Source organism: Haemaphysalis longicornis, unplaced genomic scaffold, assembly GCF_048455015.1.
Source record: "Haemaphysalis longicornis isolate Haplotype H1 unplaced genomic scaffold, Haemaphysalis longicornis Haplotype H1 scaffold_10, whole genome shotgun sequence".
In the NCBI taxonomy this organism is placed as follows: Eukaryota; Metazoa; Arthropoda; class Arachnida; order Ixodida; family Ixodidae; genus Haemaphysalis; species Haemaphysalis longicornis.
The window spans coordinates 78,405,392-78,549,570 of record NW_027526204.1 but is presented as its reverse complement, the minus strand read 5'-3'; the positions used below and the strand labels follow the sequence as shown (position 1 = coordinate 78,549,570).

The 144,179-nt window shown below is 47.4% G+C and overlaps 2 protein-coding genes across 2 annotated transcripts; both read right to left on the bottom strand.

Moving 5' to 3' along the window:
• Positions 1-18,142: 18,142 nt before the first annotated feature.
• On the bottom strand, positions 18,143-18,838 carry LOC144159911 (organic anion transporter 3-like). Its single transcript, XM_077691567.1, has one exon. It carries the CDS (start codon positions 18,836-18,838, stop codon positions 18,143-18,145), a length of 696 nt encoding a protein of 231 aa, XP_077547693.1.
• A 10,832-nt stretch (positions 18,839-29,670) lies between these two features.
• Positions 29,671-97,643, bottom strand: LOC144159910 (steroid transmembrane transporter SLC22A24-like). The gene is made up of 3 exons (XM_077691565.1): positions 96,639-97,643; positions 33,050-33,123; positions 29,671-29,848 (listed from the first exon to the last, which is right to left on the bottom strand). The coding sequence occupies exons 1-3, from the start codon at positions 97,641-97,643 to the stop codon at positions 29,671-29,673; spliced, it is 1,257 nt and encodes a 418-aa protein (XP_077547691.1).
• Between the last annotated feature and the right edge of the window lie 46,536 nt (positions 97,644-144,179).

Below are 144,179 nucleotides of genomic sequence, written 5' to 3'. Positions count from 1 at the left end.
CCCTTAAATCCTAGGGCTTCTGGAAGCCCAATATTCCCTTCATGTAGATTTGGATGGATACCCTCACATTCTAACACTATGTGCTGCATAGTTTCTGTTTCTTTTCCGCAGACCACGCATACCCCATCATTTTGTGAATACTTCCCCACAAAACTCTTAGTTCGCAGGCAACGTGCTCTAGCCTAAAAAAGCAAAGCACTGCCCTGGGAAGTATCGTAGAAATTTTGCTTTCTGATGTTCAATTTCTCAGCCCTGTACATCTCTATACGTATATCTGTAACTACGATCACTTAAACGCCGCGCCGCGGCTTCCATGGGCAGCACACCAAGGTCTCTTACAGCGTGACGGCGGAGATTCATGACTAGAAAAGCATTGAAGGACTGTGCGTCTAGTCATGAATTCTAGAACTCTAGAATCCAGAGCCATTGTGCCTCCCAGGCGCGGCTGAGAGCGTCGCTCTGCCTGTTCGAACTGTCATGTTGTTACCACGCCAAAATGCCACTACCCCTATCAACGCTGGCGTCTGCTCGCCATGCATTATGCAGTTTTCTCGTGGCTTTCTATCGTCTAAACGGAGGCAACTCCCCCCGCAAGCCGCTCATTCATCGCGCTATGACTGTATAACGGACGTAGATTTTTTGGGCGCCTTCTGACTATGGAACGCTAAACACAAACACAAAAATCTGTTACATAAAAGACTAAGTGGGCGAGTTTATTTACCTAAACTATTATACAACAGAGCCCACGCTGTGTCACCAATAGTATTCAGGTGCTGAAGCAACAATCCTCACAAAATACAGCCAAAATAATGTTGAACGCTCGCAGAGGGGCCGATAAAAATGAATTACATCAGCATGATTTGTACGAAATGCCCTCCTATGCGAAACTCATTTATCTCGCTTCGGGCGACATACCGAGTGCGTGCACACAAAAAATGCAGTTCACCAAGAGAAATGTAGTACGTCTATATCATTGTCAATGCTATCGGGGGGTTGGAAAATCAGATGCACGGATAAGTGTCACGCGTCAGATAGAACAGTCGCTGACAAAAGAAAAGTAACTATGGAGTGCGAGTTCTGCGTTTCTTCGGAGTGTTCTTTGGGGATTTCTTGTTAAGACGCAGGGGTGAGTGTGAGTTAGGAGAATTTTTTGGGGATTTCTTGTTAAGACGCAGCGGTGAGAGTGAGCACTTCATCGCATCTACCGGGCTCATAAATCGTCTGCTGTCCATCGAAGGCGCGGGTGTGGGGTCCGCGTCTGCCAGCCTCGCGTAGGTGCCGTACTCCTGCGGCAAGTATTGGAAGCAATAGGCCGCAGAATACTGCACTGATGCGATAAGCACAAAGGCAAGGTCCTCACGGTGGATTCGTGTGAGCAATGGCAAAAAAAAATCCGACTGTACCACCCAACCGAGCGCCTACAAAGGACAAGCACACTGCAACCGCACGAATAGGGGTCGGGAAGAGTTCGATGACGTAGACAATGTTCAGAAATACCGTGGCGTTGGAAGTAGCCTCCGCCAGGACGAGGACGACACTGCCGACGACGTGTAACGATGATACCCAGATGGCGGTGAGCGCAGCAATGCTTCCAAGGAGAGACAGGGTGCCGATGTTCAGGAAGGCTATGGTAATGAGCCTTGTCCTGTCAGTCAAGTTACCAAACTTCAACACGAAGCAGTATGCAAGGCCATTGGCGCACATTGAAGCCCAGTCCATCCACGGAAATACTGTGCTCTTTCTGACTCGTAAAAGAAGCAACGAGCGGTATGCTACGATAACGCAAAACAAAGACAAGAACATGATCGCCGCTCGACGTCGTGCAACTCTTGCCACGTCCGTGGCCCGTGCTGTCCTTACATCCATGCCAATTTCGGTCTTGAGTCTGCGTTCAACCCTTTCCAGAAGGAGCATGACGCCGTCGCTCTGGACACGATTCAACTCTGCGGCTCTGCGCATGACGCGACCCGCTGCTTCGAGCCTTCGGCTGGCAATAAGCCATCGAGGAGACTCCACCGCGAGAAGTAAAATGACTGTGACGAGAAGCGTGGGTGCCAAAATGAGCAGCTGAATGTGAAACCAGTGAAAGGGCCGTACCCACTTGAGGATAACAATCCAGGTATCGGCCAGCGACTGGCCCATCAGGAGGGCCACGGAATATAAGGTCGATCGTCGTGCACACGAGGCAGCCTCTGCCAGCATGGTACCTGTCATTGCGCAAAGCGAGATGGTGCACCCGGAAAGGAGGAACCTGGTACCTAAGTACACGGGGTATGACAGTGCAAAACAACTGGCCAGGGTGGCCACCATCAAAACAGTGGCAGAGCCCAGGACTACCGGCAATCGGCCGAAGGTGTCTGCGATGTAGCCCGAAGGCAGAAGAAATACTATGGAATCGGCCATGAATGACGCGTTGCCGAGCAGCTTCACTGAACGCCGGTTGCACACCATGTTCCACTCACTGAAGATACTTGTATGGACCCGTTCGAGGTCGTAGTCCCAAGCATCGCACTCCATGACTTTGGTGTCGTTGGGGTCTCCGGGGTAGGCGTAGACCATGCATTGGCTGTACCGACCATCCGGCTTGAGGGGAATGGCGATGCTTTTCCACGTATTGGCAGAGAGGTTCCAGCCAGTTGGCTGCCTGCACCAGTGGTCGACATCGGTTGAGATGAGCGGGAAGGCAATTGCATGGGTAAGCATGACAAAAGTGGCGATGGCTGTGAAGAGTACAATGCGGTTTTGGAAGTGACCGCTTCCGAAGGCCTCTTCGCAGTCAAAACCTTCGCTGGTTTCGATGTCGACGATCATGAAACTCTTCGGGGAAAGGTACGGGAACGGTTTCTTCTCGGTCGGTTGAGGCATATTAGTTCGGGTAGCGAAAAACCAAGGACCATGGGCATACGTTTGTTTTAGTCTGACGCTGCTTCTTCTGTGCACGTGCCTTACTTGGTGATGATGATGATAATCTTCATGTTTCACCAATGACACATTCTGAACACAGAATACGTCAGTTAGCCTGGTTGTTTGACATAAGTTATGAGTCGACGTTATAGGAACGCCTTACAAAAAGTTAAATGGCCGACTACAGTGATAAGTCGGAAGAGTTAAACGGAGAAAGAAAAGGACTGGTGGCATGGGAGAAATGCGGGCAAGAAATTCTTCTTTCTCTTCTGGCTACACCTCTCACCTAGCAATAATGTCACTAAAAATAGACGAACAGACCTACAGCACAGCAGTTTGGACCCAACCTCCAGCGGAGATATTTGGCAACGGCAGGATGTGCATGATAGAGACCACGTAGTCTGCACCTACCCGCTGCTGTTTCTTTTGCGGGGAGAGTCTGCTTGCACGTAATTCCACGGAAATGGTGTATAGGAGTTTTAAACATTACTTTGAATTAGTGTACAAACGCGATTTCAAAGACTAACCGAAGGCCTGACCTAACAAAGCCTGACCTAACGTAAACAGGAAACAAAAAAATCTTGCCTAACCTTTTGTTGTTTGACTCAGCCTTTGCTAAACTAACATTTCCAGAAAGCAAACTTTAAAAACTCCTAAAACTAACCTGAGCCAAGAAAATTGTTTCTATAACTCAAGATAAAAAAAATGAAGGTTGCTTAGCCGGCACGAACCACCGGCATTGGCACCTGCAAGTTAAAGGAGAACCTCTGCAACATAACGGCAGACGCTCTGCCCAGTGCTGACAAAGTCTTAAATATTGGGACATCGTTGGACGGCGCCCTAGCTGTGACTCCAGCCCTGAGCTGGAGCCCCGGCGGACAGTACTCTAGACAGTTCTCTTAAAAAAAGCAATTTATTATCAATAGGCGCTTCGGCAGAGTCCTTGGCCATACGACTTCTATGATAAACATGCGAACTCGTATATACTACAAAGGGAGTCCCCGGAAAGAATATTTGTGCAAGGTTTTGTTAACGTTATAGGTAAATTGAGTTTTACGAACATTTGACTGTGATTCTTTCTTAACGCAAAGAGAAGGAAGCAATAAAGAACTAATTTCATCACCGGTTACAATCATTCATCCTTCGTGTGTACAAGCCACAACGTTCAGTTGGAAGAAGAAGAGGAAGAAGAGAAAGATGAAGAAGTAAGAGGAAAAAGAAGAGAAGGAGGAAGAAGAGTAGAAAAAGTAATGAGGGGAAGAAAAGGGGAAGAAGAAGAAGAGAAAGAAGGAAGAGGAATGAAATGGATGACTTTTATACGAGTAGGCCAATGGCCTTGTTTAGGGACGTGGGAAAAAGGGTAGTGGACGATGGTTCATATAAAGTCTTTTCACTGCAGTGTGAGCGTTCACTTAGCACGATATGGACAGTTGAAGTTGTGGCGAGGACACTCTAATACGACCATCATCTGGGTATCCAAAAGGAGCCGTTCAGGAGCCACATAGGGTGTGCTTCTGGGGACATCTAGAGAGTGGGTGAACGATCCACTATCATACTACTTTATAGAGACCTGTTTCGAGACCAAATTCTGTAATTGGCTGTAAAATTTGGCGGTTGTTCCTGAGATGTTGGACATGTTCTTCAGAAGTCGTCGGGCGTACTTGAATTGTAAGTAACTGGTCGCGGTGTGTTGAATAAGATGAACATGCCCAGACGAGGTGGAAAAGCTTCGGTGTATTGTTGCTGCCACAGTAAGGGAACAGATGACTACCAAGGTGCTTATGCGTTGTCCATTTGGAGATGCGTCCGGAGTGTATGCCGAGTCAGGGTAGAGTTTATTGCAAACATTTCTGCTGTTCTTGGTAGGGACTGCAGAGGAGCAAGAAAACCAAGTGGTGAGGCGTCGGCAAGCCGTTGCTGGCTGAGGTTCTTAATTCGACGGTATTTTAAGTGCAATGCACTTCTTAGGCGACCCTGAACCTGCGTCCACCGGCGATGTCCGCATAACATACCCACATGGGGTATTGGCAAGTTAAGTGCGAATGCACTTCTTAAGCGACCCTGAACCTGCGTCCACCGGCGATGTCCGCATAGCATACCCACGCGGGGGATTGGCAAGGAATCTCCTCGTCTTCCTTGGCAACGGGGGGAGATGGGCGCGCGCTGCCTGGCCGCTGACATGGCACATACCCACGTGGGGGATTGGCCAGGAATCGGGCGTGAGAAGGGCTAATGCACCCGCTTAAAGGAGTACTGACACGAAATTTCAAAGCTGAGATCCGCTCTAGCAATCAAGTACAACGACAACACAAATAGGTGTCTGTGAATAAATGCATCTTTCTTTCTTTGTAGTTGTGTGTGTGTGTGTGTGATCTCTCTTTCGCGAACATTACCGAACCGCGCAAATTCAACTCGTGCATTCGCACTTTCACATTCTTCCCCTCGGGGAAATGCGGGGAAGTTTTTGCTGCTAATGCAATTCGCGTGCTTGTTTGGGTTAGGTCGTTCTTGGATGGACGTGGGAACCATAGGAGGATTGTTGAAACACTCCCGGGCAGCAATATTCGCCGAATGGTTTGCGTCCCCTCCATGTGTGTGAGCAGTCCAGCCAGACCACTCGTATCTTGAACCCTTCATGACTGAGGACTCGAATTTTGTAAAGAATATTGGTAGCCATAGAATTGGGCGAGAAGGTCCTGTTCAGTTCCTGTAGAGCTACACGGGAGTCAGTGATGACACGGAACTAGTTGGTGGTAATAAATAATGTCATACTTTTTATGGTCTGAACGGAGCCGACGATTCCGAAAAGTTTGACTCCATCAGTGAGACCGTATGTGTTTGTTATGTTGCGAGAGCCATTAAGCTGGGGGATGTCAGGGCAGGTCGAGGCAACTGCTGCTGTTGTGCCGTTCATGGCTTCGTCTGTGAAAATGTCAATTTCATCCGAAGCTGTGTCATTGGCGAGAGTGCGGAAATATTGTCCCCGCATGGCGCGTTTACGGTGAGAAATGGGTCGGCGTCTGCGGTGGACCAGGGCGGGTCGCTCCCAGGGTGGAACAGCAGGTGGAAGAAGTCAGCATTAAAAGTACTGTTTAATGTGTCCCACTTCAAAATAGATTGTCCTTGAGGTACGTATTCAAGGTTTTTCTGAAAGCGGAGCGTCGCCTCCTCTATAAAGTTAGCGACGGGAGGAAGCGAAACTGCTTCCGATAGTACATCTCTTTTGGTATGCAGCGGAATCCCCGTGATAGTACGGATTACATGTCTTGAATATGTTCAGCTCGTTTAAATGGTAGGGACGCAATTCATAAACGGGGAAGCCATAAGTCAGTCGTCTGTGCGCAGCGGTAGACGTTCGCGTCACGCCCCGGGGGTTCAAAAGAAGGTCCTCTTCTCCCCTTGTAGTCTGAGTGGCGCTGGCTACCACCCGCAGGCGTCAGATACAGTTGTAGTAAATATAAATACCCCAGAAAGTGAAGGAGAACACAGTCGCCCAGATAGCCGAATTGTTAAGGCATTCCAGATCTAATCGAAAGGTGTGGGTTTGGTCCCCACTCTGGGTGCGTGTGTTTCTTTCTTTCTTTCTCACGTAATAAATAAAAAAAATAATGTAACGTCACTAATGGTAAAAAATAGTGTAACCATTCTCCTATGCCTTCTTTGGCATTGTAGACTGCCGGCATTTCTTTCTGTATTTCCTAACGAGCCCCTCGTTTCCAAAGCCTATTATCTTGCGAAAGCTTAGCGAGGGCCTCGGTTCTGGCAGCCTTGATGCTAAGGTAGCATAAAAGGGTTTCCCGCCAGTTACCCGCTTATGAAAGGCTGTAGACCTTCGCTCACGCCCTGGGGGTTGAAAAGAAGGTCCCCTTCTCCCCGTGTAGTCTGAGTGGCCCTGGCTACCACCCTCAAGCATCAGATACAGTTGTAGTATATATAAGTACCCCAGAAAGTGAAGGAGAACACAGTCGCCCAGATAGCCGAATTGGTAAGGCATTCAAGATCTAATCGAAAGGCGTGGGTTCGGTCCCCGCTCTGGGCGCGTGTTTTTCTTTCTTTCTTTCTCACGTAATTAATAAAAAATAATGTAACGTCACTAACGGTAAAAAATAGTCTAACCATTCCTCTATGCCTTTTTTGGCGTTGTAGACTGCCGGCATTTCTTTCTGTATTTCCTAACGAGCTTCTCACTTCCAAACCCTATATATATATATATATATATATATATATACATATATATATATATATATATATATATATATATATATATATATATATATATATATATATATATATATATATATATATATTTATATATATATATATATAATATATCTATATATACATGCAACTGTGCCTCCTCCTCATTTGCAACTTTCCTCTCTCCCTTCCTCTTTTCTTCCTTTGTCCCCACCTTCTGTATAGTTACGACATGTTTTTGTTACTATCGCGCTCTTTTACTCTCCCCGAGTGTTCTGATTGGCGAGGCTGAGGAGAAAGGGAAGCCCTCGGAGGCAAAGTGTGTAAAAGCGTTTTTCTGTCTATTCTAAGCTAACCCCCGAAAAAAGGTCCGCCTTTCGAAACTCTTGGGAACAATGAACACTGCGGGTTTTGTTTTATTTTTGCTTTCGTTCTCTGTTGTTTTCTGTGTCTTGTGTGTTTTCTCCCACGCGCAACGTTTGCGCTCATTACCGGGATTCGTTCGGCGTTGCTCGCGCGCTCCGGCGAGTGGACGCGTTCTTGTGGTACTGATCATTAAAGACGATAGTCTTTCTTGGGCTACTTAAAGCCTGAAATTTTCGTCTGACTGTATGTCTGTCTGTCTGGCTGTCCGTCCGTCTGTCTGTCTGTAACTCGATTGAGCCACCCGGCCAAAGCAAAATTGATATTGCGCAATAGTCTTTTGTACTCACAGCTAAATGTAAACGTCGAAGTCCGGTTTATATGTTCATACTTGTCCACGTTGTTGACAAGTATGAACATATAAGCCAAGAAATTAGTACACAAGGGATATTTACAGTGTTCCTTTATTAAAAAATTCATGCATGCTTTGTTTTTTAATAGCAAATGGTATTCTACATCTACGGCAGAGAACCACCGCCTCTTGGCGGCATATGAAAAATCACGCGGCAATAGCAACGGAAGGTTCCACTAGCTAGGTCCCACGTGTTGCTTGGAACGCACGTGGTCACGGCCACGTGGTCCTATAAACCTTGTAGTTGGCCGTCTCCATTCACGTGCGTCTCCGCTGTACTTACGCGCTGGCATCGAGGAACCCGGCCTGTAGCAGTGGAACGCGGTAAATTTAAATCGCCTTGCGCAAACCTTAAGTGTGTTTACCTTGGGATGAGCGCAACAGTACAGGAACAGCATGAGAGAGGAGCGGGAAACGAAGGGGGGCATTTGCTTGGCAAATGTCTACAAAGAATATCGTCTTTTGGCGACATTTGAAACGAAACGCGGCCAAATGTTTTTTCTCCGAACCTGTTTTTGCTACAAGCACGCCGAGCTTTTTTTTTCACACTTGGATTTCGACTCTCACATGTGGTTTTGGTTCTGCTTCTCCCTTTGTGTTCCTATAAGCGCCGTAGACATTAACCCGACGACCCGCCGCGGTGGCTCAGTGGCTAAGGCGTTGCGCCTCTTAGCATGTGGTCGCGATTCGATTCCCGGCGGAGGCGGCCGCTTTTGTGATGGAGGCGAAAAGGAAAAACGCCCGTGTGTACGAGATTTCGGCGCACGTTAAAGATTCCCAAGTGGTCAGAATTTTTCCGGAGCCTTTCACTACGGCGCGCCTCATTGCCTGCGTTGCGTCGTGGGTTAAACCCCACAATCAAATCAATCAATACATTAACGGGGAGCAGAATACCGTACTTGCGCGGTTCGAACGCGCCCGTTATCGTAACGCGCGGGTGAGTTCGCGAGTGAAAATTCGAAAAAAAAAACAATTTGACACTGATGGTACTGCGCAGATGAAAAAGACGTGACACCACCTGGAAGAGGGAGATCGTATGCAGCTGTGGAAGCCAAAAATGATTGTGCTTTATAAGGTTGCTCATCGAGCCCCTGCTGGAAATAAAGTTATAGCGGGGTGCATTAAAGCTGTTTGAGATTTCAAGTATTTTGATCTTCATAATTTTAGGTGTTATGGGCTAATTTCAGAAGCACAAAAAAAACATGCAACAGCTGACCAAGGTACGCGGCATGCCATTGAGGAGTTAGTGCGGTGAAATTCATTCACATGGTGTTGACGGATTGTTTTTATTGGATTGAGTTTGATTTTGGGGGGACTTTCAGTCCGCCGCATGGCAATGTTGCTGGCCACTTTAAAGCGTATTTTGGTTTTCAGCCCAGTTATAACACGCACACAAATTTTAGGCTCCCTTTTAGCAAAAGAAGCTGCACATTAGAATCGTGAAAATACGGTAACTCTTTTTCCAGGACCCCTCCTCTTCCCTCACCTAGATTTTTTGAACGGGGTTCATATAAACGCTGGAGGGGTCAAGGTAGCTGAACCCGCCAGTCGACTCGACCTTTCCTCGTAGAGTCCATGTATCCGGGGCTATTGTCTATAGTTAAGCGCTCCGGACGTTTGGCACGTGCGGCGGCCGCGGCGGCCACTTTTCTGATGGAGGGGAAAAGCAAAAACGCCCGTGTGTACAAGATGTTGGCGCACTTTAAAGGTCCCTAGGTGACCAAAATTAATCTGGAGCCCTCCACTACGGCGCGCCTCATCGCCTGCGTTGCGTCGGCGCGTTAAACCGTACAGTAGAATGAGAGACAGCAGGGGAGTTAGAAGGGTTTCATATTCAAAATTTAACTGCGCGAAAGACGGATACAAGAAAGGACACGGATGAGCGCTCGTCCGTGTCCTTTCTTGTATCCGTCTTTCGCGCAGTTAAATTTTGAATATGAAACCGTACAGTCAGTGAGTCAGTCAGTGAGTCACTCAGTCAGTCAGTCAGTCAGTCAGTCAGTCAGTCAGTCAGTCAGTCAGTCAGTCATTAAGTTGGTCGGTCGGTCGGTCGGTCGGTCGGTCAGTCAGTCAGTCAGTCAGTCAGTCAGTCAGTCAGTCAGACTGGTAATTATCTACAGTTCGGTAAGCGAACACCTAGAATAAACAGATAACAGAATGACATTGCCTCCCCCCTGTTGAGTCGCTGCACATGATCCTTATAGGAAATCGAAACCAGCTAGCCCCCGCACATGATCTTGGTTTGTGAAATTGTAAAAGGAGCCTAGCAGGATCTACACCTATGTAAATTATCTTGGTTCTTTGTTTTAATGGTTTGTAACGTGAACGTAACTAATTAAATGTAAATAATCTGCAATTATTTTATGTTTATGGGTGTTCAGTACGCAAAAAAGCCTGCAGTTTGGAAATGGTTACGCAGTAAAATGATGCCGTGTGGCTTAGTGCTTTTCTGTGAATTGCGGTCGCGAATTTTGTATTTGCACGCTTTTTGTTGCCTTGACTAAAGTTTTAAGACATCTGTCATGTGTTCTGCGTGGGTAAAATTTGGATAAAAAAGACAGCGTAAACGTTTGCGTACGCGCGGCGCTGTTTGCTCGGTATGCAAAACTTGATAGAAAAATCAGAAAGACCAATGCAGAAACATTGACGTACGCTGGCCAGCCCAAAGCACGCCACTGATCCCTGATTGGACACAACACGATAGAAAATCATCAAACAACGAAGAAAAAAAATTCCCTCGCACTTCCCCGAGGGGGAGAGTGCGTAAGTGCGAATGCACGGTTGTTGATTGCGCGATTACGGTGGATATCGTGATCTTAATGAGTAGTCGAGAGATTACACACACGCACACAACTACAAAGAAAGATATTTCACTCGTTATTGCTGGTACCGTTGCCCGGTCCGCCATCATCGTTATCGAGATGCAGGACCAGCGACCGCTCTCGACGACGGCGCGCGCTCGACTAATACCCTCCCGCGCCACGCGGCCGCTACACGAGCGGCCTCACGCGTCGGAATGCGGAGCGCCCGCTACGAGAGCGAGAGCTCTCCCGCCCGAAGTGGAGAGGAGGCGCCCAACACCCGCAGTCACTGAGCTAGAGAGGACGAGGAGAGTAGTGCCCGCCGTTACGGCGAGGGCTACACGAGCGCCCTCACGCATCGGAATGCGGAGCGCCCGCTACGAGAGCGAGAGCTCTCCCGCCCGAAGTGGAGAGGAGGCGCCCAACACCCGCAGTCACTGAGCGGAGAGAGGAGGAGGAGAGTAGCGCGCGCCCATCTCCCCCCGTTGCTAGGGAAGACGAGGAACGCGCACAACCACAGCTGTTGCTATGCGGACGACGGTGGCGGACGATTCAGGCTCGCTTAAGAAGTGCATTCGCACTTAAAAGTACCCGCACGATAGCCTCGATAGCTAAAGCACGGCGCACGCGGTCTGCTCGGTTAGCCAACTTTGATGAAAAAATGAGCAAACAGTAAATACACGACGTAGGTACCTTTCCCATAAAAAGGTTGGTACAGTAATAGCATTATCTACTATTTTTGCAAGAAAAAAGAACTGCTCTCCTCAGAGAGAGAGAGAGAGAGAGAGAGAAAGGATCACCTTTTATTGAGCCCAATAAGGTATTGGCTAGTGCACGCAGGCACCGTGTGAGGTGGAACCCTCTGGGATGGCAAGAGCCTCATCGAAGACCTGAAGGCGAAGTATCTTAGTACGGCGCGCGGGCAGTTCCCACCAGTCATGGGCACGTTACCGAAAAAAAAGTAACAGTGTTACAGTTACAGTTACCTAACCCAAAAAAGTAACTCTGCTACAGTTACAGTTACGAATTTTCCAAAAGTAACCAGTTACAGTTGCAGTTACTGCAAAAAAGTAACGTCGTTACTTTTCTGTTACTGAAAAGATTTGGCTTATATAATAGAAACGTACGAAGGCATGCAGGTAGTAAAAATTACACGTAGTAAAGCCTACACCAGCTGTACTTAAAATGATGCACTCTCATGCCCAAACAAACAATCGTTGTGTACGCCGCATTTTTTTTATTAAGGAAGTTTTGCTATCCATCACAAGGAGCTTTATTTTTTTGTTGCTGCACTCTCGCTCTAAGAAATGTATTTGCAAACATCATTGTAGCACAGAATTAGTTGTTTTTCAAAATTGGAATCAGAGAGGCCGAACCTATACTGTACCAAGCTGGATGACAACACAGCCGAAACAATCTTTCAATGTCAACTTTATTTATTTTCGGGTACAATGCCGTCGCTTGTCCGCCCCGCGTAGTGAGAGAGTATGGGAAAAAGGGGGCTAAGGTGGCGGATCGACAGAAGGCCCTTGGAGGAATGGGGAAACGGACGTGGGAGTACATCGGTTGTCGAAGTGTTTTTGAAAGATACTCAAAAATGCGCGTCGTTAACTTTATATTTCGTGCTCGTGGTCGGAGACGGAGGCCAATTTGAGCCACTGCCGAAGCGAGGTTTGTCTGTGGGCCCTCGGAGTTGTTCTCCCGCCCCACCCCCTAGCCACCCACATCCCCGAAATGAGACAAGATATTTCCAAAGGGAATAGAAACTGAAATAAACGCTTTACTGTTTCCCCCCTCACCCGCCTTCCCCCTGTCCTCACAAAGGCGGATTTCGCCGTCTCGACCGGGAAACACTCAGCCTTCCACAGCAGTCACGTCGCCGATCCCAGGAACCCCTCCCTTCGTTTGCTTTGAGGCGTAGGCCGATCGAAGTTCGCCCAAGTATTCCTTGCACGCAACATTCAGAATCAGATGTAGCTACTGTTTTCGCTTCGGCCACAGCCCTCGAAACGAAGTCGTGAGGCTTTCCAAGAACATTTCTTCATGCAGTGGCAGTGTGGTCAGACGTCTGCCGGCCAAGATGGTGGCTGGTGTGAGGGCACTCGGGGGTCACCATCGTTGGGGCCGTAGTATGTGTGTAGGGGCTTGAAATTTATTAGTTCCTTGACCTCGCTCGAGTACTGTTGACAGCTCAATGAAGCCTCTAGACGAGGGGTCCCAAGCGCGTGGTCCCAAATACGGCCAGGCGTCTCTAAAGAGCACAATGGTCGCAAGCAACGGCGACTTGTGAATCGAACACTCTACAGTGCGCACAGGGCTGGGCGAGCGCGAGGCCGCCGAGAGACTCCCCGCGGCGTTTTATGACCCCAGAAACGGGGCTGCACGTCGCTAATGAGAAAGCGACGCTCTGACCGGAGTTTTCAGGCTTCCGCGAAAGTGACGGTTGTAGTGCGTTGTGCGTTCAGTGCGTTCAGGTTTCAGTGCGTTGTGCGGCATTTGTGGGTGTTTGTTTTCCTGTTCGCCTTTGTGTCAAACACTTTTACTGCGCCCCAGATGTGGCGAAAATGGTGCAGCCGCGCGTCGGCCTATAGGCTCTGGCGCTTCAACATGCATTCACGTGCGCTTAGACACGTGTCGCAGCGTTATTTATGTCCTGGGTGAGAGCGATGTCAGGCTGCTGAGGAAAATACGGCAGCTTAGACTTAGAAACTTCGAGCCCTTAGTAGACTGCGTGAGATACCACGCACACGTGCACGCCTAAACATTTCTAGTCCAGATGTTTTTCACCCATGCGAAGGGAGTGAGCTGGCATAGATGAAGTAGACGAAGGTGCTGCGGAACAAAGGCCGAAAAAGTGAAACGCGCAAACTGCTCATCGGTCGTTTATGAGTGTGGCTGTTGGATAACTTTTTTTACAGAAATAAAGTAACTGTAACGATATTTCTCGTTACAGTTACTCCACAAAAAAGTAACAGTGTTACAGTTACAAGTTCCTCTAATGTAAAAGTAACTAGTTACAGTTACAAGTTACTGAAAAAAGTAACTAGTTACCGGTAACGCGTTACTAGTAACTAGTTACTGCCGAAGACTGGTTCCCACTGCCGGAGGATTCAATAAGGGGGACCCGAAAATCCGGAGCTGTACGAGCCCTTTAGAACCACAGAACTACTGACGGCCATCGACGAGAGTAACAAAAAAACTAAAACCTCCCCTCGCGGTCACCCCTGTGTAGATGCGACGCATAGGGGGTTCACGTTACAGCGTTGGACAGCGGAGGAACGGCACTGGAACGATGGAGCGGAGCGGCGCAGGCAGCGCGTTTTATAGCGCGCATAACGGTGAGGGGACGCGCCGGCGCCAGTGCGTCTGCCGCGGCTATGACGCAACACAATCCAACACACTCCACTTCAATCCAATTCAATCCCAATCCAATCCAATCCAAGACAAGCCAAGCCAAGCCAATCCAATCCAAGCCAATTTATTCGCATCCAATCCAATGCCCCTCGCGAGAGAGTGTTAGCTGTTGGAGAGGAGAGGGGGTGAGTCGCGGAGAGGAGAATGGGGGAGGGGCGGGCGCCGACAACAACGACGCCGACGCCGGATGGAGGGACAAGGCGGGTGAATGAGATTCGTGGCATCTAAAAGAGCGCACCCGGCATGGACGCCTTTACCTACCGATTCCTGAACAACATGAACGACGCGGCGACGCCGAGCTCCTGGACCACGTCAACCTGGCATAGCAAAGCTCGGAACTACACATGGAATGGAAGGAAGCGGAAGTGAAATTTATCCCCAAGCCGGGCAAACTGCTGACAATCGAGATCATGCCTCCTATCTCGCTCACGTCTTCCGTGAGCAAGGTTGTGGAATGCATGGTTCTTCAAATACTCCTGGACGGGACGAACCAGATGCCGGCTACTATGTACGGATTCCACCAGCACCTGTGGACCCAAGACGTCCTCCTCCAGCTAAACAAACTGGTGTTCAAGAAGGCCACGAGACACTCGCCCCGCGGGACACTTGCGTTCGACCTCAAGGGGGCCTTCGACAAGGTGTCCCACGGAAGCGTGCTCGAAAACCTACGCAAGACAGGCTGCGGCCGCAGAACGTACGGCTACGTCGAGAACTTTCTGACCAAGCGTACGGTGACCATAAGTATAGGAGAGGAACGGTCCGACCCGATCGAGCTTGGAGACAGGGGCACTCTGCAAGGGTCGCTCTTGTCGCCGCTGCTCTTCAACCTGACCCTCGTGCCCCTGCTCAGGTTACGCCAAGAGATTGAAGGCGTGGACCGAGCGTACCCCGCCGACGATATTATGGTGTGGACGTCCCGAGCAGGTTCCGAAGCCGGGGTGAAATAAACCCTGCAGAGGGCGGCGACGACCGTCCACGAGTATGCCAAGACCTGCAGGCTGAGCTGTACCGCGCAGAAGCCGGAGCTGTTGAGGCCAGTCGGAGCAAGGTAGGCACAAGCAGGAAGCACCGCCAAACGTGATCGTCACGATCAACGGCAGGAAGATCGAGCCGACGCCGCAGGTCCGCATCTTGGGCCTGTTGCTGCGCGACGACGGCAAGGCCATCGCGGCTACACACAAGATCAAGACCGTCTCCGAACAAATCTCGAGAATGATCAGAAGAGTCACAAACAGGAACCGAGGAATCAAGGAAGAAGACATCCTGAAATTGGTGCAAGCGTTCATCGTGTCCGGCATCGCTTACTCCACCCTGAACCTCCAGCTGACGAAGGCGGACCGTGAGGCCGTGGACACGGTGGTCAGAAAGGCGACGAAGCTCTCCCTGGGAGTGCCGGTGCATTCGTTCACACAGAAACTGCTAGGCATGGGCAGGCACAACACGGTGGACGAAATGGTAGAGGCCCACCTCTCTAACCAAAGGATCAGAATAAGTCGGACCGAACACGGACGGGCCGTCCAAGTCAGACTGAACACGAAAGGGCCGTCCAGCGCAAGGTGGGACGAAGCATCGAACCGCAAACAGACACCGAGACATTACCTCCCGAGTGGAGGGACGTCGTAACCACGAAGCCCCTTCCCTGGAACATGCAGCCCGGGAAAAAGGAAGGTAGGCGGTCCGCAAGGGCCATGGCGCTGGCTCGCCAGCTCGAAGAGGACCCGGACGTCCTCTACGTGGACGCGGCGTTTTTTTCCCCAAGTATGGATCTAAGGCTACGGCTGCGGTCACCACCATAGACACCCTGGTCACCTGCGCATCGGTCCGCACGACCCAATCGATCGAAGCAGAGGAAGTTACCGTGGTCCTCGCGCTAACACATCCGAGGGCCGGCAGTAGAGTCACGGACTCTAAGAAAGCGTATGCCAGCTTCCGAAAAGGGAGGGTGCCCCCGCGGTGCATCCGATATTGTCCAAGCGAAGGCCCCCGAGGCGAGCTTTACAGCTTGTGTGGGTGCCGGCTCACTCGAAGGTGGAAGGAAACTAAGTCACCGACCATCACGCCCGAGAGTTATCCGTCCAGGCCGAGGACGAGCCGGCGTAGCTGCGCCTCGTCACGAGCTATAGAGAAATTACTAAAATGTACAGAGAGCGTAGATGCAGCTTTCCCAGGACTCACCCTTTCCTCGGAGACTAACCCGACGCTCGCCTGCCCGCCGCTTTCCGTGGCGAAAAAGCGCTCGGGCGGGGCATACGACCGCCACCGCATGGTGTTGAAACTAAGTTCCTCACTCGGAGGCGGCCTCTTTTTCCACTACCCAAGTATTCTAGTTCATTCTAGTTCAATGTACCTCAGACAAGTGGAGTCATTGCGCCTAGCAGGCTCGGCTGAGAGCATCGCTCTTCCCGTTCGAACTGTCATATTGTAAGCACGCCAAAATGCCGCGACCGCCATCATCGCTGTCGTCTGCTCGCCATGCCTTATGCAGTTTTCTCTTGGCTTTCTATCGTCTAAACAGAGGCAACTCCTCCTGCAAGCCGCTTGATCATCACGCTATGACTGTATAACGGAGGTAGATTTTTTGGGCGCCTTCCGACAATGGAACGCTAAACACAAACAACAAAATCTTTAATTAAAGACTAACTGAGCGAGTTTAATTCCCTAAAAGATTATACAACAGAGCCCATGCTCTGTCATCAGATGTATTCAGGTGCTGAATCAACAATCCTCAGAAAATACAACAAAATTATGTTGCACGGTCGCCGAGGGGCCGATAAAATGAATTACATCGGCATGATTTGTACGAAATGCCCTCTTATGCTAAAATAATTTATCCCGCTTCGGTGGACATACCAGTTGCATGCACACGAGAAATGCAACGCACCAAGAGAAAGGTAGTACGTCTATATTATTCTCAATGCGCACGGAGTGTTCGGAAGTAAGATGCACGGATAAGTGTCACGCGTCAGATAGAAAAGTCGCTGCCAAAATACGAGTAACTATGGAGTGCGAGTTCTGGGTTTCTTCGGAGACTTCGTTGCGGATTTCTTGTTAAGACGCAGTGGCGAGATTGAGCACTTCATCGCATCAACCGGGCTTATATATCGTCTGCTGTCCATCGAAGGCGAAGGTGCGGGGTCGGCGTCTGCCAGCCTCGCGTAGGTGCCGTACTCCCGCGGCAAGTATTGGAAGCAATAGGCCGCAGAATACTCCACTGAGGCGATAAGCGCAAAGGTAAGGTCTTCGTGGTTGATTCCTGTGAGCGATGGCAACAAAAATCCGACAGTGCTGCCCAAACGACCGCCTACATAAGACAAGCACACTGCGACGGCCCGTATTGGGGTAGGGAAGAGTTCGATGACGTAGACAATGTTAAAAATATCGTGGCGTTGGAAGTGGCCTCCACCATTATGAGGACGACACTGCTGACAACGTCTAACGATGATACCCAGATGCCGGCCAGCTCAGCGATGCTTCCAAGGAGACACAGGGTGCCGATGTTCAGGAAGGCTATTGTAATGAGCCTTGTCCTGTCAGTCAAGTTGCCAAATTTCAACACGAAGCAGTATGCAAGGACGTTGGCGCTAATTGAAGCCCAGTTCATCCACGGAAAATCTGTGCTCTTTCTGACTCGTAAAAGCAGCAACGAGCGGTAGGCTACAATAACGCAAAACAAAGACCAGAACATGATCGCTGCTGGACGTCGCGCAACTCTTGCCATGTCTGTGGCCCGTGCTGTCCTTACATCCATGCCAATTTCGGCCTTGAGTCTGCGTTCAACCCTTTCCAGAAGGAGAGTGACGCCGTCGCTCTTGGTACGATTCAACTCTGCTGCGGTGCGCATGAGGCGACCCGCCGCTTCGAGCCTTCGGCTGGCAATGTGCCACCGAGGAGACTCCGTTGCGAGGAGGAAAAAGACTGGGACAAGAAGCGTGGGTGCCAGAATGGCCAGCTGAAGGTAAAACCAGTGGAAGGGCCGCACCGATTTGAAGATAGCAGCCCAGGTATCGGCCATTGAGTGACCCATCAGGAGGGCTACGGACAATGAGGTCGATCATCGTGCGCACGAGGTAGTCTCTGCGAGGATGGTACCTGTCACAGCGCAAAGCGAGATGGTGCACCCCGACAGGAGGAATCTGCTCCCCAAGTACACGGGGTATGACGGGGCAAAACAACTAGCCAGGGTGGCCATTATCAAAACAGTGGCAGATGCCAGGACTACCGGCAATCGGCCGAAGGTGTCTGCGATGTAGCCCGAAAGCAGAAGGAATACTATGGAACCGGCCATGAACGCAGCGTTGCCGAGCAGCTTCAGTGAACGCCGGTTGCACACCATGTTCCACTCACTGACGATACTTGTGTTTACCCGTCCGAGGTCGTAGTCCCAAGCATCGCACTCCACGGCTTTGGTGTCATTGGGGTCTCCGGGGTTGGCGTAGATGGTGCATTGGCTGTACCGCCCATCCGGCTTGAGGGGAATGGCGATGCTTTTCCACGTGTTGGCGGAGAGATTCCAGCCAGTGGGCTGCCTGCACCAGTGGTCGATATCTGTCGAGATGAGCGGGAAGGCAATTGCGTGGGTAAGCATGACAAAATTGGCGATGGCTGTGAAGAGGACAATGCGGTTTTGGAAGTGACCGCTTCCGAAGGCCTCTTCGCAGTCAAAACCTTCGCTGGTTTCGATGTCGACCATCATGAAACCCTTCGGGGAAAGGCATGCGAACGGTTTCTTCTCGGTCAGTTGAGGCATGGTAGTTCGGGTGGCGAAAATCCAAGGACCATGGGCGCACGTTCGTTCAGGTGGGCCGCTGCTTGTCTATGCGCGTGTCTTACTTGACGATGATGATGATAATCTTCCTGTATCACCAATGACACATTCCGAACACAGAATACGTCAGTTAGCCTGGTTGTTTGACATACGTTATGAGTCGACGTTATAAGAACGCCTTACAAAAAGTTGAATGGCTGACGATAGTGATAAGTCGGAAGAGCTAAACCGAGAAAGAAAAGGACAGGTAGCGTGGGAGAAATATGTTGTTGTTGTTGTTGTTCCTTAATATTGGCGCATACCCAATCAGGGGATCGGCCAAACATCAGTCGTTAATTCGAATGAGATTGCTGCCTAGGTGGATGATTCAAAGAAAATTAGAAAAATTTGGAAGCTTTTTTTTACTTGTGTTGGAGTAATTGAGTTTGGAATTTGGTCAATATTGAAACAATAAAAGGAAATAAATAAATAAATAAATAACTAAATAAAGATAAATAAGAAGAACAAGGAGAAGAAGAAGAAGAAGAAAGGGAGAGGAGGAGGAGAATATTAATAAATGATGATGAATGATGAATAAACTTTATTGGAGACCAGGTGCTGATGTTAGGGCACCCGCCCGGTGGGAGGCTTCCTTAGTCCGGGATGCCTTGGGCTATGCTGGCCATCCGTGCCCTCTCCACCAATCGTCGCTGGTGTGGAAGGTCGGAGCTGGTCAGCAGCTCCACCCACTGCTCATAAGTAGGGTTGGGGTTAGGGGTGAGGGAAGGGGATTGCTGGCACTCCCATACAATGTGGTACTGGGTGCCTGGGAGGGGGCAGGAGTTGCATGTGGCAGGGTATTGGGTGGGATACATGGCATGTAGCAGGGTGTTATGTGGGTAGGAGTTTGTCTGTAGGCGCCGGAAGGTAGTAGCTTCATCGCGAGAGAGGTTCGGGTGGGGGAATGGGTATTTGCGACGCTCGTTCCTGTAGTGGGCGATGGGACTTAGTGGGACTTAATAAATAAATAAAAAAAACAGAAATGGATGCTTTTGGTGGGCTCAGGTGAGGAGCCAGAATAAGATGCGAATTAGGTTGTAAATCTTTTGGAATTTTCTATGAAACGCAGAAGAGCAGAACAAACACCCCGGCGGCAATATCCCGTTTCTGAAGCCCCAAATGATAAGAGAGAGAAATACGGGCAATAAATTCTTCTTCCTCGTCCGTCTCCACGTCTTATCCAGCAATGTTGTCACTAAAAATAGATTAACAGACGTACAGCACAGTAGATTGGACCACCCTTCAGCGGATATGTTTGGCAACGGCAAGACGTGCATGATAGAGATCACGTAGTCTGCGCCTACCCACTGCTGTTTCTTTTGCAGGGAGAGTCTTCTTGCACATAGTTCCGGGGAAGTGGTGTATAACAGTTTAAAACCTTACTTTGAATGAGTGTACCAACGCGATTTCAAACTCTAACCGAAGGCCTGACCTAACAAAGCCTGACCTAACCTTAACAGGAAATAAAAAAATCTTGCCTAAACTTTCCATATTTCACCAAGCCTTTGCTGAACTAATCTTTCCATAAAGCAAACTTTAAGCACTCTGAAAACTAATCTGAGCCAAGAAACTTGTTTCTCTAACTCATGATAAAAACAATAAAGGTTGCATAGCCGGACTCGAACCACCAGCATTGCCATCTGCAAGTTAAAAGAGAACCTGTGCAACATAACGGCAGACGCTTAGTCCAGTGCTAACAAAGTCTTGAATATTTGAATATCGCAGGACGGCGCTTTAGACTCTTCGCTTCAGAAAAGGCAATTTAATATCAACAGGCGCTTCGGCAGAGTCCTTGGCCTTAGGGTTCTATGATAAACATGCGAACTCGCATATACTACAAAGGCAGTCCCCGAAAAGTATATTTGTGCAAGGTTTTGGTAACGTTATAGGTAAATTGAGTTTTACGAATAGTTGACTGTGATCATTATTACTTAAAGAGAAGAAAGCAACGTACAAATAATCTGATCGGCGGTTACGATCAATATTTCTTCGTGTGCACAAGCCACAACGTGAAGGTGAAGAAGAAGAGGAAGAAGAGAAGAAGGAAGAATTTAGAGGAAATAGAACAGAAGAAGGAAGAAAATATAAAAAGTAACTTGAAGAAAAAAAGCGGAAGAAGAAGAAGAAGAAGAAGAGGGAGAAGGAAGAGGAATAAAATGCATGACTTTATCATACGAGGAGGCCGATAGGCCTTGTTGCGGGACATGGAAAAAAGGGTAGGGGGAGATGGTTCATATAAAATCTTTCTACTGCAGCGTTCTCTTAGCACGATATGCACAGTGGAAATTGTGCGAGGACTCGCTAATACAACCATCATGGGGTATCCAAAAGGAATCGTTCAGGAGCCACAAAGAGTGTTTCGGGAGACATCTAGAGAGGGGGTGAACGATCCGCCACCATACTACTAGCAGAGACCCGTTCTGAGACCGAATACTGTAATTTGCTGTAAAACTTGGGGGTTGTTTCTGAAATGTTCTTTAGGAGTCGTGGGTGTTGCGAAGTTGTCATCCTACCGCTGACAACCCGTTGCTGCGTACGGGAAGGCCGACCCAAACCGAACTCCGTCGCACGTAGCTCTAGCGCAAGTAGCCGAGCTCCGGCGTACGTAGTGGAGGCTTCGACGCACAGCCGAGGAGTATTGAAACAAAGGCCAGCGGCGTGCTCATATGTAACAGCTTCTCAGCCGGGCCTCCGAGATCCCGATGGATAAAGGTCTTCAACCGTTGTCCGGAGGGATGCTTCCGTAGAGAAGTTCTCGCCAGATGATCGACTGCAGTCCTGGACTGTACGACACCGTGCTGGAGCTTCACCGGGGCCTGACGTTTCGCGGTCTCCCTGCCTATCCGCTCAATGCATTGCGACAGCTCGTCATCGTCAGTCCCAACAGCGAGCATAGCCTGTATCAGCTCTGGCTTTCTCAGTGCGTCCGAAACATCCAAGCGCAACTCTTTCGCAAGCACCAACATCTGCGTTTTTTCAATGCGTTCAAATTCATGGCCGGTCTAGAGTACTGCTTCCTTACTGCTCCAAAAATGTTTTGCGCGAATAACCCCAGCGACAAAATGCACGCCCTACCAGCTATCCTCAGTAGTCTGGTAAATCTCAGTGAAGAGAAAGTCCGGCACTCACTCTTGACCGCCGTGAATTCTTCGAAGTCCGAAGCCGCCTCTACGTCCGTGGTGTTGGATCTCGTACCGCTGGCTGCAGGTGTTACGAAGTTACCATCGGACCGCTGCCAACCAGTTGTTGCGACGTTGTCATTCCACCTTTGACCACCCGTTGCTGCGTACGGGAAGGCCGACCCGAGCTGAGCTCTGTCGCCCTCGACATACGTTTGGAAGCGTGGTTTAAAGCGAGAGGCGAGCCAATGTTGCAGCCGTGAAGAAGTTCAGAAACCGAAGGCAAGACGTAACTTGTTTATTTCATAGCGAGAGATGAGCCGAAGCCAAAAAACAATGCCCCGACGGTCGAGGTTATAGAACAGAACTCGAGGAGAGTGACAGCATTGATTCACTGCTCAAACAGGAATTAACTAAAACGCTTTGAGGGTTCTTATTTATACCCAAAGCGCCAACGGTCGAAAAAAGCGTACCCTCTGGATTGTGCGCACGATACGAACGGCACAGACACACACACCACTCTTTCCAGAGTTCGTGAGCAGTCGATAGTGGCAGCGCACGATGAGTCCGAGAGAGGGGAGAAAGGAGGTCTCTGCAGCGTACGCAGGCCTTCTGTGTCCTTGGGGCAGGTCTCTACGTGTTGCGTCGGCACGCCATCGAAGGTTGATCACGCCGATAGATAGGCGCAGAGTTCCAGAAAAGTCTAGACGTGCAAGCGTGAGTCAACGACAGGAGGGGCCTGCTCGAAAGGCGCACGTATTGTAGGCTTCGATCACAGCCGAGGAGAATTGAAACAAGGCCCAGCGGTGGGCTCATTCATAACATTGGGCGTTCTTGCGTTGTAAAGAACTGGTCGCGGTGAGTTGAATAAGCTGAACATGGCCAGATGAGGTGGAAAATGTTCGGTGTATAATTGCTGCTGCAGTAGGAGCACCGAGGACTAGCCTATGCGTTGTCCATTTGGAGATGACGTCCAGAGTGTTGGCCGAGTAAGCGTAGACTTTATTGGCAAACATTTATCCTGTTCTTAGAAGGGACTGCAGAGTGGCAAGAAAACCAAGTGGTGAGGTGTCGCCAAGCCGTTGCCGGCTGAGGTTCTTCATTTTACGGTGTTTTTGCTGCCAGTTGAATTCGCATGTTGGTTGGGGTCAGGTCGTTCCTGGATAGATGCGGAAAGCATGGGAGGATTATGTAAACAATCCCGGGCAGCAGTATGGGCCGAATGGTTTCCGTCCGCTCCATGTGTGTGAGCAGGAGTCCAGCCTGACAACTCGTATCATGAATGCTTCGTGAGTGAGGTATCCAATTTTGTAAAGAATGTTGGTGGCTGTAGAATTTTGCGAGAAGGTCCTGTTCAGTTCCCGTAGAGCGACATGGGAGTCAGTGATGACACGGAACATTTTGGTGGTGATAAATGAGGTCGCACTTTGTATGGTTTGAATTGCGCCTATGACTCCAAAAAGTTCGACTTCATCAGTGAGAGCGTATGTGTTTGTTATGTTGCGAGAGCCATTAGGCTGGGAGATGTCAGAGTAGGTCGAGGCAACCGCTACTGTTATTCCGTTCATGGCTGCGTCAGTGAAAATGTCGATTTCACCCGGAGCTGTGTCGTGGGTGAGAGTGCGGACATATTGTTCCCATAAGGCGGAGTTACGGCGAGAAATGGGTCGGCTTCTGAGGCGGCCCAGGGCAGGTCACTACCAGGGTGGAATAGTAAGTGGAAAAAGTCCACATTAAAAGTACTGTTTAATGTGTCCCACTTCAACATATATTGTGCTTGAGGTACGCATTTAAGGTGATTCTGAAAGCGGAGTGTCGTCTCCTCTACCAACATAGCTACGGGAGGAAGCGAAACTGCTTCCGAAAGTACGCCTCTTTTGGTATGGAGTGGAAGCCCGAGATGGTACGGATTAGATGTCTGTCGAGGTTGTTCAGCTCGTTTAGATGGCGGGGACGCAATTCATAAACGGGGAAGCCGCAAGAGAGTCGTCCATGCGCAACGGCACGAGCAAGCCTAATACATGCATTCTGACGTGATCCCCCCTATTCTCAAGAGATGCGAGTCATCAAGTGTAATGTGGAGCGCAAAGTAGTTCTTAAATGGCGAATCGATGGAGCGTGACTATTACAGCTAGTTATCTGCAACAGCAGGAGCTTAATAACCCATTTTTAGAGGTAATAACTTGGTTAGCCACTTGAAGTTCAATGTTTTCATCCGGGTTCGTCCCGGATGAAAACAGCACTTCTCGTCCACGCTGAGAAATTCTGTCTTATTACGAGATTATTGCAGATTGAATGTAGCGAGGGTGCGCTCCAAGCTGAACACAACAGCTTGAAGCTCAATTTGCATACTTTCTTTGGAGTCTTGGCCGGTAGCTCCTGTTCACACGACGATATCATCTGCAAACATGGCGAAGCAGGCAGCACAGTCTTTTTCGAGTGTGCGAGCAACGCTGTTTATAGCCAGGTTGAATAGTATGGGGTCATTCGAGGCGTCGAGGCGTGAACGAGTGCCGTAAAAACCCGCGTATATTACGAGAAGTGCGCTGAGTATACTGAACCCCTATATATAGCCTTCATAGATTATGAGAAAGCATTTGACTCGGTCGCAACCCTAGGAGTCATTCAGGCATTACGGAACCAGGGGGTAGATGAGCATTATGTAAGAATACTAGAGGATATCTACAGTGCGTCTACAGCTACCATCATCCTCCATAAGGAGAGCAGTAAAATACCTATAAGGAAGGGTGTCAGACAGGGAGACACAATCTCTCCAATGTTATTCACAGCATGCTTACAAGAAGTATTCAGAACGTTGGATTGGGAACAGGTGGGAGTAAGGGCTAATGGAGAATACCTCAGTAACCTCAGATTTGCTGATGACGTTGCCTTGCTAAGTAACTCGGGGGACGAATTGCAAAGCATGCTTTCCGCACTGGGCGAGCAGAGTAGAACCGTGGGCCTGAAAATTAATATGCAGAAAACTAAAGTAATGATCAATAACCTCGGGACAGCACAGCAGTTTGAGATAGGTGGCGAGGCAGTGGAAGTGGTAAGCGAATATATATACTTAGGCCAAGTTGTGACCCCAGATCCCAACCATGAGGCAGAGATGATTAGAAGGATCAGAATGGGGTGGGGTGCATTTGGCAGACATTCTCAGATAATGAATAGCAGCCTACCATTGTCGCTGAAGAAGAAAGTGTATGACAGCTGCATCTTACCGGTACTCACCTACGGGGCAGAAACTTGGAGGCTCACTAAGAGGGTTCAACGTAAATTGAGAACGACTCAGCGGGCAATGGAGCGGAAAATGATAGGTGTAACATTAAGGGACAAGAAGAGAGCGGAGTTGGTCAGAGAGCAAACTGGTGTTAAAGACATATTAGTAGAAATTAAGAAGAAGAAATGGACGTGGGCAGGGCATGTAATGCGAAGGCAAGATAACCGCTGGTCATTAAGGGTAATAGAGTGGATCCCTAGAGAAGGCAAGCGTTGCAGGGGGCGGCAGAAAATTAGATGGGCAGATGAGATCAAGAAGTTTGCGGGGATAAATTGGTCACAGTTGGCACAGGACCGACGTAATTGGAGAATAATGGGAGAGGCCTTTGCCCTGCAGTGGGCGTAGATAGGCTGGTGATGATGATGATGATGATGAATACGAGGTTTTGTTCAAATTTTAATATGTAAAATTTGTGCCTCGTAATATATGCGGATCCCAAAGTTTTCAGCCGAAAATTTGCACTTTCGGTTTCGGTTTCATCGGGGGGTGGGCCATCTTGCGGTGGCATTAGCTGGCTGCTGCTTCTCTCAGACGGCGCCATTTTGACTGTTTTGACCACGCAAAGGATCGGCACGTTCACCGCAAGTCTATCACGATGTCGGGTGCATGAAGGCAGTATTCAGCGGCAATTAAAAGAAAAGGTATTTTATGTGCCGAGACCATCAGGAATTCCGCCGCAGGACGGCAGTTCGGCATCACGGAATGCAGCATTCGCGGGTGGAGAAAGCAAGTGGTGCTTGACTGGATATGCTCTGTGTGGTGTCGGCGGCCTGGAGCACTGTTGGGGGTTCCCGTCAGTGCTCGTGTCTGAAGCCTTTCGCTGCCACCTGGCTGCTTTCGTGAAGAAGTTGTTGCGCGAACCCCGCATCGAACTCATTGCCATTCCAGGAGGAATGACATCCCAACTGCAACCGGTAGACGTTTGCATCAACAAGCCTTTCAAAGGCTGCATCAGGTCCTGCTACCAAGAGTGGATGAGGTCAGGAGACCCGTAAGTGACAGCTACCGGATGATTGACGCGAGGTTCTCCAGCGGTGCTTTGTGGCTGGATCGTGAATGCGTGGGCAGCATCCCAGAGGAACTGCTCAGTCGCTCTTTTAAGAAATGCGGCATCCGGAACGCCCTTGATGGCACTGAGGACCATTTTCTGTGGGAAGACATTTCCAACAAGGTGACTTCAGGAGACAGTGGCTGCGAACCTGACAATGGCTGAACGGACGTCGGGAGATAGTGCCAGCGAAAACTGACAATTGCTGAAGGGTAACTGCAGTGCAAATAAATGTTTCCGGTGCTCTTTACCTCGTATTATATGCGGATGAAAACTTTTTTGTGACTTTGCTGTCCCCAAATTACACCTCGTATTATACGCGGGTCCGTATTATACTCGGGTTTTTACGGGTACTGCACATGATCGGTGATTGAATCGAAACAACTTCGTCGAAAAACAAATACTGGTCTCTGTTTGCAACGTTTCTCTCCCCAGTTAGAAACAAACAATAAAAGGGGTCACATTTGGCAGCTTTGAGTCTCCGGAAAGGTCAGTGTTTCACGACACCAGCGGAGACACTGCAGTGCTTTCGTCGATACATGGCACCATCATCAAAACATTTAGCGCGGGCACCCGGCTAACAAACGAAACTGCCAGTGTAAACAAAACTAATAAAAGTTTTGATTCGAACTTTGATAAAGCGCTGAAACCGAATTGTTACACGCTAGCTGGCATGTTTCTGCGCCTTCCTCTTACGGTAGCGTTATGTTTTCCTTTTCTCTCACAAACACAGGATAGGTCGGTCGGCACAGGGCATATTGGCTTTGCCGGCGTTCATGTAGCGCTCAACACTGCTTTTTGCGTTCCAATTCCCTAGCTCCCTGCTTTGCCACGACACCTCGCGGTGCCTTTCTTTACATACGTCTCTGCAGCTCACAGCGAAGCAATAATGGTTGCACGAACCTCCCAACCTCTTTTCGTGCATGTCTTAAGTGTTAGAAGAAACAGACGGCCGGAACACATCGAATGCGCACCGTCTTCCCAGAGGCAGCCGTAGGAGAACCCGCGGGCTGCGCCTACTCGATTCGTAAGTGTAACTTCACTTCCTACCGTTTATAATGGTCGCCCTTTTTGTTCAAGTTTTGGTTTGAAAATAACGTTTTTATCTTCGTGTACGACGCTGCGACGCATATTTGGGCATCTAAATTTTGCAGGTAGCAATTTTAATGTAATGCTACCAGAAAATAGTGGAGTAAAGAGCCGAAAATTTTGTTGGAGCAGGCGTTGGTTTTCACTTCGGCTGAGTTGCAATATACCTTGTCTGTGTAGTTAGGGAGTTTTGGATTTCAGACTTTAACCCTCCGGCATTTTGCACATTGATCGTTGACGCTCACACTTTGACTTTCCGACGGTTTTCAGTGCGATCGTTGACGCCTTGACTTCGATTCCAGCGGCTTCGACTATGGCAGTTTGCCATTTGTGTTTCGCACTCAAGTAACCTTCGCAGACAGAAGAGATTTTTACTTTTTGCATGGATATTACAAGTTTCCAATCATTAACAAGCTTGGAGTATTTGTGAATGCTTTTCGGGATTTGCTGATGCCCTAAATCTACACTACATAGTATTGTTTTGGGGTGAATGTTATGCAAAAATTATCTTTTGGGCGCATGTATCGTGTTGTATTAATTTCAGCGCGTTGTATCTTTTTCAGAAGCATTGAAGAGAATATGAAGGCCGGTTCGGCAGGCTGGTTGTCAAATACCGCGGTGCGAATTCTTCGATTTTTCTATATGTGTTCCACTTTTTGTGCCGTCCTCCTTCGTGCTCTCTCTCCTCCTAGGCTTCCAGGGATCACCAGGGGGTGGGGCCACCGTATTAAGCTGCTTGCCTGGGGTTATGATCGGTCCCTGTGGCACAGCGGGGTACCGCCATCGCCTCTTCTTCCTGCCGCCATATTAGAAAACCTCTATAGAAGCGTGCCACGCCAGTCTCCGCCGGCTGTGCCATGCGACTTCTTTGTGGACCCCCAGTGCTTGGAACTCCACAGGACTCGTCCAGGTGTCGTGATAAAGTGGTCGAAATGGACCAGGTGGCTTTCACTCCGGTCGCATTCAAGAAAAAGCGAACCGCCGGAATTCAGGCTGTGTTTCAATCAGCCGCAGCAGCACGGTCATTGGGGAAAGTAAAACCATCTCGGGCTCCGATGCCATAGCAACCGCGCAGGACCATATCCTAACCCATCGGCGGAACAAGACGGCTGCATTATGCTAACCGTATCATCTCTTACTGCTGCGAACCGTTTTCTCCAGGCCTTCAGCCTTGCTCGTATAACCACCGAAGGTCATGTACATCACTCCTGCATGGCGACCTATGGTATAACACAAGGTGTGACCATAGAGTAGACGGACCGGGTCCATGAAAATTACCTAAGCAGTCAACGTGTGATATCTGCCTGTAGACAAGTTTCCTACTTCGGCATGACGACAGCGTTGTGACTGAATGAGGCGGGTGATCTGTGATCTGAGAGTTCTGTGATCTTAGAGTTTAAATATGACTCCCCACTGCCAGAACGAGTGTTTCTTGGTTCTTGCAGTTTCCCGGTGGCAGAATACATCGGATAAGCAACGCAATGTTTTAAATGTCAGAGACATGGACATATCGCGAAGAATTGAAGAGAACGAGTGCATTGTAAAATATGGGCTGGCGCTAATTCCTACAAAGATCCCACCTCTATGACCTAACCTCAATGCGCGAACTGCCGAGGCGCGCAGCCGCGTTCTATAAAGCTTGCCCCAAGAAAGAGGCTGCTACTGTTGCACGCAGTGTCGAGCAAATCCGGGAAAACCTCTCAACTGACGCTTACCGCTGCGAAATACCGAAGTTGTGTTTACACCATTTGCATCCTCATACAAATAGCCCACCGCTTCAAAGTTCACTACCAGTGAACAGGTCCTATGCAAGAGCCGTTGAAGAACGGACACCACCCAAAAGTTCTCAGAACACGGATTGTCCTCGTCGGGAACATGATAGGACGGCCCACCTGTCCCCCAAACCAGATGTTGTGAGTTTTGTCATAAACATGTTCTTTGCGGCTATCATAGCCCTGCTACGAGGCAACCGCTACCGTGAAAGGTTTCGTGAAGTCCAGACGGTTTTGGCTCTGTTTCCCCTGGTATCATGTTCCTTCAAGGCGTAGGAGCATGAATTTGAGCTGCAATAGTGATTACTGATTTTGCAACCCCCTCCAACAGTGTCTCTAAACGCCAATCTCAACAACTGCAAAATATTTCAAGGTAAGGCCGTGGTTCGCGCTAAAATTAGCATTTTGTTCAATCGCACCGCCTGACCGGAGTTAGTGGAATATTGAATTGTTTTCGCAACGATTTACAGGCTGCAGCGGTTGTCATCCGGGTCGCTGTCATCCGTGTCTAAGTTCTGGCATCCGTTTTCGTCTTCTGGATTGCGTGCCCCGGCCACTCCGAGTGTACAGATTGGGGCGATGTACAAAGCCGCTGCGAGGGCCACAGCAATGGCCGTGAGCTGCAGAAACCACATGGTTATCCTGCGACAGGGAAGAAATGTGACACCAAAATAAAATGCGAAATGTTTGTCTCATTGGCTCTTTCTGGGCTCGAAATCCCGGCATAGAAGAAAGTCCATAGGAATTTAGACCATTCATTAAATCGGCTGTTACACCTCTTTATTCTTGTCACATTACAAGAATGGCTGCACTGCCATGTTGTTGCCTCACCAACTAAGTGCGTCATCCTCGAGAGTTATCCCAGCAATACAGCGTTACTTATCGAGGGGAAACTCTAAAAATACTATGATGATTTTCATCTAAACGTACGCGTGAGGAGAGTCATATCTATCGGGGCTCTTGTTGTTCCCCATGGCGGCAACATTTGATGTTACTTGCACCTTGTCCGGGCAAAGTGCAAAGCTTTCTTGGCACGAAGCCGCTGTAACCCAAATCCCTGTCGACTGGCCCATGCTGAGCGAATACGAAGCTGGGAAAAAGGATAAAACTGGTGCCTCACTCATTTGAAGGGGGCTCAGATCCCTGACAAAATTAAACAATAATTAGGTTAAGAAATGGTAAGATGGGTTGTGAAAGCCAAAGCCTGACACTGATTGCTTCCGCCTGAGGTAGTGGAACGGCGCTCACCACGCGCATTTCAATGAATGTTCCCTAATTTATTGCAAAGTTTTTATAAGCGAAGGTATTTGATGACGTTCATAGCATGATATACTACTCCCCAGCGAGGGAGAATGTATGGATGAATGTAAAATCTCGGTTCTTAGGCGAGTTGGTACTTCATGGAGCAGGAGGGACTGCGGGCGCTGCAAGTAGTTGGGAAAAGGAGATGCTAAGTCCTGAAATATATTACTGATAATGGCGTGATGGTTTACGGCAGTAAACCGAGAAATTTAAAATCGGCAAAATCGCAGTGAAAATAAATGAATTCTGAGCAGCGTGCTTTCCCATCTGCTTTGTGTGTCCTTTGCTCCTCTTGGACTTGATTTTGGGAATGTAGCAGCTGGGAAAAAGGATGATACGGAAAAGGTCATGCTTTTATAAAGAAAGAACTGTAGTGGAGCATCATCATCATCTGCTTGTGGTGCCACTATCATCATTATGAACGGCTGCCTACCATCATTATCAGCCGTCTTGGTACTCGCGCGTCAGCATGCCACGCGAGAGAAGATCGAACACGACTGCCCAGCTGGACGGCAGCTCTTCTTCGTCGCTCTCCCGTTCCGGCAGGGCTTGCGGACTCGAATAAATGTATAAGGCCACCTCTCACGGAGTCTACTGCCCCTTTCCTACTCAACAAATCTGCCAGAAGCACCTTAAACTGGTTATATGCACTAATGTGTTAATTTTTCACAGCAAAGCTCTTTAGCAAATCGTAATTTTTTGTGTCTTCAATTTAAAATACCAAGAAATTGCCGAGCGTGGGCAGGTGAGCGTGGGCCTCGCGGCGACCGCTTGGCAGTTACCGAAACCAAGCAAATGCGCAGTGTCCCTGCCTACGTACGTCACGACGACCGCCCAGCGTCCCCTGCGCACATTCGTCAAGCCAAGCATACCCACTGAAAAAGATTGGCTAAGATTGGCCAAAGAAAAACTCTAGCGTTCACTGTATTCGTGGAAAGGCTTCCTCGAAACAAGAAAGACACGTGGTAGCGTACGCCCCTGGAAAGTCATGTTCTATGATGATTACTTCCAAAATAAAGAAAGAAGCTCACACCTATAGCAAAAATGATGGCGTAATGGTCGTTGTGGCACAAAAAAGCAAATCGGGTGCAATCGTGAATTTAAACGTTCTAATGGTTGTGAAGGTTGCGTACAGCTTCGCTACCTTCAGGTCTTACGCGTTAGTCTGAGCTTCCTGCATTTTTTGGGTATGCAACTATTCTAAGAAAATGGGTTTACGGAAACGTGGCGCGCTTTTATCTGAAAACAAAGAATGTGCAAAAATTACCGAAGACCGGTTATAGCTAGGAATATGAAAGCTACTGTGTCCTGCGGGTAGGGATGTGTCTGCGGGTAGGGACACAAGCACCAAGCTCTCCGGGGGTGCTACTGCGGTGTCACAGGTGTCTCCTGTCTGTTAGCTCGAGCGCGTTGCGAGTGGCTCATCTGGCGCTTTTACTCTGAAAACATGGTAAGTCGAAAGACATGTAAACGGGCTCAAACAGGTTGAACTAGCAATGTCATCGTGATGATTGCATTCGGAGCAACTTTTTTTTTGTTGAGAATCCCGCTAGCCGACGTTAGCACCACCGCATATTCCGCTCGTTCCTGTGGCTCTGCGTATGCCCAGGCAGTGTTTAGTAATAAAGGCGCGCCCTCTTTTTCTTTGTGTTTTAGTACTTCTGAGAGGTTGCGCTTGCTGGATGATTTATATTTATTATTACTATGTTTCGGTTGTGTACAACGCATGCCTTTTCTTGTAATAGGACATGAAATGTAAGGCTTCCGCATTCAAGACAACACTCCATATTTATGGTATAGTTGACTGTTGTGGACTTAGTATTGCAGCTCATATATTAATCAATATTTTGAGGGAGATATAGATAGATAGAGAAAGAGAAAAATGACTGAAATCAAGGAACGGCTTTATAGAGGTACCTTTATTCAAGGTTCCTTGAGGGAGCGTCGCCTCAAAAAGGCCTTCCCATCAAGTTCAGCGGTCCTTCGAGGCCGGTGCTGGCCAAGGCTCTCTCTGAAAGCACGGTAACAAGATTCATACCACAAGCATTCAAAATATAGGAAATGGGGACACAGTGCTGTGTATATTAGAGAAACGGAGATGTTCACCGGGCAGCCAAATACCACGATGTACGGCCGCGGTGCAGTTCGATGTTGTGCTTGTCCGTCGGCGGCCTATAGTGTATTAGCGCGTCCTTTCATTGCACTTTGGCACGTGGAGGGCGAGACACATTCGGGAACCTAAGATGTACTTTGACATTCCGGACATTTTCTTCGGTGGATACTATGCTATCTCGTATTCTTCGCCGCCTCTAGGGGTTAGATTAGTGGCGGAAGAGAAACATTTATATGCAGGCTTTTATAGAAAAAAGAGAAAAAACATCTTTATGTGCCCTTCTATAAAGATTATGCATGCTGGGGTTGAGCTGGTGTTATCATCCGCCCGCTTAAGCATCCTTGATGTGTTTGAGGAGGCGTTGCCGGTAATCCTATTCTGTCAATCTTAATGAGGAGGTGGCCAACTGTCAGACTAAGGATGAGTACCGGCCGTTGCTTTTCGTGCACTTGAAGACAGCAAGTGTGAGCTTGTTTTGGTGGTCCTCTGGGTAGTCGAGCCACTGCGCCCAAGTGCCAGGAGGAGGGGAAAGGAAGTCTGTATGTATGTTTCCTCTCTGTATAATGTCGGTGCAGGCCCATATGTAGTGCTGGTTGCCAGGGTTCCCGTGACCGCAGCGGGGGCAGCGTGGCCAGATTTATTTTTGAAGTAGTGGTAGCGTAAAAGACCGGAGAAAGCAAGGTAACTACACGGCCTAATGCTCTGGGGCTCCTTTTTTCCAGCAGTTCGGGCTGTTTTTAGAAGCACTTCACTTCATCAAAGTTGGTACATTTCGAGAAGTACATGACAAGGTTGCTTTTGGCGTCAACGGTTTGGAAGCTTTCGGGATCTTGGCAAGTGTGTAGGCAGTGGTTCTACACGAAGTGTGGTAGAAAAAGGTCCACTGTAGTTCGCAGGCTCTTGCAGCTAGTGGGTCAAGGAGTAGATCTCCGAACAAGTGTCGGAAAGAGTGGTGAGCCATCTCAACATGCGTTATCATGTATAAATTTGAAAAAAAGAAATATTTTTAGGCTTTTGCTATGAGACCAACATAACAGCCGGGATGTAATACCATTGGTTTGCCCAGTAATATTTTTTCATGGTCGCGGTGAAATTGCTAAAAATATGCGCGAATGCTTTCGTTTCTGTCGGTTACTTTATTGACGTAACCTGGCTTTTCTAAAGCAGCCAGCTCGGCAGATACCTGTTTTGAATTGGTGATGGTAGTTGCTGAGAGCGCCCGAGATCGTTATCTTTTATTGTCATCTGATTAATTTGGCTATGTTTAAAGACTACCTTTACAAATAAGGAGAGGATTTTTTTGAACGCTCGCGGCAGGCTCTGATATTGAGCGTTGATAACAATGTCTTAGCAATCGTGTTATGTGCCCGAGAGTACCGCGGGCGTTCATGGTTTCGTTTGCCAGTGGGTCTCCTCGATTTTCAGTCCCGGATTGTCCGCGGGCTTTCCGAGATGCGATCCGGTGTTTGATTTTTCCATGAATTCGTATGAGACTACCGGTCCGAGGGCAGTCCTCGAATTGCCGCGGATCATCCAGGACTGGTAAATCGAGCATGCCCAGCATTGCACAGAAGACTGGATTTAAAATTTAAGATGCACTATCATGCGCCGACAAATAACTACTTAGCTCGTTGGTTCTAAAACGTGCACAGAAATCTGGTATACGCGACACCTTCATGCCGCTTTGGTGGCAAACACAAACACCACCCGCCACGGTTACTGAGTGGCTGAGGTGTTTTACTGCTGAGCCCAAGGACGTGGTTTTGATACCGCCAAAGTGAGCACTTGTAGGATGTATGTCAAAATCGAAAACACCCGTGTGTCAACATTTTGGCGAAGGTTAAAGATCCCCAGTCTGGCCACATTTATCAAGACCCCCTCATTGTGGCGGGTCTCATACCCCGTGAGCAGCTTCGACGGATTAAACACAATAATCAATCAAATACAAACCCCGGCATCGTAATCTAAACCAAACCACGAGTTCATCAGAACTTCCTCTCTGCTGGTGCGGCAGTCAGGCAGTTGCAGGGTGAAAATGTAAATGTAAAAATGAAAATGTAAAAATGATAATGGCCCACACTGGTGACTAAAATTGAGTCAGTGCTCGTGCTTGTGTCTGCACCCCTTCCTTTTTGGTTGGCTACTAACGCTACAATCGGTTTATTGATGTTGGGATGGTTTGTTTGGATAGTGTTTTACCCTTGGTGGTGATGCCTGCTGATTGTTTGAAATTATTGGCTTTGCATATCCATTTTTCCCTCGGGCTTCCTAAATAGCAGTGGGAGGGCTGAAGAACAAGAGCTAGCGATGATGATTGCTAAATGGCACATACCCAAACAGGGGATCGACCTACATGAAAGGTATTAAGAAGAGATCGTGTTTTTATACCGCTGATGTGTAACCGGTTAGCAAGAGGACGTCGTCACCACCGGTGTCGTTGTTCTTTAAGGTTTGGCATATACCAAATCAGGTCATCGCCAAATCGAAACAGGATAGCAAAAAGAAAAGGAACGTTTTTTATTTAATTATGGGGAACCATGAAAATATCTTAGAATGTTTGGAAAGTACTTTGGCTCTATAAGTTTCACACAAAAAACTAAAAATTTAGGGCTAGGGAGACCAATCGTAATTTTTTTGTGCGCCTATCAGAATTTCGAATGAACCGCAATAGGGTAAATGGAAAACATACTGTCTCTTCAGTGAAGTGGTCTGCACTGCTAACGGGAGAGTGGCTGGGGACGACCGAGTTTAGCCAAAGGAATCTTAGTTCCTCCCAGGGGCGAGGAGATATTTCTTTTTGATGCTAATTCACATGTTCGAAAACTGTTCCTTAATTAGGAACAAGAGAAGACCAAAGTAAATAGTGTAACAGAAAGCTAGGCTCTATTACAAGAAGTTTTTTTTTTTAATTCGTCCTTTCACATTGTATGTAGCAGCCGGAGCTTCAAGATTGTACTTGGCTTTGCTTTAAGTTAACTTTCTGCTGAGAACGCTTACTGAGAAAAGCAGCGCCGTGTTTGTGTGATCTTCCCATTGTGCGATCGTCCTGCTTCTGCGCTGCTTGCAAGTCAGTTATGTACCAACTGGTCCGCCTACAGTGTGTGTTGCAGTCATTTTTTTCTCAGATTTTTCGTGCTACTTCTGAGTGATGATTTCCATTATTTATTTCCGGTGACCTGCCCGTACTGCAAGGACTCTACAGTCAAGCAGGACATTCGGCACTTGCGGTGGAACTATGGGGGCCTCCGGGAACTTCGTGCCCGACACGCCCAACAGGTGGCATCATACGAAGAGTGGACAACGCCAACGAATCCTTGTCACGCCAAGGAGAGATTACTCTCCCTGTGGGAGTTCGCCAAAGAGTCAGGCGTAGCACGAAGAATTTAGGGCCTTCAGGAACCCTGCACCCCCTTCCCAATACCCCCCTTTTCCTTAGGCCACTGGCCACCCCCTTTCTTAATAAAGATTTATACATACATACATTCCCGGTGAGCATACGTACATCAGATTCCATTTCCTTGTGTATACAAACCACGCATTTTCTGCGCGTGCCCAGAACGGTCTATGGTTTCGTTTGGGATACTCCTATGCTTTATGTTATTTTTTAAACAGGTCCGCTCTTCTGCTACGGTTGCGTACGGGTAAAACCGAGGATTTTGGTACTAACGCCCGTATTCGAGCCCCGGCAACACTGCTATATTTCCAATACACGTAGTTTTTTTCAATTTTTTATGGTTCACTGTTCAGGTCTGCGCATTTTCCTGTAAATACATGTGGTTTGGCATTTTTGAGGTGGTTTGCTGCGGCGCACCTTCAAACCGACCTAGACGACACAAAATCACCCATATTTACGGAAAGAAGGCGCAAAACTGAGCTAAGTGATCCTTTTACAAAACTAAAGAAAATCGCAAGTTCTGAAAAGAAGGCCATTTGCTGGGGCTTGAACCGAGAGCATTAGCTCCAAAAACCGGGATTCTGTTCCTAGGGTTCTGAGGTAGAACATCGGAGTTTTGTTAGCTGTTTTCTCAAAACAATAATATTTTTCTAAGCATACGAGGAGATGTCTCTCGTGCGCAGGAGAAGTGCATGGCTTGTACCCACAGGGGAATGGAATCTCTCCTTTCGAAGCGCAACTCAAGGAAGGCGCCCATCTTCCAGGGATTGTGCTATGAAGAGGTACGACTAAGTTCTGCAGCGATATGCCCAGCTGCGGTTGCTCCATGCAGTGTATTTGCTATAGGAGGGACAAGCTGGAGAGATTGTTTACTCTACCCTCTTGTGGACGACGTCTTTGATATAACTTTTCTAAGGTACAAAAAAGCAGAGTGTATGCTCTTTGCGTTGCATAGGAAATTGGCGCGTCAGGTTATTTCCATGACTGCAGAAAGAGTGCTAAGGACGATCCTTCCCCATGCACGAGGCAAACTCTACGGCAGTGGCATGGGAAGAATTGGCACGGCTTGTATGAGTGAACAAGCGTGTTTCGGTGTGCTTAGTTGTAAGGACCACGTCTTTGGCGCGTGCAATTTTGAGCGACAATGGGAACAAAGGTGCAAAGGCTGGACAACGGAAAGAGTGAGAGACGAGAGGTTAATAAAAAAACAAAAAGTGACCACACAATGTACATTCAATGCATTGAGAGAGCTTTTGCATGCCTACAGGGCACAGGTTAAGCAATGAGAAAACAAATCGACAGCGTACTTTCAAGTTGTTCACGAGATGGAATGCAGCGATGCCAGCGAGGAGGTATGCGGTTGCTTAAACCTGGAGAGAAAAAAAACGTTCTCTGATTTATTCTTTACCATAAGTAGGGTCACAAACACACTGAACTAATCCACCAGAACATTCAAGAATTCTGTCTCTATATTTATTCATAAATTTATAACGACCGTAACTAACTCTTCTTGCATCATGGGCATAAAACCATCACGAGGGGCGTGAAAACAAGCAAATCATTACAATATCTGTTCAACATATTTCATTGGGTTCGGCTCTGGTGTATCCTTTGTGAACGCATTGCTAAAGTTTCAGTGCCCACTCACTCTGACTCACGAGCGTATTTTGTTCAACACCAATTATTATTGACGCTGCAGCCAAGCTCAATACACACCTAATAAATAAAATTGAGAAGGAGGATGCATAAATTCAACCACAAACATCTTTTGATGGACTAAAAGCAGCCCTGTCCTCAGAAAGCTAAACTTAAAAAATCTCATTTCGCTATTGGTACGTGTAGCTATGCGGTAATTTATTTCAAGCTATGCGGAAGACTTGCTATGCCTATTAAGCTAGAAATAGGTTAGATTATGTCCTTTGATATGGTGATCAAAATATACGATATTGTTGAAAACAACGAAGGAGATCTTTAAACTTTTAGCACCCTAGGTGGCTCCAGACATTTTAAAATATATTTCCCGAGGTGCCAAGTAGTAATTGATAAAGGCCATCAATAAGCATCTCTGTCACCGAAGTTGCTACGAGAAAGAAAACGTCGGCAGTGCCGTACTGCGCAATCCAGACCATGCTCCGAAGGAGAAGAAAAACCGCAATTCACACATTCATGACCTTCATGCAGCCATGGCTGCTCAATAGATCATCACCTCAACTCCTATGACCCGTCATAACTTGATCCTGCCACCGCTTATCAATATCAATAACAAATACCCGTGCATTCTGTGATTACAGATTTCGGTTCGTAAGCTTTGCCCCTTTTAAATATATGGTAGAATGAAACTGAAATGTGCCACTTAATATCCCTACACTTGCTCCTATTCGCCTAGTAGAAGCGCCATGGCATTTAGAACGTTTGGGTTTTCAGCACGGGTGAGAAACCTACTTCGGTGTTCTGTAGTCATGAAGCCACGGGGCATATCTGCCCTATGCTGGTTATTGGCTTTTTTCTTTCCGCACTTATCATCGCATTAGTGCTTGGAAAACAAGGGCATGCGGCAAGTGCATACACAAATTCTATGCTGGCCGCCCGTGTATCCACTAGCCCACTTCATGCAGAAAGAAAGCAAGTCGCCTTAAAACCGGCCCAGGGAACCAGTATGTCGCATCTACTGAAAAAGAAATCATCACGGCACTCGCTTCGATACAAATGAGTGCAGAAACGTACGTTAAAACTAAAACTGAAAAAAAAACGAAAAAACTAACTTTTTTTTCAAGCAAAATGACAAACATACATAATATATACACGAGGAATGCCCAGGTCACGCAAACTGCAGTGCGACATCCGAAACAAATACAACCAAGTGCTTGTTTATATTGTGAGCCCGAGGGAATACATTTCAGCACCTGTCTTTATTCATGGTTCCGTTGCATTTATTTACTATAAGGGCGTCCTCTTCGTCTTTTTACCGCATTCTTTCATCATGGGTACATCATCTCATACACGTGAGGCGCTTTGTGATCATCATCGTAGTTCGGGGGCTCCTCTGGGGATTGCGGCCGCTCTCCCTCGAATAAGAGCTTCTCGCCTTCAACCAAGCCTGCTGGCCCGAGGCCTTCAATGTGTATTTAACGCGCGGCCTGTAAAATTTACGCGAATTTATTCCAGCGTAGTCATGCTATATTGCGAAGAATTTGATCACCGACGAACATTGTTGTTGAGGCCTACGACATCATAATCCTAACCATGATTTTTATTATACTAAAGCACCCTTAATATTTTTATGGGCTGAGCTGATTACGTCTGTTTCAGTTCTATCTTTGCACCTTACTCAAAAGGCTATTGCCAAAATAAAAATGTCAGTTGGACATGTCCCAAGGAAAAATTTATAAGATAAGCCCAATGCGGTACAATGTGGAAGAAGAAGAGATAAAGGAGTCAGAGACAGTGGGCAGTCATCCCTCGTGATTCATCCCTTTTCCAGCAACAGCTACAGCTAAGCGGCTGAAGCAAGATGTACGCCCATGCTGCAGACCCTTACGGCTACGGCCGCGATTACTACACGGTTACGCAGGCTTCAGGGGAACCCATGGTGCAGCCCACCTCGCGCCAACCCACCACTCCTCCGACACTGAATTCAAGAAAAGGGTAAGGTGGAAAGACACATTTTCATTTGACTCTTCCTGTGGGAAGACGTCGTCTTGAAATTACGCACGACATTTCTTTTGGGATCACAAGAGCGTCAGTCCGTTTAATCAAAAAACATGCACCTGGAAGTCAGTGAAGTGAATATTATGTGGAAGGGAGAAATGGAGTGTCCAGTGTGCCCTACGACAACTTTCAAATTTTACGACCATGCTGGCGGACGGCCGAGCGTGTGACGTTGTAGTTTAGAGGTTTCGTCTTACCTTCCTGATACGAAGGGTTGTGTTTCGTGTCCAGCTCTTTCCTGAGTTACAGTTTTGCAGCTCGGAGTTTATTATAACTTTATTGCTTAGGTTAAATCGCGGTGTTTTAAATGAGTGCTTTGTGTTTGTTAGAATATGTTAGCGTACGTTACGTTACGTAAGAGAGAATGAAGTCGTGCCAGGCGTGGGAGGTTTTTGGAAAATCCCGTTGGAAGTCGCATTAGCGAAGGGCCTATAATACCGTCAGAATGTGCTCTAGACAGAGCAATCCAGAAAAGGCGCATTTTGTGCGTACAACTAAGCACGTTGCCCCATCGTATTCCTGCCTTGTATTCTTATGATGTGCCATTTTTTTGCACAGGCCGAAGCTAATCTACATCTGTTCGTTGTCGTTGATGTGCGTCTTCCTGACGATAGCAGCGTACTCTTTCATGCACATCTACGAGATGAACGTGGAGGTCACAGACACCAGCCGATCTGAATCTTCGCGTCCGAAGCGGCGCATGACGGAAAGCACTTCTGAGGTGGTGCACACGGCCCGACGAAACACGTTTGGACGCGGAGAGGAAGAAAAAACTGCTGTGCAAGGACATTACCAGTGAGTGAGTTTGAAAAATGCCGCAGCTTCTGGTTTGTTGCGAAGTCTTGTCACATCCACCTAGCCGTGTCACTAAGTGGAGATGACAAGATTTCGGGTCCTATCAAAGAAGCAGGTTTAGCATTCCCGAAATTGTTTTTACAGGGAGAGTACTCAGGTCCGTGGAACCACCAATGGTATTCAGTATCTTGCCAGAAACTTAGGCTTGCACGATTGCGTCTTCTCTTCGAATGTCTTGGGTCTCATGCGGCAGAGCAATGCCGTAATTAATAGCGAAGGTTTAAAGGTGTTGTTGTATCCGTATCTTTTTGGGGTACGATGAAGTCGCTGTCTGCAAATCTCTCTAGCCCGAAGTTCCTGGAACCATTACACCTGGGTACCACTTCTTGGCGCAGCTGTCAGGATACGCATTGAGCGGTCGTGGTATTTTCGTGAGTATGATAGGGAGAAGCCAATGAAAGGATTTTTAAGGTCGCAAGGATACCTGTTGAAATCGCCTTGAACCGGAGTCACGTAAATATACTACGGGACTCAGGCATTGCACCGAAATGTCCAACCACGCTTCGTTATGGCTGAAGCCTGGAATGTTCGAGGAAGCCTGGAATGGCCGAGGATTGACAGACACCAAAGCCTCGTGTTTGAAATTAGGTTAAACAGTATAACGTGTGCAATACTTTAGTGATGCATACAGCATACATACAAGGGTTAAGAAAAAAACCCTTATAATATTTAGTCTTTTACAGATTCTTTACCTGGCGCGAGTGATTTGGGCACCCTCAGAAGAACGTTTCAGAATAACTTGGACAAATATACCTCTTCGAATCACTGGCCAGTTTGCAGCTACCCACGCCTCTTTAAGAAGTGTAACGTGCCATACAAGCGATTTAAACCTAATGTATGGACTTTACATTTGCCCGGTCATTTTTAAAATTAACCAGTAAAGGTCCCAGTGAGCGAAATTAGCGTCGTCTGGCATTCGTGGTAGAAAAACGCCTCCTTCTGGGCCTTCTACTGCACGTAGTTTTCTGCATGACTTGACGTGGAGATGCGGGCCCATATTAAAAAAAGATCGGCTGTGTATCGGTTGACTTAGCTGCAAATGTCGTCGAAAGGCGATAGTCTTCTGCCGGCTCTCCCGCGCAAATGCTTCTCTTTCCGCACACCTCTCGCGCTCTTTCCAGTTTCTTGCGATAAACAGGGTTGCTAAAATCAATTGAATTTTGCCGCGTTCCACTGCGCGCGCCATCTGCCGAAATCTCTTGTTACTTTGGAAAATGGAACACTGCCACAAGCATTCTTTAGAGTTGGAGGGCAAAGCAGGTGTTTAAGGCGTGTTTTTTATTTCCTATCGCAAACATTATACATAAGCATACCTGAAAAAAAAAGAAGCATTGAAATACTACTTATTTATTGATATCTTGCCTCAAATATGACTATTATTTTCTTCGTGCTTATCAGTCTTGAGAAGCCGGAACATTACCACAATATTTAGCTTTTTATGAATACTTTGTTACATTTAAACGTACGGTTCAAGAATTCCTACAGGTTTTAGCTCGGCCGCTGAATCAAGGTACCGACAGAGAGACATACACATAACAACTGGTGCGTTTTAGTAAGCCGCAAAAGGCTTTAAAAATGCCTTTTTAAAGGGCGTTGTAGACCGCGAGCTTCATCGTGCCAGTAGGTACAGGGGGTCGTCACAGTCAGCATTGCCCAGATGCAAATGAGGCGAAGGCCGAACAACAAAATTCACCATTGTCCTAACCAACCACAATATACAGCGGCATGGAGGAGCCGTACACATTGCGCAGGCGAGAGATTCCAGCCATTCGAAAGTGTTAACCTGACAGCAATGCAACGCGCCCCTAGCGGCAAAAGTACAAAGCCCTTGCTTCACGCGATGGGAACGAATGCTTCACAGGCGTTCAGTGGGAGATTTGTTTTTCCGCATTTGCAAAAGTGTTCAAAGATAATTTCGTGAAAATAGTTATTTGATAGTAGTAGTAATAGCTTCATTATTATTTTTATTCCTGAATATTATCATCTGCCATTGCCTTGCCACAGGCGCCCTCAAAACAATTCTGTAGCCTCCGCTCGCTCATTCACGGTATTTCTAATTCTCTCAGCTTGCAGAGGGACGGACCGGGAAGGACGCGAGTGGCGAGGCCTAGAATAGGCCATGACAAAATTCCCCCGCCATTGAACGTGTCCGAGGGTTGGAGGGAACGCAGCAGGACCACTCACGCTCCTAGGAGGGCAACGAGGGCCAGCCGCAAGGCAAGGAAGCCCAGGCGCCGACCGTACATCCCTAGGGCCATCGCTCCGAGAACAACGTCTGGATACACTTGGACAGCAGGAATTGTCGTGAATAGTTCCTCGAAGCGATCGTCGGCTACCGGTACTTTGGTTTTACGCGGCCATCTACTTACTTCAGAATCCCTCACTAGGTCTTCCACTGGACGAAGCACTGAGCGAAACGCCTGCACTGCCCACAAGAATTCCTCTGCGACTGCTTACATTGACAGTAAGTGGCATCCGATCATGGCTTTTCCCGAGGAAGAACGGATCAGCACCGAAACGGAAAGCCAGCCTGAACAGACCGAAGGAGGCGTCCGTGTGTTGTGGGACTATAAAGGGGGGCCTTAATAAATGCACAAAGGCATAAAAAGTGTTTGCCGTTGATATTGAAATAAACGTACCTTGTGAAATGTTTTGCACAACAACGTCCGGATAGAGATATTTGACGCCCGTTGAAGATCACTGTAAATATTAAAATGGGGGCTAAAAAGACGAAGATGAAGCAGACACATAGAACACATACAGGCGCCAACATCAAACTGCTTACTCAAGAAAACCACGCACGCTTACACACAGGCCAAAAGTACAGATGAACTTAAAAATTTCTGCCACTGGTTAACACTTGCTGGTGGCTCACACATAAAATAGTGAGCGCACTTGACATGTTCGGACACACGCGCACAACTGGTACTACCGACACGTAATCAACACGGCTAACGCACACTCTAAACATTGAGATTAGAGACTATCTTTATTCAAAGACAGCTCTTTACCAATAAGTGCTATAATGAGCTGTCTTCCGTTAAAGATATAATGAGCTGTCTTCCAGTAAAGATAGTCTCTAATCTCAATGTTTAGAGTGTGCGTTAGTCGTGTTGATTCCGTGTCGGTAGTGTCAGTTGTGCGCCTGTGTGCTGACTCGCCCCGTTCAATTACTATTTTGTCTGTAAGCCATCAGCGAGCTTTAACCCATCACAGAAATTTTTGATTTCATCTGTACTTTTTGCCTGTGTGTAAGACAGCGTAGTTTTCTAATAAACAGTTGGAAGTTGGCGCCTGTATGTGTTCAATGTGTGTACTTCGTTTTCGTCTCTTTAGCTGCCAGTGTATTCGCTACATTTAGCATGAACCAACAAGCTCAAGTTTTGTTACGGTAAAGGCCGAATGTTGTCGCAAATTGATAACCCTAATTACTTCGTGGTAGTTAGCCCAAACGTAGCTTCGGATAAGCTTGAACGTACGCCTAGGAAAATGTTTGGTAAAGGCGGTATCATTCACATTAGAAATTCTATCCTAATACCAATGGGGTCAGGGGGTTACAACAATGGAACGTCGCTGATATTTTCCCCGAAATTATGACAACCCGCTCCTTACAACGGACCACCGCAGTCCCGGCAAACATCAAATGGAATCATTGGATTAAAAACCCCGAGGAAATAACACTCCAGTGCATGAGGTCCGCTTCATACGACGGACGCTGGCGCAGATAAACCGACATTTCTCTCATATATTACACCGCTTCACCCGACCGTTGTTTATTCTGAACTCCCTTTAAACGAGGCTTGATGTGCAAAGTTTGGCGTGGGGGCGAGACTAGAAATTTCAGGTAATAGTTTGGAGCTAGCAACTGCACCCTGAAATGATGTTGTACAAGCCTACGGAATATTCGTAGAAGTTGCAGGCTTTCGCCATTAATACCATGTTGTAATCTCAGATCAGGAGCATTTTTACTTTCTCGGACTTTGGTGCATGATGTCAGGGCAGTTCTGATGTGGCCTTTGGAGCTGTCAGCTGTCTTCAGATCTTTTGTTACGCTTTAGCGTACAGTTGATTTACCATCTCGTTCTTCCATCCGGCCATCCAACTTTACCAGCGTATGCGAAGATGCTGCCTTTGCCATTAGCACTCTTACCGACGTTGCACACAGGGAATCCCACATATAATGCACCAAGATTTTGAAAACGCGTAATGGTATCACACTGAGAAAACCTAGTGCATATTGCTTACACCACAGTGGAGTAGAGGTTAGTATTTTTGTTATGGGATTGAAATAATTTATTTTAAATAAATCTATAACTCGAGAGGTAAAGTCCTAATCCTTAAAGTGTCAAAGAGGCACTTGTAGGTACCCACGTGAGGCATATAACTGCGGTATTTTTAGCGAAGAACTGGTTGCGGACTCATTCCTATCGACTAATAAAGGAACCCTGGGAAATATAAAAAAATACCACGCAACAGCGCTCCCAAGCGTATTGTCATCGTACACCTTGAAGTGGTAATACAACCTGGTATAATTTACGTTACACTGCTTTTGTCCCGCTTTATTTAATAATTTTGCCTGTTTCAAATACGGCGGCTGTAACAAAATCATTTCAATGACACTCTTCTCCAGGTCTGAAATTTGATACATTCGGTGTGGTTCAGCAAAGCCAAAGACGAGGAAAAAGAGGTGGCTACAGCGGCCACCCGCCTTTTCGTTTTTCTACCTTGGCTGAAACAGCATGGAGGAGTACGGGATGCAAGACCAATCGCACGAAAGCTACTACCCTATGGTAGTGCAGCCGCACTTCCACCTACAAACCCAAAGTCGCCCTTCCATCCTTCCTATGCCGCCTACCCCCACAGTACAGCAGTACGGCCAACCGCCATCAAGCCACAGCAACACGTAAGGAGCCTTTGTCATATTCCACGGCCGCACCCATGCCAGTAAAACCTATTTTTACTCGGAAATAGCTCGAAGCATGTGGAAAGCGTTGGTCTGACGGAAGGATTGCAGTTACTAACTAGTTCGGCGTGCGGAAATCTATGTTAAAAGATTCCTAATGCGTATCTTCCTATGTTGTTGTGGTAATGTATTGCAGTACAGTGTTTTATAAGAGAATTGGCGTGAGCAAGCTAAATCGTGTCCATAAAAACTCTGTTTCAGCAGTTGGGTGAAACTCCTAAGAGATTAACGGAGGGGAAAGCTTCGACGACTGAACCAAATAATACACAAAAAGGCGAACGGTATCCGCGAAAGGGTACAGGGTTTAATATCAAACGCTTCTTGATACCAGGAATACATCTACCGTAGTATTCAAATACGACATAGGGTAACCTTGAAAACAAAAAGTGGAAATACCCCATGTGGCCGCAAGTGCACACTCTCTGTCTGAACCTAAAGCATAGCAAGATAGATTCTCTTGAATGACATAGTTACGCAAAACTTCACAGGGTGCGTCGTTCCACGGGTAGACCGAGCGAACTCCCAGCTGTCGTTTTTTAGGACCGGACTAGTTATTCCACTTTTATTTTGTCTTTTTACAGAGCAATGAATAGGTTCATCATGATTATGATTACGTTGCGGATGCAAAAATGCAAGCACGTACATAACAGAAAACCACGTTTTCTAGAATCGAAGCCTACTAAACTGCCAGATAAGTCCACTTTTTGACACACAACTGATACCAAATCTAGAAAAGTCTGGTATCAAGACATTACAAGGGCGGAAAGAAATGCAAACATATTTGTCTTGTTTGAGTCTCCAAAATAGAATGAACGTAGCAGCATCTGCGTGTAACAAATGTATACGATGACGTGCTTTTCCTGACGATGCCTTCCTTTCTAATTCCTTCGAAAACAGGCAGAGCATTGCCATATACGTCTGCGCGGTATCGTTCATGTGCATCTTCGTGGTGGCAATGGTTTACACGGCAATCGACATCAAGCGGAAGTATTACGAAACCACCCTGGACGCCACTGCTACCAACCAGTCGCATACCACTCAAAGCACGACAACCAGCACCACAGTGACGAATCGGCCTCTACTGCGGAGGGGTGAATTTGGACGCCGCGAAAGCGAAGATTACGAGTTCGTACCCTACGACTACCAGTGAGTGAATGCAAAATACTGGGCGTAAAATCTCCTTCAGATTGAACTTTCGTTCTTTTGTTCTCTTTCTCGAGACGTTGGGGTTATGCCGGATAGAACACGGTTTCACAACAACGAATTTCGCTGCCGTAGTTTTTGATTTTAAAATGGCTGACTGCGGGGAAATATCTGAATTAAACAAAACAGGCTGTGTTTATGAAGTAGTTAATCATTACTGGGGCTCGTTCCTCGCAGTACAAATTCATTGTTAATAAATTGAGTGTTCCTAGTGACTGGAATCTTAAAATGAGCCTGAATGAAGAAGGTAGCATGTGTGAGCCCTTATTGCCCAATGTCAATTTGGTGACAGCGTCGCTCTAAAAGAGACAAATGACACTGGTGAAGATGAAGGGTTTGTATTACGAGCTCTGTTTATTGTATAAGAACGTGCAAATCACCTTTACCCTCTCTTCATCTCTGACTGAGTCAAAGAAAATGGGGATATTACCTTCATTGTTTACAAATTGTAGTGGTCTCTTTTGTAAATGGTCACGTAAAGAAAAATAAAGTGCGTTTTTATGGTGCAGAGATCGTCTCACTAGTGCGGCGATGTAACCGGAGCAGCGTGTTATCAGTAAGCGGACGGTTAAAATGTGCTTTTGGCTAACATTTCCTGTTGGCGCTCTGCTTTTTCAAACAGCTTTTTTTGGGGACTTATTTGGACGAAGGTGGGAACCAACGCCAGGCAAGCGGTGGGAGGATGTCTTACCTCGCACGAAGCCAATTCCGAAGAAAACAGAGCCTCCCCAACGACGACGACTCAATCGACACTTATGACGACTGTAAGCCGTGTGACCATAACACGCACGGAGGAGGGTTCATCATCAAGTGCGGACAATGAGACGACAACCATCTTCAACCAGAGCGATCCATTAAGGGAAACCGTGGTCCGTGCTTTGTTTTCATGGAGGGGATCATTCGGGACGAAACGCATCACACGAGCTTCTATTACTGAGTTTATTGGGCAAAAATATAGCAAAACGACTCCACAATAAGGCCGGCAGGACCCTATGCCATACAGATAACTGGCGTCCCATTAAGCCCGAGATGATTCTATCAGAGAAAAATCAACACGGGGAAGCAATGCAACCCATTGGGCGGCATACATATCATTAATTGTTATCTCATGCCTAATAAATGGTATCTCAAGAGCATTAAAATAAGAGAACATGCTGTCTTTGTAAATGATCTTTCGTTACGAGAATCTTCTAATAGCATCATTAATTATTTCCGCTTGAGTTTGCTTCCTTTATCGAGCAGTGTGTGAGGGAAGTGAGCTTAATATTGGTACCTATTCCTTTTATTGCATGATGCATTTCATCAGGCAAACCTACCGAGAAAACGGGTGTCGCAAATCTCTGCGTTGTCCGGCATCATTAGGGAAACACGCCTACTTCCACGACATAATAAGAAACTTGATGGTCATTTTTTTTATTCTTGATCAATCTTTATCACGATAATCTGTTCCGGTCGAGTCAAGGAACCCGGACCAAGGAACTGCAGATTTTCTCTGGTCTGCTTTTTGGCGCTGTAAGTTAATGTAGTCGCGAAACACCTATGGACGCATTTTATACTGATACTTTGACTAGTGGAAGCACAGATCATTGCGGCAGTACTAAAAAGGCTGCCTTCACGCATGTACCGTAATGAAAGGAATCTTGAGGAGAGTCTTGAGCCCACGTTTTCAAATTTACCTCACCCGTATCTACGCCAAGTCGGTGAAATTGAAGACCAGCTCTGAATTCAACGCACGAAGCTCCTGGAGTCGAGCAGTGATGCCGCATGTGGCTACATTTTTCTGTCAGCTAAGAAATCGCACGCGATTTTTAAGTTGCAATCAAATTACTTCCACACCCCGCACGGGGCACCTTGAGCAATCTTGGTGACGGTACTGGCGATACCGCGGACCCCGAGCCCCCCAACATAAGCTGTGTCCTACCGTGGTGATGTGTTTTTAAGGTGAAGGGTAGAAACCTCTAACGGTGGCCGTCGGAGCCTTGGTCAAGCTCCGGCCGATGGGCTCCCTGCCTGTCTACCAGGCAGGGAGCTCCGGGACCTCTTTGACTACCAGGGTAAGGTCAAAGGAGAAAGTACCCCCGTCTCCCTGCTTTCCAATGTATCACATGGCATTTTCTAAACCCCCCCCCAGACGTGATCGGCCCCCGAAAAGGGGCCGCACCGAAGTTTCTTTTCCTCCTTTGCAATCGATCTCTCCCCCAAAGCCTGATAATTTCTCGCGGTTTTTGATCATGGAATCTGTTGACAAGACAAAGCCCATCACTTCCCAGTCAGTGTTTCTAATATCCAAGTTTCTTGAAAGCCTTATCGGAAAGTCGTACAAGGCTAAGAAACTCACAACGGGAGAACTTTTGATAGAAGTAGAGAACAAACAACAATCCTCCAACCTCCTCAAGCAAACGCGCATGGTAGATGTTGACATCAAGATCACGCCCCATCGCAGCCTCAATAGCTGCCAGGGCGTCATCTCTGATCGGGATCTAATGAATGAGAGTGAAGCAGATCTGCTCGAGGGCCTCCGAGATCAGGGCGTGACAGCAGTGAGGCGAATCACCATACGCCGAAATGATGAAATAATTCCAACCAAGCACATAATCTTGACACTTGACCGCTCTAACCTTCCTGAGTCGGTCAACGCAGGTTTCTTGAGATGTCCAATCCGACCCTACGTGCCGAACCCACGCCGCTGTTTCAAGTGTCAGCGGTTTGGGCACGGCACAACCTCTTGTCGTGGTAAATTGACGTGCGCAAAATGTGCAGCACATGATCATCTAACAGACAATTGTAAATCCGAGAACTTCACCTGTGCGAACTGTCAGGGACCACACGCTGCCTATTCTAGGAGCTGTGAAAAGTTCAAACAGGAAAAACAGATAATTGCCTTGAAAGTCAACGAAAACATCACCTTCCCAGAGGCGCGGAAGAGGTTCGCCTCTTTCCCTCTGGGGAGGTACGCCGACGCAGCTCGCCGGGGGGCGGAGCGGCGTCTTGTTTCGGCGGGGACCCAGTACCGCGAGTCGGACTTGGTCCCGCCACCGCCCCCCCCTGGGTTGCCTCTGGCAGCCCAACCTGCCTCCACAGCGCTAGCTGGGCCAGCAGCGGCTGTGGTGGCATCCACGTCCGTGGGGGATGCTGCTGCGCCCTCTGTTTCCTCCTCTCCACCGGCCCAAAGCACATGCGAGGGCCCGGAGGAGATGGATCTGGGGGAAACCGCAGCATTTCCCACCTCCGCCGCACCGCCTGTGCCACCCGGGGCGCTCCTGACGCCCTCGGCGGTCGCGGCCAAAACGAAGGGCACCGCAAAGGGTGCCAGGTCCGGGGGGTCCGGTACGCCGGGTACCCCTTCCAAATCAGATGATGACTTGGATGTGGGACCCTTCCTGTCTGCTTCGCAGCGGAAGGAGCGGGTCCCTCCATCTAAACCTCCAGATGAGGTAAAGAAAACCCGTCCAAGAGTCCAAGCCCCGAAAGACCCTACATAAACAGTCACACTCCAGTAGCTCTAATACATAATAATGGGAAGAGAAAATATTGTTCAATGGAACTGCAGAGGCCTTCTAAGTAATCTTGACGACGTCTATGAGATCCTGCATAGCAATCAGCCAAGTGTAATGTGTGTTCAGGAAACACACCTGAATTCCAAGAACACAAATTTCTTAAATAGTTACCTGGTATACAGAAAGGACAGGGTTGGCTGCACACACTCTTCTGGCGGTGTGGCCATAATCGCCCGCAAATCCTTAGCATGCCACCCTGTCACCTTGAACACAATCCTTGAGGCTGTGGCAATTCGAACGATAATATTTAATAGGTTGATAACGGTATGCTCCATATACATTCCTCCTGATGTTTCACTTTTAAACTCTGACTTCGAGGCGCTGGTTGACCAGCTGCCCGAACCATACATTCTAACAGGCGACCTTAATGCTCACAACTCTCTTTGGGGCTCTTCCAGAACGGATGCCCGAGGTCGCCTGATAGAGAAATTCCTGACATCTTCTGGAGCATGCCTTTTTAACAATAAACAGCCTACATATCATAACATAGGACACAACACATACTCATGTCTTGACTTGGCTATTGGCTCCGCAGTTCTCTTTCCTCTTCTCGAGTGGGGTGTGGGAACTGACCCATATGGTAGTGACCACTTCCCCACCTCACTTAGATATATAGGTAAAGGCCCAAGCAGTTCATCTTCCCATAATAGGTTCAACGAAGCACGAGCTAACTGGAACACATTTACAGAGACATCGAAACTACACCACACATCCATAGCACACCTACACGTAGATGAAGCCGCACAACTCCTCACGGCGCACATCCTCGACGCCGCTGAAAAGTCCATTCCCCACGCCTCTGGTGCCCCGCGCAACCAGCGGAGGCCGTGGTGGAATGAGGACTGTAGGCGGGCGCGAGAGGCCCAGAACAAGGCGTGGGGTGTCCTTCGTCGGTACCCCACGTCGGGTAACCTCATTTTGTTCAAACGGGCCAAGGCGTTAGGAAAACGTGTGCGCCGTGAGGCAAAACGAGAGAGTTGGCGCTCATTCATAACATCTATAAACTCATACACAGACACACGCAAGGTATGGACACGTATACGCAAACTCAAAGGACAACATACACACAGCCTGCCCCTGGTCAGTACAACAGGGGACACACTGGAAGACCAGGCTGACACACTCGCACAACACTTCCAACACGTGTCCAGTTCACCACACTACACGAACACTTTCCTGAAGTATAAAGCCTGTTGTGAAAAGAAGTCTCTACACGACAACAACAAATCACAGACTTCTTACAACTCCCTGTTTTCACTACATGAGCTGAGGGCTGCTCTGAGCACGTGTAAACCCTCAGCTCCAGGCCCAGACAACATTACATACACAATGATACAACACCTACACGCAGACACACTTGAAGCACTTCTACATCTATATAATAAAATATGGCTTTCGGGGCACATTCCACACTCTTGGAGGGAGGCCATTGTAGTGGCTTTCTTGAAGGAGGGAAAGGACCCGTCGTCCCCCTCAAGTTACCGTCCAATAGCCCTGACGAGCTGCCTGTGCAAGCTCTTCGAGAAGATGATCAATCGCAGGCTCGTGTACTTCCTCGAGTACAATGGTCTTCTCGAGAGCTGCCAGGCAGGCTTTAGGGTGGGGCGATCGACGAACGATCAACTGGTTGCACTTGACTCATACATCAAGGATGCCTTCGTACATAAGCAGTACTGCTTAACTGTCTTTTTCGACCTCGAGAAGGCCTACGACACCGCTTGGCGTTATGGGATCCTTAGTGACCTCAGGTCATTCGGTGTTTCGGGTAATATGTTGAACACCCTTGTTAGTTATTTGTCGGAGAGAGCGTTCAGAGTAAGAGTTGGTTGTGCACTTTCAAAGGTTCACGTCCAAGAAAATGGCGTGCCGCAAGGTGGCGTGTTGAGTTGCACTCTCTTTATCGTAAAGATGAACTCTCTTGGAAAGGCACTGCCACCAACAATCTCTTATTCTATGTATGTAGACGACGTGCAAATATCTTTTAAATCATGTAATATGTCAATATGCGAACGTCAAGTCCAGCTTGGTGTCAAGAAGCTTGCCGGCTGGGCAGACAAGAATGGGTTTAAATTGAATCCTGCAAAAAGCTCCTGCGTTGTGTTCTCCAGGAAGCGCGGGGTCCATCCGGACCCAGACATTACTCTGAATGGCGTGTCGCTTCCTGTGAACAAGGAGCACAAGTTCTTAGGTGTTGTGTTTGACCAGAAACTCACATTCATTCCACACATCAAGAAACTTAAACATAAATGTCTGAAAACAATGAATATACTTAAGGTTCTCTCCCATCAATCGTATGGTTCCGACAAAGAACTCCTACTACGGCTCTATACTGCTTTGGTTGGGTCTCGTTTAGACTATGGTAGTGTGGTATATGGGTCGGCGTCTAAAACAGCGTTGCGAATGCTTGACCCAGTGCTACACTTGGGGCTACGGCTTGCGTCGGGTGCTTTTCGCACTAGCCCTGTCGAGAGTCTGTATGCCGAGTGTAATAAGTGGAGCCTTGAGAACCAACGGACGTACATGGACTTACTTTATGCTTTTAAAATTTCATCACTGAATAACCATCCTTTTTATCCTGTCTTTAACGACACATCCACATCTGTTCTTTTTGTAAATCGCCCATCCGTTCCTCTGCCTTTTTCACTTCGAGCGAGAGAGCGAGCCTCGGATATGAGTGCTTCGTTTTTAGACGTGTACAGGTCATCCTCTTTAAACATTCTACCGCCTTGGCAAGTTCGCCCCGTGTCCTGTGACCTTTCTTTTATAAAGCTTGACAAAAATCGGGTACCGCGAGCTGCAATACTTCAGCACTTTCTTTCTTTGCAGTTCAAATACCCACGTGCTGAATTCTACAGTGACGCTTCTAAAACCTCCACTATGGTGTCGTGCGCTGCTCATGGTCCAAATTTCAATGCAGCCAGAACCATGAGCGTGCACACAACAATTTTTTCAGCAGAAGCGTACGGAATTTTGCTGATTGTACGACATATCCTTGAAAATCAAATTCCCAATTCTATCATCTACACAGATTCTTTGAGTGTTGTTCGCGCATTATCATCGCATAAACCCCCAAAAAACCACATAATTAATCTTGTATTCAACACTATAATGTCGGTGTATGCGGAGAAGCATCGGCTGCTCCTCTGCTGGGTCCCAGGACACGCTGGGATCGCTGGGAACGAGTTGGCGGACGAGAGGGCCGGTGCTGCTGCACTCAGGAACACTGTCGACATAACAAGCGTACCATATACAGACCTCAAGCCTCACATAAAACAACACCTGCGCAGAACATGGCAAACACACTGGGACGAACAGACAGACAACAAACTACACGTAATAAAGCCACACTTGGGACGGTACACAACTGACTCACACAGCAGACACACAGAAGTCGCCTTGGCAAGGCTGCGGATAGGGCACACCCATGCGACGCACTCGCATCTGCTGACGGGATCTTCTAGACCCCAGTGCAGCAGGTGCGGAGAGGCCCTATCCGTAGTGCACATACTAATCACATGCAAGGCACTTCACACAACACGACACAAACACTTCAGAGAACTCTACAGACAACATATTCCCCTACATCCATCTTTTTTCCTAGGTGACGATGCCATTGTTTCCGTCAAACGTGTGTTTGAGTATCTGTCAGAAGTCAAGTTTTTAAACCTCATTTCCTATCACGCATCATGAAATCTGGCCCTTTACACCAGCCATCCTCACTGTCTTTTATTGATTTTACTTTTGTTCTTGCTTATTGATTTCAGTGTCTAAGTTCTCACCTCTCATATTTAACCACTGTTTTGGCGCTCTTTGCCCTAGTTGGCCTTGCGCCATTAACATCCAACCATCATCATCAAATTACTTCCACAGATGATAGAGGGTATGACAAAAGCGTTGTGGGGTTGTTACCAGCACACGCAATACCCTACTTCCACTTACCTTTTAAAGCGATCTTCCATCGCGATAAAGAACGTCGTATTCGTTTCCGTCTTACTCGTGAGGCTGCGTGCCTCATTCGGCAGGCTCAAGCCTCCTCACTACCCTACCCTGACATTCTTCACCGCATCCATCGGCGCCCTGGCCATCTTCCCGGGCCACCTGTTCTTCCTACCGATAAATACCTCCTTCTAATGGGACTGCACCCCGCCATCTCTCGTCCCACCCCTTGCCTCCATCACTTCCTGGTTACTCTGGCTGTCTCCCCTGCCGACAGTAAACATCCAGGCTGCCCAGGAAGCTCTCGATAAACATGTGGACCGGATCACCACGGGCATCCGGTAGTACTTCGTGGACCCGGTGAATTGAACTCAAATTAGGACCTGGCATTAGGTCTTGCATAAAATGAATGTTTGTTCTCTCTTTCTCGTCTTCGTTTAAAATTTCTCTTTCGCTTAAAATTCTTTCTCATTTTCGATTCGCAAAAAATGCACACTATCAAATGCCTTTTTTATGATGTTAGGTACGTTAGTGGCAAGCAGTAATCTATGTAATGCATAGCGCATGATTGTAAGTGTAAAAGCATGGATTGAGTAGTTCGCAGCAATAAATGTGATTGCATTAGGTGCCCATGTTATTTATTTGGGGATACTTGGATGTGATGAGTGCCGTTGCTGCGATTACCGATGCAAATCGCGTGTCAGTAGGCTTCATAGAGTGGTGCTTCCCTTTCTTCTCAGCATGATCAAGTTGCCTTGCATGGTATTTTAAAAATATTGCCTCGAACCATGTAATATATTCTTTATGCCGCTATGACAAATTTCTTTATCGTGCCAAACTTGATAATATGCCTTTTCTTGTACAATAAATGACTGTACAAGTAATAAAAAAAATTGGTACATATCGAGGCTGAACAATGCCTAAAATGTGAAATTTACAAATTTCCAGCATGAAAATGTTTGTTCCGCTTTTAATACCCGCGTTACGATTGCATGGTACCAGAAACGAAAGCCGGGCGCTATCGTCTAAGCAATAAAAAAAAATAGCAGGTATAGAAATAGAACCTAATGTGTAGCTAAATAACAAGCAAGTCGCCTAAAGGCGTCGTTACGGCAAAATGTGTTGGCCTTTGCCTAATTTTGTCTGGTTGAGCAACGGGAAAATAGATAGGGTTCGAGTGTTTCTTTAATTTATCGCTTCTGAAATTTTGGAGGCGGCTTCGAAATGCTGCCTTTTCGGTAAATCTGACGCCACCATTAGATACCCTTAGTTGGCAGCGCCACTGGCAGTGATGACATGTTAATAACATTACAGAGTTAAACGCCCTTTGTGTACGTCATTTTCGAAAGCTGTAAACTAGATACGTAATAATTCCGCCTTCAATCGGTTCCGTTAACACGTCTCTCTACACTTTGCAGGCGGCGCGACTGCTGCAGTTGCCTGGTAACCGTTGTAGCAGACTTCGGACCTTCTGACGGTTTGCAAGAGTTTTCCTGCTGACGTACACGTCTTTTTTCGGCAGTCTTTTGAAAACTTCGCCTTCGTCGTATCAAAAGGCACAAAGCTGCTGAGGCAAAAAAATATGTAAACCCGTATGCGACGCCAACATGCTGCCACAGCAGGCTGGCTTGTATGGCTGTCAGATACTTTAGTCACTCGATCACAGGCGTAAAGAGAGGGCGCTGTCAAAAAAGGAGTCACAAAAGACGCGTCGTAATTTTAGTCCGGTACTATGGTCTTTTTAATTCATCCTAATCCAGCGAGAGCTTTAATCGCCCAATAAGTGTTTATAGCTTCTGTAGTAAGTGTCATGAAGTGGCCTGAGCGCGGGAAATACAAGAAGCAACGGCGGGGAAAAGGCACAGCAAGCGTGCGAGTGGCAAAGGGAAGAGGAAGAAGCGAAGATCGAAAAGGGGCTCGAGACAAGGGAGAAAGAGGAGGAACGAGGCTCGGGGGTTCCAGAAGGATCGAGAAGTGATCGAGGGCAACCAGCGGAGCGTCTACCCCGTGGTAGCCTGGCGGACCAGCGGCAGTCGACCGGACTGCGGGTACGCCGACCCTGTGAGGACCCTGCGCTTCAGCGGCAGTCGCCCGGACTGCGGGAGCGCTACCCCAAGCACTGCTCGTGTTCCCGCCGACCAGCTTCTCGGGCAGACCAACGGTAACGTCGTCATGGCGCGGTGACTGCGCTCGGATGCCGGGGCCACGCCGCGTCAACGACAACAACCGCCAGCGGTAGCCGCCTCGACCGGAGCTTCTACCCGCTGCCGCTCCCGCCGCCGCCAAAAACCGTGAGGCCCTTGAGCGATTTCGCGCGGCTTGGACTCGGACCCTTCTGACAGCGACAGCGTATTCGCGTGCCACGCCGGACTCGCGGCATCTTTATTCCTTTTTTTTCCTCCTTCCTTTTTCTGCTTTTTTTGATAAATATTTCCGTTGTTTGAATTTGGTCACCCGCCTTGTCACTTGAGAGCCACTCCCACTACGGCCCTGAACCTGCCATAACATCACAGTAAGCAAATGATGAGCATATCCAGATGATGAAGGTACGTTTACAGGATTGTTTCCTGCAAGAAATCGATGGAACGGCGTCATGGTGAGACTTGGTGACGCTTCTCCGCGCTGGTTGTTTTTTCCATTGCAAAAGCCAAAAAGGTGGTTAGTTTTGATTCACAGCTACTGAAACTTCCTTCGATGAACTTGTTCATGCCGTTAATACCGATTTTGGGTTATCGGGTATTTATTTCGTCAGGTCAGAAAGTTCATATTTCTGGTCGCGTCTTTGTGATTACAGGCTGTCACGGAGACAGAGAGAGAGAGAGAGAGCGATCTTTAATGAAGTCTGGCGATGTTAGCTGGGCTAAAATGCCTCCACTTGCTACGCCAGTTCATGACGTGATGAAGATGATGGCGATGGTGTTCAAGAAGTTGATGCGCACAGATACGGCGAGTTATTCACAGCGACTGGTCTAGACCTGTGTGTTGCAGGTAGTCTATCAGAGGTTTGGTAGCCCGTAAAGCACGTTCGTTGCCAAGCTTGAGCAAGAGTATCGACTACGAGAATGATGGTTAGACAGCAATGACACAGTTAAAAATACCCAGTGTATTTTTTGCAAGAGATTGACCTACGGCATAAGAGAAAAATTTCAAACGTACATAATTGCACCCGTTTCAGGAAAAAATTCAAATAGAGAGCGGTGCTCGGGTCCCCATTTGCCACGGTTAATATCGGGGGTCTCCCAGGATGAAGCCCTGTGTCTCGGAGGTGTTGCATGCAGACACTACCAAGACCGAGGCAAGTTCACAACGTGTGTTAAACGTCGGGTCCTGAGGCAGGGAGCATAAAGAAGGGGCAGGTGTCGGCACACGCCCCTTGATAGCGGCAAAGCCAAGTTTGGATAGCTTCTGTGGAGATAACGCCACCACAACTCGATGTTTCCACAACACTACCGACTGCCAGCGTGCAAGCCCACTGGGGAAGTCAGTTATACGCGGTGGAAGTATAGCACGCGCTGCGGGATGGAGGTTACACTTTTCCACCAGCAGTTCTGTGGTGGTTACTGGAAAAAGCGGTAGTGGCTGTCGGAGTGCTCTTTGGTAGCAGATGTGATGTGATGCACCACTGTGCGGGCAGGACAGGAATTCACAACACACTGACAGACATGGGTAAGTGTCCATAATCGTGTGAAAACTTTCAGCCAGGCTCGTACACCGCGCAACAAGACGTAATTCTCGGATCGCCGGCGATGAGTCAGTGGAAAGTTCGAACTTCACCTCACCAGTCCATGTCGATGCAAGCGTCTGCAGACCATCCTGAGTGGCAGTAAGCTCTGCTAACAAGCTAGGTAGAGCACCGAGGGTCTCATTCACACAGCTTTGGTTTGTGGTAGAGTAGGAGGATCTCGTCAAGGCCATGGTAACGAACCAGTTGTAGTCCCAGCGCCCACGAAAGAACGGACAACCAGCATTTGTGCCACAGTGCGCCCTGTAGGGGACCTGAAAAATGTACGGGTATGTAGCCCTATCAGAGGTTTGTTGTGCGCCACTCGACATGTAGTTTGCGTTAAACGTGTATAAAATTTCTCCGTTGCGCGGATGTTGTAGCTGTGTGTGTCATTTTATAACCTCGCTCTACGCCGACATGTTGCGCAGATTTACAGTGCAATGATTGACTGCTTTACTCATTACCATGACATTGGTTCACGACTACTACAGGAAGAAAGCCCCAGTGAAACCGCTACTGCCGTTTTTACATTATTTCCAATATCGCGCAACGAAGCGGGTATGTATAGTTTGTATATCAATGGTTCACAGTTCTCAGTACCAAAACAACACCATTTAATTGGAAATCTTTCCTTTAACCACTTCCGGAAGCAGCCACCGCACGGAACACTGTTTTCGGTGCGCTCTAAAGTTTGCCTAGATTATTCTGAAGCGAAAAAGTCTTCTGGCTTTCGCTGCGATACTCTCTCGTACATCACGTACTTGTCTTGCTGTTTCCATGTAGCTACAGAAATATGTATTCGTAGAATTTGTGTACAAAATTCGCAATGTTCCGCACTCTATAAACCACTGGCAATGGAGAAACAAATGCAAGGAACACGACCTAGCAGTGAAAATTCTTGACAAAAATATCACGGGAAGCTACACTACTTTCACAATCAACGAACGTAAGCAGAGCTAGCTGGGACAAGAAAAATGTAATGGTACTTGGACATAAAGAAGAATGTCTAGTCAGTCACAAGACACCAACGTGAGAACAACAAATACTTCAAGATTAACGGGAAGGAAGGCGGTGCTTGTGACAGCTCAGGCATTTATAGCAATTTCCTGGTAAAGTAACGAGGAAGCCTCACTGTAAGACACGTACCAACTGCTGGATGTGGCTTCCACAAACCCAGATTTAAAAAAAATTTCCCCGCATTTCCCCGAGGGGAAGAATGTGAAAGTGCGAATGCAGGAGTTGAATTTGCGCGGTTCGGTAATGTTCGCGAAAGAGAGATCACACACACACACACAACTACAAAGAAAGAAAGATGCATTTATTCACAGACACCTATTTGTGTTGTCGTTGTACTTGATTGCTAGAGGGGATCTCAGCTTTGAAATTTTGTGTCAGTACTCCTTTAAGCGGGTGCATTAGCCCTTCTCACGCCCGATTCCTGGCCAATCCCCCACGTGGGTATGTGCCATGCACAGACACCTATTTGTGTTGTCGTTGTACTTGATTGCTAGAGCGGATCTCAGCTTTGAAATTTCGTGTCAGTACTCCTTTAAGCGGGTGCATTAGCCCTTCTCACGCCCGATTCCTGGCCAATCCCCCACGTGGGTATGTGCCATGTCAGCGGCCAGGCAGCGCGTGCCCATCTCCCCCCGTTGCCAAGGAAGACGAGGAGCGCGCGCACCCGCAGCTGTTGCTATGTGGAATGACGGTGGTCAACGGAATTCAGGGTCGCTTATAAAGTGCATTCGCACTTAAAAAATAGCCATGCAAAGTGAACGATGACATTTTAGGGCGCAGCCTGTTTTCGCTCGTTCGTGGGCTGAGCCGCGTCGCCATCGTCGTTACCGAGCGAACGATGGCTAGACCAACGAGTGAAAAAAAAAGCGAACGATAAAGGAAAGCAAAGGAGGAGGAGAGGTAGCGAAATTGGGAGGGGAGGCCGGTTTCCCAAGGCGGTGCCAGCCAGCGCTCTCCGTAAGCGTGTGGGGGGGGGGAGGGGAGCGGGAGTACGCTGTGTCTGCACAAGGTGCTCGACGGCGCGACACTGTGCAAAAACGCGAGGGGGCGTGGCATGCGCCTTACTATGATGTGAGTTCGCTTAAGACGAAGGTCGCGGTCCCTTCATGAGACACACTTCGCAACGCCGCCGCAGAAGCTCATTCATCATCGCTACCGTCAAGAGAGCTCATGAGTGAGTGCTGCCTCAGCGCACTGCTGCTTAGCCGAAATATCGCATTAGTTAGTATCATTATCGCCTGATACTTTTTTGAGACTTGAAATGCAAGCAGCGCTCACTTTTGTCTAACCATGTGATATAAAAATACAAAGAGATAGGAAGAGATCTGACCCCGTATTTTCCAACGAAATTTTAATTGGAAAGCTGTTTAGCAAATCGATATTTTTCGTGTCCGCATTTAAAAATACGAAGAAATTAGCAAGGCCGCGCACGTGAGTGCGGGCCTCATGGTGACCGCCCGGCTGTTAACAAAACCAAGACAATGCCGAGCGCTCGTGTGTGCATGCGTCGCGGCGAACGCCTAGTGTTCCCAATGCGCGTTTGTCAAGCCAAGCATACCCACTTAAGGAGATTGGTCAAGATTGGCAAAAAAACTCCAGCGTTCGCCGTAACCTTGGCAACACTTGCTCGGAAGGATAAGGGCTCCAGCGTTCGCCGTGATTAATGTAACACTGGTTCGGAACCAAAAAAGACGTCATAGCGTACGCCCCTCCAAGGTAATGTCGAATGATTATCACTTCCAAAAAAAATGAAAGCAGCTTACACATATAGCAACAATGATGGAGTGAAAGTTCTTCGTTATGGTCGTGATCGAATGTTGCGTAAAGCTTCGCTACATTCGTCTTGCGAGTTAGTGTGAGCTTCGGCCATTTCTTTTTGTTTTTAAAGATCTGTTGCTTTATTGCAGCTTACTATAAAGCAGGTTATGACGCATACAACCTCAGGCACACACACAGACTTTTGGAACGCCATCACACAGGTACAACGCTGTAACAGGTTTGGTTGTCTAGTTGTTAAGTTGTCTAGCCGTTCTGGATGACGTATTTCGCTTGAAACGCGAACTAAGCCATAAGGTCTTTTGTCTGTGCGCAGGATGCGCATACCTCAAGATTTGTCTCTGTAACGCTAATTTCTCTTTGTGGATAAAATCAATGTGAGGCGAACGATATTGCCAGAGGTAATTGACACGGCTATCCCTGAAACGAAGTAATGTTGTATGTTTTGTTGAGCGCTTTTTAACTTCACCAAGAAAGTGGGTGCTGATTCCAGCTATTCCACTTCCCTGAAAAGCAGTAAAGATGCTTTAATATTGTGTTTCACCTCAAAGCGACCAAAATATAACAGTCGCCAGCTTTCTATGGCACATCCTTGATCTAAAGGTGGCTGTCAATCTCAATCTGTCCTTAGCGTGGGGGCATAGATATTATGCATAGGGTTAAGTCACGGGCACTGTAGAGCACTGGCGTGTCATAGGTACTTGATAGGCAAGTATGGCTGAGGAAAATCACGTCAGACATACACGAATCAAGTGCGAGATAAGTGACATCACCCGTTGGGTTGGTGCTGTGTACGAAAGCGACATTTGCTGTAGAATGGTGATTATTCTTGCGCTCACAAAAATGTCACAGTTGAAGGAAGTGTGCAGAGAATAGCTGTTCACGCGAGCTAGAACAATGATATGACGAAACAATGATATGACGAAACAATGACGAAATTCTCAACATTCGAAGGAGAGGCACGGAATTTCAAAGCGGTCAACAAAGCTAAAGGAACAGAGTGCCTTGGCATTTGATAAAATATTAATGAACGAGGGTGCGCCGACAGTTCGTGCGCAACTCTTGATACACTGCCAACGGCTGTCGTTCATCAGTTCGTTTCTTGTTGAGGATCATCCTTTCAATAAGTAACAAATAAAGTAAAAAAAGGGGCCATAATGTGTGTTCTGGAAATTTTAAATTGTTGAATAACTCCCGAAATATGCGGAGGGAAATCTTTGGGGGAGGCTTGCGTCCTGCAAAACACTCAAACCGGCTGATGATACTGATGGTGCTGGAAAGAGAAATTTTATTTTAATACCGCTGATAAAAGCCTATAGACGTGCAAGCTGAAATAATGTGGAACAATGTTAAGTTCTTGTCAAGGCATACCAAAACCAGATGGCACTCAATTTAATTATGGGCATTCTATACGTGGTCAATCTCTTAACCTTCAGCTTCAAGTAGCGCCGAAGAACAAGAAGAAGAAACGCCACTATCACATGCATATTTAGGTAAGCTGCATTCGAATTTTTTCTCCCAATAACACAGGTTGCTTGAAGGAATCGAAAGTTGATTAACTTGTAACGTCTAGGAAATACTCAGTCCTTTAAGTGTTTATATGTCCTTTGCTATGTAGACCTTTGTTCGTTTTTATGGTCGGCTGCTTGGTACATCTCATATTGAGGTTATGACATGAGGCCGCCTTCACAGGTCTCTGTTAAAGGAGTAAAAATGTCTTGTATCTTCCTAAGATTACTGAAATGCAAATGATTCAAAACGCATGGACCCTACTTTCTGCCGGCTTCTGTTTCCTGTATTAGTAATTGCCAATGCCAATGGTGTCTGTTTCTCTTGTGTAAAACTGATTGCGTTGACACTGGGGGTTAGAAATCCACGCTTCTATGTGATATGCGGTGGGAAAGAAAGTTATGGAACGTGAAAACTGTTCATTGCACCTGGCCTTCATTGGAGGTGGCAACACGCGAGTGCAAGAACGCAGGCACATACATTCACGCACCACGAACTTGCACACACATAGTAACGACACAAAAAATTGTCTATTTCCCATGATGGTGCTGCACCCTATGCGCATTAAAGATGAAGCGTGTTACAACCACTTCTAAGGGCATTAAAATTTCAGTGTGCACTGAAGTAATCTGAGTGGGGCTGACCGAGGGAAATGAACTTGATATGGATAAAATCTGATTAATCGTGTGAAATTCAAGAATTCTGCTTGGAGTAAAAATTACGTGTATTCATCAGAAAATGTGTAGTTGAAAACAAAAAGAACAGTTTGTGTTTCAGCTTCACACCACCACCTGCGCAGAGAAGGTCGTGTGTCAGCTGACAAAACCATGAATTTAGCTATTTGTATGGTTACACTAACTTGTTTTGCTGCTCGCCATAAGAGTCAGGTGTAGGCGTTAGACAGTGCAATTCTTGTTTTTATTTTATATTTTCTACTTCTACAGCATGATGGCAAGAAGCCTTAATGATATTCTGACACAAGCATAGGGTAGTATTCGCCGCGAGCTCGACATGTAGGTGACGACAGCGTCGCGCTGCTAGTGTGGATGCTCCGCTGAGCGGCCCGTAAGAATGTACACTGTGGGCGCGCTTCGCGCCTTTTTCCCGCCGTACGTGCGCACGAAAGGCGCAAACAAGAGTGGTATGCTGTAGTTCGGTTCCTCAACGTTCCATGCATAGCATGGAAGCGGCAGTCAGTTTTCATTACTACGCCATAAAAAGCGACGGCTCATCGGGAATCTCAGAATGGCCGCAATTGTGACAATGAACTTGTACGCTGTGGCTCATAGCAAGCTCGATCTTTCCAGACTATGGGTTTGAGCCTTCAATAAAAGCATAAATAGAAACAAATCAGGAAGCCTCGATCTCTGAAATTCAGTTTACAACGGCAATCTCAATCGCTTTCACTGGTAGCATGACGCATTCTTGAATTTGTGGGATGCCCTGAAATGGTAACACTACTTAACTGCCCCGAAATTATTTCTAAGAGCTTACGATATTTTGTGTGTTCAAAAGGCAACATAAAATTACTGAATTTTGATCAGCGCAGAGATATAAATGTAACCGCTCTAACAGCCGGCTCTTTTAAATGAAATTTTAGCGACTCTGAAGGCAGGTTTGATGAATAACGGTTTCAGATCACGTATTTACGGCTTTCGTCACAAGTGAACTTGCGAATTGAATTGTCAACGCACGCAGTACAATCAACATCTCATGTGTAGCTAGGTTTTCGCAAAGTGACAAGCAGGTTTACAGTGTGCAAACCAAGCTTCTGGTACCTCACATTGAGCACAAATTTTCTGTTACGGCTGCTCTGTTGACCATTTGCGTTCCTTTTAAAATCTATCAGGTGCCTGCAACAGCGAGATGTGTTTGCATTCTTGCGTATAAGGTCGCTTACGAACCCTAAAGATGGCGATAAATGAAGTTGCGCTGTTGCAGATATAGTAAAACATTTCCTTTTTATTTCTCGTTGCGAATCAGCGCAACGGGTTCCCGGTAACTACTTTGTTTTGTAAACTAAATATCGCCCTTGTCTTGGCATTTAATTCTGGAGGATTGGTTAAAAAATGAAATTATGTGCATTTCTTTTTTTTGGGGGGGGGGGGGCGGAAGAGTGGGGGGGTCCTGCCAACGTAACGTTGCAAGAGCAGAGAGAATAGAACGCATGTAACGCGAAAAGCCAAACTATGGTTATCAGTATTACTTACAATCGAAACTACACTAGGCGTTGTGTTCTGTAGCGGTGAAAAAGCAGTACTTTAACACGTATTTTCAAAATTAACTCCCCTTTGGTCAGAGATTGTCCAGGAATTGTGGTTAGCCTTTTTCAAAAATGTATTGAAAGCAAGCATTGTGGGAAAAAATAAAAAAAAAACTGAGTCATGGCACACCCCTCACACATGTGGGCAACAACGTGCATTATATTACGCGTTTTCTCATCTTTCTTTAGGTCTACCTTAAGAGGTAAAGACGTGACCATATTAGGCATTTGGTTATGCTGAGTGCGACACGTTTCTGGACAAGGTGATTCATGTCGGATTTGAAAATCATATATATGAAAATGACACACGAAATGCCACTTGACAGACGCAAACTCACAACTGCTTAATTTTACCGAGAAATCCCCCCTAAATACTCTTGCGCATCCATAGAAACGTATTTTAAATAATACGTAAAATTAGCAACTCGATACAGTTGAATAAATGTTTATTCCTCCTCCTCACTATAAACAACGACTGTCCAAAAATGGTATTTATTTTAGAAATATACGGGAAGGACACGATCACACAGGCGCTTGCTGGTGTAAAATACGTGCCCGGTAATGTATGGGCGATAGCGCACGGGTCGTGTGCAGTGTAAATGTTTTTGTTTGTTTCTTCTTTCTATAAGGACACAGCGCAGTTTTACAAGGGTGTGGATTTGCATGCGTATGCACAGGTCTTGTCGCTTCTTACCCGTTTCGCGTACTAAACTTTTATCCTTTAAATAATCACCACGCCACCTTCAAAAAGCACCCTTCGACGTTCCCGAAACGGCAGACGACTGCCCCCAACAATAGGAAAAGTGCAATGTGTAGAAGCAATATTCACACTCAAGTGGTGACCACGGGGAAGATGTTTCGCGGAATTAAACCAGCGCATTAACCCTCAACGGCAGCTGATTATTGCGTTTCTAGAGGAAATGCGCAAGCAGAGGTAACTGCAAGCAGAGGTAACTATGTCATTGCTTTCTGCCAAACGAGCACACATATTGGTTGTTTTGTCGTGTACAGCACGCGTCTTGCGCCGCACGCAACGTGAAAAAGCAGACGACGCGAGAGCGCCATCCACACTAGGAGCGGTTCGTCCCGCCGCCGCCAGGGGCCGACTGTGTTTGCGCTCGGGGCGAATCCTTAAAATTATTGTTCCGATGTCCAAACAGTGCCGGGTCTGTAGTGGGGTGTTCGAGCTGTGTATCCTCTTAACCACGTTTTGCCATTGTCTCACAAGTTTTTTGTCGTGCGTAGCACAATACAGATGAACGACGAGGAGGGGCGCGAAGCGTCAAGAACGCAGCCAAGCTCCAGTGGCTTGGCTGGACAATCAGCAGCCGCTACGAGCGCACCGGGGCCGGACCCTGCACCAGCAAAGATATCGGATGTTGGCACCGAAGTTCCTACAACCTGTCCAGCGAAAGACCTCATAAGGAGCGACTTTCAACGGCCTGACCAGCAACTTGTGTACACTTGCCGCTTTTGTCTGGGCACCGACAATCAAATGAGCATGGTCACGCCTTGCAACTGCAAAGGTACGTTCTCCCAGGGCAAATGCTTTTCTACATTTAACGGGTGGCTTATCAGGAAAAAGACGAAAACACGAAAATTAGCACACGGAAAAAAAGAGAGGACAACTATACAAAACGTGGCGTCCGGTATACAATAATCATTGTTGTGCACAAACCGATAACGATACCAATGGTAGTCGAAACAGGTCACACGGGAATTAAAACACGTACGAAGCCTTAGCTTACATGGGGCTGCTACTACTCTTCTCGTTAATTGCCTTATTATACAACACCCCTGTGTATACTGATCCTGACAGCTTTATACGTAATAGTATGTGCAAGAGCTCCTTGGATAAATCCAATACTTGTGAAAAAGAAACCATACGAGTTAACGTCAGGCGGTGTGTCTTCGGAAAAAGAGTAGCAAGAGCAGTTTTATTATTCAAATCAATAAGAACACTCTCCGGGTTAGTTCGAGTACCTTTTTAAAGTTGCTGATGCTACTTGGCAGATTGTAATTACAAAGCAGCATCATCTCGGGTTGCATGTATCAGAGGTTACCTATTGCCCACCAAAATATCTTAGTCTTATGAACAATTTTATTTTGCTGCAAGCCATACCTGGCCTCTTACAGCAATGCGTAACCTTCGTGTCACAATATAACTTTCTGGTTTTTAAGCCGGTCTGAAATTTGAGTGGAAGCTGTGGGTTGACAAGCACGCCCAATGGGTCGTTTTAAAAAAATGTAAAAGCATATTTTTTGCCATATATCCACTATTTTACCCATTCAAGTTTTACCAAATTAGCAGTTTAGCTCTACTGTAGCCATTGCTCTGATTGACGGGGTCAAGGCGAAATTATGCCCATTGATCCTGAATAAAACTACTCAAATTGCATATTTCGGCAAAATGTTTTGCTTCACAGAGAAAACTTTGGTTAGGATGTAACTTTTTATAATGCGTGAGAGTGGCACAAAAATTCTACTTCAGGCAATAAAACGTCGGGCATGATTAGTGCATGCAGATATCTTGACCTTTATTCCTCCTGCACACATATCAGATTTCGAGCTTGTTACATGCCTCGCTGCATGACACCCATGTATGCCAAAAGGTGGAGATGGCCACACACTCAGAAAACTATGTCGCACAAAAAATACGGCTCTTGCAGGGTGCAACAAAAAACGGGGAATACATCCCGGCTGACTCGTATTACACTGGCTTTTCAGGTTGAATTCCCAAAAAAGAAGACAGTGGCCCTGCCGCTCTATGCAAACATAGATAATAGCGCACGAGCGCTGTTCCAGAGCGGCCACAACAGCTTCCTACTAGCTACAATGACTGTTTCGATCACCCCGTGAGAAGAGAAACAAACGAAAACATACATTAGACATAGCTCTCAGGTGTAATTTTGGTCACGCTTTTCAAGTTTTTAATGGTGAGGGCAGTGGGAAAGCTGTAATCAAGTCTAGTGTCAAATGTTGTCTAGCCCAATGCGTGGGCATTCGTATTTATAATTGATATGCACGTTATAGCTTCGGCATGTGTGCCTACCATAAAAAAAACGTCTGGTGCTGGATGCCCGGGCATCTGCCATGTCGCTTAAATGATGCGCGTAGTTCAAACACCATCAGTATTCTTCGTATACACTTTCCACGTGTTCTTGAACTCTTTCGTGGTTCGTTCACGGAGAAAGCGACATAAGAGAAAACGAAAAAATTAGTCAGGCACTTAGGTCGGCTTAAGTGCGTCGAAGGCAAAAGTATGGAATACTCATTACAACCCTACTGTTACACCCTCTTTGTATCCCTTGTATCCACTGCAGTGTTTTTGTCTTTCAGCGCGAATTACTTCGCCCGGCTCCTTTTCTGGTACACCATGTTTTCATCTCTTTTCTCGGTTTAATTTCTTCATTTTATGGCACGAATCATGTCAGCAAGCAAACTAACTTCAAAGCCTATCCAGCATCTGGGTCCTGCATGAATGGTGGGCGCTTGTTTTACTGACGGGCCATCACCATCAGGTTTAAGGTAGCACGCCCTATTGTATTACTTTTGCGTTTCAGAACAAAACAGCTGTGTGAATTTTGAGTAGCGGGCGCATTATCTCTGCAGTGCTTCTCATTCCTGAATAATGCTCCAAGTGTGAAAGCGGTACGAATTAAGGGACAACTAACCCAGCTTTTTTTCATGCCACCGGCGATGTGTGGAGATTGCATAGAGTTAATGTGTCAGACGGATACTGTGTGGACCCACGTTTAGAGCGCATATGATCCCACACATGTTTTTTGTTTACATTGATCAGCGGCGCAATTTTCTTTACCGGACAACAGCGTTTGGTTTAGTCAGGATTACACACTTACGGTTTTCGCCCTAAAGGAGCTGCGCTGAACTCTGAAGCTTGCCGAACAGTTGTTACTGTCCACTTTCGGGGACACGGTTACGTGCTCTTATAGGCTAAGCTCGAGGTAGACCCAGGACGAGACAAGAGATGGGACGAAGACGAGCGCTAACTTCCAACAAAGTTTACTTCGAGAAGCAAACGAATATATCCCCCAACAGTGAAACAATGCACACAAACCATTTAAAGATTACACACTTGCCATGCGCGAATATTCTATAGACTCAGGAATTTCAACTCTTTATCTCAAAGCCCGAGGGAGGGGGTCCTGACACATTTCGGCCCCACTCTACAAATCTTTTTCACTGCGATGATTTCGCGCGTGAGCCTACTTTTATTTTTCCCTGTCAAAACGTTTTTGAAAATCCGGCTTACACGTGCTACTGGTCAGGTCATTGCAGGAAACCATGGCGATAATTCATGACGTTACATGCGTGTTCGCGGACTATATTATTTAAACAGCGACCAATCTGTCCTACATAGTGCTTACCGCAAAAGAGGGGGATCTGGTACACAACATTTTGTGTACACGTAACGAATGGATTTTTGTGCTTCTTGGAACATACAGGGTTTACTTTCAAGAAGCACAAGAAGCACAAAAACCCTTTGTTAGAGGGATCTGGTACACCACACTTTTTTGTACACGTAACAAAAGAATCTTTGTCCTGCTTGTGCTTCTTGAACGTAAACCAAGGATGTCCTGAGAAGCAAAAAATTCCAGTCGTTTCATGTACAGAAAATGTGGTGTACCAGATCCCTCTCTCTTGTGGTGGGCAATATGTAGGACAGACCGGTCATGTAAGGTCGCGATGGTTTCCCCGCGATGCACTGCAGGAGGTGTGGTTGTAGCCGGATTTTTAAAAAGGAAGCGGAAAAAAAATTTACAGTGGGGCCGGAGTGTGTCGGACCCCCTCCCTCGGGCTTTGTGATAAAGAGTTCAAATTGCTGAGTCTATAAAATGTTCGCCTATGGCAAGTGTATAATCTTCGGATGGTTTCTGTGTATTGTTTCACAGTTTTGGGGGGTATATATTCGTTTGCTTCTCAAAATAAAGTTTGTTGGAAGTTAGCGCTCGTCCTCGTACCATCTCTTGTCTCGTCCTGTGTCTGCCGTGCGCTTAGCCGACAAGAATACATCTCAAACAAGTCCAACTTCCCACTCACAGTTACGTGTACTAGCGTAGAGAAGATAACTCTTACTTTATTCCTCTACAGACCGCATTAGGTTCTATTATCTGCAGCTAGGAGGGGCTTTTGTGAGAGGGTTGCAAGCTGGGTTAGTTGGAAAGACATTCTTGGATAAAACCAGCGCTAACGCAGACGAAGACGAAGAAAGTGTACCACAAGAACAGCAGCTTTCGCAAGCTATCAGATGGGGCGCAAAGAATCGGATGCTGTTCCAACCATTCAGCAATATATACCCTCGTTGTTTGGACGGTAGTGTGTCGAACACTATTGCAGGGTCGCAAAATTGATCATGACTTCTGCGTGCTAAGTGCCCCCAATTGAGAACCCTATACGAGGCTCTTAATAAGGTAGTATTCTTAGCTACTGTGCTGTAATGCTTAACGTGCAAGGAGGTATAAATGTAACTGCACTCATAAATGGTTCATTGTGGGTTATACATAAGGCGAAAAAGGGCCATAAATAATGGTGTTTACTTTCCCGTCGCTAAAAAACAGCAAAGCAAACATGCTTACCGGTCCTTTCCCAGGTCCATGCTAAAATACGTGCGCACAAAAGTTCCAAAACCAGTACTAATGTGTATGCAAACATGAGACATACGTACGCTGCCGAAAGACCAAAGAAAAATATGAGTCCAAAGCAGCGCGAATAGCATGACATCAAGGGGAACCACACGTCGCTGGCAGAATTTTGAACTCCTCTAGAATGAACCATCTAGCATATCTTGATATGTCATTCAGCCGGAAGTGCTGAAAACTGCGATATTACGTTGTCAGCACAAGCTTATTTTGACTTTTTCAAGCACAGATTTTTATGTTTCAATGATTGCGTTCGGTGTCGCTATGTAACGCAATGCAGAAACGCCAACTTCACACGAGGTACGTTTCAAAACTATGATGATGATTAGCGCGGGCACATCAATGAAGAAACAGAGCAACGGGCCGGACAAGGAAGAAACAGAGGACGATGCGCTATAAATTTTCAAAGACACCAGAAAGAGCACAATGAACGGGACAAGGAATAACCACAAGACGACAAAATGTACCAACAAGCCCAAATTTTTATCTTGTTGACGCACCCAGAGGTCTTCGGGAAAGAACAGCTTCGCGTTGTTGGAATGGAACGTGGGTCTCTCATGTTATCAAGCCGACGTCAATCCGATTTTGCCATTCCGACACTTTTGATACAACTTGGTGTAATAACCGTTTTTCTCTTGAAAAAGGGCTTTATTTTTGCTATAAAGCATGTATATGGGGATAAACAGTTACTTACCGCGCCGTGTGACATGAACGTGAGTGCGCTACCTGTACTCGATTTCTACGTGCGGTATAGAACGTGCATTTCACCCGCTCTAACGCAGGTGTCTTCAACCGAGCCCACGCCAACTGCGTGGTATTGCACGTAAGTCGGAACGGAGTGCAGACTTGCCCGGCCTGCCAGTACGACTTCATCATCCGCTTGGTTTCGAAGAAGGTACAACGGCGAACTCAGTATTGTTGATGCACCTCGAACCTTCAAGTTACGGAACAAACATGTTTCCAGTAGCAGCATCAATAATGTGTTTATCGAAGGAGTATATGCATTTTTTACTCTTTAACACTGCTGGAATTTTCCTGACCTGAGAAGAACAACTATAAAAACGTCCAAACTTGCCAAAATGTAGCGCTTAAGTCTTTTGCATTTGATGCGAAAGCCTTAGGAGACCCACGCACACTCGTTCCAGTTGATTTCTAAGGCCCGTCCTTTCTTTTTCCCACGTAGATGGTTTGTCACCAACTAGTCCAAACTTCTGCGTCCACCTGCTGTGCTCCCATAAATTGTGAAGCATACCAGCATTCACATGGTTCTGAACGGCTGTAACTCAGTTTGAAAAAAATCCTTGTTTGCGAAGTTCTTGTCCCTATGTTTGTAGAAATTTGTCTGTCTTTATCTTATAAACTGTACCAAGCAGGCATTTGTAATGCCCCCCCCCCCAGTTCCCCCCTGAAGGTGTACCCCCCATAACCCACTCCTGATACCCGCATTCAATTCAATTAGTCAATTAGTCAAAGTAGTGTAATAATCGGGAAACCATAATCAAGGACGGGTTATTGGGAGCAGCGATTGGCTTCTCAAATACCCGGGTTACTGAATCCGTGCCCTGTGATCTTAGATCTCTTACATACCTATGTTTCAAAACACAGTTCTAAAAAACCCTGAAAGCTTTTTGCCTTGCGAAAAACTGATTTAGCACCGTACTGCTTTGTCTGGTTTTTATATCGAATGAGAATCTCCTAACTTTGTGGTCATCTTTCGGTCGCTGTGATTTCTGATCTGGTTGTCTGTTTAGTTTTTGACTTGGTATAAATTACTTTGCTTTTGCTGTAAAACAATCAGTATTATGGTATATTATCTCCACTGTCCGAAAAATGAACTCTTTATTGCGTGTATGTTTTCAAAAAAAGATTTCCCGGTGTGATGCTCTTGTAGTGTATCGGCATGTTTTGTGCGTAGTTGAGCAATTTGGTTTCCTTTGTCAATATGTTTCATGCTCACAGTGCACTGCATGATGGGTTATCTCCAGTTGTTGAATGGGTGTCGTGTCCCGTCATGCGTTAATTCTGCCTATAGCCAGGTCACCCAAGACAAGCTTGTTATGAGGATTGTCTTGAATGAATGAAAAAAATAATAATAACAACCGTGTTGTGTTCGTTTACTTCGAACTTTAATGGGTTTTGCATCTGGTGCCCACTAAGTCGACCTCTTTCCATTCGCGCAGACCTTCAGGGAGTGGCTCAGTGACAGCGACCACTTTCCGGACCACGTCATGTTCCTGCTCAGCGTTCTCTTCGCCCTCAGCGTCATTCTGGTGCTCACTTTTGCATGGCTTCAGGCCAACAAGACCTTGGCGCACTCTTCCTGGATTCTGACTTTGCCACTTAACTTGGTGCTGGTGGTACAAAGCTTCACCTGGTTGGGTTTCGCCTTTTTCAGCCTCTGGTAGGTTTCTGCGGGAATCTGCTCAAGAAAAATTTGATGTTTTGGGTTTTTAGAAACATGTAGCATACAGAAATGCATGTCTATTCCGGTAGCCTTGCACAAACGTTTACCAGAACCTCGAAATATGCTTGTGCATGAGGTTGTGTAATCCTGATTGGTTATTGAACATAAAACACCAGGCACAACAATCTGCAAACTCTATGTTTGTTCAACATTTCGCTTCATTGGAGAAACCACTAGTAGGAATTTCCGGGGAAGTTATATTGTAGTGGTGCGACAACCCCTTTCTCAAAGAGAAGTGCACCCTGTTAGAAGCCCTGCACGAAATAAACTCGCATATAAAGTACATAGTTTGTTAGACTACACGTTTTTATTAAACGTTGACTGTTTGTCGCGTGCAGGTGACGCTTGAAAAGTAGTATAAATAATCATTCCCCGGTGTTGTTACGACGCATGTAAATTGAGCGACAAGAAAAGAGCTCCGGTGCTTTTCAAATCACTGCCCATTGGGTTAATAAGGCCTGTTAATGTTAATAAAAATCGTGTTAATAAGGCCTCCCTTTTTCGAATGACTTCGTAACAGCTACGAATTCGCTGATAACTCGATTGTACTGTGCCACTAGAAGCAAATGTTCATGGAATGGTATAATCATCTGTCATGTTCAACGGAGATTCATCGTTCGAGAAATTGCTGTGCAGCCAGGCAAGTCTAGTGATTTGTGCATATTCGTCTGCCAGATTACACCTATGCTCAGCTTTGCTAGCTTAAAATAAAGACGTTGTTAATCATTCTAATATTTTTCTCCACCTTAGCATAAAAAAACATGCTGTAAACATTCACGTCCTCATGTAATAGAGTACAGCGACCACTCGTAACGCGGAAACCCTGCTGAATCCAGTGACGGGATTTAAGCGGCAGTGGCCAATCGTTTAAAATTTATTCCGAATGCCCCGCACGAAAAGGGGGCATTGTAAAGAAATACGATCACGTTATGGACTACGTGTTTCGTCTAGGCTCAATGTGGGATCACGCCATATTGTGCCCCACAATTTCTCATTTGTCCATCTTTTCCCTCTTTTCCCCGTGAGTGTCTGCGCAAATGACAGCTCGTAAATAAAAAATATTTCCTTGGCATACAACGTGCACTAGAACATGCCAAATCGTTCCGACTTCGTTCATCAATGTTCGAAGCACGTCAGGTATGACAAATATTTAAAACTTGTTCAAATAAAGAAATATAAAAGTTATTTATGAGGGAAGCCGTAAGGTCAAGTACACATGTCTATTCAAACCTACGCAGGCTCTACAGGAAGGCGTACCTGGACTGGAAGAGCCACTATGTGCCGCCTCCTACACGGCAGATAGACGCGGAGGCACTGCAGATCTCTAACTATTCTGTTTTGCGTGAGGATAATGAAATTGCGGTAGCGGATGCACGGCCGTAAACGAACTCAAGATCTGCCTCGTCCTTGTGCTTCGTTTGGGGAATCTGCCGAAAAGAGAAATAACAGGGGTTTATCTACCAGGTTCTAGTTCTGACGTTTACATTTATTAAGTCGAATCGCTGTGCTTGTTGCACTATGTATCAGTTAATTGATACTAGTCCAGCAAGAATGTCTAAGAGACATTAAAACAAATTGATGTCGCCCACTCACGTCTTTACATGTAATTGTGTGCCAGTGCGTCATCTGAATCATACACGACAATGGGCTTTTATAGCTGGTTAGGCATTATTTACTCGTTGCATGCTTTCACACAAAGTACTCTGTTGGTGTGCGCATTACCGTAATGGCGGAAAACAACTGATCAACCAATAAATCTTCGTTTTCATTGCTATCAGAGTTTGCGAACATTAAAGCAAATTGAGAACAGCAGTGAGGTGACCGATCGTGAACCAGGGAGGTTTCGCGGCAGGTAGACTGTTCATGGTAATATATAATTTTAGCCTACAAATTTTCTTAAGACAAGAAAATAGGAAATGTGCAAAGCATTCTTTTATAGGTCCCAAATTGTAAATGAGAAATATGTCAAACTCTTGCTTACTTCTGCGTTACGTGATGTTTATACGGCTAGTGTTGTATTTGTGGTGTCTGATAACAAAAGGTTCGCACGCTCCATGTGTCTTCGAAGCGCGCGGCACCCTATTACAGCACGAGGCATGGGAAAACAAACGTCACGGTGTGCGCGCTATCTGATGCAGCCGCAACCAAAGTCGCACACTATTTGAAACCTGATTTCGACATCAGGCTCTTATGTTTCAACTCCTGTGTATGCATCTTGAGTAAAATAGTTGGGAAGGGACACCATCTTTAAGATAAAAAGATGACTTCGTTCTCAATCTTATACATATAATTTGGATTGGCATTTTGAGTCGCTTAGTTAATACTAGCGACTATTTCAAAATTACTACAGCGAAAATTTGTGAGTACGCGCGTCTTTTTTAGTGATCACTGCCGTCAACGCTAACGAGTGATTGAACAATTTTTAATAATCGAGCATCAAGTGCTCAAGTTAGGGAACCAGCCCGGCGGTAGACAACCCTGCCCAGGATGCACTGGCTTCAACTGAACATCCAAGTTCTCTTCATCACTTATTGCTGGTGACAGACTCTCGGCCGGCCAGGTACGCAATCTAGAGCTTGTACTAAGCAGCGATCTTGGGAGGGGTGTCGTGAGATGTTGGCGTTTCCGTACGTGATGGAACACAGTGGCAAGTAGGGGGCACAATATACGCGTAGTGACGTATCAGGTGGAGTCAATGGCATGGAGGAGGGGGCAGTGAGGATATTTATTATTCTGCAGGCTGCGAAAGAAGCTGGCGTTTTTCTGTGTAAGGTGCGGCTGCCATGACGGATGCTTTTTTTGTTCTTTGCGGTAATGTGTCAACATTTTGGTGTAGTTGAGCACCATTGTGGTCTTAGCAACGGCAGGTGAAATATGTCCCTTTTTGGTAGTGGCCCGGAGTATATGTGCTCGAGAATGGACATATGTTGCCGCATTATCCTCACGGTTCTCGGGTCGGGCTATACATTTTACGGTATTTTAGGGAGCTTTACAATGACCTTTAGGGTGAAGAGAGCGGTCTTCGATATAAGAGTATTTTGGTAATTGCGGCAGAGACAATGCCAGTGAACGTAAACTAGGAATAATAACAGTGACATAACAAGATGCCCAAGGCGAGTAGAGCCTAAATGATTCCCTTGGCATGTTTCGGCTTCAGAACATTTTTTGTATAAGTTCAATATGGAGTTAAAGATCCCTTTCTCACTTGCTGAAAGATTTGTGGTGGATTGAGGGCAAACAAAAAAAAATTGATTGTTTTACATTTATTTTTCTATTTTTCTCATTTGTTCGCTTTTCAAATTTCTGACCGACTATTTCCACATACACCATAACGAATAAAGTTGCAAATTCGGTCAAATCTAAATTTGTGTAGAACTCCAGTGAACTACACAGTTTTTTGTCTTTCCCGCTGTTTTATTTCGCATTTGGAACGTCCTTTTGGAAACCTTTTTGTTTATTATTCTGTTTTTGGGTAGATGCAAAAAATGCATATATTTTTATTCTGTTGAAGAATTTATGTGAATTTTTAAATTTTTGTGTGGACTGGTTCTTGAAAGTTTCTTTAATAAATATCTCCGTTTACACTGTTATCACGATTAGAAGTGTTACTTCCACCAAATCTGTGTTTCTATGGTAATGCATTGTGTTATAACGTTAGCTCACTATAGCTATTTTTATTTGCATTTTGTACGTTCCTTTCCAGAGTTTCTTTGTTTATACTTGTGTTTTTGGGGGAGGTGTACGATATGCATATTTGTGACTTTGGCAGGTGACAATTGCAAATGTTTGTCCATTTTTTCTTTGTTGATTTTTCGAAAATCTGCTTGACACTTTGGGTGGTTATAACGATTACGGGTGTTACTTCCCCCAAACCTGCACTTTGTAGAAATGCATGGATCTACACGGTTAACTCCTTTTTGCTTTTTTAACACGTATTTTCAAAATTCTTTTGCGGGCACTTCTTGTTTAGTCTGGTTTTTCGGGGTGACGTATAAGATGGGTATCTTTTATTTTGTCATATTGTCACGCAGCCAAGGACGACACAGTTGACTGGAAGGTAAAACAAGTTTATTGGAGCGAACTTGTGCTTCTCTAACTACTCCAAGAATAAGAGGCGGCGAAGCAGTGGTCTTCAAAGTGACGTGCTGAAGCGAGTGTCGGAGAATCGAATACCGCAGCACTCGCTCTGCAGGCGTTTATGTTTCCGCGCGAGTGTTTCTCGAACGGTCTAATTGCATCCAGAACACTGTAGTTCAAAGATTATTATTCTAGGCTGGTGACTTTAGTTCAAAACGCTCTCCCTATCAAAGGTGATAACACATTCGGCATAAAAAATAAAGAATGGAACAAGCGCTTCACTTGGCACGCAGATAACAGCGATTACACAGCGCGGCGCCGTCGGGCGGCAAAACCAAAACATAAACAAGCCCAATGCATGCTTCACGGCATTACCCCCTTTCTAAGTGCATTGACCCGATGCTCAAATAAACAGACAGTTCGAACAGACAACATCACCAAAAAAAAGAGTCCATCATCTTGTGTAGTAAGGATTTATGCGAACCACGTGTACGCCTTCAGGCCACGTGCGTCGTCGGGACGTTTCGAAATCGCTGCCAGGGATCACCACGGAGGTAAGTTGGGGAACACGTCGAAGAACCCAGTAGGGTCTGAAATACCGTCGCAGAAGCTTCTCACTGAGTCGCGTCGTTAGATGGGATTGAAACCCATACATGATCACCTGGGTGGTACTTGGCGTCTCGGCGTCGGATATTAAAGCGTCTGGCATCCACTAGCTGCTGGTATGTTGCACAAACTCAAGCGAGCTGGCGGGCTACCTCCGCACCCTTAAGGTATCGTTAGACGTCGGTATTGAAGTCGTCGTCTTCTACGTGCGTAAGCATGGCGGCGTATCCGCAATCGTCTTGTTCAAAAGTTCCGTTATTCTTTTCGTTTGGAGGTGCTACGCCTTCGCCATTCGGTAATCCGTGTTGCTGTAGCGTAAGACTCCTTCCATAAACCACTCAGTAAAGATCATTCCGCGGTCCGTGATTAAGACTTCATCGGCTCCATGTCGCAGCACAACTTGGTTTATGAAGAACTTTGCGACTTCTTGTGTAGGCCCGCATTGAAGAGCGGCGGTCTCTGTGTAGCGCGTCATGTAGTCGCTCACTACGACAATACACATGTTCTCGGATCGTGACGTAGGGAATCGGCACAGAAGGTCTATTCCAATATGTTAGAAGGGCCTCGATGGGACGGTGATCGGATGCAGAAGCCCGGCGGGTCTCATCCGCGGCGTTTTTTGTCGCTGGCAGTCACGCCAGCTCCGGAGTGGTACGCATCGGTTGTAAGGCGGGGCCAGTAGTACTTCGCCTTGATTTTTCTAATCGTGCTGTACCTAGATGTCCGGATGGCTGGTCCCCGTGGCACGCTTTTAAAATTTCGTCCCAAAGGTGTGCAGGGATTATTCTGCAGGATACAAGAAAATAATTTTTCTTGTTCCAGGGATGAAATTTTTCTTCAGGAGGACAGAGTTTTTGAATAGTGGTAAGTTGCGCTTGAAGGCCCCAGGCACGGCGACATATAGTCCTTCGAGGTAGTCGATTATGACGAGTAACTCGGGGTCGGCACGCTGTTATTTATTCATTTATTTATTTATTTATTATTTATCTGATACCCACAGCGCCAGGGGCATTACAGTGGGGGGGAAGAACACAGAAAATAATACAGGGTTGCTGTTGCCCGCACACCGGCCTTACGGCATTGCAAGCGCACAAAACATCTATACAATGCAGATATACACCACAAATAGGCACCTATAAAATCGTTTGGTTTTTACAACGCAAATAGAAAAACACTCAAAACAACCAAACGCGTTACACCAACTTCGAAAAGAAGGAATCATTTGGTATAACCGATACAATGTCATACGGCAAGTTGTTCCAGTCGCGAATAGTCTGGGGGAAAAAAGACGACCGAAACGATTGAGTTTTGCAAAAGTATTCCCTTACCTTAAATGGGTGATTTGGACGTTTTGATGTACAATGGGGAGGCAAGAGATAGTTTTCATGCACTATGCCTGTTTGACAATGATAAATTGCATGAAAAAGTTTTAATCGAAATTTTTTGCGGCAGGTTTTCAACAAATCACAGTTTAGCTGGTCTTTCGCTACGGTCGAACTAAATCCAACACCTGATCTGCTGGAAACAGAGCGCACAGCTATATTTTGTAACCTCTCCAGTTTCTGTTTATCGCGGACTGTCGGCGGATCCCATACTGTGCATGCATATTCCATGATGGACCTTACGTTTGCCTTGCAGAGCAGGTCTTTGGATTCTAAGGGGAAGTCTTTCGCATTCCTACGAAGAAAACGCAATGCCCTACCCGCCCAAGCTGCCACATAGTCAACCTGGCGCTGCCAGGTAAGGTTGCACGTAAAATAAACACCTAAGTATTTGTACTCCGTTACTTGACATAACGGTTCGTTGTTCATAACATAAGAGATTTCATTTAGGCTTCTGTTTCTTGTAAACCTCATATGAACTGTTTTACGTATATTCAAAGTCATGTTCCATTTTAAACACCACTGACTGATTTTGTCAAGATCACATTGAAGGGCAGGTAAATCTTCATCTGCTTTGATTTCTCTGTACAGCACGCAGTCATCTGCAAAAACCATTATTCTAAAATTAATTTCTCAGGTCATATCATTTATGTAAATTAAGAATAAAAGCGGAGCCAAACTGAACCCTGTGGCACGCCTGATGTAACGTCCGCCAAGTTTGACCATACTCCATTTAGTACGACAAATTGCCTCCTTGAGTCAAGATACGCTCTTACCCAGTTTACTATCTGCGGATTATTATTATATGTAGTCATTTTGTCAATAAGCAAACTATGGGACACAGTGTCGAAAGCTTTCTTAAAGTCCAAGAACACGCAGTCTACAGTTGATTTATTATCTAAAGCTTGAGATATATCGTGAGCGAATTCGGTAAGTTGAGTAAGTTGAGGGAGTTATCGTTTAGGTGCTGTACAATGTTCTTATATAAGATATGTTCAAGAATTTTAGAGGCAACGCACGTGAAATATACCGGTCGATAATTCTCAACATTGTCTCGAGGACCCGATTTATGAATTGGGACTATACAGTTAAGCTTCCAGTTGTGTGGGATTGAGGACTCGGCTAGCGATTTTTCAAAGATAATTTTCAAGTATGGGGCAAGTGATCGCGCTCAAAGTTTCAGATAGCTATTGGATAAGCCATCAGAGCCACCCGATTTGGGAATATTTATTCCTTCTAATAATTTTTCAATACCACGCGTGCTGATCTCGATGTCACCCATTTCACTTAGACCACTATATTGAACATGCCTATTTTTACCGCCGGTTGATAACGAGCTACTGAAAACAGAGCTGAAGTACTGATTAAGACACTGTGCTTTTCCCACATCGTCATGTACGGCAATACCATTTACAGATAAGGACGGAATGGACACAATGTCTTTCCCATTTCTTTTTACGTGCTTCTAAAAATCCTTTGGGTTTTGTGTTAATCGCGATTGCATCGTCCTGAAAAAGGACCCCAGGCGGCACAGAAAGTGTGCCCCAAGACCGGCCCGTCTATGGCTGCTTTCTGGCATGTCCGGCCAGCATCCAGGTTCTGGCAGCCACTGATCATGCATTGAACGGCCAACATTCGGCAACCAGTGCTTCGGCATTTTTCCGTCCGCCCGTGTCCGGACGCACAACGGCAGCTAACCGGCTGCCAGATATTCAGTTCTCTTACGGCTGCCGATGTTGAGAAAGAGAACGGCCGAAGTACGGCCTTAGGGCATCCGTTTTTTCTTCGGGAAGCGGTAATCGGCCGAAGCACGGCAGGCGACCGGCCACAGAATATGCGTATTCTTGCGGCAGTTGGTGTTCGAAAGGAGACCGGCCGGAGCGCGGCTGCCGTGCATTCATTGTTTTAACGGTGAACCGCGCGTCCGGCGGACGTACGGCCCCAGAATATACGTTTTGCATTCGGTTAGCTGTCCTCGGCCGAATTCCGGCAAGCGAATGGCAACAGAATATTTGGCAACCGGTGTTCAAGAGGAGACCGGCCTACGTAAGGTATCTGGTTATACGTCCTTTTTTCGGCAAACGGCATACAGCCGAACAACGGCTCGCGCATGGGCGCCGAGAATTCATGCACAGACGTGTTTGGAAGGAGACCGACCGGTTTTTTCCTGGGGGGACAAAAAGCCGTTAGGGAGCCGAACGACGGGGACGCGTTTTTCATCCGCTCCGTGTTTCTACGTTTTAAATGAACGAACATCGTTTGTCAAACAGTAATGAGTGTTCTCGGTGAACGGGCAAGGTGCATGGACTCACTGGACATTAGCAGGGAACCTTTTAGGCCATCGAAATGTCATTTATTGCCACAAGAAGACTGTGCCACACCGACGGGTGAGCTAAGCCTCGCCAGTCGTCGCCGCTACCACGCTTCTGCCGCCGGCTTCGTCGACGCATCATGTCGAGGCTATTCGCCCGCTCAAGAAATGGAGAGTATTGGAGACATCGATCCGCCAGAGATGTCCGATCCGAGATGGAGATGGTTCACCAAAATAACTGGCCTTCAAGGGCGTCGAGCAAGCGGCAACCACGCAGGAGCTAAACCGCCACCATGTCAAGGACTCCCCACCAAAGAAAGGCAAGTGGGAGCAAAAGCGCAAGTTATTCTGCTTACAATTACGTTGGTGATAAACGTAGAAGAGACTCGCTCGTGCATTGGTAGGATCAACTTCATGCCCTGCACTATGTTACTTCATGGGATTTTACAACTGCATATTTAGAAAAAAAAATATTTTAAATTTGCGATAACAACACAGCCTTGTCACTGACGAAGCCTAGCTGTTAATTTAGTTCCGATGTTTGAAGGTGAGCTTAGCTACTCCTGGGATATGACTCATTTGGTTAAACATAATCGCCAGCATCCTAGCAAACACAGATTTTGACAGGATTTTCTTGCTCAACGCAGATTGTTGAGTTCACGCACGATTTAGCTCTTGCAATAGATAAGCTTAAAGTGGTTTACTGTATATTCTTGGACTGCAAAAAAGCAAATGATGGTGTTCCATATCACCTTCTGCGTAGTACATTTCATCCTATGAACTGAATGAATCGGTTTTCGCATAGTTATTACTATTGGCCCTATAGCTTTGTTCAAAAGTACTGTGTAGTTTACCGGACTATAGCGAATGAACGTGATTCCGTATACCTGCAGCTTTATTCGAATTTAATAACATCCTGGTGTGCTGATTCGGAAAAGTTTTTGGATGTTAAACAGTGTGTTAACGGCACCTTTACAAGAAAACCTTCATTCCAATTGAATACGTATATCGTAAATTATGCTGCTGTGACGACGGCCGAGGAATATAAATACCTAGGAGTTTATTTAGGGAATAGTTAGAGGTTAAATAGGCAGGTTCACACCATAAAAGTTACGGCTGCATATGTTTTTGGCTTTCTGAGACGAAATTTCAGTGAACCTCCATCTAACTGAAAAGAACAACCGTATTTCACTTATGTGCGCTCAATCTTGGAGTACGCATGTGTTTTCGTGGATCCCTACGCCATAGAGCTGGTTGATACGCTCGAAAACATAATATGTCAGTGCGATTCGTATTAGGTAATTGGCACGCTCAACTTAGCATGAGAGAAAGTAAAAGTAAACTAAAATGGCAGGACGTGAAAGATCACAGACGGAACCACAGGTTGAACTTTTTTCGTAATATCTATCATTCGAAAACAGGAATAGAAGGGGAGAAGTATGTCCAAGCGCCATTCTACATATCGCAAAGTGGGACCGCTAGCTTAAAGCAAATTATTAACTTTCCTTTAAAGGTGACGCCTTGCGCGATTCATTTTATTTTACATCAATACTGCAGTGTAATTAGCTTCCACGTATGATTGCATTAACTGTTTATATTGACGATTTTCAGCGCGCTTTGTAGAATTATTTTGTTATTTTGTCTCATATTTAATGCTTAGTGTTATGTATCTCTTCTGTAATGCATGCAAAGGCAAGCAGGCATCAAATAAATAAATAAATAAATAAATAAATAAATAAAACAATAAATAAATATACAAATCAAAATAAATAAACATACAAATAAATAAATAAATAAATAAATAAATAAACTTCCAGAGGCGCAAGTTTGCCCCCGACGGGTTGAGAACCCTACGCATTCAACCTTGACAAAATAAAATATTTATTGGCCTATTCGTTGCAGTATGGAAGGTTTCCTGTATGCATGCTACCATTGCTATGTTATTGGTTTGAAACAAATTATGTAACTCTAATTTTACCCCTTTCCTTGCGTGAACACAGAGGGATACAACTGCAGCCACCTGAAGCAGGGCGTCATTCGCAACGCGTCTAGAATTTTTTTAACGTAGTATGACATTAGAAGAAAATTAAGTTCTTTTGGATTATTAAGTGGTGTGGACGTATACTCATGAAAACAACATTAAAATAGATTGAAAATGAAAGTACCTGTTCGCTCCTTCGTAGGATCAGCCCTGCGCAAGATCATCAGAAAAGTTGATCGAGTAGAAAATGTCTTTCCAAGAAAAATGGGCAAAAACTGGACATACTTTTTTGTGAAGGAGTTATATTAAATGCGCTCCTGAGTGTTTTGTTGAGAACCAAAACGCTTCGTAAAGGCATTCACGCCGGTTTTATATATATCAAAATTGGTCAAGCAACTGTTATAAAAATAAATTTATGTAGTCATAGCATGAAAGTGTTCCGGAATATTGCCCTAAAAGAAATTGGCTAAAAGCGGCGCAATTTATCTGTCTGAAATTCAACCCACTAAAGTATGCGCCCTCGCCCCCCCCCTCCTCTTTCCCCGTTTATTACAGGTAAGCCGACCCACAGAGGATATCAGGACCTGGACAATACATCTATTCAAGCTCTACAAAGAACTGAATATTTTCTGTGTTCGGCAGTAAGAGAGGCACAGCAATTAAAGGAACGACAACTTGTGAGCACTGTTTAATAAATGAATTCTGCTGTCAACTGAGGCTGGTAATTAAGCAAGGCTGCGCTGAAAGCTTGACGGCTGGTGGTTGCGCGTGAGCGCACTTTTATGTGGCTGCATTGGACCCAAAATGATGGGTTTGTGCTGCTTCTGCACTGCGCGAATGAGTCATCTGCTTGCGCGACATGCAGTGACCGGCCTCAGTACAGTTAACGTACTGTGGCTGAACTCCAATGCCCGTAGCACGGACGTATTTTCGGTAGCTTTGGTCCGGCTGGAGTCCGACGACCGCATCTCGGCTGTCCTCCGGCGGCCGTACTTCGGCCGTACACGGGTGGCTTTGGAATGGCCGGAGCCCTACGGCTAGAATCTGGCCGTATGACCGTAAGCCGGTCGACAGGCCGACGGACACTGGCCGTTGGACAGCCATGGGAGTACGGCCGTATACGGCCAAAAGGCCCACATTTGGACATGGGCCGAACATGGCTGCCGGAGAACGGCCGGACAGAAAATCACCGGCAAAAGTACACCGGCCTGTTTTAGGCCGAACAGTCCTGTGCTGTCTGGGAGCTCTTTGGCAGAGCGAATGGCCACTTTGGCCCCCTGCGTTATTTTTGCCAATTTTATGCGATATTCCTTTGTAGGTGCCCTTTTAAACGTATCATACGCCTTTTGCCTTTTATTTGATAGGTTTCGTAATGTTTTTGAGAACCAAGGCTTCCTTCTATTTTGTCTCGGCGTTAGCACCCATGAGGGCACAAACTGCTGACGCTGTTCAAACAGTTTCTTCTTAAGCAATATCCACATCTCATTTACTGTTTTACATTCTGCTTCGGTTTCAAATACTACGAAGTACGCATCTAGTGCTTCACTGATGGCGGCTAGATTCGCTTTTTCGTAATTCTAAATATGTCTGCTAGCACCAGTTGTACTTTTCACATATTGGATGCACAATTCGCACAAAACACCACTGTGATCGCTCAAACTTGGGATAACCAGAGTAGTCTCGACAAGCTCCGGTTGGTTAGTCAAGATGAGATCCAAAGTATGCCCTCCACGCGTGGGCGCAAGCACCATTTGACAAAAGCGAAGATTTCTACTATATTTTTCATTTCCCGATTCAGACTACCGGTCGAACCACTGAGGTTAGCCCAGTCAAAGTGCGGCAAATTAAAGTCTCCGCCTATTATCGTAGTGTCCATCATCGCAACGTCGATCATGTTCGCAAGACGCGCCAACAGTTGTACCGACGAGTCTGGAGGACGATAAAAACTGCATACTGTTAGTACCTTTTGATTTATTAGTTTAATCTGGCACCAAAAAGCCTCACAGTCGCCCACGTCAATATTAAGTCTACAGGACGAAACACTATTGTGAACTAATATGAACACTCCTCCTCCATGGCTGTTTCTATCTTTCCGATAGCATGTAAACCCGTCCGGAAATACTTCAGCATCCGTAATGCTATCATTTACCCACGACTCTGTTCCAAGAATACCAAAACAAACCAAAACAATAGCAAAACAAACAAGGAACACCAAAACAAATAAACAAACCCAATGCATACTTCGCCGCTTCAGTATTCTTCGAGTTGTTAGGGGAGCACAAGTTCGCTCCAATAAACTTGTCTTACTTTCGAGTCAACTGCGTCTGCTTTGGTGACGTGACATCTGGTGGAGGTGCTGGGTACGCACCCTTCATGCTCCCTACGTTTTCTGGAAACCGACAAGCCAGCTCAAGCCGAGCAAGCCGCTGACTTCAAGGTTTACCAGCCGAGTTTGGTCTCCTACCAGAACCAACCAAGATAAAAACTGCTGCAACCAACAACATGGTGCAACAAGCCACTCCTCCCAGCGTCCTGCAACATCCCCGGGAGCCACCATTGTTCGGCGGATCCCCCGGTGAAGACCCTGAGGACTGGTTTGAAAAAGTGGAGAGCACCTGGATCTTTAACAGACGGGATGACGGAGAAACGTTTCCGCATGTGTAGTTCTACGTGGAGGATGCAGCTGGAACTTGGTCCAAGAACCATGAAATCTCCCTGACTGACTGGACTCTCTTCAAAAAAGAGTTTCTTAAAATGTTCGCCCCCGTTGGTAGGAACGAGCCGAACGTTTTCTAGAAATACGTACGGACCACCCCAACGATGGGGCAGTGATCTTTGTTGAGGAGATTAAGAGATTGTTTGGCCGTGCGTACCCGGAAATAAGAGAAGAAAAGAAACTTACGTTCCTGATGCGATGGGTAAAGCAAGAGCTTTTTGCTTGTCTTGTTGGTAACACTCCTAAGATGGTGGCTGAATTCGTGTGTGACGAGGCCGCGATGGAGAAGAGGTATGAAGTCCGAACGAGGCAGTACGACCACCCAGCAAATGCGTCAATTTTGGAGACGATCGGAGCCGACACCGCCACACTACACGAGACCATCCGTGCAGTGCTGAGGGAGGAGCTGCGGAAATTTATCCCGACGACGCCACAACCCAAGTCGCTTCCCTGACTGACTTGGTCAGGGCAGAAGCTCAAAACGCTTTGGGAAATTCTACACTATCCGAAGTACCCCGCGAGCCACAAGCTATGACATACTCCGTAGGTGTTCGTCGACCAAGCCCAGCTCCAACAGGTCGTCAAGAGGCCCCGGCGTACCGCCGCCCACTGTCCCCCGCCCGATCCCCTGATTCCGAAAGCAGACGCTGAGAAAGAGAGACCTGTGGCAAATACCGGAATATTGTCATCTGTCTACCACTGTGGTGGGGCTCACCACATCTATCGTCGCTGCCCATGCAAGAGATTCGGACTGCGTAGTTTCTCCATCGACTTAACCCGCCCTTACCCTTGCCCACGACCACGTGAGATTGACGGGTATCTTAATAAACAAGCCGTGGCCCCTCCCATTTCAACCGTTCGCCGTCATCATACCCAGAACCTCACCAGATATCACGTAGCCAAAGGCGACGCAGTTGACTCGAAGGTAAAACAAGTTTATTGGAGCGAACTTATGCTCCGTTAACAACTAAAAGAATACAGAGGCGGGGAACCAGCAGTCTTATAAAGTGACGCGTGCAGACGATTGTCGGCGAATTGATTACCGAGGCATTCTCTATATGGACGTTTATCTTCCAGCGAGAGTGTTCTACTAACCGTGGAATTAGACCCAGAACACTGTAGTTCACACAAGAATATTCTAGGCTGGTGACGTTAGTTCAAAACACTCTCCCTATCAAAGGCGATAGGACATGCGGCATAAAAAAATTACACCATCTTCCCGTGGGGAACCTTGATGAGGATGCGAAGCATCGTGGTGGTTCCGTCTGGTTCCATTGTGTTGCCGTTATGTTGAGTGATCCGGTTTTTACTAGCGCCAGAGGGAATTCCGCGTCCTGGTCCACACCGGTGGCAAAGGCACGCAAGTGCTGTTGTGTTACGGTGAGTAGGCGGTGGTTCTCGAGGCGCCGAAACTCGTCCATCATGTTCTTATCGATGTTGTCTCTGTGGTAGAATCGGTAGTCTCCATCAGCGTTGGTGAGGTAAAGGTTGTTGACATTGGTGCACCGGCTGAGACCAATGTACACGCCCTCCTCTTCGCAGCTTTGTCTTATCCTCCTTCTTCTTTGGCGGCTCCCTTACGGGAAGATGACGACGGTAGTTAAAGACGAAGCTATCTTGTGGTGGATTCTTTGGTTGGCCAATCCCTAGGGGCATCCTGCCACAATCAGCATCAGAAGCGCTGCGGACGGGGCTGGTTGAGCTGCAAGGCGCGTGGCGGTTCCCGCCACAGCTTTCCCACTGGAAATTCAGCATCAACCTCTAAAGTTTTCAGTTCGTCGTTTCCGTTGACGTTCAGCTTCGCGTGCCTTCTTTGTATCAGTAGCTTCTTGACGTAGTCTGAATGAGTCAAGGACATAAGGCGTGTTCGTAGCACTTGCTCCTGTCCCGGATTTGTAGCGTAGTGGGAAGAGCTCCGCGTACCTCCCGTTGCGGCCAGAGAGTCGTGGGATCGAAACCGGGCGCCGCTAACTATTCCTTTTTCTATAGTGTAGTATCGCGGAGCTGTGGGTGTAAGGAGGAGAGTTGCGCATGCGCAGTGAGCGTGTGGACGGCGCCGCCATCAACGAAGGAGGACCAGGGGAGCCTAAGAAATGCTCCGCATTTAAAAATGGAGAATAAATCACGCGCTTCACCTCGCCCACAGATAACTCCAGTATCACCGCCCAACGCAGCCGGGCATCCAAAACCAAAACATCAATAAAAATGCATGATTCGTGGCGATTTTTTTTATCAAGTCATTTCTTTTTTGTGAAGGAGCCGCAAAATATTTTTTTTATTTGTCATGCGTTTCTCAAAGCCCCTTTTTGTCCTAAGGATCAGCTTAACTGACCACAGCTCTCTCAAAGATGAAGGCGTCGGACAGCGTTCCGGTAACGGGAACATCTTCCTGATACAGCGGAAAGTTGCCATTCACAACTGCGTTCGGAGTGCAGTGGCAACTAAGCGTTCGAACAACTACCTTTTCCTCTGCCTGCTGCAGAATTTTGCCTTCTGTCCTCTTTGTGAAAATTTTGAGATATCTGCGGTCCCCCCCAAAAAAACATTTCCATGTAAGGGGGGCAAATGCATGGCGCCTACGGGAGGTAAATGCAATGCGAAAAAAACTTTCGACTTACCGATATTACGATATTTCGAAATTCGAGTTGATGAGGGATTACTGTACTTGCTTTCTGGTAGCTGTCTTTCTGCCTGATGACTTTCACGGTACATTTCCTATAGCTACAGATCCTGCTGTCATGGGGCAACATGGGCGTAGGCGAGAAACAAGGACGCCGGGATACGTGTGAACGAGCAACACTCCTGATACCGTCCACATGAAATTACCATCAAGGCTCACGAATGAGTAGGTCATTGGAGGTTGAAGTTTCGTCTTTGTAAGAGCTTCCTGCGGCAGTTTTTGCTGCTTTAACACGTATAGCGAATTTTGTACTAAAAAAGTTTGGTTTTTGAAATATCACAGGTTAGTTTAACTTATTGAAGTTGCCATCATTTTGTGGAATGCAGGATAAAACAAGTATTCACTGAGGTGAAATCAAAGCTGGCATCAAACACTTTATTTCTTTTAAATTTCCGCGAATCCATCTTGTCTATGTTGTGCTAACATCATTTTCTTTCGTGCTTCGCACTCATTGTTTTATCTATTCACACATGCAGGGCTTGATTATTGCCCCCAGCCGTAAACAAGTGACATGTCCAAAAGTTGGTCCTAGAACTCTCCACAGCGACCACCCCTTCTTCTCCTAGTATCTTTTAAACTGCGCGCCAGTTACAGCAAATATATTTCTCAGACGATTAGCGAGCAAAGTGTGTGTTCCAGAAGGAGATGCAGGGTTTGCCAATTGTGACGACAGCTCGTAGAAATACTTAAGACTTGCGTGTGTTTACAGAGAAAGCATTTAGCGGGTGTCACCACGGAAGTTTAGTAAACGTGAATAAGAATTTCTTAAAACCTCTTGAAAAGGTTTTGTAACTGCTGGAAAAGACGTTATTTGGACGTCAACAAGCTGCTGAGAACTCCTGCTAGAAGTTGGGGAGACCCCTTCCAAGCACCCTAATACACGGCTATAAGCTCCGCAGTACCACAGCTACAAGACTTCTTCAAGACGGCTTCCATTAATAACTGCTTGTCTGATACGTGTCTAAGAAGTTCGAATCGTCTTGTGTAGCCAATTTTAGTTTCCCTATAGCCTTTTTGCGTTTCATGGGACCCTGATGGACGAACGAGGGGAGTACACGCTAAGACGTGTTTTACGAGTAGTGTTGTGATGAGAAGATATAACGCTGAAGATATTTTGTGCCGAATGTTGGCCAATCTCCCTAAGTGGGTATGCCTAGTTTGGTGAATGGACGTTCGATGGAGGCGTACACGGGCACTCGGCCTTTTTTTGTTATTTCAATACGCGGACACGCTACACAAACGATTTGCTTAACAGCTTTGGTGTTAAAAGGGAAGACTGAAAGGTAGACTGTCTGCTTGTGTTGACTGCTGCGACGCATAGGAAAACGGAGCCTACTGCAGAGGGAGCCGGCGAGCTTTGGCTTGGTTCGCAATACGAAGGGATTACGAGTGCGCGAGCCCAAAGTTGGGAACTAAAAAATAAAGACACCCTAGACTAAACGCCCTACGTGTAGGTCGTGCGTTTCTCGGCCTCAGGGAATGCTAAACTAGTGAGCGTCTGAATGCAGTTGCCGAACCCCTGCATGTTTTGTGCTGAAAAAGAAAAAACCATGCCCGCTGTGCGCGGCCCTTTACAAATACTTTTGTGCCATTGAGCGGGTGATCTCAGGTACACGCCTTACATGCTCTCCACTGTTTTTAGCCTGTGTACGGGACTTCCAAACTGAAGACTGCATAAATTTGCCCGCCGATACTACATCGTTTAAAATGACGGTTGTCATTCTAGAGAATTCAGTCCCTTTTTAAAAAAAAAAGGAACCAAGAAAGCGGATTCCAACCTGAAACACTTCTGCATTTATGACATGGCTAGGCGGCAGTGAATTGTTGCTGTTTTCACGGCATTCGCTTCACAACTGTTTCTCTCCTTCGCAACACAAACATGAATTGTCGGTTGTTCTCCTCACGTTTCAAAACAACAAATATCGCAAGGAGTTACTGTGCGCTCGTTGTCGTGGTGCGCGGAATTCGGCTGCGCACAGCGCGGCAGTGCGCTTGATATTTTTCACATAGCATTGATTCTGGTAGAGGAAGACCACTTGCTCCGCTTATGCGGCTTAGAGAATTCGGCACGGCCCAAAACATCTCGCAAATGCAGGAGCTGCCAGAACGCTGAACCAGCCCTTGACGGCGCGGCGACGTTAGTCTGATCGACTGTGTGACTGTGCAAGAGTGCTTTTGTTTGTGTGTGTTTAACTAGGGCACCCGTTGGGCTCCGCCATTCAACCTCCCTCCTTCCCAGCATGCACCCACTCTGCGGAACAAGTCATAGGACTCGTGGAGAGTGTTTTGCATATCTGTAACTTTTGCGTGTCATAACTGCAGCCCTTACGGGGAATCCGCATCCGGCAGAACGCTCGCTCAAAACTGTCTACTGGGTTTGATTCTGCGAAATTTTTAAGTCCCCGGGGGTGGCAGACTTAGGGGAAGTGGGGTTCCGATATTGTCTAAATTCTTTCCCGACTGTTGACAGCGCTCCTCGTAGCCGTTCCCAGCTGCAGCTCTCAACCTTGAAAAATCGATTTCACAGAATAGCCATTGAACCTCTGGAAACGGCGCTGCTCGCTACTAGGGAAAATTACCGCGCGTCGAAGTTCTAAATAGCTTGGCCGTGGTGCTCCGTGCTTGAATGCCGTAGGCGCCAATGTTGAAGACATATTTTACATGCAATGACTTGGATATAGTGAGGGACATGAATAACTAATTTAGGCCACCTGCTAGGAATGAACCCCGTGCGAAAAGCATTAGAGACATATGATGCGATGCCAAAGGGAAAGTTTGCACGGGTGGGCAATTTCTTTCCAACTGTGTTCGAAATCAGGTTCTTCAATGCTTTCTTTTACGCATAATTGAGGTCCAATACGGGGTCATGGTGGGATTTTTCAAAACGCTGAAAGCTGGCTTGGCATTATTGAACACTACAAAACAAAAACTAGTCTCGCGAGCGCCTCTGGTTTCTGAAGGAAACAAATTGGTTGTAGAATTAAACTTTCGAATGGGGACATCTGTTGAAGTATTTAAAAAAATTCAAGGCCTTGTACATTGCTGGTTTCGCGTGCGCTCACTGAAGCGCTTTCACAGCGAGCATTTATCTGTTCACATTTATACATATCTATTTTACATGTGATAATAACCTAGTTGACATTGTTACAGGAATATGGCGACGAGGCATTTTATATAACAAGGATGCTGATGCCCTATTGGCCGCCGCAAAACAAGAAGGCTTTGCTTTTAAAAACTTCTTTTTTTTCGGCCCGGCAATTTGCCGGATTACAAAGCAACCAACAACGTCCCCCCCCCGAGGAAAGGAAAACAAAGTGTCGAAACTGAAGACAAAAAAAATCATGCCATATCCACGGAATGAATGATGATAGGTGGGGCGAAGCTCGAGAGGGGGAGATCATCGGTAACCGTAACTCTCCCGTGAAAGTTCGCCCATTACATCATTAAGAAAGACGTAAGACTGTGTGCGTACATTGTACAAATCAACTTTTATTTTCGGAGTCAATGCTCCCAGGCCCAGACCTGGTGAAAGACCCCGCGCCATCGAGGACTACCCCGAACCTCCACCACAATTTGTCACGTAGGATGGGACACAACGGTAAAGAAAGAACTTTTATTTAGGGCGAACTTGTGCCCGAACAAGACGAGAGGAAACGAGCAAACGTCCTTGCGTCTCGTTCGATCTCCGAGAACGACTGCCTGCGTTCGTGGCGTGATCTCTTGCGTGATCTCCCCCTCGCAGTGCACGTGCGCTCGCGCCTCCGTTGGCGAACACAGACAAGCTCGCGCTCGCGGTGCCGAGTTTGCGCTGCCGGTTGCAGCCGGTTCTTGCGCGTGCAACGCGGCCCACTTTGCGACATCTCCGAGAGCGACCGGATGGACAGACCCATGGCTTTAGGAGCTTCGCCCCTAAAATAAAAAGAAATCTCCACAGCAGCTCTCACTGGCTCGGCTTCACCTTCACTCGCTGAGAATTATGAGCGAACCGCTGTCCTCGAAAACTTGTTGTTTCTGTGAGCAAAAAAAAAAAATCAGAAGGCACTTAAAAAAAAACATTTGCGGAGGTGTCTGCTCTGTATGCAATGCCTGCGCACACATTGACGCGATAATTATCTCCATTCACAACGAATTCGCCAAGCCAATGTGAGATTGTTTTTAACAGCGAAGCTGTTTAGAAAACCGTAATTTTTCATGTCCGCAGTTAAAAATACCAAAAAAGTGTCGAGCGCGTCCACGTCAGCGCAGGCATCGTGGCGACCGCCCAGCAGTAACTAAAGCGACAGAAATGCCTAGCGCTCGTGCGTGCGTGCCTCGCGGCGACCGCGCATCGTATGCGGAGAATGTCTGTCAAGCCAAGGATATCCGCTTGGGTAGGGGGGCCAAGATTGGCCATATATATATATATATATATATATATATATATATATATATATATATATATATATATATATATATATATATATATATATATATATATATATATATATATATATATATATATATATATTGTAGAGCGAACAGACGAACGGGTACCAAACAACAGGCCTTCGTCAGCATGACGAAGGCGTGTCCCATTCTGACGAAGGCCTGTCTAGGCCGAAACGTCAATACAGTTTGTTTGTTGCCCGTTCGCCTGTATCTCTACGGTATTTTAACCGGGCATATATATATATATATATATATATATATATATATATACTCCAGCTTTCGCCGTAATCGTGGCAAACACTTGCACGGAACGAAAAGACACGTCATAGCGTACCGCCCTTCAAGGTGATGTCCAATGATTAGCACTTCCCAAAAAAGATGACTATAAGTGTTTCTAACACTTATAGCAACAATGACAGAGTAAGGGTCCTTGCGGCAGTGACGAAGCAAATCGGCTGGAATCGTAGACTCAACGTTCATGATGGTCGTTAAGGTTTCGTACAGCTTCGCTACCTTCAAGACTTAGTGAGAGCTTCCTTCATTTTTCACATACCCCGATGTGCAGTAAATAATGGCTCTATTCGCTAACCTTTTTCGGAAAATGGTACGCTTCGATCTCGCAAGCAGCTCGGCGTCAGAAGGAGAGCTAAAAAATGTGCAAACATTTACAAAATAATGCGCAGCATTCTTATGCCACTTGTCAAGATGTGAGTTCCTTACAGCCAAATATGACTGTATTTTTAATACACACGCTTTCTGACGTTCTTTTGGGGACTTCTTTTGCGTATTGTTCGGTTTTGGGGGGAAATGTAAAGGATGCAAATGTTTGATCTCGTCGGGTAATTTTTGTAAAAATATTGTTTTTGGTTTTTTATGTTTTTCAAAACTCTGTCCGACAGATTATCTTCATTTACGCTATTATAACGATTAGAGGGGGAACTTCCACCAAATATTCATCATTATGAAAACGCGGGGCGTTACACGGTCCTGGCTGTGGAGGCACAGGCCAATAATAGCAACGTTGTTTCGGCGCTTCCTCTGTAGCCATACGGTCAGACAGGAACGCAGTAACAGCATGTCCGTCCACACGAAATTTTTCGTCACTCACAAAATGCCAAGTACATTTCAGCAGCCCCAAGACACGTGAAGTGAAAGCGCACTGCTGATAACGCGGTGAGCGTCCGCTTCCTGTCGAACGCCCTCCGACCACTTCCCCGGCTGCAGATGATGATGATGATGATGATGAATAATATTGGTTACCCCTTTGTAGTGGGGTGATGACATATCATCTTACCAAAAAGAACTGCCCATGTTTTACACTCTTGGTTTAATACTAGCGCTGCTTAGAGCAGGCACAAAAGCTTATTATGCACAAAATACTTTTTTTTTCTGTTACAGGTGGTAACTGTCCTAGGCAATATTCCCCTCTTTGCTTTTCGTCCACCAGCATTCTAATCTTGTTTTCGTCCCATCTAGAGCCTTGAAGTTAACTTCCTCTGTGTCCCCCTAAATCCTATATCGTGCTTCTGGAATCCCAATATTTCCTTCATGTAGATTTGGATGGATACCCTCACATTCTAACACTAAGTGCCGCATAGTTTCTGTTTCTTTTCCGTTGACCACGTACACCCCATCATTTTGTGAATACTTCCCCACAAAACTCTTAGTTCGCAGGCAACGTGCTGTAGCCTCAAAATGCAAGCACTGCCCTGGGAATTATCTTAAAAATTTTTCTTTCTTATGTTCAATTTCTCATCCCTGTACATCTCTGTACATCTCTAACTCCAATCAATTGAGCGCCGCGCCGCGGCTTCCATGGGCAGCACACCAAGGTCTCTTACAGCGTGACGGCGGAGATTCATGAATAGATAAGCATTGAAGGGCTGTGCGTCTATAGACGCATAGTAATGAATTCTAGACCTTAGTCGAGCGGAGTCATTGTGCCTCCCAGGCTCGGCTGAGAGCGTCGCTCTGCCCGTTCTAACTGTCATGTTAGCACGCCAAAATGCCGCTGCCCTATCATCACTGTCGTCTGCTCGCCATGCATTATGCAGTTTTAAGTGCGAATGCACTTCTTAAGCGAGCCTGAATCGTCCGCCGCCGTCGTCCGCATAGCAACAGCTGCGGGTGCGCGCGCTCCTCGTCTTCCTCCTCGTCTTCCCTAGCAACGGGGGGAGATGGGCCCGCGCTACTCTCCTCCTCCTCTCTCCGCTCAGTGACTGCGGGTGTTGGGCGCCTCCTCTCCACTTCGGGCGGGAGAGCTCTCGCTCGCGTAGCGGGCGATCCGCATTCCGACGCGTGAGGGCGCTTGTGTAGCCCTCGCCGTAACGGCGGGCGCTACTCTCCTCCTCCTCTCTCCGCTCAGTGACTGCGGGTGTTTGGCCTTATATCGTTGACTCATTCAAATTCAAAAGATCACGATATCCACCGTAATCGCACAATCAACAACCGTGCATTCGCACTTACACACTCTCCCCCTCGGGGAAGTGCGAGAGAATTTTTTTCTATTGGCTTTCTATCATCTAAACGGAGGCAACTCCCCCCGCAGGCCGCTCATTTATCGCGCTATGACTTAACGGACGCAGATTTTGTGGGCGCCTTCTGACAATAGAACGCTAAACACAAACACAAAAATCTGTTAAATAAAAGATTAAGTGAGCGAGTTTATTTACCTAATATATTCTACAACAGAGCCCACGCTGTGTCACCACAGGTATTCAGGTACTGAAGCAACAACCATAGCAAAATATACAAAATAACGTTGAACGCTCATAGAGGGGCCGAAAAAAATGAATTATATCGGCATAATTTGTACGAAATGCCTTCTTATGTGAACCTAATTTATCTCGCTTCGGGGGACATACCGAGTGGGTGCACACGAAAATGCAATTCACCAAGAGAAATGTAGTACGTCTATATCATTCTCAAAGCGATCGGGGGGTTGGGAAATCAGATGCACGGATAAGTGTCACGCGTCAGATACAACAGTCACTGCCAAAAGGAAAGTAACTATGGAGTGCGAGTTCTGGGTTTCTTCGGAGAGTTCTTTGGGGATTTCTTGTTAAAACACAGGGGTGAGTGTGAGTTCGGAGTGTTCTTTGGGGATTTCTTGTTAAGACGCAGCGGTGAGAGTGAGCACTTCATCGCATCTACTGGGGTCATAAATCGTCTGCTGTCCATAGAAGCCGAGGGTGTGGGGTCCGCGTCTGCCAGCCTCGCGTAAGTGCCGTACTCCCGCGGCAAGTATTGGAAGCAATAGGCCGCAGAATACTCCACTGATGCGATAAGCACAAAGGCAAGGTCCTCACGGTGGATTCGTGTGAGCAATGGCAAAAAAAAGCTGACTGTACCGCCCAACCGAGCGCCTACAAAGGACAAGCACACTGCAACGGCCCGAATTGGGGTCGGGAAGAGTTCGATGACGTAGACAATGTTGAGAAGTATCGTGGCGTTGGAAGTAGCCTCCGCCAGGACGAGGACGACACTGCTGACGACGTCTAACGATGATACCCAAATTGCGGCGAGCGCAGCAATGCTTCCAAGGAGAGACAGGGTGCCGATGTTCAGGAAGGCTATGGTAATGAGCCTTGTCCTGTCAGTCAAGTTTCCAAACTTCAACACGAAGCAGTATGCAAGACCATTGGCGCATATTGAAGCCCAGTCCATCCACGGAAATACTTTGCTCTTTCTGACTCGTAAAAGAAGCAACGAGCGGTATGCTACAATTACGCAAAACAAAGACAAGCACATGATCGCCGCTCGACGCCGCGCTACTCTTGCCATGTCCGCGGCCCGTGCTGTCCTTACATCCATGCCAATTTCTGTCTTGAGTCTGCGTTCAACCCGTTCCAGAAGGAGAGTGACGCCGTTGCTCTGGACACGATTCAACTCTGCGGCTCTGCGCATGACGCGACCCGCCGCTTCGAGCCTTCGGCTGGCAATAAGCCACCGAGGAGACTCCACCGCGAGAAGGAAAAATACTGTGACAAGAAGCGTGGGTGCCACAGCGAGCAGCTGAATGTGAAACCAGTGGAAGGGCCGTACCCATTTGAGGATAACAGTCCAGGTATCGGCCAGCGAGTGGCCCATCAGGAGGGCCACGGACAATAAGGTCGATCGTCGTGCGCACGAAGCAGCCTCTGCTAGCATGGTACCTGTCACTGCGTAAAGCGAGATGGTGCACCCGGAGAGGAGGAACCTGGTCCCTAAGTACACGGGGTATGACGGTGCAAAACAACTGGCCAGGGTGGCCACCATCAAAACAGTGGCAGAGCCCAGGACTACCGGCAATCGGCCGAAGGTGTCTGCGATGTAGCCCGAAAGCAGAAGGAATACTATGGAACCGGCCATGAACGCAGCGTTGCCGAGCAGCTTCAGTGAACGCCGGTTGCACACCATGTTCCACTCACTGACGATACTTGTGTTGACCCGTTCGAGGTCGTAGTCCCAAGCATCGCACTCCACGACTGTGGTGTCGTTGGGGTCTCCGGGGTTGGCATAGACCGTGCATTGGCTATACCGCCCATCTGTCTTGAGGGGAATTGCGATGCTTTTCCACGTGTTGGTAGAAAGGTTCCAGCCAGTGGGCTGCCTGCACCAGTGGTCGACATCGGTCGAGATGAGGGGGAAGGCAATCGCGTGGGTAAGCATGACAAAATTGGCGATGGCTGTGAAGAGGACAATGCGGTTTTGGAAGTGACCGCTTCCGAAGGCCTCTTCGCAGTCAAAACCTTCGCTGGTTTCGATGTCGACGATCATGAAACCCTTCGGGGAAAGGCATGGGAACGGTCTCTTCTCGGTCAGTTGAGGCATATTAGTTCGGGTGGCGAAAAAGCAAGGACCATGGGCACACGTTCGTTGCAGTCTGCCGCTGCTTGTTCTGTGCGCGGGCCTTACCTGACAATGATGATGATGATATTCCTGTTTTACCAATGACACATTCCGAAAACAGAATACGTCAGTTAACCTGGTTGTTTGACATAAGGTATGAGTTGACGTTTTAGGAATGCCTTACAAAAAGTTGAATGGCCGACGACAGTGATAAGTCGGAAGAGCTAAACGAAGAAAGAAAAGGACTGGTAGCATGGGAGAAATGCGGGCAAGAAATTCTTCTTCCTCCTCCGGCTGCACCTCTCACCTAGCAATCATGTCACTAAAAATAGACGAACAGACGTACAGCGCAGCAGCTTGGACCCACCGTCCAGCGGAGATGTTTGGCAACGCCGTGACGCGAGAAACAGAAGATGTGTACGTTGTACGTTCACTAAGGCCGTGCATGATAGAGACCACGTAGTCTGCGCCTACCCGCTGCTGTATCTTTTGCGGGGAGAGTCTGCTTGCACGCAGTTCCGCGCAAATGGTGTATAAGTGTTTGAAAGATTACTTTTAATGAGTGTACAAACGCGATTTTAAAGCCTAACCGAAGGCCTGATCTAACAAAGCCTGACCTAACCTAAACAGGAAATAAAAATATAACTTGCCTAACATTTTCTTACATGACCCAGCCTTTGCTGAACTAATATGTCCAGAAAGCAACCTTTAGGAACTCTAAAAACTAAACTGAGCCAAGAAAATTGCTTATCTCATCCAAGATGAATGAATGAATGACTTTATTTAGAAATAGGCCTGAGGCCCTGGAGGCTATTGGAAGGTGAGAAAAGGAGAGTCGATAGCCTCAATGAAAATCTCATGTACGCTATGTTTAACTCAAGATAAAAAAATGAAGGTTGCATAGCCGTTCACGAACCACCGGAATTGGCATCTGCAAGTTAAGGGAGAACCTGTGCAACATAACGGCAGACGCTCTGCCCAGTGGTGACATAGCCTTAGATATTGAAATATCGCAGGATGGCGCCCTAGACATTTCCTTTAAAAAAGGCAATTTAATATCAAGAGGCGCTTCGGCAGAGTCCTTGGCCATAGGGCTTCTATGATACACATGCGAACTCGTATATACTAGAAAGAGAGTCCACGGAAGGGAAATTTGGGCAAGGTTTTGTTAACATTATAGGTATACTGAGTTTTACGAACATTTCACTGTGATTCATTACTAACTTGAAGGAAGCAATGAAGAAATAATTTGGCCGCCAGTTACAATCAATCATCCTTCGTGTGTACGAGCTACAACGTTAAGGTGGAGAAGAAGAGGAGGAAGAGAAGGAGGTAGAACTAAGAGGAATGAATGAATGACTTTATTGCAGAGAGGAGGCTATAAAGCCCTGTGGGTAGGGAATGAAAAAGAGGATTGGGAAAAACAACACTAAGTTGTTGTAGTACACCTAAGTAATGTTCAAGCTTCACTGCAGCTATCACTGTAGCTGTCTCTCAAGGTCCGGTTGGAGCAACGCACACACACTGGCCTTCCCCTGAAGGGAGGGGGTGTCCGGCATAGTTTTTGATGGCACATTACGGTTGGTGGTGCAAGATGGATGCGCACCGGAGTTCTTTTGTGACTGGTGAACTTGAACAGGTAGTTGGTCAGCCATCAAACGATCTTATTGAGACCATTTGTTAGGGCAGAGTCTGTGATTTTTTTCTTATATTTCGGGGTTGTCCCGAACATATTCGAAATGCTCTAACGCCGACGTCGGAACCATGGCGCTTGTGACCAACTGCGCACGACCGTCTGAGAAGGCTTCACATGACCAAATAGGGTGAAACAAGTTGGGTGTTTCGTTGGTGCCATAGTGGGGGCACCTGAGTAAGGAGGGACGCCTTGGGTTCATCCACTTCGAAATCACATCGGGGGTATAGGCCGAGTTGGCATAAACTTTGTTGGCGAAGACCTCTCCTGTTCTCGGAAGGGTCTTTAGTGGTGCGAGGAAACCATGTGGTGAGGTTTCGGCTCGTCGTTGCCGGCTGAGGGCTCTAGCTTGACGAAGTTTTTGTTGCCAGCGTTGTTCAGATCCGTTTAGGCGGGTCAGATTGGGCTGAAGTGGTGTCGAACACCCTGGGAGGATTTAGTAGACACTCCTGGGCAGCATTGTGTGCCGTTCGGTTGCAGTCCACTCCACCCGTGTGCGCAGGTGTCCAGACTATGCGGATCGTGATTTCTTCATGAGACAGGTCCCGTGCTAAGTAGAGGATGTTCGTGGCCGTAGAGTTAGGCGTGAAGGTCCTATTCAGTTCCCGGAGGGCAACGTGCGAGTCAGTGATAATGCGGAACTTCTCTGAACTAAGAGGAAAAAGAAAAAAAGTAGAGGAAGAATACTAGAGAAAAGTAACGAGAAGAAAAAAGCGGGAGAAGAAGAAGAGGAAGCTTGGAAGATTAATGAAATGGATGACTTTATTATTCGAGGAGGCCAACAGGCCTTGTTGCGGGACATAGAAAAAAGGGTAGCGGAAGATGGTTCATATTAAGTCTTTTCACTGCACTGTCAGCGTTCACTTAATACGATATGGACAGTCGGACTTGTGGCGAGACCAGGCTAATACGACCATCATCGGGGTATCCAAAAGGAGCCGTTAAGGAACCAGAAAGGGTGTGTTTCTGGGGACGTCTAGGGAGTGGGTGAACAATCCGCCATCATACTACTTTATAAAGACCTGTTTCAACACCAAATTTTTTAATTTTCTCTAAAATGTGGGTTTTTTTAATTGTTGGACATGTTCTTCAGGACTCGTGGGGCGTACTTGAATTGTAAAGAACTGGTCACGGTCAGTTGATAAGCTGAACATGCCCAGATGAGGGGGAAAAGGTTCTGTGTATTATTGTTGCAACACTAGGGACACAGAGAACTACCAAGGTGCCTATGCGTTGTCCACTTTGAGATGACGTCCGGCGTGTATGCCGAGTCAGGGGAGGCTTTATTGGCAAAAATGTCCCCTTTTCTTCACAGGGACTGCAGAGGAGCAAGAAAACCAAGTGGGGAGGCGTCGGCAAGCCGTTGCCGGCTCAGATTCTTAATTCGACGGTATTGTCGGTGCTAGTCAAATTCGCGTGCCTGTTCGGGAGAGGTGGACGTGGGATCCTGGGTGGACGTTGGAACCATGGAAGGATTGTTGAAACACTCCCGGGCAGCATTATGCTCCGAAAGGTATCCGTATCCTCCATGTGTGTGAGCAGGAGTTCAGCCAGACCACTCGTATCTTGAACCCTTCGTGAGTGAGGTCTCGAATTTTGTAAAGAATGTTGGTAGTCATAGAATTGAGCCAGAAGGTCCTGTTCAGTTCCTGTAGAGCGACACGGGAGTCAGCGATGACACGGAACTTGTTGGTAGTGATAAATGAGGTCGCACTTTGTATGGTCTTGACCGCGCCGATGATTCCGGAAACTTCGACTCCATCAGTGAGACCGTATGTGTTTGTTTGTTTGCGAGAGCCAGTAAGATGGGGAATGACAGGGCAGGTCGAGGTAACCGCTGCTATTGTTCCTTTCATGGCTGCGTCTGTGAAAATGTCGATTTCATCCGGAGCTATGTCGTTGGCGAGAGCGCGGGCAATTGTCCCCGCATGGCGAGGTTACGGCGAGAAATGGGTCGGCATCTGAGGTGGCCCAAGGCGGGTCACGGCCAGGGTAGAACAGCAGGTGGAAAAAGTCAGCATTAAAAGTACTTTTTAATGTGTCCCACTTCGAAATAAATTGTCCATGAGGGACGTATTCAAGGTGCTTCTGAAAGCGGGGCGTCGTCTCCTCTACCAAGAGAGCGACGGGGGGAAACGAAACTGCTGCCGACAGTACACTCTAAGACATAAAGGTGTGGTAGTTTCTCTCTTAAGGGTGAAACAGGAATGTATCACATATTGCTCCCTAAGAGGTAGAAAGAGTCTCCCTTCAAGAGGGAGGAGCGCGTTTCTACCCCTATGAATGGAGGAAGATTTCCCCCTTTTTGAACTAATGGAGGAGCGTTCCTCCCCTGGCAGCGTCACCCAAGCAAGGCTTGTCAGGCGAGAAAGGCCTAGCGAGCTGATCGATTTGAGGATCGAGAAGTACAAATAAGTAGGTTACTGTGGTTGTGTGCGCTTAAAATGCGCTAAAATAACCAAGAAATTACCTACCGAGCACCAGAACTGCGGTTAGCAAGCGATGTCGCCAATCGTATATGCGCGACTTGCATTCGTCTCACTGCGCGCCCCGCCTACGCGCTCATAGCGAACACGCCGCCGTAAACACAGTAGAAGTCATACCGATTGCTTTCAAAATGCCGCCTTTATTTCCGAAAGGCTCGTAACCCCGCCGTTCACCGCACTCGAGATCACAAGCATCCAATGCGGCCGTTTGAGAACAACCAGTTGTTGTTGGTCGTCTTACCTTGCTACAACCGATGCAACAAAACGCGGATCGTCTGCAATCGTAAATCTCAGCGCAAAGGCAATGCAGGCAACACGAAAAACGTATCCGTCGCTGTCGCATCCTCGACAGTGCTCGCCCTCTAGCGGGCTCCAAGTAAAGCAATCGTAAACGTTTAAAAATGACCGATAGGTGACGCAAAAAAAAGTAGGGGTGGGGAGGGGCAGCTACTAAGCATCACCATCAGTGGGCACTTACATCAAAGCGTTTTCTTGGTTTCCTTTATGGATAACGTATATTATTACAGCCAACATCACGGAGGCCGCATGTGGGTGGGCATATATTGGGAAGAAACATAGAGAGAGAGAGAGAGAGAAAGCTCTTTATTAGAAGAAAGCAGAGAGGTCTGCAGGCATGTATTCGCCTACATGCTACTCTGCGGGGATGGGGTGGAGGAGGTAAAGGCCCTAAAGAAAGTAGGGCGAAAGAGAGGGGAAAAAAGAAGAGGTAAAAAAGAAGGCTACATGGAGTGTTCCGTGGGTCACGTAAAAGTCCAGGTGTACTCACAGGATGACGATGTGGAGTTCTACAGTGTCTCTGCGACGCCGATGTCGTGTAAATAATCAAACAGTGCATCTAACACTTTTAGCTGGGATGATGGAGATGACCATGGTCCAAGAAGAGCTTTCAATGATAAAAGTCCATTGTTGAGGCACTCGATCTTCTTGGCGAGGTCGTTCCTTTCCTGTTTGTACGCCGGACACTCTAATAAAACGTGTTCAGTAGTTTCTGGCAAACCACAGTTATCACAGTAAGGGTTTGTGGTTTGACCGAGGCGATGTCGGTAGGAGTTCGTAAGTGCTGCGTTGAGGCGCAGCCGATGGTAGAGCGTCTCAAGTCGACGTGGGATTCGCTCTGGGAGCCTCATTCTCAGGTCAGAGTCTATGTCATACAGAAAAGAGTGGTGAGTTTCGGGAAAAGACCAGAGACGGTTTCGTTCCTCTAAGGCAAGCTGCTTCGCTAGCGCTGCAGCCTCGTGCTTTGTAAAGAAAATTTTCCTTACATTGCGCAGTTGTAGCCCTCTGCGAGCCGCCTCATCAGCTTTCTCATTGCCGAGAACGCCACAATGTGCGGGTATCCATTGCAAGGTCACACGATGCCCAGCGACGTAGGCTAGATGGTGCAGGTAGATGATGTCGCGGGATACGTGGTCGTGGAGGCTGAAGCAACTGGCATGCCGTAGGGTTTGCAGCGCTATCTTAGAATCCGTGAATATAGCCCATTCTGCTGATGGCTGACGAAGAATGTAGCGGAGGGCTTGCTTAATTGCATGAAGCTCGGGCGACGTGGATGACGTTGCACGTTCAAGGCGGTAGGACAGCGCTTGACCGGTAGACGAAACGTAGACGCCCGACGCACTACTGTGAGGTGTAGATGAACCGTCCGTAAAAATGTGGGCCGTATGCGGATAACAGCCACTGATGTGGGCGAGCACGAGTTGAAGGAGGCAGAATTGAGGGAGTGTTTGCTTTGAGGTGACACCAGGTATGTTGAGTTTTATGCACACCGGTGACAGAGTCCAGGGGGGGAAATTGGACGGCATGGTTGGTCGCGCTTGGGATGGCACAGATATGTTAATGGAGTTTATCATCTGTGCAAAGCTGGAGCTTTCGTTGCGTTGTACAACACGGGTCAAAAGATTGGTTGATGTGTGCAATCGGTGCCGCAAGTATATTCGGAATGTCTCTTGTAGCCGAAGAACATCTAAGGGCAGGCAGCCAGCCTCCGCAACGGTACCAGCGCAGGAAGAGCCCCTAGGAAGGGCAAGGCAGGTGCGCATACAATTATGTCTTGCCTCATCAAGCTGCTTTTTGCTTGTGGTCGACAGCCGCTGCAAAACAGGCAGGCTATAACGCAGCAAGCCATCAACATAAGCCTTGGAGAGAAGCACCATGGATCGACAGTCACTGCCCCATTGACTTCCGGCAAGGTATCCAATGACTTGCGCCACCGCGGAAATGCGAGTACGCAGCCTCCGAACCTCAGGGGCCCAGGAGAGGTTTCGATCCATGGTTATCCCGAGGTATCTTTGAGTGCGCACATAGGGCAGGCAACGGCCCGCAAGGATTAATGGGTAAAGAAACATAGTACAACACAGCCACATACACGTCATTAAAGGCACGGCCAACGCACAATACACGCAACACACAACATCGCAAGCATAATACACGTATACACGACCACATATAGTACACTTCTAACATGTCCGCATGATCACAAGCTACAACTAAACATTGAAACGGCTACAAAGTATTTAAAACCCTGATCGCCGAGAATGCAGGTAGGAACTGTGAGATCGTTGCTTGCTTCGATAAACCACGGCAATACGTAAGCCTTAGGTGGGTTTTGTTATTTCATCAAATGTAACCCGTGCAATTGCAAACTTTTATTAATTTGAGGTTTTGTAAGAAGCAGTAAAATAGCTCAAAGAAGAAAAAACGTTTCACGAAACAGTACGGCAGGTATGTTTGGGTAATGACACTCATTACCTCGCCTTCGCTCCTTTAGCGTAGAGCGCACCACTGGTGTGGCAACCATTCAGCCAAGATGTTACCAAATGGGGGCTTTTTGTTGTTGGTAACCGATGCGTCAATATGCTGCGCTCCGTGCTCGTTGACGAAAAAAGGGGCAGTTTGCTATCATCGCTGACGTCTTTTACCCTTGGGAGTCAGTATAAAACGTCCACAAATGCAGTGGTAACGTTGAACAGGGTGCAGGCGAGTCGCTCACAGCAAGCATGCAGTGGTGCCCACGGAATGTGCTCCAAACACGCTGCTGGCAAGCCGTGCGTTAGCGTGGCGGGCACATGGTAATAATAAAAAAAGGCAGCGAGAAAACAAGCAAGCAGCACACCGCAGTGGCGGTGTTGCTCGTAGTCGTCGTCTGCGCCTGATCGGCGAAAGCCACAGTGCAACGGTGAACGGTTTCGTTTTCGGCGTCGGCGCCGACGGCAGATTGCAGACGACAGGGGAGAATATTTCCTCCCCGTTTCGGTGTTTCGTAGAGGCCGTACAGGGGGCGCTACGTGTAATTAGCTAAAGGGAGAATCTCGCTGGTCCGGGGGAGAAAACTCTCGATTTCCTCCCTTTTTCTACCCTTTTTTCTTAGTGTACGTCTGTTTTGGTATGCAGTGGAATCCGCGAGATGGTACAGATTACATGTCTGTTGAGGATGTTCAGCTCGTTTAAATGGTGGGGACGCAATTCATAAACGGGGAAGCCGTAAGTCAGTCGTCCGTGCGCAACGGCACAAGCAAGCATTGGACGCATTCTGACGCGATCCGCCATATTCTCCAGAGATCGAGTTATCAAGTGTAGTGTGCAGCGCCGAGTAGTTGTTAAATGGCGAATCCATGCAGTGGGACTATTACAACTGAGTATTTACAACCGCAGGAGATTAATAATGCCATTTTTAGAGGTAATAACGTTTTTGGCACTTCAAGTTCCATGGTTTGTTCCGGGTTCGTCGCGCAGTTGCAGTCCACGCTGAGAAATTCTGTCTTATTAGGAGATAATTGCAGATTAAAAGTAGCGAGGGTGCGCTCCAAGCTGAAACACAGCAGCTTGAAGCTCAATTTGCGTACCTTCTCTGCAGTCTCGGTCGGCAGCTTCTGTCCACACGACGATATCATCTGCATACATGATGAAGCGGGCAGCAGAGTTTGTTTCGAGTGTGGCGGCAACGCAGTTCGTAGCCAGGTTGAATAGTATAGATGCGAGAATCGAGCCTTGAGGAACGTCGTTTCTATGGTAGTAGCTTGAGGACGTTAAGTGCCGCGGGTTGAGACGATGGTGCGGTGCTCTAGAAAGCAAGGAAGCCATTTCGGAGCCTTTTTACTGGGGAAGGATGCAGCCAATTCTCGGAGTATGCCCTCTTGAATGACGTTGTCGAACGAAGGGTTCATTGCAGAGTTGTAGGGGCTAAATTCCAGCGTTTGTTGCAAAAGCGTTCCACGGAGCCCACAATTTGAGTAACCCTATAGTGTGCTTTTAGCATTAAAATCTCCACCAATAAAAGCCATGCCGTTAAATGGTAGAGAAAAAAAAAGACGAAATCCAATCATAAGTGTCCCTTGTTCCTGAGTTGCATTCCGGCCGGTAGTAGTTTGACAATATGAGTGGACGTTTGCCACTTGGTGGATCAATGCGGACGACGACTTCTCTGTTATGAATACTTTCTGCATACCATCGGTGCGGAACGGATTGCCAAGACTTGTGCAGCAACACGGCTGTCTGTCCAGGTGAATTTAGAAGTTTCGCCGGGTTTTTGGAGGTGTAAGTGATTTTAAGATCCATGTACGCTATATAGTTGGAACCCTACATGGGCCTCTAGTCTCCTGGAGAAGTATGGCGGGTAAACAAATTGAAGATACCTGTAAGGTGAATAGCGGTCCATTTTGAATGAAACTACGACAATTCCATTGAATTATTAGAAGGCTTGGGGGCTTCCAGTGGGGCATCTATTGAGGCGGCCTATTTTTGCGTATCATGGTATGTGGAGTGACCAATTGTGTGACTGCATTTCCTCCATGATCTTTTGTATGTCTTGTCTCAGAGTGCTAAATTGCCCTTGATGATCCGCAATATTGCTGAAAACCTTTTGCCATTCCTTGAATGCTTCAAACTTTAGTTGTGGTTCCCAGTGTACCAACACTTGTTCAGTAATGAAAGACGTGGAGCTGAAACGTATATATTGCGAATATACATATGCTTTTTTGCAAGAAATACGATGTCCAGCTTGGGAAGGGGAAACAGACTGACGAAGTGTAGCTGCTCTTCGGAGGAATGCAGGCTCGTTACGCAATGCGTCGAGCTTCGAACCAACAGACTGAAGGTTTCGTTTTAGCTGCGAATTTTCCAGCACTGTGGGATGGTCATTCGGTAGCGGCATAATGGGGTTATTGCCGGTTTTCTGGGTGGATACTGTGACGACGGCAGCCAAGGAGACATTACCAGTGATATGGCGATGCAGGCTTTCGCTGCTGCGTTTGGTTTCTTGGTCGTTTTGTGGGTCCGTTTTAGAAACTTTGTCTTCGTGTTTGGGAAGGCTAATGGTACACGCTTTGCTAACCGCTAGGTGACCATCTGCTTGACCCGCGACGCAAAAAGTTGTGGACTCGCACTCTGCTTCAGCAGCGTCGGTGCGACCGCATTCTTTGCACACGCTGGGTAACGGACAGTACATGGACATGTGTCCGATACTGTGGGAGTTGAAGCACACCAACCTTTTGGGGTGGTACTCTGCACACGTACAAGTTTCATGTAGTATTTCACAACTCTGGGCAAGGTAGTTGAGTTAAATGTAAGAATTTCTGTTGCTGATTTGCCGATGTTCTGGACACGGAGCACTTCAGTTTGTGCACATCGAATCCAGCTGTGGATCGCTTCATTACTTTCATTTAGGTCAACTTGGTCGACATCTCGGATGGTGTTCTTGTTGGAGGGCAGAAGTTGTATTGCCACCTCGATAGTTGCGATCTTCTCGTTCTGGTGGAATGACAGGTGATCAATTTTGGTTAGCTTGATTGCATGGATTACATTGTACAACGTTATATCCGCCCTGTTTGCAGCGTCATGAAATGTTATGGCTGCCATTTCAGCTAGATTGGAGCTGGGGGCTGTGAGTTAGATAGCGCTAGCGTTAGCGTGTCGGAAATGTTCCTAATTTTCTTTCTGCCTAAAGGTTCCAATATATTAGATGGCGGGATCTACTTACCAGATGAGTGCGTGTGGGCTGCCTTTTCTTGGCTATGGGAACTCGTTCCCAACCCTCTTCGTCAGTAGTTCTGTCGCCTCTTCAACTTCTTGTATTTGGTCTTCGCTAATGTCCTCTTCGTAGTTATCAGTTGCAGAATTTTTTCGGGTAATGAGGTTTTGGCTGAGTTGGAACTCTTGCAACATCGTCGTGCTGCCCAATTTAGACGCTGCGTCGTCTTGAACTTGCTTCGAAGAAATCGCAAACACAGATGTGCGGCTGCCTGCAGCTGCCGTGACAACCATGCATGTAGCCTCTCAGCCGAAATCTGCTGTCCGAGTGTTGCGAAGCCGTGAGAGCGGCAGAAGGTTAGGCCTAACCGCCGGCTGGGGTAGTCGGGCCGTGTGTTTGGGGGGCTGGAAGTTCCAGTGGTCAGAATTTTTTGTTCAATAGTGTCAACCATGGAGGAAAGAATACTCAGGAGAGGCCCCTAGCATCCCAATGCATTGCGAAAAGTGTGGAGGAAGTGACGTAATTTTTCTTGAGCCCATAGACAACGTTTCTTACTTTTTTACAACTGCGCCGGCCAAATTTCGGCAAATAGCACGGACAAATGTTTAAGGCGCTTGGTATGTGGCTGCCTCACTACTCTTGCAAACCAGCGCAGTCGCTACGACAAACGCCGGCGACCTGCCGGGAAAATCCCCTTCGCTCAGCGTTGGTGAGAGCTACAGTTCTTTCTTTGCTCACTTTGTGTTTCGTCGTTGTGAGGTGAAGTGAAATTCATCGCTGCTGAGACGTAGCGCGCAAAGGCCGCCGAGCTGTACGACCCCAAACACTGCTCCCGTCGTCTGAGTTCGCAATCCCGCGAGCCTGTTGCTATGACGACGACTAACGCTACTTTTCCAGGCTTAAGAGCTGGAAAATCGTCCTTCTATCTCAAAAACGAAGGCCCTTTTTCGATTGAAACTTTGGGTGAGGGTTAGAATGGGCAAATTGAAGGCGAAATCAACAGCTGAGAACATGACATCGCACCGAGGAATTAGCGACGAAGCTGTTTTCGCTGCGAAACGGGGGGGGGGGGGGGACAGGGTGATGCCATGTTAGTCAAATCAAACCGGAAACAGCAAAGGATGATGGGATACAGTGCTGGGCTCAGTGGGCTCAAGTCATGGCGGGACTCGGCTTCACAAAAGTGACGTCAGGGCCCCTCCTAAAATTTTCTTTCCTCCATGGTGTCAGCCAGGGGTTTCCCCAGGCATCGAATCAAGGGGGGGTGTCTCAATGGCTCTGGGGGGGGGGGTTCATAAAATAGAAAAGCTGTTTTTTATCCCACTAGTTAAATAATAGACGTCTGTTAACCAAACGCTCATTTCCGTGACGTACGTTTTTCATTTTCTATATGTATATATACACCTGAGAGGCGGTGCTTTCTATTCAATCTAAGAAAAAAACAAATTTAGAGAAATTCATTTTTTACCATGAAAGGTCCGTATTCAGTTTTTTACCAGTTTTACCAGTTTACCAGAAAGGTCCGTATTCAACGTATAAGGACATTTTCGAACTTGTTACTAGGGCCAGTGACGAAATTTGAGTTCTTGAAACAATGTTTAGGTAGTACACGAATTATGCAGCACTTATAAATCAGGCACCGATTGTACGCTCCCGATTTATTAAAGGGACACTGAAGTGATATGTAAACATTGCGGGATTACTAGCGCAAATTGTAGTGCGGAGTCCCCAGGCCATGTTTCGACCACTCTAGGCGCGTTTACGCGATTTTATTTAGTAGAAAAACTAATTCGAAAATGCTGTCCTCCTGTCTTTACGCTCGCCCATTTTCTGTGGCGTTTTCGTGTGACGTCAGGAGGGGATGAGCTGGCAATTGGCTGCGCCACGGCTGCGCTACTGCACGGCTCCCCGGCCGACAGAGTCAGTCGGCCCAGCGTTTCGTCCGCCGGCCGCCGGCAGGTCGTCGCAATCAAGGAGGTTAAAAAAAAAATTGCTTGGTCGCAATTCGTTCGCTTAGTTGAAACGAAGCCAGGACACGTTTGTGAATGGAAGAATGTGCCTTTCTTTACTTGGTTTGTTTGTACACTGTATCTAGCTCCAAGTCAAGTTCGCTTCACACAAGTGCTGCACAAGCGCACATGCGACGCTTCGCTGACTGGTACGCCAGTAGGAAAATATAAGGCCTCTTGAAGGCGGGAGAAGAGTCAGCGAAGTCAATACAGGTACTAAGGAAATAAAATCAACCGATATTTTTACCGTACAGCGTAAAACTAGGGCGCGGGAAGCACTTTTTTGCGCTGGGCGAACAAGCACAGCAGTCAGCAGCACGACTACGCATCTGCGAACGCTTTTCCGTCTACGAAATGCAATTGCTAGACGTGAGCTACTGTGGAAACTCGGGCGACGCTTACTGCACGATCGCAGTACAACAAATAGTCACCTAAGCTGCTTGAAATGCCAAAACTAAATAAAAGTGTAAACAGGTTGTACAATATATACCCTATATTAGCAAGGCTTTCGCGTCCCGCTCCGTGGCTCAGTAGTCTGGGGCGCTGGGTATGCCACCGCGAATGTTTTGCAAGTCACGAGTTCGAATCCCCGCGGGTACTTTTTTTTTTTTGTAAGTTAACTTTTTTGTTTTCCGCCGATGTTTTGTATATTGAGTTACCTTTTTTTGGGCCGCAACGTTCATGGCTACACGAACTAGTTCACAAAACGCGCGCAGGCTGGCACATGCATGGCGCGCTAGCGAGTTCTCGTTGGCGTGCAGAGGGGCACGTGCGAGGCGCGGTGGAATGCCAAGGTGTCTCGCATCGGCTCGACAGTTTTTTGGACAAAAGGCCTGGACCATCATCCCTAATCGTCGAAATTTTGGCACAACGACATCCGCGAAGTTGCAAGGACCACGTAGATACCAAATTTCAGGTGGGAAAGTGATTTTTGTTCGATTTTAGCGAACTTTTTCTGTGAACGCCACGCCGCCGAGAGCGAAGCCTAACGCTCAGTGAAGTTCCGCGGCGCAGCCCTGGCGGGTCCATCGACCTCACCGGGGCCCCTAGCGACGAATTAACTCAAGAAAATGGCGTCCGCCATGCGAGTAGAAGTTGAAGGCGAGGAAATTATGCCGGAAGAAATGACTAGAACGTTCGGATGGCAAGTTGCCGGTGAAAAAAGGACCCAACGAAAGGAGAGCAAGTTGAGCCTATCGTCGCCTAACGTTGGACAGGCAGCGGCAGTCGCCGGCCCACGTCACCCAAAGCGAGGCACGGTCAAGGGAAAGCTACTAAAAGCGACAAGAATGCCGTTTCTACCGAGACAAGACACCAAGATAGTCATGCGTCCCAGAGGAGGCCTGAACGTCGGAGAAATTTCAAGATATGAAGTTAGCCGCGCCATACTGGCAGCTGCGGGAGTTAGCGCCAAAGAAGTTGTTCATGACGTCATCTGCCCGAATAAGCAGCAAAATATCATCGTTGTCAGTACCCCAAGCAGACAGAACGCAGACCGCTACTCGGCTGTCAGAATCCTCAACATCAACGGAGCAGCACACGAAATTAGCGCCTATGAAACGGCCCCCCACGGGACCGTCAAGGGCGTCATCAGAGGAGTGCCGCTAAGAGACACAAATCAAGAGATCAACGAATTCATCGTCCAAGACTACAACCCCACCGCCCTACAAGCGAATCGCATCGGCAAGACAACGACGGTGGTTATAGCCTTTGACGGAGACAAAGTTCCAAATTACATCAGGTACGGCAACCTGTTGGTAGAGTGCGCGCTGTACCGCAAGCAAATAGAACTATGCTATCGGTGCGGACGCCTCGGCCACAGGATGGACGTATGCCCCAATCCTGAAGACCGAATATGCCGAGGGTGCGGAATTAAGAACCCCGAAGACAATCACGCCTGCGAAAACCCGAAATGCAGCCTCTGCGGAGGGAACCACCTCACCGCAGACAAAGAATGCAAGGCAAGATTTAAGACCCCCTACGTCATACGCAAACGACGCTGGGAAAGGCAACACCCAAGTGAAGACGAAGACCAAAAACTAAAGTAACAACTAGAATCATCACTAACACCACCCAGAGGACCCGCGCAACAGCAGGCGGCAGCAGGAGGAACGGGCGAACGGCGGAACCGCTCAAAAACAAGAAGGGACAGAAGCAAGAGCGCCACCAGATCGCCATCGACAACCGGATCTCGCAAGAGGGAGTCCCGCTCGAGGTCCAAGTCGAAGCCCCGGAGGAGCAACGACGCCGAGAAACAGGTGGGCTGGGCGGTGAGGTCTCCCATCGCTCTTAGCAACAGCAACTTCCCTCCCCTCACTCCCGCTTCCCCCCCTGATAAGAACAAAGACTGCAGTCAGTGCTCAGAACTGAAGCAAATGATAGAAAGACAGAATGGTCAGATAAAGGCAATGATGGAACGCATAGAAGCGCTCAGTAAATCCAAGAACAAAAGCAGTGATGATAGCATAGCTAAGAGAAAAGTAGCCAAGAGAGACACCACCTGCTCCACGCAGGCAGAGCCAACGCAAACCTCATCACCAACGCAAATCACGCCACAGATGCTAGTCGCGCCGCCAATGACGCAAGCAATGACGCAAAATACCAACAAAGAGACGACAGCAGTAGCAATGGAAGAAGGGACAGCGGAAACCACCGTTCCTCCGACTCTCGAGACGGTCATAGCTATGCTCACGAAGATCTCCAACCAAGTGAACGACTTAACAACAAGAATGGAAAACGTTGAAACCAAATGCGGCCAATTAACAGTGAGAATTATGACGCTAGAGGCGAAATTCAAACACAGGGCAATGACTAGCAAGAGAACAGCGAAAGAAGAGATAAGAAACAAGCGACGAGGAGTAAGCTCGGCACGCAAATACACTATCCAAGAAACAAAAAATGAAGAATAAAGAAAAACAGAAAGAGACCGCAACAATCCTACAATGGAACTGCAGGGGACTAAAAAGTAAGATAAAGGAATTACAACTATATATAGACAAACTGGAACAGAAACCAGACATCATAGCACTGCAAGAAACGAATGGCAAAACTAAACTCTCGGGATACGTCACATACACGGACCCAGGAGAAAGAAGCACAGCAACAATGGTACGTAGCAACGTGGCGGCCACACAACACATGACCGCCCAACGGGGCTGCGAACATACGCTCATAGAAATCCACAGCAGAAGAGTGAAAGGAGAGAGGAATATCTTCATCCTAAACGCCTACTGCCGACCATCAAACAAGAACATAGACTTCGAGGGCACCATAATAGACTGCATCAAAGAAGCTAAAACAAGGCCGGTTATAATGGTCGGAGACTTTAACGCAGCCCACACGACATGGGGCTACAAATATGCGTCCAAAAGAGGAAACCAACTGCTCAAAGCAATAGAAAACCACGAGTTCGAAATCATCAACGAACCAGGGATACCAACCAGAACAGGCACCAGCACAGCTAGAGACACCACCCCGAACCTTACGCTGATACGAGGAAACCTAGACGCCACCTGGTGCAATACGGAAGAAAACCTCGGATCGGACCACGACATAATCTGCATCACCCTGGGAGGGACAGAAATCAGGGCAAGATTAGGGCACGCCAACATTACGGACTGGGACCGACTGAGAAAAGAAACAGAAAAAGAGAAAGAGGAAGAACAAAACGAGGCAAGCCAAGACTACGAGACGTATGATGAATGGGCCAAAAGACAGCGAGAAAAAATCAAGAAGTTCACGCAAACGATAGCCACAACCGCTCAAACACCCTTCATAGACAGCCGACTCAGCCACATGTGGGCGGCCAGGCACAGTCTCACAAGAAGGTGGAAGCGAGAACGGCATAATCGCAAGCTCCGAAAACGTATAAACGAACTCAACAAAAAAGCGGCCGAATATGCGGTACAAATATGCCGGGAAAACTGGTTTAAGCTATGTGACAGCCTCCAGGCTACTCTATCGACGAAAAAGACATGGAAACTATTAAGACATTTAATCGACCCACTCAAAAGCAAGAACGCCAACGCAAGAGATCTTGCAAAAACGATAAACAAATATGACGGAAGCGTAACGCAACTCATCCATGACCTCACGGATAAATACCTCAAGACAGAAAGAAGCAACACGGCCCCACTCAGGTATGAGGGAGCCGCCAACGCAGAAATGGACGCAGACTTCATTGACCAGGAGTTAGTTGCTGCCATCGAGGAAAGCAATCAAGCCAGCGCGCCGGGAGCAGACAGCATCACGTACAAACTGCTCAGAAACCTCAATGACAAAGACCGGATGAAGCTATTGATGCTAGCTAATGAGGCATGGAAGAAAGGAAAGCTACCACAAGAATGGAAGGACGCAGACGTCCGCTTCATTCCCAAGCCAGGGAAACCGCCACAATTGGACAACTTGCGGCCCATCTCCCTTACGTCATGCGTAGGGAAGGTGGTGGAGCGCATGATATACAAGAGACTCCAAAGGCATCTAGATAACACCGAACAAATGCCCTCGACCATGTACGGCTTCCGAAGACATCTGAACACCCATGATGTACTGCTTCAGTTACATGAACTGGTCATCAAGAAGGCAAACAATCCTGCACCACGAGCCATATTGGCACTCGACTTAAAAGGGGCGTTCGACAACGTCACACACGAAAGCATCCTCCGTAACCTAAAACAGACGGGCTGCGGAGAAAGAACGTTCAAATATATACAAGACTTTCTGAGCAATCGCACCGCAACAATCAAGATAGGCGACGAAGAAAAGTCATCACCCATAGCCCTGGGAGACAGAGGAACACCACAAGGGTCGGTACTCTCGCCGCTCCTCTTTAACCTGGCACTTCTCCCACTTCCGAGCCTGCTCCAAAAAATAGAGGGAATAGATCACGCCCTCTATGCAGACGACATCACAATCTGGACGTCACTAGCAGGATCGGAGGGGTGGATTGAGGAAACCCTACAGAGGGCGGCAGAGACCGTGCACGAATACGCAAAAACGTGCGGCCTCAGTTGCTCACCGCAGAAATCAGAACTTCTGATCATCAAACCAAGACGCAAGAACGGCGAAAAAGACAGCATACGTCTCACCCTAGACGGCGCCAACATAGACTCAACCAACCAAGCCCGCATCCTGGGAGTCATCTTTCAAAACAACGGAAAGTCAGAGGCATCGTTGTATAAGCTCAAACAATCCACAGATCAAATAATCAATATGATCAAGCGGGTAGCCAACAAAAGAAGAGGCTTCAAAGAGGAAGATGCCTTAACACTGGTACAAGCGTTCATCACGTCACGCATAGTGTACATGGCACCTTACCTCAAACTACTTAAGAAAGACAAGGATCAGCTCAACGCTATCATACGAAGAGCCACCAAAACGGCGCTGGGAATACCAATGCACTCATCAACGGAAAGACTCCTTGGCATGTCAAAACACAACACGGTAGAAGAAATAATCGAAGCTCACTTATCAAACCAAAGAGTCCGACTCAGTCAGACACCGACAGGTCGACGAGTCCTCGCCAAGGTAGGATGGCAAGAAGCAGAGAGTAAAGAGAAAGACCGCCTACCCAAAGAATGGGCCAACAGAATAGAGAGTAAACCTTTACCCCGGAACATGAAACCAGGACGCAATGATGGCCGTCGAGCAGCGCGTACAAAGGCCATCGTAAAGGAAATAGACCAAGAAGAAGATTACAGAACGCTATACACCGACGCAACAATACCTAAGGGCACCACAAGGGCCACCCTGGCGATAACAACACGGAGTGAACTCGTCACCTGTGCCTCCATCAAGACGTCCCATCCAGAAGTGGCCGAAGAAACCGCAATTGCGCTTGCACTAACGCAACCACAAGTAAAGAAAATAATCACGGATTCCCAAAAGGCATACGCCAGCTACAGAGCAGGTTGGGTGTCTCTCGAAGCACTTAAGGTACTGAAGAAATGCCGCACTCCCACCAATGGAAAGGTGGAGCTTATATGGACGCCGGCACACTCCGGGTTGGAGGGCAATGAACTAGCCCACCAACTCGCCCGAGAAATGGAATACCGGACAGAGGAGTCAGAGCCACGCGCCATCACCAGCTATAGCGACATAACGCACTACTATAAAGAACAAAGAAAGCGGTTCCCTGACCCACACAAGTCACTGAACCGAGACCAACAATCAATATACAGACAGATACAGGCTAGGTCCTTCCCACACCCTCTCCTTCAAAATAAGATGTTTCCTGAACGCTACACCCGAAATTGCCCCTTTTGTAAAAAAGAACTCGGCACGCTCCGCCACATAATCGGAGAATGTGATTTTTCCAAAAACACCCCTCCACCCCTCAACCATTCCCCCACTACCCCCTCCCTCACCGAGCGATGGGAGACCTTGCTGATCAGCCCCTCTCTGGAAGACCAAATCAAGCTGGTTGCCAGGGGACAAGAGGCCAGAGAAGCATATGGGTCTCAAGAATAGGGAACCACTCCCATCGACGACGCCGGGAAAAGACGTCGTAAAATCGGTTCAATAAAGTTGTTTCTCTCTCTCTTGGCGTGCAGTTGCCATAAGCACCGACTGCTTGCAGGCAGTGGGCACAGGCCAGAATGAACAGACCCTTGGCCTGGTGCGAACACGCTTTTTACGATACAGGCATGAGGGAGGCAAGCTCCAATTATGGGGGAAAAGCGCATGACATTTGGGCGTCTACGGGTACGCGGAGGGCGTTCATGCACTGCGTAGGTTTCGGCTAGTGAATGCTACGATTCCAAGCCGTCCTAGGAGGCTTATCTTTATGCATTTTTCCAGCTGACAACATGGCAGAAGCGCGGTACGATGATTACTGAGTCATTGAGAATGCCCATCCAACAACGCCAGCGGTTGTGTTTTACAGAACCGAAACCGAAACCGAAACTTGTTTGGTTGCTCACCTTGGGCATCGTCCAATCACGGTGCCCGCTCCTCCTAACGTCACAGCCTTAGTTGGTGCGGCTGCCGCAAACCGCGCATGGTAGTTTTTCTTCTTTCGCGCTTTGTAAAATAATTACCGATTTGTCGTTCGTAAAAACGATGAAAAGTGTGCTAATTTGAGCCAGTCTACACAGTGCAAGCAAAAACGGGAGCTTGACAAATTCACTTCAGTGTCCCTTTAAAACGCCAGGATTAGCTTCCGTAGCGCTTCGCCTCGCCAAATTGTCCATTTTAGATGTACATGCTGAAAGAGCTTCTGCAAAGATTACGGTTGTAAACGAAGAACGGCATCGAAATCAATGAAGAAAGTAAATTATATGTGTGTTAACTGCACTTAGTTCAAGTCAAAGGCGGCCTCAGTCGAAGTAATTTTGGGTGAGTGCTTGTCGATATATGCTTTGCTCGTACCTCCTCACGGGCTTGTTCTTGCTCTGTACCAGTGGCCTCTGACGAATCGATAGGTTATTTATTTGCAGTTCTCATAATTAAACTTGCACACGTCTTAATTGACGCAGCGTGAAAGCAGCGCTAATCATCCAGGGTCCATAAAAACAAAAGCAATTGAAGACCGGGCACATGGTACTAGGCCAAATAAAGACGCTGATCGATACTGAAAAAGGTCCATACAAGGAGTGACACGAGTGAAATTTGGGGATTCAAGGGGGGGTGTCCAGAAAAACTAGGAGGGGTGTACACACCCCCTAGGGGGGGTGTAGGGAAATCACTGGTCACACTGTCAGCACATATTTCCGAAAGCTAAGGAACAGTGCATTAGGGCCAGCGTCACACAAAAAAACGCGAACACAAGCGGAAAAACTCAGGAGCACCAGCGAAGGGCGACCGCTTGCAGAAACTGATGAGTAAAAACAGAAAGAGGGAGAAGGAAATTAGAAGGAAAGTTGGAATAGTTGGTGAATGGAGAGTGGGTCAACTGTACTAGCGCTACAGGAGGGGATACAGAAAGAAGTACACAGAACTTAGAAGGAAGATGAAAGTAGGAGGAGAAGAAGAAGAAGAAGTAGAAGAAGAAGAAGAAGAAGAAGAAGGAGAAGGGGGAGGAGCAGGAGAAGATGAAGAAGAAGAAGAAGTAGAGGAGGAGGAGGCAGAAGAAGAAGTAGTAGTAGAAGAAGAAGAATGAAGAAGGGGAAGAAGAAGAAGAACAAGAAGAAGAAGAGGAAGAAGAAGAAGAAGGAAGCAAGTCATCATAAACAACCGACAAGTAGGGAATTTTCGAGGGTATGGATCCAATAAATGGCAACGAACTCAGGACAAGGCGTATTGCACTGCCTCAGGAGACGCAAATTCTTAATCAACGTGACTCGGTCGCCCAACGTCGGTTAAGCCTAGGTATAGACCGACCTCCTCCTCGAGAGGGGGCCCCATAACCACCCCGGGGCGGTCATCCTCACGGACTCCAGGACTGCCTTGCTGCGGCTGCACGCGGCCGATCAACCCACCAACAGCAGCAGCTACCCGGAGCGCTCCCTAGCAATCAAGCTGCGCACTGTGGCCTCCCGAGGCTGCGACCTGCGGCTCCACTGGCTGCCGGGCCACAGTGGCATCAGGGGCAACGAAGACGCCGACGCCCGCGCCAGGGAGGCCCACCAGGAGGGAACCCCAGTCTCCCAAGATGTCACCGCGTTCGACGAGGCCCGCACTGCCCTGGCCCGCATGGTGCAGACGATGCACCCCGACCCTCGGGTCGTGAGCGGCCTGGCGCCCAGACCGTTGCCCGCACGCATCTGCAGGGCCGCCCGCTGCCTGCTTCTCCAGATGCGGCTCAACTCCTGCAATGTGGCGATTGTCGGTGCGCAAGTCCTTGCGCACCGACACGGGCGCAAGGACTTTCCTACATGTGCGGACTGTTCCGAACTGGAGACGCTCGAGCACCTACTCTGCTTTTGCCCCCACTACGCGGGCCCGAGAGCAGAGCTCCACCGAGCGCTCCAGCGTCGAGGCCTTCCCAGCGCCGACATGGAGGACCTTCTGTTCCCGAAGGGACCTGCGGCAACCCAACGGGAAGTCTTCACTTATCTGCTTCATTTCTTGCAGACGACCAGCCTTACGCAGCGGCTGTAGCCCGGAGTGCAGTGATTGACTGGTGTGCCCGGACTGACAGCGTTCTAGGACTGACAGCTCTCTCTCTCTCTCTCTCTCTTTCTACTTTATCTTATCATTCCCCCTCTACTTCCCTTCCCCTGCACTGGGTTGTATGCAGGTGATCTCCCTGCCGAGCTCAAAATATCCCCATTGAATTTCCTTTCATTTTCCCGTCGCAAACCACAACCCCCCCGCCCCCTAGGTATAGACGGCTTCCAGATGGAAAGTAGTATATTTGGCACAATGTCTGCAAAAATTGCAACGGTGACACGGTAAAGTGTACCGCGTCACACAGTTGATAGTAGCTTGTTTGAAGACGGGAGTGAAGAACCCTAATTCGCGCTTATGTTGAAGGAAGCAGTTCAGACTGCTTATAAATGCCGGATAGCGGGAGTACTAAACTGTGGCTTGCCAATTTGACTACTTAAGTTCCCGTGGTTCTGCACGCCAAGGACAACATAGGTTAGAAGACAAGCGGAAGTGGTGGACTCTGGAATAATTTAAAAAACCTGGCCTTTTTATTCTGTGCGCAAATGTGGGCATACGGTCATTTTCGGTGTCACCTCTCACAGAAATGCGGCCATCTCCGCCGTGACGCAACCCGCATCCGTGGGTCAGCACCTCAACTAAATTTCCGACTGACCCAGCGTGGAGGGAAGCATATTCTATTAGCCCCTACGTAAGCACACATACTGTTTACTACAAAACTTGATACCCCGTCCTGTGGAAAAACGTCGTTTTTCTTGTTGAGTCCATAAAACGGCCACCGCTTTATAGAATGAATAAAACACCTGTGATCCGTTCGATGTGAACTCTCTATTGTGAGGGATGGTTGGCTTTCCTGCGTTGTGTTGTTGTGTACGGACATCATCGTGAGAGGTGGAAAGATCAGCATAAAAAAAACGACGAATACCACGAGTTATGCAGAGACAAAAAGAATCTGCAAGTTGGGTGGTAGAGCCAACTCTTAGAATGGTGGTCTCTGTTTGGCAGAAATGAAATTAGGGCTTCGTGGAAAGCTTTTTCTATTAGTTATATGCAGAAAAGTTTGGCTGTGTTCCTGATTTGACACGGGAAATTGTTCAGACATGAACCCTTGTAATTGTAGAAACACGGTTTAAATAATAACAGAGAAACTGTTGTTGTGCATTCCATTTGAAATCTCATAGGACGCCAAACCGCAAGAATTGATTATCTCCACCTAAATATTACTTGTGTTCATTCCTAAGATTAGAATAGAGGTTTTTCTAATTAACCTCGACAGAGGAGGAACACTTGGGACAACCATTGCTTTTTGTGGTGCTAGCTGTAAAAGGCTTGCTGTTGCGAGAGCGTGCATTGTTTTCTCTTGCATGGGTCCATTTGAAATGCTTGCATGCGGGTATATACTGTACTTTTGGTTTTAATGAGCACAGACCAAGCTGACTGAAATTGCGGGTCAGCTGGAGGTGGCCACTGAAAGGGTGTCTGGGGCTGACCCAGTATTCGCGGTGCCACAAGACGCTGGCCGGGGGGCGTATTCCCAAACCATATCCCGTAGGCGCCCACGCCGACTACCCATATCCCAGGCCGACTACGCCCCCCTTCAAACAGCGACGTCACAGCGTGACGTCACTTTCTCTTTGAGCGCAACTTCATGCGACGTGGACTTTTTTTCTCATTTTGGGCGGCGGCCGATGGCTTCGCTCCGTGCGCGAAGCTGGGGCTGCGGCGCTGGGGAGCTGACGCACATTTAGTAGAAGTTAAAGGCCCAACCACATGCAGCGTACTTTCGGCGTTTTCTCGAGTGGCAACGCGAGCTGACGTGCGACCAGCGCCGAAAGTCTACGCTCGCCAGATATCGGCGTAGACGCAGTGCGAGAAAGCAGCTAAAAGCGGGCCATCTGGCGCCATCTGGCGTACACAAATGCAACTGGTGCAACTTCTCAATCGCGATTGAAACGTGCCGTGTCGCAGCGGGAGTGCGTCGAGCGCGTTCGAAAACTCGATCGCGATTCACTTCAATCGCGATTGAAAGGGCCCGTGTCTGCGCGTCGCCACCGAACGACGCGCGCGCGACGCGTGATTTCGCGTTCATGTAATTAGAACTTGAACGTTTTCGCACCTATACGCTCCCGAAAGCACCCTCATTAAAGTAAAGACAAAAATTTGTTTTGGTCTTTCGTGGTCGCGCTGCTTCGCTGCGGTCGATGGTTTCGCTCCGTGCGCGAGCATGACGTGCGCGCTGGAAAGCTTCAATCACGAAGTATACCTTTGCATACCTGTTCTCGCTTCTCACTCTCCGCACTCTCTTGCGAGGCTGCAGACTCTCGTCTTCCATCCTGTTCCTAGTTAAGCTAGCGTTGGGCGCGGTGCTCGAAGTGAGCGCGCAGGCGGAAGCTTATTGACGTACATGTGGTCATTGTTTGCGTTCCTGAAAGCGAACACTCTCGATCATTACAGGGAAGAAAAAAATGTTTTTTTGATCTTGGGTGGTCTTTTGGATTCCGTACCGAAGCGCAGAACGTTTGCTCCCAATCGGTCGAAAACACACGCGTACGTCGGCTGCTCATCTGCTGGTAACATCAGCGAGCGTGTTGATCCGTTTTTATAATTGTGTCAATACCGTCAAATCTGACCAAGCAAGATAGGATGATGAACGAAGAAGCAGTTAGCACAACTTTACTTGCTGCTTGATTTAACCTTGATGTTATGTATCGATGGCAGCTTCATGGGTATTCAAAGTGTGAGCAAAGCAAAGTTCGTGGCTGCCTTGATACCGAGGGTACCGTCGAACGTCACTTGTAGGTTAAACGGCAAGGCACTCTGGCCCCCTTTGTTTAGCTTGAAAAAGAAAAGAAAAGCCAGTGAAACCCTCATTGCCAAAAAAACGAGGTTTCGTCAAGATTCGAACCATGGACTTTCAAAACAAAACGCCAGCACACAAGCGCGCAACCGCTCGACCACGCCAGGAGAAGGCTCGGGCCCCAAGAATTTGGTACCCTAACAGAGGCTGCCAACGAATATTGTCGAGTGATTTGCTTTGGTCATGTTTGAGAGATTTGATCCGTGGTAACGCTTGTTTCTTACGCACCCATCTTGGATCCGAGGACAGATATGCTAGTACTACAAGCGATGCAACCACAGCCCCCTTATTTGAGTCAGGATAAGCTATCGCAAAACCTCGGTCTTCCCTATGCAAGCCATGGTAGCAACGAATGGAATGGCATGCGCTGCCAGCATTCTGGCGTTGATAAGGCTTGGTCGCACGCACCAATCTTGCAGCTAAGCCCCATCATGCTAATACTACAGGCGACGTAGCCAGAGCTCCCTTATTTAACTTAAAAAAAGCTATCGCAAATACCCGATCTCCCCGATGAAAATCAAACAAGCCACAAATGAATGAGCGCTTTCGAACAGAAATAGCTTGCAATTTGTCTCAAGGCAGCCGATAACCGCAAGCTAAAATCAAATTTATTCTCTTCTGCTGAAAGGAATGACCCCAAAGCACGAGAAGGACGTGAAACCCGACCGCCGCTGCCAGCTTTCCGCTGCTTTCTCGCGCTGCGTCGACGGATATCTGGCGAGCGTAGACATCAGCGTTGCTCGCGCGTCAGCTCGCGTCGCCACGCGAGAAAACGCCGAAGGTACGCTGCATATGGTTTAACTTCTACTAAATGTGCGTCAGCTCCCCAGCGCCTCAGCCCAAGCCTCGCGCACGGAGCGAAACCATCGACCGCCGCCCAAAACGAGAGAAAAAAAATCCACGTCGCATGAAGTAGCGCATGAAGAGAAAGTGACGTCACGCTGTGACGTCGCCGTGTGAAGGGGGTGTGGTCGGCATGGGCCCCTACGGGATATGGTTTAGGAATACGGGGCCGGGGGTGGAGCGCAGACGCTCACGGTGACGGCAAAGCAGTGGGCCGTGGGCCAGATGGACCGGCTGTGGCGGACCCAGGCGGCAGGCCCGCTTCTGCAGTACTTAGCCGTCCTTCGCCTTCACGTGGAGGCCGTGGGGATGGCGGGCGGAAACACCAGCTGGAGCAGGCCAAAGCCCTGCCTGCCAGCACTGCCGAGTGCTCGTGCAGGCCCTTGCGCATGGGCTCTTGAAGTGCCTGGAGTTGGTAACAGGGAGGTCGGGGCTGCTTACCGCTCTGCAGGGTGTTTCTCTGCTGGACCAGGTCGCCGGTCTGTGCCAGGGAGCGGGACGCATTCCACGAGACCCCAGGCTGCTACTTCGATGCCGCTGAATTGCTCCCCGCACTCCGCTTCTCGGCCCAGTGACTCGGGACAATATGGAAGTGAGGTGTATTTAATTAGTTTTGGGACTCGTAGTGTCTGTTTTCATATTTCCCCTTTTATTTCAGATTCTTATGCCCCCTTTTAATGCTCTCTTTTAATACCCCAACACCAGCTGGCATTCGAGTATCTAGAGCTGGATATGACAAATTACGTCTGCTGATGGACTTTCCTTTCCTTTTTGGTAAATAAATTCATTCATTCCAGTAATGATACTGGAGCCTTATTATTATACAGTAATTCTCGTTAACTGGAAGTCACAGAATCCGCTGAAAAGTGTGACATAAGCGGAGTTCAGAGTTTAGCAAAATGTCGAAAATTTGTGACCAGGTCATTGTAATGAGAGCTAATATAACAACAAAAACAAAGATGCACGTGGACTTTCGTAATAAAGACAGAAAAGTTTGCAGGAAAATACAATGTTTTTATTGCGGAGGAAAAAACTGCATGATGCTCGCCTGTTTAGAAATCGCATCTTGTCCAACAAAACCATTTTCCAGCTGGTCAATTCATCACATCCATTGTTCGCCACGGCTGAATTCTGCCTTTTCGGGAAGCAGGTGCAAAATATGTTTTATTTATGCCATTGTAGGCGTTTATGAATGCTCCTTTTCGTCCTTATGATAAGCTTAACCGACCACAGCTCTCTCAAACATGGAGGCGTCGGACAGCGTTCCGGTAACATCGGCCTCGTACAGCGGAAACTTGCCATTCACCACTGCGTTCTGCGTGCTGTGGCAGCTGCACAACTACCTTATCTTCTGCCTGCAGCGAACTTTGCCCCGAGGCCACTTTGTGAAAATGTTGAGATATCCACGGTCCCGCCAAAACTACATTCCGAATTAATGGGGGCAAATACATTGCGCCTATGGGAGGGAAATGCAAGGCGAAAAAAATTTTGACTTAATCGATATTTCGAGATTTCGAAATTCGAGTTGACGAGGGATTACTCTACTTGTTATCTGATAGCTCTCTTCCCGCCTTGAAACTTTCACTATTCACTACGTATACACGTTGTAAGTGGCACGGTACATGATGAATCACTACGCATCGTGCTGGCACGGGCAACACGGCTGGAGGATCGAAACAAGGACGCCGGGATACATGTGAACGAGGAATACTTCTGAACCTACCACAGGAAGTTGCCGTCACTTCTCACGATGAAGTAGGTCGTTGGAGGTTCTTTGTTAGAGCTTCCTGCTGTCGTTCTTACTGCCTAAGCACGTGCACCAGATTTTGTACTAAATATGAAGCTTGGTTTTCACATATCACAGGTTAGTTTCATTTGTTGAAGTTGCCATCATTTTGTGGGACGCAGGGCATAAAACAAGTATTCACTGAGGTGAAATTAAAGCTGCCATCAAACACTTTAATTCTGGTAAATTTATGAGAATACCTCCTGTTTATGTTGTGCTAACATCGTTTTCTTTCGTGCTTCACACCCAACGTTTTCTCTATTCACACAGGCAGGCCTTGATTATTGCCACCAGCCGTCAACAATGGACAAGCCCACCAGTTGCTCCCACAACTCTCCATGGCGACCAGCCCTTCTTCTCCGATTAAGTATCTTTTAAACTGCATGCCAGTTAAAGCAAATATATTTATCAGAAGATTAGCGGGCACTCAAAGTGAGTGTTCCAGAAGGAGCTGCAGGGTTTATCAATTGTGACGACAGCTCGTAGCAATACGTAGAGCTAGCGTGTGTTTACAGAGAAAGCATTTAACCGGTGCCACCATGGAAGTTGAGTAAACGTGGATAACAATTTTTTATAACATCTTGAAACGGTCTTGAAACTGCTAGAAAAGACGTTAGTTGGACGTCAACAAGAAGTTTCTGAGACATCCTGCTAGAAGTTCGGGAGACCGTTCCAAGCACCCTAATACACTGCTATAAGCGTTACATTAGGACAGCTACAAGACTTCTTCAGGACGGCTTTCATAAATAACTGCTTGTCTGAGACACCTCGCAGGAGTTCGAATCATCTTGTGTAGTCGATTTTAGATTTCCCATACCCTTTTTGCGTTTCATGGGACGCTGATGAACGAATAAGGGGAGTACACTCTATGACTTGTCTTTACGAGTACTGTTGCGACTATACACCGAACGCTGAAGATATACTGTGGCGAATGTGTGCCACTGTCCTTAAGTGGGTATGCTGAGCTTGGCGAATGGGCGTTCGATGCACGCGTACACATGCACTGGGCCTTTTATTAGTATTCTGATACGTGGACACCCTAGAGTATGACGGTTGGGTTTTTATGGCGCTAGGCCGACTAAGGGGAAAGAGCGCCAAGAAAAAGTTTTAGGGGCACGAGGTGATAGGAACTGCAAAACATTTAACTAAAAATATACGTGAAATGACGTACAAGGCAAAGAAGACGACTGGTGTAAAGAGATTTTGGGTCATCCCCTAAAAATGCAATGGGTGTAGGGGAATGTGTTTTTGTATAGTTGTGCAAAGTGTTTGTGTAATGTTGTTTCAAGTGCCTTGCATTGTATGAGAACATGGAGAACTGACACCCGCTGCAGATGGCTCTTGGAGGTTCAGTGAGCAGGTGTGATTGTGCTGCATGTGTGTGGACTATCCGCGACCTTGCTAAGGTCACTTCGGTGTCTGTTGTGTGATTCAGTTGTGTATCGTCCCAAGTGTGGCTTTATTACATGTAGTTTGTTGTCCGTCTGTTGATTCCACTGTGCTTGCCAGTTTTTACGAAGGTGTTGCCGAATTTGCGGCTTAAGGTCGCTGTGCAGTAGTGTTGTTTCTAATGTGTTGCTGAGTATGGCGGCAGCGGCCCCCTCATCAGAAACCTCATTTCCAGCGATCCCAGCATGACCTGGAACCAAGCACAATACCTGAAGAGTTTATTTGGCATATATAGTCATGATTGTGTTGAGAACCATACTACAATTCTGTTTTTGCATGGCTTGTGTGATGCCATTGCGGACACAACGATCAAGGAATGCGTATATATGATGAACTTTTGAATTTTGGTTTCAAGAATGTGTTGGGGAATGAGTAAGATGCCATATGTTTCATCTGAGTAAATTGTGGTGTATGTGCTCATGGCTCTACATGTATCAAAGTTTGGCCTAGGAGGTAGCACAAGACACCATGGTTGCAGTTTTAGATGCGTCACTATAAAACTCTGCACATTTTTACTTATACTGCAGGGGCAAGAAGTGCTTGAAAATAGCATGTATTACCCTGGTTTTATACATTGTTATGAAAGACAATCACAGGATACAGGTTGAAGCTGCCAGGGTGGTAAAACATCAGTAAGAGAAGATGTGTAAATGTCTAAAAAGGAGATGTTGACACATGAAGCTTCCCGTCTCAGCCTAAGTGGAAACGGCAAGGAAATGGACCGGCGATTTACAAACAGTGAAGATGTGGATGTATAATTGAAACACGTTTAAAAGTGTAGTTACTCAGCAATGAAATCTTAAAAGCAGAGAGCAAGTCCATGTACGGCCGTCTGTCCTCGAGGCACCACTTGCTGCACTTAACATACAAACTTTGGACCGGGATAGTGCGCAAAACACCCGACGCAAGGCGAAGCCCCAAATGTAGTACTGGATCGAGCATTCTTAATGCAGTTTTAGTCGCCGACCCACACACCACACTGCCATAGTCCGAACGAGACCCAACCAAAGCAGTATACAGGCATTGCAGGAGTTCTTTGTCGGCACCATACGATTGGTGTGAGAGGACCTGAAGGATATTTATGGTTTTGAGACATTTATGCTTCAGTTGCCTGATTTCAGGAATGAATGTGAGATTTTGGTCAAACACAACTCTCAAAAACGTGCGCTCCTTGTTCACAGGAAGCGACATGCCATTAAGAGGAATGTCTGGGTCCGGATGGACACCACGCTTCCTGGAGAACGCAACGCAAGAGCGTTTCGTAGGATTCAGTTTAAAACCGTTCTTGTCCGGCCACACGACAAGTGTATTTACCCCAAGCTAGACGTGACGTTCGCAGATTGACATGTTACACAATTTAAACGGTATCTGCACGTCCGCTACATTCATGGCATAAGAAATTGTAGGTGGCAATGCCTTCTCAAGGGAGTTCATTTTTTCTATGAAGAGAGTGCAGCTCAGCACTCCACCTTGAGGGGCGCCGTTTTCTTGCACGTGAAGAGTTGAGAGTGCACTACCGACTTTCACGCGAAAGGTTCTCACCGACAAGTAACTAATAAGGGTATTCAACATGTTACCCGAGACACCAAATGATTTGAGGTCACTAAGTATGCCATAATGCGATGCGGTGTCATAGGCCTTCTCTATGTCGAAAACACCATAAGGCAGAACTGTTTGTGCTTGAAGGCATCCTTGATATATGATTCAAGTGCCACGAGTTGGCCGTTCGTGGATCGCCCCACCCTGAAGCCTGCCTGGCAGCTCTCGAGAAGGCCGTTGTACTCCAAAATGTACAGGAGCCTCACGTTTATCATCTTCTCGAAGAGCTTGCACAGGCAGCTTGCCAGGGCGATAGGACGGTGACTTGAGGGGGATGAAGGGTCATTCCTTTCTTGTAGGAAAAACACTACAATCGTCTCCCTCCAAGACTTTAAAAGCTGTCCTGAAATCCCGACTTTGTTGTATAAATGAAGGGGTAGGTCAATAGTGTGTGTGTGTGTAAGTGTTGTATCATTGTGTATGTAATGTTGCCTGGGCCTGGAGCTGAAAGTTTACAGGTGCTCAGAGCAACCTTCAGTTCATGTAGTGAAAACAGGGAGTTGTAAAAAGTTTGTGATTTGTTGTTGTCACGTAGGCACTTCTTTTCAGAACAGGCTTTATGCTTCAGGAATATGTTCGTGTAGTGTACTGAACTGGACACGTGTTGGAAGTGTTGTGCAAGTATGTTAGCCTGGTCTTATAGTCTGTCCCCTGTTGTACTAACGAGGGGCAGGCTGTTTCTGTTGTTCTTTGAGTTTGCGTATTCGTGTCCAGACTTTGTGTGTCTGTCAGTGAATGAGTTTTTGGATGTTATGAATGAGCGCCAGCTCTCTCGTTTTGCCTCACGGCGCACACGTTTTCCCCTCTCCTTTGCCCATTTGAACACGAGGAGGTTTCCGGACGTGGGGTACCGACGAAGGATACCTCACACCTTGTACTGGGCATCTCGCGCCCGCCTATAGTCATCATTCCACCACGGCCTTCTCTGGTTGCGCTGTGCATCCGGGACGTGGGGAAGGGACTTTTCGGTGGCGTCGACGATGTGCACCGTGAGGAGTTGGGTAGCTCTTCAACGTGTAGGTTTCCTATGGTTGTGTGGTGTAGTTTGGACGTCTCTGTAAATGTATTCCAGTTAGCTCTTGCTTCATTGAAGCTGTTTTGGAAAGATGTACTGAATGGGCCTTTGCCTATATATGTTAGTGAGGTAGGGAAGTGGTCACTGCCGTATGGGTCAGTGCCCAGACCCGACTCAAGTCATGGAAAGAGAACTGCCGAACCAATAGCCAAGTTAAGATATTAGTATGTGTTATGTCGTTTGTTATGGTATGTAGGATGTTTCTTATTGAATAGTCATGCTCCAGAAGATATTAGAAATTTTTCGATTAGGCGACCTCGGGCATCCTTACGATTAGAGCCCCAAAGTGCATTTTGCGCATAAAGGCCGCCTGTGAGGATGTGTGGATCGGGAAGCTGGTAGACCAGCGCCTCGAAGACAGAGCTCTAAAGTGCAAGATCAGGAGGAATGTCTATCAAGCATACCGTTATCAACATATTAAATATCATTGTGCGAATTGCTACAGCCTCAATGACAGTGCTCAAAGTGACAGGGTTACATGCTAAGGATTTCAGGCCGATTATGGCCACACCACCAGAACAGTGTGTGCAGCCATCTGGTCCTTTCTGAATACCATGGAACTATTCAAGCAATTTGTGATTGGAATTTAATTGTGTTTCCTGAACACACATTACACTTGGCTGATTAGCAAGCCGTATTTCGTATACATCGTCAAGATTTTTAAGAAGGCTTCTGCAGTTCCTTTGGAGAACGTTTTCCCTTCCCATTATGAAGTGTTGGAGCAACTGGAGTGAGTTGTTTATGTACCGTATTTCGGGACCTGGATATTTGGAGGGTGTTTTTCGCCTTTTCTACACGTTTGGATGCAGGGACCCGTTCTTTCCACTGCGACAAAAAGAGGAGCGGTCCCACGTCCATCTCACCCAAGGATGACCTGGGGGTGCCCGATGGACCAGGCGCCCATGACTTGGCACCCATTGGGGGGCCTTTTGTTTTTGTAGCCGCTACCGCCGAAGGTGTTGGGAGCACCACATTTGGCACGGGCGGTGCCGCACAAGTGGAGCCGATGCGGGACCCCCGGTGTCGATCGCCTCCGCAGCCTGTAATGGAAGCAGAGAGGGTGAGGAAGGAGGCAGAGGAGAGGCATCGCCGTCGCGGCCGCTGCTGGCTCAGCAAGGGGTGCCGAGGCGGGTGGGGCTACGCGGGGTAACCCTGCGGGTGGGAGATGGGCGGGACCAAGTCCGACTCGCGGTACTGTGTCCCCGGCGAAACCAGGCGCCGCTCCGCCCCCCGGCGAGCTGCGTTGGCGTACCTCCCCAGGGGGAAAGAAGCGAACATGTTTCGCGCCACTGGGAAGGTGATCTCGTTGAGTTTTGAGGCAATGATTTGTTTTTTCTGCTTGATTTTTTCACAGCTCCTAGAATAGGCGGTGTGCGGTCTCTGGCAGTTCGCACAGGTGAAGCTCTCGGGTTCACAATTGTCAGTTAAGGGATAATGTGCTGCACATTTTGCTCACGTCAGTGTACCACGGCAAGATGTGCCGTGCCCCAACCGCTGACCATTGAAGGAGCGGCGTGGGTTTGGCACTTAGGATCGGATTGAAAATGTCATAAAACCTGCGTTTACCGACTCAGGAAGTGTTGATCAGTCAAACGTCAAGAATATCTGCTTGGTGGGAATTATTTGATCATATCGGCGTATGGTGATTCGCCTCACTGCTCTCACGTCCTGATCTCGGAGGCCCTCGAGCAGACTTGCTTCAGTCTGATTTATTAGACCCCGGTCAGAGATCACGCTTTGGCAGCTCTTGAGGCTTCGATGGGGCGTGATCTTGATGTCAACATCGACCATGTGCGTTTGCTTCAGTAGGTTGGAGGATTGTTGTTTGTTTTCCCCTTCAATCAAAACTTCTCCCGTTGTGAGTTTCTTAGCCTTGTACGACTTTGGGATAAGGCTTTCGAGAAACTTAGAAAGCAGAAACACAGACTGGGAGGTGATCGGTTTGACTTATCCAAGGATTCCATTATCAAAAGGCCGAGAAATTATCGGGCTTTGGAAGAGAGATCGAAGGCAAAGAAGGAAAGGATACTTGGGTGCGGCCCCTTTTCAGGGACTGAACACGTTTGGAGGGGGGTTTAGAAAATTCTATTTGATATAGTAGAAAGCAGGGAACGGGGGTAGTTTCTTTGTAAGCCTTACCCTTATAGCTGAAGAGGTTCCGGAGCTCACTGCCTGGTAAACAGACAGAGATCCCATCCGCAGAAGCTTGACCTGGGCTCCGAAGGCCACCGTTTGTGGTTTCTAACCCTCCACATTAAAACACATTGCCACGGTTGGATCCAGCTGATGTTTGGGGGCTCGGGGTCCGCGGTATCGCCAATACCGTCACCAAGATTGCTCAAGGTGCCCCGTGCGGGGTACGCAAACACCCTACACAAACGATTTTCATAAGAGCTTCGGGGTGTTAAAAGGGAAGACTGTGAGGGGGCAATGAACTGTGTGTTTACTGCTGCGATGCATGGGAAACGGGAGTCTACTGCAGAGCGAGCCGGTGGGCTATGACGTGGTCCGCAAGACGAAGGGATTACGAGTGCTCGAGCCCAAAGGGGGAAACTGAAAAATAAAGACACTCTTAGGCTAAATACCCGACGTGTCGGTCGTGCGTTTCGTGGCATCTGTGAGTACTAAAGTCGTGAGCGTCTGGATGCAGTTCCCGAACCCGTGCATGTTTTGTGTAGAGAAAGAAAAACGTTGCCCGCTGTGAGCGGCCCTTTGAAAATATTTTTGTGCCATTGAGCGGGTGATTTCAGGTACACGCCCTACACGCTCTCCGCAGTTTGTAGCCCGTGCACGGGACTTCCAAAACGAGGAATGCATGAATTTGCCCGCCAATACTACATTGTTTAAAATGATGGTTGTCCTCGTAGGTAATTCAGCCAGTCTTTGTTTCAAAAGCAACCACGAAAGCTGATTTACCCCTCAAATACTCGTGCATTTATGCAGTGGCTAGGCGGAACTGAACCGTTGCTCTGTTCACGACATTCGCTTCATGCCGTTTCTCTCCTTCGCAACAAAAACACGAATTGTCGATTGCTCGTCTAACGTTTGAAAACAACAAATATCGCAAGGTGTTACTGTGCGCTTGTTGACGCGGTGCGCGGGATTCGGCTGTACACAGCGCGAGAGTGCGCCTTGATATTTTCCACATAGCATTGATTCTGATGGAGGACGACCACTTGTTTCGCTTATGCGGCTTCGAGAATTCGGCACGGTCCGAAACATCTCGGAAAGGCAGGAGCTGCCAAAACACTGAATCAGCCGTTGACGGCACGGCGGCGTTAGACTGATCGCCTCTCTGGCTGTGCAAGAGTGCTTTTGCTTGTGTGTGTTTGACTATGGCCCCATCATTCAACCTCCCTCCTTCCCAGCATGCATCGACTCTGCGGAACAAGTCATGGGACTCGTGGAGAGTGTTTTGCATATCTTTACTTTTTCATGTTTTCTTCATTGCCCTGAAAGGCTGTGGATTGTTAGACTTCCAGCAGAGTCCTTCAATGCTTTTCTTGTCATGAAACTCCCGGCTAACTTTCGTATGGGGACAAAGGCTACCGTGAGGGGTGCCAGCGCGGATCGGTGGACTTCATGCTGCCGCCGCGGCTCCGTGCGTGCAGCCGAGCGGCAGAACCTGCTCGCGCTTTCGGCGGCACTTTCTCGATAGGAACGCGTGGTTGGTAATTCTACTCGGCATTGTTGCTACAAAACGAAGCCGGTAGGAAATTCATAATTGGCAGTCCTTAGGGGGAATCCGTATCCGAAAGAACGCTCGCTCAAAACTGTCGACTGGGTTTGATTGTGCGAAATTTTTAGGTCCCAAGGGGTGGCAGACTTTAGGGGGAGTTGGGTTCCGAGATGGTCTAAATTCTTTCCCGACCTTTGAGAGCGCTCCTCGGAGACCCTCCCAGCTGCAGCTATCAACTTTAAAAATCGATTTCACAGAATGGCCATCGAATCTGTAGAAACGGCGCGACTCGCTTCTAGGGAAAATTAACGCGCGTCGATGTCCTAAATAGCTGGGCCGTGGTGCTCCGTGCTTGCATGCCGCAGGCGCCAATGCTCCAGACTTCATTTACATGCAATGAGGGGGATATAGTGAGGGAGATGCGAAACTAATTTCTGCCACTTGCTAGAAATGAACCCGGTGCGAAAAGCGGGGGAGGCATATAGACGCGGTACGAAAGAAACATTTTGCACAGGTGGGTAATTTCTTTCCAACTCTGTTTGGAATCAGGTTCTCTAATGCCTTTATTTTACGGTTAATTCGGGTGCAACGCGGTGTCATAGTGTGATTTTTTAAAACGCTGAAAGCTGGCTTGGCATTATTGAGCACTACAAAACAAAGACTACGCTCGCGAGTGCCTGTGGTTTGTGAAGGAAACAAGTTGTTTGTAGAGTTAAACTTTAGAATGGGAACATCTTTTGGAGGATTTTTAAGTAATTCAAGGCTTTCTACATTGCAGGTTCCGCGTGCGCTCACAGAAGCGCTTTTCCAGCGAGTATTTCTTTGTTCACATTTTGACATCTATTTTACATGTGATATTATCATAGTTGGCATTGTTACAGGCATATGGCGACAAGGCATTTTATATAGCAAGGATGCTTCTGCTATATTGGCGCCCGAAAACAAAGGTGAAAGAAAAATGTCCGCAAAACAAAAGGGCAGTGCTTTTACGAGCTTCTTTTACAGCCAGGCAATGTGCTTGATTACAAAGCTACCGACACCTCCCCCCCCCCAAGGAAAGGGAAACAAAATGCCGAATTGACGACAAAAAATTAGTAGTGGCTTAGCTATGCTATGCCAGGATATACGTAGCGTGAGTTAAGGTTAATCAATCCAGTCAATCAAGTCCAGTCTAGCCCAGTCCAGTTAATTCTTATCCAGTCCAGTTCAATCCAGTCATGTCCAGTCACTGTTCCTCGCGCATTCTAAGCACGGCTCTTCGCGAGCCGCGCGAAACGGCTATCAAGCGGCTCCGGTTCAGCGTCAGACTTGGCTACTGCGCAATTAAGGAGCACAGCTGGGCACCCGCCGGCTCCAGTGCGCCTGCCGCGGCTATGACGTAACACAATCCACTTTAATCCAATTCAATCCAAATCTAATTCAGTACAAGCCAAGCCAATTCAATCCAATCGAAGCGAAGCAAATCTAATTCAAACTATTCCAATGCCACTCGCACTTGCGCAGAACGGCCCTTCACGGCACACGCGAAACTGCTCAACCTCGGCAAGTGTAGCTTCCGCTACAAAGAAAAATTTCCACAGCCGCTCTCACTGGCTCGACTTCATCTTCACTCGCTGGGATTTATGAGCGAACCGCTGTCCTCTAAGCCTTATTGTTTTTGTGAGCAAAAAAAATGCATAAGGCACTTCAAAAAAGAGGATCTTGCCTGCTATTGCCGAGGTGTCTGCACACGGGGACGCGATAATTATCTCCATTCACAACGAATTCGCGTACTGGACGGTGCTCAACAGATCCTCTACAGAAGGGAACAAACAGTTCAACTCAGCAGAAGAAGCGGAACTATACGCCATTGGTAAAGCTGTTATCCACCTCTCCCAACCAGCCCGTCCCCTAAATATCTATACCGACAACAAGAGGGCATGTCGACTCTTAGACTCCGGCCATATATCCCGCTCGGCGGCACACCTGTTCAAGCATATTCAAGGAACTGTGAAGCTGTACTGGATTCCTGGCACCGCCGGGGTACTGGGAAACGAAAAGGCTGATCAGCTTGCCCGAGACGCATACATCCGGGCTCCCAGCAACGGCTGCCAAGGTCCGACCTCTCAGGAGCCAACTCACCCGCAACTTCACCTTAAAGAATACAAAACAGCGAAACGACTACTCCCAGTTCCCCACCCTAACCTAACAAGACAGCAGCAAACCCTATTCCGACAAGCACAAGCCGGAACACTCGAAACACCTGCGAGGCTACATCTCATCAGATATGGCAAAACAACACCCTTACCATCATGTTCACAGTGCAAAATTACAAATACCCAAGACCACATTCTTTGGCAGTGCGCCCAATACATCCAAATTAGAAAACAATACACTAGAGAGTGGCTGACCTCACCTAGACGAGAAGAGGAGCAACGCGGCCTGATTGACTTCATTCAAGAAGCCGTCAGCAGAAGCCTGGACCGAGGCCTCTGAATCTCGCAGCGCTCCCTACAACTCCTAATCACTTTCTACCTGTGAATAAAATATTATCTCTCTCTTTCTCCAAGCCAGTGTGAGATTGTTTTTAACATTGAATCTCTTTAGAAAACCGTAATTTTTCGTTTCCGTAGTTAAACATACCAAAAGTTGCCGAGCGCGGGCACATCAGCGCAGGCCTCGCGGCGACCGCCCAGCAGTTAACAAAGCCACGAAAATGCCTAGCGCGCTTGTGTGCGTGCCTCGCGGCGACCGCGCATCATATCCGGAGCACGTCTGCCTAGCCAAGGATATCCGCTTATGTAGGTTGGCCAAGATTGGCCGTATATATATATATATATTTAGCAGAACAGAGATATACGGGACGAGGGACTCGGTAAAGATACATATCAAGGTTGCAGTCGTCATTGCCAGTGCTATTCGGCTTTTTTCGAAATATTTAATAGGGCCGACTGACGTGTGCTTGTCACGTTTCTTTGATTCATTGATAAATAAGCGAAAATATAAGTCGAGAAAAAATCCGCCGTTTTTCCGTATTATATATATATATATATATATATATATATATATATATATATATATATATATATATATATATATATATATACAGGGTGTCCCAGCTATCATGCACCAAGACTTACAAAGAGTAAAGGCGTAACTCGAAAGAAACCAGGTGCATAATGTTTGCAGTACTGTGAAGAAGCGCAGAGTATTTTTTCTTTAATGAGACCTAATTAACTAATTGTAATTACTTATCTAACTCGAAAAATACTGTCCCAATCACTAAAGTGTCAATGAGGCACTTGTAGGTAACCACGAGGGGCATCTAACTGCGGTATTTTCAGCGATGAATTGCGCACACATTTATTCTGACTGATAAAGGAAACCCGCGAAATATGAAAAATACCACGTGACGGCGCCTCCGCGCGCACAGTAAAGCAACGCCCTCAAACAGGCTGCCTCTGAGTTAGCCAGAATGAAATAGACAAAAAAAAAGAAAGAAGAAATCGTGACCGAGTTTGTTCCTTATCTGCACACGCGTCCCGCGAATCTTGCTGCTGCTGCTCCTTCCATGCATGCTATTATCAAGGTGATGCGCTTTCTCTTCGGGCGGGTGACAGACGAAGCAGTTGCTTTCAATGCGCTTTGTTTGGGGACGCTGCCTTACAATGGGTGCGTGTCGTCACGTGGTATTTTTCATATTTCGCGGGTTTCCTTTATCAGTCAGAATAAATGAGTACGCAATTAGTTCGTCGCTGAAAATAACGCAGTTAGATGCCCCTCGTGGTTACCTGAAGTGCCTCATTGACACTTTAGTGATTAGGACAGTATTTCTCGAGTTAAATAATTAATTACAATTAATTAATTAAGTATCATTAACGAAAAAATTACTCTCCGATTCTTCACAGTACTACAAACATTATGCACTAGGTTTTCTTCGAGTTACGCAATTTCTCTTTTTTTAAATATTGGTGCATGATAGCTGGGACACCCTGTATATATATATATATATATATATATATATATATATATATATATATATATATATATATATATATATATATATATATATATATATATGTGTGTGTGTGTGTGTGTGTGTGTGTGTGTGTGTACAGAAAGAATTGATTTTTGTGGGGTTTAACGCGACGACGCAACGCAGGTGATGAGGCGCGCCGTTGTGCAGGGCTGCGGATTAATTTTGACCACCTAGGGATCTTTAACGTGCGCGGAAATCTCATACACACGGGCGTTTTTGCTTTTCGCCTCCACCAGAAAAGCGGCCGCCGCGGCCGGGAATCGAACCCGCGAACTCGTGCTCAGTAGCGCAAGGCCTTAGCCACTGAGCCACCGCGGCGGGTCTGTACAGAAAGAAATGCCGGCCGTCTACAACGCCAAAGAAGGCATAGGGGAATGGTTAGACTATTTTTTATCGTTAGTGACGTTACATTATTTTTTTGAATAATTACGTGAGAAAGAAAGAAAGAAAAAATTCCCCCGCACCTCCCCGAGGAGGATTGTGAGGATGCAGAAATGCATTGGGTGCACTGATGAGTGTGATGCGATTAATGGCGAAGAGAGAGGCGAGAGTGTGAGCGTAATCATTTATTTATTATTGATGGATCAGCACCTGTTTGTGTTATCGTTATGCTTGATGGCTCGGCTGGGCGTTGGCGTTTCGCAGCGGCCTCCCGAGCACGGAGTTCCGCATCGGCAGCGCGCTTCAGGCGCTTGCGTTCGGCATCACGCGCTCTTCGCTTCGCAGCCTTGTCTTCTTCTCCAACCGATGATGACGTTGAAGCACCTGCAGTGACGTCACCGCCAGGGAGAGGCGTAAGGCTCGAGTTGCATTGTGCTATGCTTCTTTCTGCCGGTACCGTTGCCGCGAGGGATTCGACTTCACCGACTTCCATCGCTATCAAGGCACCCAGCGCGCGCTCCCTGCATTTATATATAGTGCGAGCGCGGAGAGGAGGAGCGCCCGAGCTCTCTCTCCGCCCGAGCGAGCTCCGCTATGCGAGCGCCCTCACCCGACCGCGCACACTCCTCTTTCCCTTACCCTCCGCTGCTCCGCCATGCGAGCGCCCTCACACGCCCGCGCGCGCTCCTCCTCTCCCTTACCCTCCGCCGCTCACCATATGCTCCGGTTGCTAGGCGCGCCACATCCGTTGCTAGGGCGCGCGCGGGAGCGGAGAGACAACACCTGCGCGGACGCCGGCCAACGTACGCAAGACAACCCCCGGCTCTAATGCATTTCTGCCTAAAAACACGCGTCCAGAATGGGGACCGAACCCACGCCTTTCGATTAGATCTCGAATGCCTAACCAATTCGGCTATCTATGCGACTGTGTTCTCCTTCACTTTCTGGGGTATTTATATTTACTAGAACTGTACCTGACGCTTGAGGGTGGTAGCCAGCCCCACTCAGACTACACGGCGAAAAGGGGACCTTCTTTTCAACCCCCGGGGCGTGACGCGAACGTCTACAGCTTGTCATAAGCGGGTAACTGGCGGGAAACCCGCTTATGCTACCTTGGCATCAAGGCTGAACTTGCAGCCTTGTTCAACCTTGGCAAGTTCAACCTTGGCAAGTTCAACCTTGGCATCAAGGCTGAACTTGCAGCCCGCGCGGCATACGTTGACCCGTCATGGTGCAACCTTGAACGCTGCATTGTTAACACGACCCCTTTTTCTCTCCCTCGCTGCCCCCCCCCCCCTTTTATTTTTCTTGTTTTGTTTGTTGATGTTGTAACATAGGCGTAGCCTGACTGTATGCACACTCCCCATTTCCGAAACATTTTCCGCTCTTTCTCACAGTTTTATGCAAACCTATATAAGAAATGTGTTCAAAATGTTTGCGACAGCAAAATCATGTAACTTTACTCTGATGAAGGCAAGTCCCGTTGCCGCTACGTAAGTAAACATTGTTTGTTATTGTTCTTGCTGTGTATCCGACTCTTTACTTATACTATTTCTGCGCGCTTTGTGAGTTTATCTTTTTCTAGATTTATATATATATATATATATATATATATATATATATATATATATATATATATATATATATATATATATATATATATATATATATATATATATATATATATATGCAACTGTGCCTCCTTCTCATTTACAACTTTCCTCTCTCTCTTTCTCTTTTCTTCCTTTTTCACCACCTTCTGTATAGTTACGACATGTTTTTGTTACTCTCGCGCTCTTTTACTGTCCCCAAGTCTTCTCATTGGCGAAGCTGAGGAGAAAGGGAAGCCCTCGGAGGCAAAGTGTGTATAAGCGTTTTTCTGTCTATTCTAAGCTAACCCCCGAAGAAGAAAGGTCCTCCTTTCGAAACTGTTGGGAACAATGGACTCTGCGGGTTTCGTTTTATTTTTGCTTTCGTTCTCTGTTGTTTTCTGTGTCTTGTGTGTTTTCTCCCACGCGCAACGTTTGCGCTCATTACCGGGACCGGTTCGGCGTTGCTCGCGTGCTCCGGCGAGTGGACGCTTTCTTGTGGTACTGATCAATAAAAACGATGGTCTTTCTTGGGCTACCTAAAGCCAGACATTTTCGTCTGTCTGTATGTCTGTCTGTCTGTCTGTCCGTCCGTCTGTCTGTCTGTCTGTAACTCGATTCAGCCACTCGGCCAAAGCAAAATTGATATTGCGCAATAGTCTTTTATACTCACAGCTAAATGTAAATGTCGAAGCCCAGTTTATATGTTCATACTTGTCAACTTTGTTGAACAAGAACAAGCCATAGCGCAAATATAAGACAGGAAATTAGTACACAAGGGATATTTACAGTGTTCCTTTATTAAAAAATTCATGGATGCTTGGCTTTTCAATAGCAAATGGTATTCTACATCTACGGCAGAGAACCACCGCCTCCTGGCGGCATATGAAAAATCACGCGGCAACACCAACGGAAGGTTCCACTAGCTAGGTTCCACGTGTTGCTTGGAACGCACGTGGATCACGGCCACGTGGTCCTATAAACCTTGTAGTCGGCCGTCTCCATTCACGTGCGTCTCCGCCGTACTTCAGCGCTGGCATCGAGGCACCCGGCCTGTAGCAGTGGAACGCGGTAAATTCAAATCACCTTGCGCAAACCTTGAGTGTGTTTACCTTGGGATGAGCGCAACGGTACAGGAACAGCATGAGAGGGGAAGGGGAAAGGAAAGGGGATCATTTGCTTGGCAAATGTCTACAAAGACTATCGTCTTTTGGCGACATTTGAAACGAAACGCGGCCAAATATTTTTTCTCCGTACCTGTTTTTGCTACAAGCGCGCCGAGCTTTTCTTTCACACTTGCATTTCGACTCTCACATGTGGTTTTGGTTCTGCTTCCCCCTTCGTGTTCCTATAAGCCTCGAAGACATTAACCCGACGACCCGCCGCGGTGGCTCAGTGGCTAAGGAGTTGCGCCTCTTAGCATGAGGTCGCGATTCGATTCCCGGCGGAGGCGGCCGCTTTTCTGATGGAGGTGAAAAGGAAAAACTCCCGTGTGTACGAGATTTCGGCGCACGTTAAAGGTTCCCAAGTGGTCAGAATTTTTCCGGAGCCTTTCACTACGGCGCGCCTCATTGCCTGCGTTGCGTCGTGGTTGAAGCCCCACAATCAAATCAATCAATACATTAACGGGGAGCAGAATACCGTACTTGCGCGGTTCGAACGCGCCCCCTATTGTAACGCGCGGGTGAGTTCGCGAGTGAAAATCCGAAAAAAAAAACAATTTGACACTGATGGTACCAATGGTACTGCGCAGATAAAAAAGACGTGACAGCACCTGGAAAAGGGAGATTGTATGCAGCTGCGGAAGCCAAAAATGATTGTGCGTTATAAGGTTGCTCATCGAGCCCCTGCTGGAAATAAAGTTATAGCGGGGAGCATTTAAGCTGTTTGAGATTTCAAGTATTTTGATCTTCATAATTTTAGGTGTTACGGGCTAATTTCAGAAGCCCCAAAAAAACATGCAACAGCTGACCAAGGTACGCGGCATGCCATTGAGGAATTAGTGCGGTGAAATTCATTCACGTGGTGTTGACGTATTGTTTTTATTAAATTGAGTTTGATTTTGGGGCGACTTTCAGTCCGCCGCATGACAATGTTGCTGGCCACTTTAAAGCGTATTTTGGTTTTGAGCACAATTATAACACGCACACAAATATTTAGGCTACCTTTTAGCAAAAGAAGCTGCACATTAGAATCGTGAAAATACGGTAACTCTTTTTCCGGGACCCCTCCTCTTTCCTCACCTAGATTGTTTGAACGGGGTGCATATAAACGCTGGAGGGGTCAAGGTAGCTGAACCCGCCAGTCGACTCGACCCTTTCTCGTAGAGTCCATGTATCCGGGGCTATAGTCTATAGTTAAGCGCTCCGCACGTTTGGCACGTGCAGCGGCCGTGGCGTCCGCTTTTCTGATGGAGGGGAAAAGCAAAAACGCCCGTGTGTACAAGATTTCGGCACACTTTAAAGATCCCCAGGTGGCCAACATTAATCTGGAGCCCTCCACTACGGCGCGCCTCATCGCCTGCGTTGCGTCGGCGCGTTAAACCGTACAGTAGAATGAGAGACAGCTGGGGAGTTAGAAGGATTTCATATTCAAAATTTAACTGCGCGAAAGACGGATACAAGAAAGCACACGGATGAGCGCTCGTCCGTGTCCTTTCTTGTATCCGTCTTTCGCGCAGTTAAATTTTGAATATGAAACCGTACAGTCAGTGAGTCAGTCAGTGAGTCACTCAGTCAGTCAGTCAGTCAGTCAGTCAGTCAGTCATTAAGTTGGTCGGTCGGTTGTCGGTCGGTCGGTCGGTCGGTCGGTCGGTCGGTCAGTCAGTCAGTCAGTCAGTCAGTCAGTCAGACTGGTAATATTTACAGTTCGGTAAGCGAACACCTACAATAAACAGATAACACAATGACATTGCCTCCCCCCTGTTGAGTCGCTGCACATGATCCTTATAGGAAATCGAAACCAGCTAGCCCCCGCACATGATCTTGGTTTGTGAAATTGTAAAAGGAGCCTAGCAGGATCTACACTTATGTAAATTATCTTGGTTCTTTGTTTTAATGGTTTGTAACGTGAACGTAACTAATTAAATGTAAATAATCTGTAATTATTTTATGTTTATGGGTGTTCAGTGTGCAAAAAAGCGTGCAGTTTGGAAATGATCACGCAGTAAAATGATGTCAACGGCTTGGTGCTTTTCTGTGAATTGCGGTCGCGAATTTTGTATTTGCACGCTTTTCGTTGCCTTGACTGAAGTTTTAAGACATCTGTCATGTGTTCTGCGTGGGTAAAATTTGGAAAAAAAAACAACGTAAACGTTTGCGTACGCACGGCGCTGTTTGCTCGGTATGCAAAGCTTGATAAAAAAACCAGAAAGACCAATGCAGAAACATTGACGTACGCTGGCCAGCCCAAAGCACGCCACTGATCCCTCATTTGACAAAACACGATAGAAAATCATCAAACAACGAAGAAAAAAGTGCCCGCACGATAGCCTCGATGGCTAAAGCACGGCGCACGCGGTCTGCTCGGTTAGCCAATTTTGATGAAAAAATGAGCAAACAGTAAATACACGACGTAGGTACCTTTCCCATAAAAAGGTTTGTACAGTAATAGCATTATCTACTATTTTTACAAGAAAAAAGAACTGTCTCTCCTTAGAAAGAGAGAGAGAGAGAGAGAGAGAGAGAGAGATAGAGAGAGAGAGAGAGAGAGAGAGAGAGAGAAAGAATCACCTTTTATTGAGCCCAATAAGGTATTGGCTAGTGCACGCAGGCACCGTGTGGGGTGGAACCCTCTGGGATGGCAAGAGGCTCATCGAAGACCTGAAGGCGAAGTATCTTAGTACGGCGCGCGGGCAGTTCCCACCAGTCATGGGCACGTTACCGAAAAAAAGTAACAGTGTTACAGTTACAGTTACCTAACCGAACAAAGTAACTCTGCTACAGTTACAGTTACGAATTTTCCAAAAGTAACCAGTTACAGTTGCAGTTACTGCAAAAAAGTAACGTCGTTACTTTTCTGTTACTGAAAAGATTTGGCTTATTTAATAGAAACGTACGAAGGCATGCAGGTAATAAAAATTACACGTAGTAAAGCCTACAACAGCGGTACTTAAAATGATGCACTCTCATGCCCAAACAAACAATCGTTGTGTACGCCGCATTTTTTTTATTACGGAAGTTTTGATATCCATCACAAGGAGCTTTATTTTTTTGTTGCTGCACTCTCGCTGTAAGAAATGTATTTGCAAACATCATTGTAGCACAGAATTAGTCGTTTTTCAAAATTGGAATCAGAGAGGCCGAACCTATACTGTACCAAGCTGGATGACAACACAGCCGAAACGATCTTTCAATGTCAACTTAATTTATTTTCGCGTACAATGCCGTCGCTTGTCCGCCCCGCGTAGTGAGAGAGTATGGGAAAAAGGGGGCTAAGGTGGCGGATCGACAGAAGGCCCTTGGAGGAATGGGGAAACGGACGTGGGAGTACATCGGTTGTCGAAGTGTTTTTGAAAGATACTCAAAAATGCGCGTCGTTAACTTTTTATTTCGTGCTTGTGGTCGGAGACGGAGGCCAATTTGAGCCACTGCCGAAGCGACGTTTGTCTGTGGGCCCTCGGAGTTGTTCTCCCGCCCCAACCCCTAGCCACCCACATCCCCGGAATGAGACAAGATATTTCCAAAGGGAATAGAAACTGAAATGAACGCTTTACTATTTCCCCACTCACCCGCCTTCCCCCTGTCCTCACAAAGGCGGATTTCGCCGTCTCGACCGGGAAACACTCAGCCTTCCACAGCAGTCACGTCGCCGATCCCAGGAACCCCTCCCTTCGTTTGCTTTGAGGCGTAGGCCGAGCGAAGTTCGCCCAAGTATTCCTTGCACGCAACATTCAGAATCAGATGTAGCTACTGTTTTCCTTTCGGCCACAGCCCTCGAAACGAAGTCGTGAGGCTTTCCAAGAACATTTCTTCATGCAGTGGCAGTGTGGTCAGACGTCTGCCGGCCAAGATGGTGGCTGGTGTGAGGGCACTCGGGGGTCACCATCGTTGGGGCCGTCGTATGTGTGGAGGGGCTTGAAATTTATTAGTTCCTTGACCTCGCTCGAGTACTGTTGACAGCTGAATGAAGCCTCTAGACGAGGGGTCCCAAGCGCGTGGTCCCAAATACGGCCAGGCGTCTCTAAAGAGCACAATGGTCGCAAGCAACGGCGACTTGTGAATCGAACACTCTACAGTGCGCACAGGGCTGGGCGAGCGCGAGGCCGCCGAGAGACTCCCCGCGGCGTTTTATGACCCCAGAAACGGGGCTGTACGTCGCTAATGAGAAAGCGACGCTCTGACTGGAGTTTTCCAGGCTTCCGCGAAAGTGACGGTTGTAGTGCGTTGTGCGTTCAGTGCGTTCAGGTTTCAGTGCGTTGTGCGGCATTTGTGGGTGTTTGTTTTTCTGTTCGCCTTTGTGTCAAACACTTTTACTGCGCCCCAGATGTGGCGAAAATGGTGCAGCCGCGCGTCGGCCTATAGGCTCTGGCGCTTCAACATGCATTCACGTGCGCTTAGACACGTGTCGCAGCGTTATTTATGTCCTGGGTGAGAGCGATATCACGCTGCTGAGGAAAATACGGCAGCTTAGACTTAGAAACTTCGAGCCCTTAGTAGACTGCGTGAGACACCACGCACACGTGCACGCCTAAACATTTCTAGTCCAGATGTTTTTCACCCATGCGAAGGGAGTGAGCTGGCATAGATGAAGTAGACGAAGGTGCTGCGGAAGAAAGGCCGAAAAAGTGAAACGCGCAAACTGCACATCGGTCATTAATGAGTGTGGCTGTTGGATAACTTTTTTTACAGAAATAAAGTAACTGTAACGATATTTCTCGTTGCAGTTACTCCACAAAAAAGTAACAGTGTTACAGTTACAAGTTCCTCTTATGTAAAAGTAACGAGTTACAGTTACAAGTTACTGAAAAAAGTAACTAGTTACCGGTAACGCGTTACTAGTAACTAGTTACTGCCGAAGAC

Excerpts from the sequence above, each read along its gene's own strand:
- LOC144159911 (XM_077691567.1), bottom strand. The coding sequence starts at position 18,838 with ATGCCTCAACTGACCGAGAAGAAACCGTTCGCATGCCTTTCCCCGAAG.
- LOC144159910 (XM_077691565.1), bottom strand. The coding sequence starts at position 97,643 with ATGCCTCAACTGACCGAGAAGAGACCGTTCCCATGCCTTTCCCCGAAG. Across the intron at positions 33,124-96,638 it reads AGACAGAAATTGGCATGGAT|TGGCTCGACTACCCAGAGGA; the intron begins GTAAGGACAGCA and ends ACTTGGGCGCAG. Across the intron at positions 29,849-33,049 it reads TGCACGAAAAGCAACGGCCG|GATAACCATGTGGTTTCTGC; the intron begins GTACTCATCCTT and ends TCCCTGTCGCAG.